Below are 144,179 nucleotides of genomic sequence, written 5' to 3'. Positions count from 1 at the left end.
TCTCAAACCCTTAGATTGTGTTAAGCCTGGATATTGATGAAGGATCCACATAATAAATCCACTAAATCACTTAATCACTCCCCTTTCTTAACTCAGTTGTGAATGACCCTGGGTATCAGCAGAGGCAGATGAATTTTTGTTCTCTTATTGCCATGCAATGGTCTCCAGTGCCCAAAGCCTATCTGTCATCCTCTTTATTCCCACGACATCCTAGGCAGCTAAAAGTAAAAGTGGTCAAAGATCATGCACATATTTAAGAGAGTAAAATGACTACTTCAAATAATAGTTGTGGAACTGTACGTCTTTGGAGTATGAATTTCTCTCCGTGAGTCATGAAACAGGTAACTACCCATATGATGGGTAAACTTCATACATTCTGGAATGCTTTGTTCAACTGAATTTATAAGAATAATTTTCCTCTTCAGGTATGTTAGCTAAAGTTTTAAGTTTTACACTATTTAAAAAATAGTCTGTCATTTTACTCTTGGTAGGGTCAAGGCACTCCCCTAAGAGTCCAGGCTGAGAGAGCATCTCTCTTTGTGCTATAGGCACATGAAGACAGATTGGATTTGGCAATAGGGTGGGAGGGAGGGTGGAAGGGGTGTGCGGGAGGAGGGGAGGGAGAGGGAACTGGGATTGACATGTAAAACAAGCTATTTAAAATTAAAATAAAAAAAATCTCAAACAAAAAAAATAGTCTGTGATTTTTAAACTGAAACTAAACATTATTATTGGAGAGTTCACCATGAGTTTCTCCACAAACAGCTGCCAATCATGCAATGATTTACTTCTCCAAATCTACAGGTAAAAGAAACAAAAGAATGCAAATATGTGGGGGACACCAATAAGTTTCTTAATCATTTCCAGTCCCCTCCACAGCTGGATTTCTACCTCAGCACCCAGTGACATGGCAAGTCTCCCTCCATTAAGCATCCCAAACCAAAAATAAACTAATTATGTCACAGCTATCCAATGCAGTCTGAGGAATCTTGTATCCTTATTTCAGTAATACATCTATGCATAAATATTTAAAGAATAAAGATTATTTTGGGGCTCACTGGCTCAGTAAAACTCAACAACTTTAAGAATAATATTTACAGAAAAATGAAAGTAATACTTTGGACCAATATTCAGAGAGGTGTCTCCTAGATAAGGCACTAGGATGGGAAATCTGCAGTTTCACCTCCACCATCCTGGAAAAAAAAAATGCAGAGCAGCCTGGTTGCCAGCTCTGCCAGTCTTGATCCTTGTCCAATCCCACTCTGGTAAGCTTTATTTCACACCCCATTTAGAGCATGCTTGGAGGAGCACCAAAGATTTGAGAGTAGGCTCAAGGCTTATCTCGACTCTCCAGACATCAGCAGCGTGAAACACCGACTTTTAGAAATAATGTTTCCTGCTCTTCCTGTTTCCGGTCAAGCTGAACACTCCACGGAGGTGGTTGTTCTGGTGGAATCGTTGGCATTTCCTACAGGAGGCACTGCCAGAGTCTGGGTACAAAGAGGGGCATGGAGATTGAAAATGAAAAGTCTCAAATGAGGACCACAACAAGCTCCCCACTCCCCAAACTACCAGGCTGCAGTTCTCAGTAACTGTGTGTGAGAGCCCAGCTTTCCCAGTGACCACACCAGAGTCCAGTCAATTGCTCGCAATTCACTGGGAACTTAATGTCAGCTTATGGAGGCATCTTCATATAGTCACAGTTAGTGATTTCTGGTTTTATTCATTTCATTGAGTCCTAAAAAATTCCTCACAACTAAAGGTTTTGATTACCATGAATAATCAGGATGGGTAAAATTTTATGAGAGAGTGCCAAATCCTAACCATTAGACCACCAGGGGAAAAAATTAAATATAATACATCTCTATACTGTTGTCAAACAGATAATACTGGAATAAAAAATAAAGAATGAAAATTTTTCTATGAAGGAAGAAGGTATGAAAGAGCTGCTCATAAACTGTGCTTAAGTAGTTTTAGACATTGGTAAAATAGGTGAGTGGGATGTGCAAGTTTTTATTAGCTGCTGGAAGGATTCTTTGTACACACACATGTATACATACTCTCACACATATACACATACACACTCACACACATCAGAATTTTTGTCTTTTCTGAGATTCCCCTTGCTGTTCCCCAGGGATGGTGAGACCTTCTGTGGGGGATCTTCAAAGTCTGTCACATCATTTGTGGTAGGGCCTAGGTCCTCCCCTGTGTGTCTAGAGTGAATCCCTCCATCAGGAATGTGCTCCTGAAGTCCATGCACTAGGGATAAACACTGGTTCCACTGCCGGAGGTCCCCTAGACTGCCCAGGCCTCCTACCTGACACCCACATTCAGGGAGCCTGGTTCTGTCCTATGCTGGTTTCCCAGCTGTCAGTCTTGGGTCCATGAGCTCCCCCTTGTTCAGATCATCTGTTTCTGTGGGTTTCCCCAGCCTGGTCTTGACCCCTTTGTTCATCACTCCTCCCTCTCTGCAACTGGATTCCAGGAATTCAGCTCAGTGTTAGGCTGTGGGTGTGTGTTTCTGCTTCCATCAGCTACTGGATGAAGGCTCTACCATGCCATATAAGGTCATCATCCATCTCATTATAGGGGAAGGGCATTTAAGATAGCCTCTCCACTATTGCTTAGATTTTCAGTTGGGGTCATCCTTGTAGATCTCTGGACATTTCCCTAGTGCCAGATTTCTCTTTAAACCTATTATGGCTCCCTATATTATGGTATCTCTTTTCTTGTTTTCCTTTATTCTTCCCCTGAATCAATCTTCCTGCTCCCTCATGTCCTTTTTTGCAAGAAGGAAGAACAATATGAGCAATGATTTATAGTCTTTAGAGCACATTAAGTGTATAACATATGAACTAAAGTTTTCTTTGAATACTTAGTCTTTTCTCACAAAGTTTTTGTTTTTTCATCCATTTATTTTGTATGTATGTATCTCTGCATGTGGGCATGTGAATGCCACAGTGTACATGTGGAGGTAGAAAACATCTTACTGGAATTGGTCCTCTCCTGGGGATCACACTGGGCTTTTCCAACTTGTATCAAGTGTCTTTACTGAATGAGCAACTTCACCTACTCATTTTAAAGGTTTTCAATTTTATTTATAAAGCTTTGCTTTGCATATTTAAAGCTCAGAGTAGCCAGACTAGGAACTGAACTCTAACATGTGAGTTTCACATTTAGAAAAAGTCTATAGAGCCAACAGCTAGCTGAAAGTTACCCTTTCAAGAACAGCTGAACCAAGCATTATGTCAACAAGCAGGACACAATGTGCATTGGAAATGGTTCTTACACTCAGATTCATGTTGGGCCTCATGTACCTAGAGTTCATGTTAAAACCACTTTTGTTAAAACCATTTTTGAGGTGTTAAATTGGCAGTTGCTAGCAATATAAGATAACAAACTGATAAAGACAGAGCTTCATGCTAGGGGAGCACTCTACCACAAAGCCAACTCCCAGTGGAAACCTGGTGTCCATGATACAATCAAAGAATACAACTTATTTGCCTTTTCAAGTCATTTGAGTCAAAGAATTTGTTCATACATTCAAGTCTCCTTGGTCCTAACAGAGATATGACCAGTCTTACATTTTGGTAAACCGTGCTGTTATTGTTTTTATTTTATAGGAATCTATCCATAAAACAGTAAACAGGAGTTAATCCTGTATAGTCTTACTATTGTTATTCTGCCTGAGTTCGATAAACTTTAGTATGGAAGACAAACAAACAAACAAAAAATAAAGAGTCTAAGAGGCATGGATTTGTAATAATCCATGCTGTATAGGCCTCTCCTCTTCTTGGGGGGCAGCCACAGAGAAGGTATTTAGCTTCTGTCTGATCTTCATTTCCTGCTGTACCAGCACAGTGATGCTCATCTTCACAACTTCAGATGAAACCTTAGTCAGAAAAATCCACACACAAGCAGGCAAGGTTATGTAGAATCATATGTACTACTTAACATGTAGGCATGCTAAGGAGTCAGGGAATACTGTTTCAGATGGCCCCCTCCTCCTTTCTGTTGGAATATGAGTTAGAGTATCCCACTATGAGCATAGACCTCAGATGTGCCACTAAAGAGTTTTCCAGTTATTAGACACCAAGTAAAGTCACTGTGACTCATAACTGTAAGAAGAATGACTTTCTCACTTTCCACATTGCATCTCCCTTTTCTTAGTATGGTGGATCCTGGTGGAAGGAAAACAGGGGGAAATGTTTGATGTGTGATAATGACAAAACACACAGACAGGCAGACAGAAACACACACACACACACACACACACACACACATGTTTTGGGTACATTTTGGTTAAGGTGTCTTCTCCATGAAAATTGCTTTTCTAGACACTGGCATATAGTTTGGGTCAGGGTTTTTCTAGCTTGTGATGATGGAATTTGCATTCTCTCTTCCACTCCTGTTTATGCATCCTGGATCACCAAAGCATATGGGATGCCTTTGTTTCAGGGGCAAAAGAATCACATACACCATGACACAGAAAATAGGTGAATTTCACTTACAGTTTTAAAAACATTCTCATTATGACTTTTTATTTTAACATTTACCACCAATTACAGTGACATCTAGGAGAGTGCACAGGTTTGACTAGGTATGGAAGCATCTAAAGCATCTGTATAATAAGACTATGAACTTCCTCAGCAAAATGATATGGGCAACTTACTGAGGTGTAGGACTTTCCTACCATTGCATAACTGATAGATTCTTGGCTTGCCAAGAGGTGACGGGGGCTAGGAATGGGACATGCCATTATGAATCCCCAGTCATGTACAAAGCAGGGATCTAGCCAGATGAGTGTCCTCCTCCTCCTAAACACAGTCAAATGTTGTCTGACTCTGAGTTCACTATCCTGAATTAACCCGGAGGCCATGATTAGTTGTGTTCATGAAAACCAGTTAAGATTCTACTTGCTGGTTATAATGTTGTATCAGTTCTTGTTTTCTTTTTTAATTTAAATTAGAAACATGCATGCTTCAAATATCAATCCCAGCCTTCTCCCTCCCAGTCCCACACCCACCAACCACCCCCAGCCCAATCCTCACATCTTTCCCCAGGGAGGGTGAGGCCCTCCTTGGGGGAATCTCCAGAGTCTGTCATTTCATCCAGGGCAGGACCTAGGCCCTTTCCCATGTGACCAGGCTGAGAGAGCATCCCTCCCTATGAAATGGGCTCCTAAAGTTCTTTTGTATGCCATGGTGAACACTAATCTACTACCCAAGGCCCCAGAGATTTCTGAGGCCTCCTCACTGAGACTACATTCATGGAGTTTGGATCAGTCCCCTGTTGGCCTGTTAGCCATCAGTCTGGGGTTCAAGAGCTCCCCCTTGTCCAGTCAGCTGTCTTTGTGGGTTTCACCAGCAAGGTGTTAATCCCTCTGCTCATCACTCTTCCATCTCTGTCACTGGGTTCCTGAGGGTCAGTTCAGTGTTTAGCTGTGAGTATTTGTCTCTGCTTCCATTAGTCACTGAATGAAGGTTCTAGGATATCATATAAAGAAGTCATCAACCTTATCATTAGGTAGGGGCTATTAATGTAGTCTCTCTGCTATTACTTAGTTTTCCAGTAGGTGTTATCCTTGTAGATCTCTGGAAATCTTACTGGCATCCGCTCTCTCCTCAAAGCTATAATGACTCCAACTATTATGGTATCTTTCATCCTGGTCTCCTCTATTCTTAACCCGACTCAACCTTCCTGCTCCTCCATGTCTTCTTCTACCCTCCTTTTACTCCCCTCTCTTTTTCCTGGTTCCCTCTCCTCTCCCCCCATGTGTCTCAATTATTTTTGTGCTACCATGCACACCTAAAAATCCACAACCATCCCTTTTCTCGTATCTTAATTTTTGCCTTTGATTTGCAACTCAAGTCAAGCATACTTTAATGGCTCTTTTTCTTTTTCAATGACTGTTTTCTTATTCATCTTCTTTGCATACATATCTGTGTATCATATGTATGTCTGGTTCCGGAGGAAGCCAAAAGATGTCAGGTCCCTAGAAACTGGAGTCACTGAGGTTGTGAGCAGTCATGTTTCTCCCAATCATCTGTCACAGGTCTTCTGGGAGAGAAGTCAGTGCCCTTAATCTCTAAGCCACTTCTCCAGCCCTGGATGTAGTTTATTTATGTAATTATTTGTGTTTGGATGCCTGTGTATGCATGCTGCAGTGCACAAACAGCTGTCCGAAGGCAACTTGCAGTAACTAGTACTCACTTTTCTGTCCTGTAAGTTCTGGGGGTCAAAGTCAGATCATCAGTAGCTCTGAGCAATCAGTATTAGTCTTTGCTTTTCCTCAAAGGAAACTGAGGTCCAGCGAAATTAGATGCTTTGTTCAGGCTTCAAATTTACTTTTGTGGAGTAAAGACTTGTGTTACTTCCTCTAACTTTATATCATGGTAGAAGAAACCCAAAGGGCTATGCTGTTCTGCTTAAAAACAAACAAAAAGCCAAAAGACAAAGTAAACAAAAAACAGCAGTATAAACACTTTCCCTGTCTGTTCAGTTGAATGTTCCTGCACTTCCAAACACTGTTTTTTTTTTTTTTACAAGGCCTTGCTCTCCTTTTATATCCACACTTGTATAATTCCTTCCAAACAAGAGTGGAGGGAGAGGCAAGTGAAATTCACAAAGGCCCTGCCTTCTGGAACTTTATAAGTAGTAACAGAAGAATGAGAAATATGACAACAGCACTTACTCCCAGGTAAGTCATCAGTAAATGGACATAAGTGAAGACCACACCATGCCAAGCTCACCAGTAGAAGGTCCAATGGAGTAGCCTGTCTTCCTCCAAAATCCATTTACAAAGCTGTGTACTCCAATGGGGAGTGCACAATCTTCATTAGTATTTGGGCTATGGCATCCTCTCCAACCAATTCTGGAAGGACTCATCCAGTATCAATAGTTATCTTCGTTCAGAGTGAAGCAAATCTTTTCATCGATTCTCCGATAAATGAGTCATCTCTTTATTCAGAGTATTTGTCTAGCCCGATTTTATATCACCCTTAGCTGCCCCACCCATTGCACCCAGTGTGTGTGTGTGTGTGTGTGTGTGTGTGTGTGTGTGTGTGTGTGTGTGTGCCTGCATGTTGGGTGTGAAACTGAGCTTTGAGCATTACAGCCCATCTTGATGCATGTAGCTAGAAAAAGTCATTGGGACATCTATTTTCAAGTGACTGCCATTTTGTTACATTTCACAGTAGACTGAACTTAGGAGTAGAGGGGTTGTAAGAGTCTTTCCACATTCTCTCCACTAGCAGTGATGTCACACAATCACTGAAATCTAATGAGGAAGGCAGTATTGTTTTTGTAAAATTTTATCTTTTTTTTTCCTCAACGAGACCAGTCATCAGATTGTTGGTAATGTATACACACATGGTGCTTTTAACATTTTTAAATGGAAACTTTAAGTGTGGTTTCTGTCCTCTGAGAAGACTCATTTTCAGATATGCATTGTTTCTCAATGGTTTATCACTTAAAGAGGAAAGTATTCATAAAGGGAGTGTCCTCATCTAGTCTCCATGTCAAACTCCACTGAGGAAATCATCTCAGAATCTAGCCGGCATTCCTTTTGTTTTTTGGGCCTTTTTTTTTGGTAGATGTCATCCTGGCCATTGTAAATCATGCATGTGTACTATATAATTATATTGTCCATGGATTTATGCAACTCTATTGCATATTTCATTACTTTTTCTTGGTCTACTTATTAAAACTACATTTTACATGTCTAATAGTGCAATTCCAATTGTACCAAATATGAAACTCTGACATACAGACATAGGAAAATGATGCTTGAGCAATTTACCTGAAGGACAGGAGAATTACCTTTCTTTTGTAATGAGCTACGGAGGGTGGTTCAGGCTGCTTTTTCACATTCTGATTCCTCTATCCACCTTTCTTTCAAAATCTAAAGGCCCTGTCAGATGGCGGCAGAAACCTGCATCGTTCTTCCCACCATGCCCTTATCCAAAGGCAAGGTGGAGGTTAAAGAAGGGTGAGGGGGGCCCTGTTGGTTTAGGGAAAATTCTAACCCCTAGGGGATGCTGTTCAGAATCCAAACAGGGTTCAGAACATAAACATTCCATGTAATTTGTTGTTTCCATACATCATTTTCCTCATAAAAAAAAGAAGAGCTGAAAAAAAATTTAATGTGTGACTACAGTGACAGAGAGTGGGTGCCAACAGCTCTCTGGATGGCTTTTTATCTCATTCCCTTAGTGAAAACAGTTAACTAGGCACTGGTGAGAGATTCTGTAACTACGCAACACAAAGCTGGCGCCAGCGCCAAGTGTGGCTTGCCAGATGTGAGAATCCATCCTGAGCATGGCATCCGCAGCCCCACAGCTCGCCATAGCCATTAATCTGGAGACCTCTGGGAGTTCCGGGGAGCGCTGTAAAACCCGGCCCCTGCCAAGGCTGCATCAGATAAAGCCATCAATGCATTGTAAAAAAGACACAAAACCTATTTCATGGGCTGCACTGATCAAGCAATTACAATCATTGACTACATTAAGCAAAGAAACAGCGGGGTGCCCTATAAAATTGACTGCCAACTTGAATAATCAATAGACTCCATGTAGAGTAAATTAAATAACTGAAAAACTATTTGGAAACGCTGAAGTTAAAAAGCCAATCAGTAATCCCTCACCCATGGCAAAACAATCCTGCTTCCAAAAGATTCTTTGGTTGGCTTGAAATTTTTATCCCTGGGAAATCCTGGGACAGTGTGCTGGGGGAAGGGAACATGCTTTCACTTTCCTGTTTTCCTCTTTCTTTACTTCAGTGTCCTCTTCCTGTCACCTGTAACTGAGTACATCCCAAATCAGGAAGGTTTTGGCCAAAGGTTACTAGTCTAAATAGAAACATTAAGGTTTGGTAGAGTTCAAGGTTTAACCTGAGGCTTGTAATCACAAGACTTTATTTTCATGCACCAAAAGTAATTTAGGAGACAGGTGTTTTTAATTATTAATTTTTTCATAAGATAAGGCCATGCATGAAGAGAGGAGGCTATGTACAAGCTTTCTGGAGTCCATCACTGACTTACCTGGTCTCCATAAACTCCTCTAGAAGATTTTAGAAGATGAAAGAATCAAGATACAATTTTATGTTTCATTCTTCCAAGGATATTTTTCTTGGTTTTGCTCTGCTGGAAAGTAACAAAATATATTTGTAAAAATGAACATTAATTTACATTTCATGTTATTGGTGCCACGGAAAGTCTGCATTATTTTTCAGGGGATTGTTTATTCATTTATACACATACATATTTGTTTGCTTTGTTTCAGGCTACAGAAAAAACAATTTCACAGGCAGTTTATTTATTGTATTATTAGAAAATCCAGAAGGAAAACTGATGGAAATGTGAAAATGATTTTTCTTCACAAATAAATGCACATTTGTTATTATAAATGCACACACACACACACAGAGAAAGAGAGAGAGAGAGAGAGAGAGATTTCACAAATTTCCTTTGTGTTTAAAGTGTAACGGTAGCAATTTCAGGTCTCAGAAGTGAACTTATTAGGCAGTAATATATCTGGACATAAAATGTATACAATGGTGGGCATATTACCAGTATTTATGTGTGCTTACAATGATATTTTCCCACTAAGAGAGGCTTTTTAAAAAAAAAGAATTATATCAGAGACAATAGAATTTTCTTTGTCGTCAAGCCTGTTTCTGCAAACAATATATAATAGTAATAATACAAAGACACCCATGGCACTGATGAATACAGCATTAAGCAGGTATTATTGCTGTTGCCACTGAATATAAGATCACCCAGATATTATGATGATTTGCATATTAACAAAAATAATATTGAGGTTCTTTAATGTGGTATTTGAATTAACTCTTCATAGCATGCCAGTTCTCTGGAGCCAGACTAGAGGATAAATTGCAGGGTGAATATGGAACTAATTGTCACCAGCAGGGCTTCTGAATCTAGGTAACTAGAAAATATCTTAGTGGTATTACCTTCAACATGTTGATGTGTTTTATAGTACTGCCTACAGAGGAACACAATAAATTAGTTGTCAATAAACAGCTGGCCTTAACACTCTGCTTCCTTTTCTATTACATCTAATGGGGACAAAAACCTCTGGAATGGTGGCATTAATGAGCAAACTTTATTTTAAAAAACTGCACTGGAGAAGAGGAAATATGATGAACTAAAAATGATTATATGTCACAATAAAATTCTTCAACTTGTCTGCTGATGAGATGATAATGTTGCCTATAAAAGCAGAAAGAGCCGAGTGCTGCTGAGGTCCTGATACGATGTCTTATTGAAATCTATTGTATTTACTTCTTATTAAATTCTGAACTCAAATAGATCTTGATTGTCAAGAGCTTGGGTATTTAAAAGCTTTAAGATCATCAATTACATTACTCATAATTTCCACATCTGCCTCCCCACTGTAATTCAGAGAGAGAAAAAGACTCTTTTAACACAGTCTTCCTGAGACTTGATTACTGGGAGGCCCTGTTACAATGTGCACTTGAAATACTGTTACGATGTGAACTTTGCTGCAATTTTCCATTTTATGGAGCTACCCCTACAGGTAGATTTGAGTAATAATTGAAATAAAATGCTAAGAGTTCTGTCAAACCAAGAGGGAGAAATAGAGAGTCACCCTACACCTAGACCTCCGCTGGGCTACGAGGAAAATCTCCCTTTTAGAGATGCCCTGTTTACCTGCCTGTTAAGAGTAGCTTTATGTGAGATGATATGTGTTTTGACTTAAACAATATAATAATTAAAATGGCCATTGTGTAATTGAAGAGCAGTTTGGTTAGGTCTATGTTGGGATTAGGGACCAGGTGAATTCCCACTGTCAGGATATTGCCAGACAACCCATGTTCACGGCATCCTGGAGGAGGATACAACTTGGGGCTGGTTTCCAGTTCCCTGTAGGGCTTCAATGTTTGCACTGTTCAGGTGCTGAGAAAGAAACAACTTAAAATATACCTGGTTCCCTTCCACTGGAGCAGCTCTTAACATGATATTGTACACACATATGAATGTTTATGTATCTCACTGGGTCTCAGCAGAGCCAATGAACCGGGTGAGGGAGGACCCAGTGTTTAAGTAAATATGCCAGGGCCTGGGGAAACGCCTCAGTGTGCAAAATGTTTGCTGCAAATGCATGAGGACCAAGTTTAGAATTCCAGCATCATGCAGAAAAAGCCAGGTGCTTGGTAGTGTGCATCTATAAGCTCAGCAGTGAGGAGGAGAGACAGGGAACCCCTAGAGCTTGTTGGCCAACCAGCCCAGCTGAACCAGGGAGCCTCAGATTCAGCAAGAGACCTTTATTTGACAAATTATGGGGAGGATAACCGAGAAAGACATCCAACATTGAACTCTGGCTTCCACGGATACACACATGCGGGGGCAGGAGGGGACACATGCAGACACACATGCATCTCATCCCCCCTCTCTTTCTCTCTCTCTCTCTTTCTCTCTCTCTCTCCCTCTCCCTCTCTCTCTCTCTCTCTCTCTCTCTCTCTCACACACACACACGTGAAAGGAGTCAGAATCCCTGGTTCAATTAATGGTGAAGATTATTACATATTTCATACAGATGGCTTTCTTCATACTCAGGTGTTTTCTTTTATGTGCATACGCATGTGCACTTTGTTTTGCTTCTCACACACAGAGAAATATTAGATGTAAACAGTACACAGCAAATCTTGAGAAGAGGGGTAGGGGGAGAAGGCTGGATATATCTAGTGATGCTTCTCCCTGAGGACAAGAATTCCCTGCAATCCTTGTCAGCACGGCCCCTCCTGGGGGACAGCTTTTACTTTATACATTTTTTTTTTGTTTCAGTGAAGAATTGGTCCTAAGGCCACAACCCACCTCACCCCATGCTAACACACAGAAACATGTGTTTGTTCAATCTAAGAAGACAGAACCTTATTGTCCATCCTATCATGAAGAAGCAAGTGTAAGTTCTTCACTATAGAGTCTGGAGAATTATGTGGCTTGTTCACCAGAAAAGCTTGTACTCAGTATTTAATTTGTATCTTTTTTATTTTTATGAATGTCTGTTTTCCCATTCTGACTTGATATTGTAATTAATGTAATGACAGCAGCTTAATAAAATAGATCTCCATTGATTATGTAAACTAACTTTCAGATTTTTACCACATTTCATTTGGTACACCTTGTTTACATTATTGTACATCACATTTACTTTATTCTGGAATTCACTATTTATTGTACTGGTATTTGATGACCTTCATTTAAAAATCATTCATATGCTGGTCACTGAACCATTCTACATTTCCTGTGAACCGAATTGGTTCACAGAAAATATAGACAGATAAATTTTATTTAGGCTGAAATACTTTTTACAGAGAAAAATCTTAATTATGAGACAATGAAGTCACATTTAAGAGACCCTCCACACAAAAACACAACTTTCATCTTAAGGGAAATAAGAGGTAGTTTATTCTGAAGTCAAATATAAGTAATTTAACCTGGAAAATAGATTTAGAGTACTCCAACATGGAGATGGTTTCTCGAACTTTTATGCTGACAGAGCAAAAGATCTGGATCTGCACTAGTCTAATTATGCACAACCACACAATTTTATTTTTTAAACAAGTATAATAAGACAAAAGTCATCATATCAAAGTTGGACTAGATAAGTCAACAGAAAAGATCACCAAAAGAAGACACAAAAATCAGGATTCCCATGAAAATACTGAACAGAAGGCTATGGACATATGTAGAGGACCTGGTGCAGATCTGAGTAGGCTCTATGATTTCTGCTTCATCTCTGAGAGCTCATATTAGCTTTGCTCTGTTGTTATAGAGGACCTTGTTATTCTGGTGTCCTTTATCCTCCTGCCCCCTTCTCCCTCCTCTTATATGCAGCTAAGGGAAGAACTTTGACAGAGACATCAAGTCATTTAGAGCTGTATATTTCACGGTCACTGTTTAATGTCTGGTTATGAGTCTGTGTATTTGCTCCCATTTGCTGTAAGAAAACACCTTTCTGGTACTAGAATATTATTAGAAATCGTTTTATTGTTACTGTTTTTTTAAATCAATAATATTTGGTTTTCCCCTATGTACCAGGGCTGTCTGGTTTTTGGTTGTCAAAGCAGTGTCAGGTATGGGTTCCATCTTCTGGAGTAGATCTTAAGTCAAATCAGATATTGGGTGGTTACTCTCACAAGGTTTATGCCTCCATTGCACTAGCATATTTTGCAGGCAGGACAGGTTGTAGATCAAAGGTTTTGTGGTTGGGTTGGTGTACAAATTTCTCTTTTTGTATCCTGAAGAGTACTTTTTCATGTCATATAGACTGTAACCATAGGGAAGCAGGTACTCATACAGGCATTAACTTGACCTCTCCATATACAATAAGTTGTGAAGATGTTATCTTACGCAATAGGACCTTGCCATCATTTTATAGAGAACAATCCATTGTCTTGGCAACAGCCTAGGTTGTTTGGGGATTTCCATGAGAACCTCTTACCAACAAGTCAGTTGATTGAAAGCCTGTCCCAATGCTGAAGTTTCCTTTAGTGAAAAGAAATGGCCAGTTGGGGTTCCATCTCCCTTGCTATTGGGAGACTTCATTAGGATAGCCTTCATATATTATAGAAGCTTCCATTGAACTAGGTTTCCATACTGCCCCTCAAATGCCCTTCAGTTCTTGCTGTCTCCCTCATTCACTCCTTTAGTCCCGTATTTCTTCTCCCTTCCCACCTGACCCTCCCATTGTCATCCCCCACCCTGGTTCCAGTGTGCCATAAAATCTGTTCTATTTCCCCTTGCTAAGAAGATCCATGTGCCCACCACCACCACCAGTCCCTTCCTCTATGCCTACCCTCTGGGTCTATAGATTTATTTAATGGCTAATATGTAATATAAGTGAATGCATGCCATATTTATCTTTCTGTATATGGGTTACCTCACACTGGATGATTTGTTTTTCGAGTTCTGTCAATTTGCCTGAAATTTCATGATGTCACAGCCATTATGGAACAATTCATCAAAAAGATGAGAATTGGTCTGCCTCAAGATCTGACTACACCACTTTTGGGCATATACCACAGGGACACATGTTCAACTATGCTCGTTGATGCTTTATTTATAATGGCCAGATACTGGAAACAATCTAGATGCCCCTTAACAGAAGAATGGAGAAAGAGAATGTGGTACATTTACACAATAGATTATTGCCTGTATGTACTTTTTAAGCCAGAGGGTACTGAATTGGACTAAATATATTTGAAATTTTTTATTAAACATTTTTGTTGTTGTTGCCAAATAATAAAATGTTCTGTCATAGGTATACTGTGCTTACCCCTAATAAGTACAGTAATAGAAAATATTTGATGATACCTCACTTATAGGAACACAGTTTACAGGTTTTGTGACAGTATTTGCATATAAGAAATATTTGAAATGTATTTAGAATGGATCATGACTACAGTCAAAGTGCTTGCAATAGTTCCCCACAAAACACTTAGAATTGTATATCTGATACACAGTTGCTAAACTGCTCTGAATGTTTACAAACAAAAGGAAAATCTACCCTGCTAGGAACTGCCTTAGCAAAGGTTCTGCAGAAAGGGAATGGATGCTTGCCTAGAAGAACAGGCAGAACAAGTGCCTAGATGGTGATGACTCTGTCAAAGGGAACAAATGCATGTGAAGCTAAATTACAAGTCTCCTGTTTCATCCATTCAAACCTTCAGCTTCCAATGTTCGAATCTGCTAAGTCTAGTTTTTCATAAAACCAAGTCTACTAACTCATGTTTGCGAGTAAATGAACCTATAACTAAGAGGCATTTGTTTGTCTGTGACTTCTCTCTCTCTCTCTCTCTCTCTCTCTCTCTCTCTCTCTCTCTCTCTCTCTCTCTCTCTCTCTCTCTCCCTATGTGTGTGTGTTTGTATGTATGCAAATGCAAGTGTATATGTGTCTTTTCTCTTGTCCTTTGAAACAGAGTCTGACTCTGTTGACTGGATTATAGACCACGTATACTTCACCCTTCAAGTGCTGGGATTATAGGTGTGAGCCACCACTTCTGGCCTGTTCTGTCTCCTATTATTTCCCCCTCATCCCTGAAGGGTGTAGAAGGGAAGCTAGTATTCTTCTGTGAATTGAGCACAGTGTTTGCAGGATTTGTCTATTCTTAACAGAAACTAGGTGCACATGGGTGACATCAGGCAAGCATGTAGTAGAAAAGCATTTTAGTGCACACTGCACTCTGGCTCCAGGCCATGTATAGCTAAGCAGAAATGCCCACTAAACTTGTCAAAAGCAAGCTGCTGATGGGGTGTCGGGGATGTAGCTCAGTTGGTAGAGTCCTTACTCAGCATGGATCCCTAGGTTCAGTCCCCAGCATTGCTTAAGCCAGATGTAGTGGTGTGCACCTGTAAATCTAGCACTTAGACGGTGGTGACAAGAGGATCATCCTCAGCTGCATATGGAGTTAGAGACCAGTTAGGCTACACAAGACTCTGTCTCAAATAAACAGCAAGAAAAAGAAAGAAAAGAAGGAAGGAAGGAAAAAAGGAAGGAAGGAAGGAAGAAGTCAATGCTGGAGCTTCTGGGGGAAAAAGGCAGAGGCTGGTCCTAACCAGGGACTAGACCAGGTGCAAAGCTCATGTCCTGTTTTATTGTCAATGCCTTTTTCTTGATTTTCTATTCTGTTTGCCTCTTTCTTCATTATGGATGAAACTATAGTATGAGGCAATCAGCACAGGGTCTGGTTGATTGAATACCAATCAACTCTTTTGGCCTAAATAATTGTGGTTGATTCATGGAAGGAAGGAGAGAGAAACAGAATTGATAATAGCATCTAATTTTATTATTGGAAACATTCTCACACTGGCATGTGCCAGATCAGTTCTAGCTAAAGTGTCATGGTACATATTTAGCAAGCAGCATCAAGACTGCAAATTTCCATCAAGGACTGAGAACTTCAAAGGAAATCTAGTTGATTTGCCTCTTTATTAATTCCATGTGCTAACTTCCTTTCACCTGATAGACTGGCTCTTCTCTATATCAACCAGATAACACGTGTCCCTCTTGGGCCATGGATGACCAGTGTGAATTTTCTTTCCCATAACTTCTATTCAAGGATTGATAAGCATGAGAAAATCTGATCATCTATCTTCAAAAAATTGTTTTCTCAAGATTAAGACCAATTATTTCAGACTTTTTACTTGAACAGTAGATTTAACTTTCTTAAAAGCATGCCACACTTACTAATTATAGTAAATGATTCTAAACAGACACAGGGGTCATCTGGGTGCACATGGTCCCATGGCATGTAGGATCAAAACTGGTGTGCTTCACTGAAGTTATTACAGAAAGTAAGAAACTGGGTTTCCTGGGTTGAATTTTAAAAGTGAATATATGTTAATTGGTAGAAAAAACACAGACTTTGATGGACCTGGTCTGAAATGTGTCTGTCACTTACTAGTTATATTTCGAGGTTTTTGGAAACTGTTTCCTCTGGGTGAAATCGGGGTAATGCTCATTTTTTTCTGGGTTATTTTAAGAGTTGGAAATAGCTTGAATGATTTATCAATGCTAGAGCTTGGCTTGTTATAAAGCATCAATTGTAAGAGCTTCTGCTATTGCTCAAAGTGTAAAATAATTGGAGAAAATGTGAGTAAGGACACAAAAATAGGAAAAGCAATAGTGATATTGTCATGATGAACTCCTTCCACCAACCTCACTCCAAATGTGCCTGTACCACTAGTAACAGCTTAAGATGGCAATAAATCATTTCACAGAGATCACTCAATTGGACTCAGACACCATCAGTGGTTTCTACCTCACAAACCTGTTCTGCATTTAGCAGAAACAATGCAAGGCAGAAAGATCATAATTGACTTTTGATCCCCTGAGCACTGCCAGTTCTGTAAACACTGGAATTTTGCATCAGCCTAATGGCACTTGATGAAGTAATGCATTTGGTCAGGCTGTTTATTTTGTTGTTGTTGTTTATTTTCCTCTCATTTTCTCTTGGAGGAAATAAACTCTAAACAAACCAATTCAATCCAAGACATAAGAATACTTGTTTTTTATATAAAATGCAGCTGATGAATAATTGCATAGATATTCTGCCACAGAAAGTCTTCTAGCACCATCCATACTCTCATTAAGAAGAATAAATCAGCATGTCATAAGGCTGATGACAGGGGTTTCTACCTCTGTATACTTTTGTCTTCTCCATTCTGGATTCTTTGTTCATGGCGTGCAGAGTATAACATTGTTTTTGCTTTGCTAAGAGACAGTGTCAAATAAAATTAGTTCTTTCTACTCTATGCCACAATATGTATTCTAGCCTTTATTTAATATATTAACTATATTTTTACATACTTGTCTTTATACATCATAATAAAAGTCCTAATGCATTTTAGAACACTGAAGAATATTCACAGAAGATAAAAAAGCCTCAGTTCTAAGTGAAGTCTTAAAAATATAGGATATACAACCTTACTCAGATAAAAAACTTTACTTGAAGAAAATAGAAATTTATCATAGGGGTAAAGATGTGTGCTATACATGGGGTGGTTCACTTGGGATGACTCATTTCATTAACAGACATACCCATTTCCTGTTGTGTGTGTGAAACTTGGTGTGTGTCCCATGTATTGGGAACAAGATAAAAATAAATATGTTGCAAGGCACAGAAAAGAAAGGAATGGATAAACATCTTGTTTATAATGATAAAGACTTATAAGTTGTGCCCAGAGAACCATCGAGTAATCTAATCAAGAAGAAAGCTCTATATACTAGTAGTCAAAGGGATACTGGCCCCACATGAATTCATGAGCAGCTAGCACTGGAGACATTTGTGGTGGACCAAAAGAGGCCCCCAAAGCTCTGGTCTCCTGTAAATGTGTATGACAAGCAAATAAACCAATAGGAATAACAGAGCTGAACAGGAAAACAAAAATGTACCCAGCACATTTGTACTTCCACTACCTCAGGCAAAATCCAGCTAACAACACAATGATTATGTTTACCTCATGTTCTGGTGATATGGCCTTGACTCTCATCTTTTCCATTTGACGAACACTAGTCTCTGAATCTAAGTCAATTTTCCATATGGCTGGAACTTTGCATTCCTAGGACTTGATGCTGGGCTCTTGATTCTAAGCTAGGTTTCACTGCAACCCAAAATAGTTTGCAAAGCCAAGCTGGAAGCTTCAGGTTGTCCCGCACCTATAATTTTTCACTCCTGCAAGGGTCACTTTGAATATAAGACAGGATACTTTAGAGAACAATACCTCTAAATAGTACTTAGTTTAAAAAGTATTCAATGCCCACGAAACAATCAGACACTCTCTGTTTGACAGTGGTAACAGTAGGTTGACATTTTGAGCTAATCTTTTGCATGTGAGGGAAGTTACTTGAGAAAGTCACTGAGGCATTGATTGCAGTCTTAATAAACCTACTTTCGAATATTTTGATCTTTGTCTAATTACTAAATGCTCATGACCTAAAATTTAATTTCTCATCTGTGAAATGGTCATTATGGAACACAGAGGACCCAGTGCCATTTTATGTGGAAACTACTTGTGCCTGCTAGATGGAAATGTTAATTGATGAATGTCATCTCATTTGCACTGCCCTTTGTTTTATGAATTGCTTTGATCTTTTGTTTTATGAATTTGCTCAGTGATAATTATAAGTAAGTGCGAACAATAAACACAATATAAATATAGTTGTTAGGACTTTGGTTAGGTGTGATGGCATGAGTATATGCTATTACATTTGTATAGCATAGAATTATTATAATGACATTCAAAAAGTGTAGTCCAACAAAAACCAAGGGAATTCAAGAAGAGATAAATAGAAGACAGAGGATGACATACACAGGCGTAATAGGTAATAGATTGATGGTCTTAGGAGAGCACAGAAAGTTGAACACAAGAGCATCAGACAAAGATATCAGTGAGAAGCAAGTGCACTCAGAAAAGAGAATGCATGCAATAGAGGCTATGGTAGAGGCAGTGGCTTTAGAATGTGAAAGTAAGACATGGGACTGTAGGGAAGAATATCCTGATAGTGTACGGGAGAATCGGTTGCATCCTCAGACCTGAAAGTCCTCTCACCCATGCCACATCCCCAACAAGGGATGTTCTTCCCTCTTCCTGCTGAGAAACAGGCTCATTCCCAGGAGAAACTACACTATGAAGTCACCAGTCTCTGAAAGTCAGACACAAGAGAAAAAGAGTTGAAGTGTCAGGGTGATAAAAGAGGCAGTAAGAGAAAATAAACACCCAGCACGTGACTCCTAAACATGTCTATCCCACATTTTGCTTCGATCCTGGGCAGGTGAATTAGTTACTTTTCTTGTTGCTGTGACAAAATACTTGAGAAAAGGCAGGAGGAAATATTTATTTTGGCTCCTGACTTGAAGATACAGTCCATCATGACAGAGAAGGCAGGGCAGCAGGAGTGCACTGTCTGTAGTCAGAAGGCAGAAATAAACACAAGTGCTCATCCAGCTTTCCAGCTCTTTTCCCCATATTGTGCCATCTGGACACCTAGCTTACATTTAGTGGGTCTTCCTTCTTCAGTTATACATCTCTGGAAATCCTCTCACACAGACACTCCTACATAGTGATGAGTCTCCACCTGCAAATGACGATTAGCCATCATAGTCACCAAATTAAAGACAGAAGAAGAATTAAGAGAATCCATCTCTGAACTAATTGTTAGAGATAAAGAAATGAAGTTCTTATACATATGGCCAGAATCCCTGATGAAGTACTAAAGGCAGGTTTAAAGTTGTCCACAAGACCCAGATAAATGATTAACAGGTATTTTTTGGGAAGCACTTACACAATTATGGTAAGTAACCGCCGTGGTCTTCCTGTTCCTGAAGATACACTCTCTGCCCTTCCAGATTAAGGATTACAGCCCAAGAGAGTAAGCCAACTCCTCCTAGTCCTTATAAGGGGTCACGTCTGCACACCTGAAGACACGCCCCTAGGATGCAGCCACCACTGCAAGTCCACTGTTGAAACAATATGCCAAGACAAAGCACCCTGCAGTGAAGGCTACCAATTGTTGCTGCTCCCACACATGCCTTTCAACCAGTATTACTTAGTGTTATGAATAAGAAGATTACCAAAGATCATGGGGAAAGAATTGTTTGAGTAAACCGATACAGTGTGTGTGTGTGTGTGTGTGTGTGTGTGTGTGTGTGTGTATGTACAAGAAGCAAGAACATAAGAAAATTTGTTAAATACCTATATTTATAGCTTTAGATTATTTTTGCCTTAACATTCAAACATCACTTTTCCTAGTGCTTCAACCCTTTAACACATTTCTTCAAGTTGTGCTGATCCTAACCATTAACTTATTTTCATTGCTACTTCATAACAGTAATTTTGCTACTGTTATGAATTGTAATGTAAGCAATTTATAGGCAGATTATCTGATATTCAATCCCTGTGAAAGGGTTGTTTGACCCCAAAGGGTTCAAGACCTACAGGTTGAAAACTGCTGCTTTAGACTAAGCAACTAAGGAAATATTACCCTTAGGGCAGCAGAGTCAACAACACAAAATTACAAACAAGCCAGGGAACAAGAGAGTCAGACTAGGGGAAAAACAGAGACCAAGAATGAGCTTAGAGCTAAAATAAAATATTTAACAATGAATGAGGAAATCAACTAGAAAATAAAACCAAATTGACAAGAAAGTGGTAAATTGCTTAAAAAGACAGAAGACAAATGAGGGTATTATTAACCAATAATAAAAGAAAACTTTTTCCAGAATTGAAGGACATTAGATTTCAAGATGAAAGTCACCTATAGCACAACTAGTGCTTTGTATGAAAATGTGAATGTAAGTTACTATGGAGATAAATGTAAAAACAAAACAATTTACATTCAGAGAGCAGATGCTGGAAGACATCAGGTGTCACAATGAACCATATGAAATGCAATGATTTTCTAACCCTGAACAAAAATATATGTTAACCTGAAATTTTACTCAGCAAAACTATGGATCAGAGAGGACGTGTAGAATAGGTATATTTTTATAAAACCCAAATGCCCGAAAACTTAGTTCCTTCATACTCTTCCTCTGACAAGGAAGTATTAACTACATATGTGTAGATGTGGCAAAAATACCAAGAAGAATGACTTAGAAGGAGTGGGTTCAATCTGTGGTTGGTTGGTCTCCTGTGCTTGGGTCCCATGACATGACGGTGGTGTTTGGGCCCCGTATTGTGGCAATGATGTTTGCGGAAGAGTCAGGCCTGGTAGACAGAAAACAGGAAACAAAAAAGTGACTGAAAACCAGAACAAAGCATATCCTTCAAAGCCACACCCATTGTGACCTACTTCTAGCTAGGTCCCAACTCCCAAAGTTTCCAATACTTTTCAAAACAAAAAGCCACTAAGTGGGAATCAAGTATTTAACACATGCCCATAGAGCACACTTCATATTGAAAACCATAAAGGGGCATAGATAAGAGGGAGACATGCATTCCAGAATAATATGTGGTCAAGGAAACCCAGATTAGAGAAAACAAACTTGGGATGGCTATGAATGAAATATATAGGTGAATGAGGGCAGAGTATATGAGACTAGAGAAAGAGATGGAGAGTTCTATGAAGAATGCTTCCATTTAAAAATTATTCTGAAAGGACAGATGATGACAACTTTTGATCTGTAGAAAATGTAGGGACAAATCTTTGACAATAAAAGGCAAATAAAAATAATCCCTGCAAGTTCAGGAAAGCAAAGGTAGCCCGGGAATGGAAATAATCTACCACACTATGGTCTTCAGAGCAACTACATGGTTGTAGTTATTCTTTGTGATAGTTTCTATTAACTATCTACCTGACAGCACCAAGAACCATACATACAGGTGGAAAAGCTATCTGTATTAAATTACTTCAGATGAGAAGACCCACTTTACATGTGAGCTGTGATCCTGGCCTACATATACAGGAAAAAGAAAGCTGACTAGTGAAATCCATCTCTTAGCCCTCTGACGGTGGATGCAATGTGACCAGTAGCTCCATGTGCCTGCCACATGACTTCCCTGCTATGGCCCATGGCACCCTTGGAATGGGATCTGGAATCAACCCTGGCTTAAGTTGCTTTGGTCAGATAGTTTCATAAATGCAACAAGAAATGGAAGTAATATGTTGATATCTAACATTTCTATAAAAGTACTGCAATGGTAGTCCACATATATGGAAGAGGTACAAAAGATAAATGATTTTTTTCTACATATAAAGGGAGCATTTTGGGAAGAGAGCTAAATAATTATAGTTTGATGCACGTGAATACTTATGAATCTACATAATCTTTGTCATGTATGTGTGTATGTGTGCTTGTTGTGTATGCATTCATATACATGTATGTGTGGGTTCACGAAAAAGGCAGAGAACACTGTTGGATTTTCCCTCTAACACTCTCCACCTTATTTGTTTTTTTTTGTTTTGTTTTGTTTTTGTTTTTTTGAACAAGATTAGACTCACTGGCCAGTGAGCTCCCAAGAACCTCCTGTTTCTGCCTCATAGACCTAGGATTACAGGATGAAATGTCAAGTTTAGCTTTTTACATGGACATTTGAGATTAACTCTGGCTCTATACTTATGTGGCAAAGCCCTTATACACTTGGCAATCTTTGCAGTCTATATGTTATACAATCTTTAGAATAGGAAATATCAGGGTATCAGTAAATAGCAGAGTCAGACTATTAAATAAAGTGTATAAAAAACTGTATGGGCTGAAAATAACCTTCTGTAGGAGCTGAAGGATTGAAAGGTATGATACTTGGAACTCCACTGCTTTTTCTGTTATTTGAGTTGTTTGGAATATTTGTCCAATATCACATTTTCCCAACCCAATTCTTATCTAGGTCAGAGATTCTTGCTGTCAGCTTGGTCCTGTTTTGAATACAGACTTTGTCCCTCTAAACCTCTTTAGAGGTTGTGGGGGCCACTAGGCTTTTTATAAAACAGCATCCTTAATTTGCAATGATGAGAAATAAGACCTTCAGGGACACTGTCACTCACCAGGGTAGGAGAACTAGCCCTCTGTCATTAAGGTAACAATTCTGTAGCATACTGTGCTTATCCAGCATTTCTATATTAACTGACCTTAGAGATCTATTCAGATGTCCACATAGCGATCTATGTCTTGTCCTCGAGACTCCATCTTCTCTCCTTTCCTCCCCCATGTTTCTTCCCCTCACACAGTCACCTCCTACATTCCCCTCCATGGTTCATGTGAACCTGTCACCATCCATGTCCCTTTCTTGTCTTTCATTGCAAAATCAATCATATGAAATTTTAAAAACCACATTCACACAAATTTATGTTGGAAAACATATATTACAAAAATTAGAACAGTATGTATCTGTCATTTATATATCTTTTAATATAAATTAAAACACACTATGAAGAGGGTTTTTGTGGCTTTCAAGCTTTAATCACAGACTTATACTTTGTTTCAAATTCTTTTGTGTCTGAAAATGAGTCATGTACATTGTGTGCTTTGGAATCCACTTCCCATGACTGAATGTTCTCTAATGATAAAGGTGTTGAATATGATGTTGGGAAAAGGTGAGACATGATTTATTTTATAAAATAGTGGAAAGAAGATTAATTGCTCAATTAGTATAATATTAAACATAATTTGTGATCCATATACAGTACCATATTATTAAATTAAGTATTATTTAATATCCCAAAATACACCGCCATTGGTGTGTATATAGGTCAGGAAAGCTGGAGAAATCTGCTGTATAAAAATGAAAATATTCCTTACAGCATTTTCTAACAGGTGAGAATAACCTTGTGATGATATCCCAGCTGGGGATACTGAGGCAAAGCAGCTCAGAAAGTAGATGAAAAGACTCAGTATTCTAAACTCCCTGGGGAGTATAGGTGACAAGCCAAGACTAGCAGTTGTCATCCCCATCAGACCGACATGACTGTAGTAAACTCCTTGAGACTGTCCAGTGATGGGTGTCCACACGTCTGCTGACATCTGTATGTGACTGTCACCCTTATTAGCTTTCTCCATGGCCCCCAAATGAGGAAAGGGTTGAGACCTAACCCCTCTGAGTAGCCCACACAGGTTTCTAACTTTCTGTTCAGCCTAGGTTGCTGCAGAGGTCATAGTCCTTCTGCCTAAGGTTCCTGAAAGCTGGGATTGTAGGTGTGCACAGCCATGTCAGGCCTGTTACCTTTGACTGAAGATTCTCACTACATTCTTATCAGTAATAAATGAAGTACTTGAGGTGATTGATTCATTAGTTATCTTCATTTAATCATTTTGTTCTACATTGCACACATCATCAGTGCCTACAATTATAATGAGTAATTGATTGTTTTGAAAGATTTTATACATCGATTTTTTTAAAAAGCCATTGCATATTAACATCATCTGAGGCATGTGTTAAGCCATCCTATTGGATGGTTTTCACTTTCCTTTGGTCAGATTCTGATTTAATTGTTTTGGCAGGGGTACTGTCAGAGGACCCCAGTGGTCCCAATCTGCAGCTGATCTGAGGACCATTCATGGGATGCTGATGACTTACAGGACCTAATAGGGGTTTCTTCCTTATCTTCATTTCCAAACCTGTATTTCCAAATGCTATTTAAGAGGTGACATGTGGAAATGATTAAAAGTGTTGGTTTTACACTGTAACTACCTCTTTGCTTCAGAACTACTAGGGTTCAACCCAGAAGTGCGTGCATACAGGGCAAACACTGCCACTGGAACCATGGGAGCCTTGCTTTGCCTTTGGTAACTGTGCACTTGCACAAATTTAAGCCCTTGTTTTCTTTTCGGTAAAATGGGGTTAACAATAGCTAATTCCAGTATGGGCTGATAAAATAATACTGTGAGGCATTTGATGCAGGGAGAAAATGCTTTAAACAAGGAATTCATGATTGTCATTTATGGAAAGCTTTTGGATTCTTTAATTTAGCATGTTGAGAAGTACTTTGAAAAGTGTCTTCATTATAACATTATTGTCAACAATAAAACCTGAGAAACACCAAGCACTCAACAATGGGGAGTTGGTCAAGTGAAATGGGATGTTCCCATGTGTTAACACATTACATTAAGAGGCCATTAAAAATAGTGATGTAGTAAAATGTCTAGTTTCTATGCAAATGCATGACATATTGTAAATGAAAAGCAATCTATGCTTCCATTTACATAAAATGAAAACAAGAAAATAAACAAAACTCTCTCTCTATGAAGGTGCTTATAGCCACAACACATAACTGTATTGATGATAGTAGTTAGTAGGCAGGGTCTAGCAGAGACTTTTGCATACCATTTTTTTAAATTAAGCACTTGCTACATATTTGGAAAAATATAATATTAAATTTGTGCTATAGTTATAGTCTCTTTAAAACTAGTTTTTGGCAGATCGCCTGGGAACTGCACAGAGCTCCCAATCCCGGCGGGAGCATCAGGTAAACAGGCCAGCTTCCCGGCCTGTGTTCCAGAGCCTGCAGATCGCCTGGGAACTGCACAGAGCTCCCAATCCCGGCGGGAGCATCAGGTAAACAGGCCAGCTTCCCGGCCTGTGTTCCAGACCCTGCAGATCGCCTGGGAACTGCACAGAGCTCCCAATCCCGGCGGGAGCAAAGCACCCCAGACTCCAGATCTTCTCTCCCACCAACGATTCCAGGAAAGGAGAGGAGGCTGGGAGTACAGGGAAGTAGCTGTCCCTCTGGCATCATCAGGTAAACAGGCCAGCTTCCCGGCCTGAGTTCCAGAGCCTGCAGATCGCCTGGGAACTGCACAGAGCTCCCAATCCCGGCGGGAGCATCAGGTAAACAGGCCAGCTTCCCGGCCTGTGTTCCAGAGCCTGCAGATCGCCTGGGAACTGCACAGAGCTCCCAATCCCGGCGGGAGCAAAGCACCCCAGACTCCAGATCTTCTCTCCCACCAACGATTCCAGGAAAGGAGAGGAGGCTGGGAGTACAGGGAAGTAGCTGTCCCTCTGGCATCATCAGGTAAACAGGCCAGCTTCCTGGCCTGAGTTCCAGAGCCTGCAGATCGCCTGGGAACTGCACAGAGCTCCCAATCCCGGCGGGAGCATCAGGTAAACAGGCCAGCTTCCCGGCCTGTGTTCCAGAGCCTGCAGATCGCCTGGGAACTGCACAGAGCTCCCAATCCCGGCGGGAGCATCAGGTAAACAGGCCAGCTTCCCGGCCTGTGTTCCAGAGCCTGCAGATCGCCTGGGAACTGCACAGAGCTCCCAATCCCGGTGGGAGCATCAGGTAAACAGGCCAGCTTCCCGGCCTGTGTTCCAGACCCTGCAGATCGCCTGGGAACTGCACAGAGCTCCCAATCCCGGCGGGAGCAAAGCACCCCAGACTCCAGATCTTCTCTCCCACCAACGATTCCAGGAAAGGAGAGGAGGCTGGGAGTACAGGGAAGTAGCTGTCCCTCTGGCATCATCAGGTAAACAGGCCAGCTTCCCGGCCTGAGTTCCAGAGCCTGCAGATCGCCTGGGAACTGCACAGAGCTCCCAATCCCGGCGGGAGCATCAGGTAAACAGGCCAGCTTCCCGGCCTGTGTTCCAGAGCCTGCAGATCACCTGGGAACTGCACAGAGCTCCCAATCCCGGCGGGAGCATCAGGTAAACAGGCCAGCTTCCCGGCCTGTGTTCCAGAGCCTGCAGATCGCCTGGGAACTGCACAGAGCTCCCAATCCCGGCGGGAGCATCAGGTAAACAGGCCAGCTTCCTGGCCTGTGTTCCAGACCCTGCAGATCGCCTGGGAACTGCACAGAGCTCCCAATACCGGCGGGAGCAAAGCACCCCAGACTCCAGATCTTCTCTCCCACCAACGATTCCAGGAAAGGAGAGGAGGCTGGGAGTACAGGGAAGTAGCTGTCCCTCTGGCATCATCAGGTAAACAGGCCAGCTTCCCAGCCTGAGTTCCAGAGCCTGCAGATCGCCTGGGAACTGCACAGAGCTCCCACCCCGGCGGGAGCCAAGCACCCCAGACTCCAGATCTTCTCTCCCACCAAAGAGACCAGGAAACTACAGGAACCAGGGAGACCAGGGGAGTAGCTGTTCCGGATCAGGTACAACAGGACCCAGCATAGGGTCCAGGGGACCAGGTAGGAGGCTAAGCGCCCCAGATTCCTGTTCTTCTTCTCTACCCACGGACCAGCATTTGGACAAGGCATAGAAGAACCACCAGATTACTGGACTTACTAGCACCCACCAAAGGGAACTCTGGTCCCCAGACCAGGAAGGGGCTCTTTCTGCACCCACTAAAAGAAGAGATGGGAAAGAGACAATACAAAAACACAGTCAGCAACAGAAAAACAAATATGACACCGCCAGATTCTAGAGACTCCACACCAGCAAGACCCCAATATTCAAACGCGAAGGAAGCAGAAGAGAACGATCTTAAAAGCACTTTCATGAAAATGATAGAGGCCCTAAAAGAGGATATTGGAAAATCCCTCAAAGAAATGGAAGAAAAAACAAACCAAAAAATGCAAGAAATGGAAGAAAAAACAAACCAAAAAATGCAAGAATTGGAAGAAAAAACAAACCAAAAACGGCACGAAATGGAAGAAGAAATGAAGCAAAAAATGCAAGAAATGGAAGAAAAAGCAAAGCAAAAAATGCAAGAATTAGAAGAAGAAACATACCAAATAAGGCAGGAAATGGAAGAAGCAACAAAGCAAAAAATGCAAGAAATGGTAGAAAAAACAAAGCAAAAAATGAAAAAAATGGAGGAAGAAACAAACCAAAAAAGGCAGGAAAGGGAAGAAGAAACAAAGCACAAAATCCAAGAAATGGAACAAAAAGCAAACCAAAAAATGCAAGAAATGGAAGAAAGAACAAACCAAAAAATTCATAAAAGGCAACAAACGGACGAACAGATAAACAGAAAATTGCAAGAAGCAATGCAAATGCTGCAAGGGTTGAAAACTGAAATAGAGACACTAAAAAAAACACAATCTGAAGAAAGGCAGAAAATAGAAAAGCTGGACAAACAGTCAGGCACTACCAATACAAGCATTACCAACAGAATAGAAGAGATGGAAGAGAGAATCTCAAGTGTTGAAGATACATTAGGAGAAATGGATTTATCAACCAAAGAAAACCTTAAATCCAACAAATCCTTAACACAAAACATCCAGGAATTATGGGACACCATGAAAAGACCAAACCTAAGAATAATAGGTATAGAAGAAGGAGAAGAAATCCACCTCAAAGGGGCAGAAGGCATATTCAACAAAATCATAGAAGAAAACTTTCCCAACCTTAAGAAAGACATGCCAATGAAGGTACAAGAAGCCTACAGAACACCAAATAGAGTGGACCACAAAAAAAATCCCCTCGCCACATAATAATCAAGACCCCAAACATACAGAATAAAGAAAGAATATTAAGAGCAGCTAAGGAAAAAGGTCAAGTAACATATAAAGGCAGACCTATCAGAATTACACCTGATTTCTCCATGGAAACTCTGAAAGCCAGAAGGTCCTGGATAGATATTCTACCTACACTAAGAGACCATGGATGCCAGCCCAGACTACTATACCCGGCAAAGCTCTCAATCACTATAGACGGAGAAAACAAGATATTCCATGACAAAACTAGATTCAACCAATATGTGTCCACTAACCCAGCCCTACAGAAAATTTTGGAAGGAAAACTCCAACCCAAGGAAGCTAACTACAACCAGAAAAACATAAGCATTAGAGAATCCCTCTCTACCAACAGCCAAAAGAACAAAGGGGCGAAATTCCACCCATAATTCCACCAACAACAACCATCGCAAATCGAAGAAGGATGAGCAATCAATGGTCATTAATATCCCTCAATATTAATGGCCTTAACTCACCCATAAAAAGACACAGACTAGCAGAATGGATTCGAAGACAGAACCCTTCCTTCTGCTGCATACAAGAAACACACCTCACCCTCAAAGACAGACATTACTTGAGAGTTAAAGGTTGGGAAAAAATTTTTCAATCAAATGGACCCAAGAAACAAGCAGGGGTAGCAATCCTAATATCTAACAAACTAGACTTTAAAATAAAATCAATCAAAAGAGATGAAGGAGGTCATTACATACTCATCACAGGTGAAACCCACCAAGAGGAAGTGTCTATCCTGAACATCTATGCCCCCAATACAAAGGCATCCACATTCGTTAAAGAAACATTATTAGAACTTAAATCTCATCTAAAGCCCCACACAGTTATAGTGGGAGATTTCAACACACCACTCTCACCACTAGACAAGAATACCAGACAGGAACTCAACAAAGAAGCAAAGGGTCTAATAGAAGTAATGACCCAACTGGGATTAACAGATATCTATAGAACATTTCATCCACATAAAAAAGAATATACCTTCTTCTCACCACCACATGGAACCTTCTCAAAAATCGACCACATACTTGGCAACATATCAAACCTCAGCAGCTACAAAAAAATTGGAATAACTCCATGCATCTTATCAGACCACCATGCCTTAAAATTAGAATTCAACAACAACACAAAGTGCAGAAAACCTACAAACTCATGGAAATTGAATAATGCTCAACTGCACCATCCCTGGGTCAAAGAGGAAATAAAAAAAGAAATTAAAGACTTCCTCGAACTCAATGAGAATGAAGACACAACATACCCAAACCTATGGGACACTTTGAAAGCAGTGCTACGGGGAAGTTCATAGCACTAAGTGCTCACATGAAGAAACAGGAAAACAGTTATACCAGAGAATTAACATCACAGCTAAAAGCTCTAGAACACAAAGAAGCAAACTCCCCCAGGAGGAGTAGACGCCAAGAAATAATCAAATTGAGGGCTGAAATCAACAAAGTAGAAACCAGGAAAACAATACAAAGAATCAATGCAACGAAGAGTTGGTTCTTTGAGAAAATCAACAAGATAGACAAACCTTTGTCCAAACTTACCAAACAGCAGAGAGTGAACACGCAAATTAACAAAATCAGAAATGAAAAGGGGGACATAACAACAGACTCTGAGGAAATCCAGAGAATCATTAGGTCATACTTTGAAAACCTGTACTCCACAAAATTCGAAAATTTAAAGGAAATGGATGACTTCCTGGACAGCTATCATTTGCCAAAACTAAATCAAGAACAGATAAGCAATTTAAATAGACCTATAACCCCTATGGAAATAGAAGCTGTCATCAAAAGTCTCCCAACCAAAAAAAGTCCAGGTCCAGATGGCCTCAGTGCAGAATTCTACCACAAATTCAAAGAACAGCTTATACCAATTCTTCTCAAAGTGTTCCACACAATAGAAGCAGAAGGGTCTTTGCCAAACTCTTTCTATGAGGCTTCAATAACCTTGATCCCCAAGCCACACAAAGATACAACCAAGAAAGAGAACTTCAGACCAATATCCCTCATGAACATTGATGCAAAAATACTCAATAAAATACTGGCAAATCGGATCCAAGAACACATCAAAACAATCATTCACCACGATCAAGTAGGTTTCATCCCAGGGATGCAGGGATGGTTCAACATACGAAAATCCATCAACGTAATCCACCATATAAACAAGCTGAAAAACAAAAATCACATGATCATCTCACTAGATGCTGAAAAAGCCTTTGACAAAATCCAACATCCCTTCATGATAAAGGTCTTGGAGAGATCTGGGATAACAGGGACATACTTAAACATAATAAAAGCCATATACAGTAAACCAACAGCCAACATCAAACTAAATGGACAGAAACTCAACGCAATTCCTCTAAAATCAGGAACAAAACAAGGCTGTCCACTCTCTCCATACCTTTTCAACATGGTACTTGAAGTTCTAGCTATAGCCATACGACAACAAAGGGGGATCAAGGGGATACAAATTGGGAAGGAAGAAGTCAAACTTTCACTGTTTGCAGACGATATGATAGTTTATATCAGTGACCCAAAGAACTCTACCAGGGAACTCTTACAGCTGATTAACACCTTCAGCAAAGTGGCAGGTTACAAGATCAACTCAAGAAAGTCAGTAGCCCTACTATATACAGATGATAAAAGGGCTGAAAGAGAAATCAGAGAAACATCACCCTTTACAATTGCCACAAACAACATAAAATACCTTGGGGTAACGCTAACCAAACAAGTGAAAGACCTGTATCGTAAGAACTTTGAATCTTTAAAGAAAGAAATTAAAGAAGCCCTCAGAAAATGGAAAGATCTCCCATGCTCATGGATAGGTAGGATCAATGTAGTAAAAATGGCAATCCTGCCAAAAGCAATCTACAGATTCAATGCTATCCCCATTAAAATCCCAGCACAGTTCTTCACAGACCTTGAAAGAACAATAATCAATTTTGTATGGAAAAACAAAAGACCCAGGATAGCCAAAACAACCCTGTTCAACAAGGCAACGTCCGGAGGCATCAATATCCCTGACCTCAAGCTCTATTATAGAGCTATAGTCCTGAAAACAGCTTGGTATTGGCACAAAAATAGACAGGCAGACCAATGGAATCGAATTGAAAATCCGGGTATTAACCCACACACGTACGAACATCTGATCTTCGACAAAGAAGCTAAAAATATACAATGGAATAAAGAAAGCATCTTCAACAAATGGTGCTGGCATAATTGGAGACTGGCATGTAGAAAAATGCGGATTGATCCATGTTTATCGCCATGCACAAAACTTAAGTCCAAATGGATCAAAGACCTCAACATAAATCCAGCCACACTGAACCTCTTAGAAGAGAAAGTGGGTGGTACCCTTGAAAGAATTGGTACAGGAGACAGCTTCCTGAACATAACACCAGTAGCACAGACAGTGAGCTCAACAATTAATAAATGGGACCTACTGAAACTGAGAAGCTTCTGTAAGGCAAAGGACACAGTCAGCAAGACAAAAAGGCAGCCCACAGAATGGGAAAAAATATTCACTAATCCCACATCTGACAGAGGGTTGATCTCCAAAATTTACAAAGAACTCAAGAAGCAAGTCTCCAAAACAGCAAAGGACCCAATTAAGAAGTGGGCTGCAGAACTAAATAGAGAGTTTTCAATAGAGGAGTCTAAAATGGCTGAGAGGCACTTGAGAAAGTGCTCAACATCCTTAGCCATCCGGGAAATGCAAATCAAAGCAACTCTGAGATACCATCTCACTCCTGTCAGAATGGCTAAAATCAAAAACACCAATGACAATTTATGCTGGAGAGGATGTGGTGAAAGGGGGACACTCCTCCATTGCTGGTGGGAGTGCCAACTGGTTCAGCCACTTTGGAAAGCAGTATGGAGATTCCTCAGAAAAATGGGAATAAACCTACCACAAGACCCAGCAACTGCACTCTTAGGCATATATCCAAAAGATGCCCATTCATATAACAAAGATGTCTGTTCCACTATGTTCATAGCAGCTTTATTTGTAATAGCCAGAACTTGGAAGCAACCTAGATGTCCCTCACCCGAAGAATGGATAGAGAAAATGTGGTACATCTACACAATGGAGTACTATTCAGCAGAAAAAAATAATGGAATCATGAGATTCGCAGGCAAATGGATGACACTAGAAGAAACCATCCTGAGTGAGGTAACCCAGTCACAAAAAGAGAAACATGGCATGTACTCTCTCATATATGGATTTTAGACATAGATCTGGGGAGTGCCAGCCTACAATCCTATTGCCAGAGAGTCTGGGAAACAGAAACTTCATTTACTGGCTGGTTAAGTACTGAGCTGAACTCAAGAAAGCCAGTATCAGAGAGGGAGGACTGATGATCAAAGGGATTAAGACTGGGCTGGTTGAACCCCCAGAAACAGCTGACCAGACAAAGGTTAACTCTTGAATCCCAGGCATCAGCCTGGGAATCCAGCATGGGACTGATCAAGACCCCCTGAATCTGGGTGTCAGTGAGGAGGCCTAGGTAATCTATTGAGCCTTGGACAGCAGATCAGTACCCATCCCAAGTATACACACGGTCTCTGGACTCCCATAGAACAATGTGAGGTGCACTCTCACCCTGAACTCTTGGGGAAGGGTCTAGGCCCTGCCCTATATGAAATGACAGACTATGGACACCCCCATGGAGGGCCTCACCCTCCCTGGGGGAATGAGGGGATAACGGGGGGGGATGGTGGGAGGGCACGGGAGGAGGGGAGGGAAAGGGAGAGGGACCTCGTACTGACTTGTGAAGCAACCTTGTTTCTTATCTAAATTTAAAATGGAAAATAAAAAAATATTAATAAAAAAAAAAAAAAAAAAAACTAGTTTTTATTCTTCATTGTTGATGTTAAGTAGTTTGGATACCATCACTAAATTAGAAGTCATGAAGCTCAGTTGACTACCCCAAAGCTGTATCTCATCTTGTTTGTCATAGGCTATGACTCTATTTGTTCTGTCCATCTGAAGTCTCTTTCTCTCTCCTTCTCCCTCTTCCTTCCCTCCCCCCTCTCTCGGCCTTTTTGGTGTTTCCTCCCATCACTGTCTTACTGCTTTCATCCCCTGTTCTCTGATGAGCTAATAACTTCTCAAAGCATCTTGCTGTAGTCGGTTTTCTCTCACTCTTCTACCCTGCCACACCAATGTCCTTAACAGTCAAGTCTGAACATATGTTCCTTTGTTAGAACCACTCACTGGATTCCCATTGCTCACCAAATAAGGTAAACACAGCTTAGCATGGTTATTCAACTTTTCACTAGTGAGTGCAATTTTAACTTTACACACTGAACTTCACCAATCTGTGTTTTTCTCCATTTATTTTAAATTATAAAATCTTTGAGTCCTTGGCATGAAGCCTTATACAACCCTTTGATGATGCACAGAATACGATTTATTCTGTTTTGTGATGTGGCAGAGGTCCGGACCCTTCTCCAGTAAGATAAGATCACATGGAAATACTTAGATGAATAGAAATGGGTTAATAATTAAGACAGAGCTAGCCAATAACAAGCCAACAGCTTCATATTCTTTTTGTTTTGTTTTTTAAGAGTTTTTCCCATTCTTGCCCCCATCCCATAGAATGTAGAGACTGCTCCATAGAAAGTGTGAGGCCTTCTATGGGGGATCATCAGTCTGTTACATCATTTGGGGCAGGGCCGAGGCCCTCCCCTGTGTGTCTAGGATAAGAGGATATACTTCTATGGGGAATTGGCTCCCAATGTCCATTCATACACTATTTATAAATGCTGTTCCATTACCAAGGACCCCATAGACTGCCCAGACCTCCTAACTGACACCCACACGCAGGGGGCCTGGTTTGGTCCTATGCTGGTTTCCAAGCTCTCAGTCTGGGGTTCAGGTCAGCTGTTTCTGTGGGTTTCCCCAGCATGGTCTTGACCCCTTTGCTCATCACTCCTCCCTCTCTACAACTGGATTCCAGGAATTCTGCTCAGTACTTAGCTGTGTGTCTCTGCTTCATAAATAATACAGCATATGTGTGTTTATTTGGAGCTGAAGGGGCTGCAGGACCAGCCTGGACAAAGAATCTTTTGTTACAATAAGGAAAGAAGAGTTAAGGCAAAATAAGTATAGCTGGGGTCAGCCAGTGCAGTCGCAGCTCAGAGAAGGGTAAGCCTTGATGTGTATGGAATTCATGAGATAGGCCAGGAGTTGTGAACCATGAAAAGACTAAGAACTTTGTCTTGTGAGAAATCAAATGTTATTTCAGGGACCTTTAGAGAAGTGAGGTGCTTTATTGATTTCGTTTGTGTGAGTGCCTTGATCTGATAGTACTTGCATGTCCTTGTAGATACACATGTATGAGGGTATGTGTGCACATGTGTCTGGAGGCCAAAATGCAGTCTGAGTTATCATTTCCCAGGAATCGTTCACTTTGGTATTTAAGACAGGGTCTCAATGAACTGGAATTTGTCAACTAAGTCTAAAGCCTGCCTGTCTCCTCCTCTTAAAATGCTGGGATTACAAGTGTGTGACATAATGTCAGTTTTGTTTCTGTTTTGCTTTGTTGTGCACATAGATTCTGGGGATAGAATAAGGCCTTTGTGTTTGAACAGCTTTCTCTCTCTCTCATTTTACTATGTGCTATTTTTAATTTGAAACTATTATTGCAGTTCTTTTGAAAAGAAAAGTATGTATTTAAATAATGAATTTTAATGAAAAACTCATTGATTGAAGGCTAAGTCCCTTACTGATAGAACTGTAAGCACGTACCAGAACCTCCAGGAGGTGAAGCTTACCGGAAAGGAAGTTATCATTTGGTACTTCCTCCTAAAAAGGATATTGAAACTCTGTGACCTCTTTCCCACTCTCACTGCTACCTGGTGACCACGTAGATAACAGGCTTCTTTAAGTACACACCCCCTGCTAAGACACTCTGCTCATTACAGAACAAAGAGCCAACTTACCATGAAGTAAGACCTCTGACCCCGAGAGCCCAAGTAAATCTTTCTTTCTTGAAGTTGATTTTTGAAAATATTGAATCACGGATATAGAAAGCTGAAGAATATGAAAGATTGGAATGACCCTGTACAAAGGAGACTAAATACCTTCCATAGTTCCAGGGGACAGGATGACATCTTATGATAGAGAAAGGTGCTGCGGAGCAAATTACACCAATTGGAAGCATTTTCCTCTGTAGGAACTCTCCTTACAAGGAAAAAGTGTTCTAAGTTGTAACATTACCTTCAGGAAGAAGGAGTTGGGGCGATCATGAAACTCAGGAAGTAAACAATTCACTAGTCTCAAGAAGTTTGTGAAACTGACAAGATACAGAAGGCTCCTCCCCAATGTTCTGAAAGCTTAACAATTGCTGAGGAAAATGGAGGAGGCCAAGATTCCCATAGGAAACTCTACCAATGGTGGAACTCTCTGGAAGAGATTCTTGGACCTGATGAAATGCCTAGGGTTGGAGGAGGAATCTGAGCTCTATAAGAATTGGAATTATAATACTTGAGGGGCCGAGAGAAAATAGTGGTGGACTGCTTCATTTTATCCATTCTGTGGCTCCAGCTGTCAGCAAAGCTGCAGCTGGGAACAAGAAGACAAAACCCCTGGCGAGGAAAGAAACTGACATGAAAAGTCCAAAACAAGATAGGGTGCAAGAAACAGGCTGGGGCTTACAATGATGGTGGTAGGTCACAATCACCTACCAGTATCTGTTTAAACCAGATGTGACAGCAGCTGGACAGATCCTGGCTGAAACCGTAGAAGTAGCTCTGGGTGTGAAGGTGATCAGACTTTGCAGCGATGTATGTGATTGAGCTCAAACTATCTTGTGGCTAACTGTGTGATAGCTTAGTCCTGGTGTTCCTGCCACCGCTGAAGCAAAGAATAGTATTGCTGATCAGATTGGGGCCGCTTCCGGCAGACTCAGCTTCTCCTCCTTCCAGGTTCGATAGCTCGTTCTTGATTGATCCTTTGTTATACCTCATTTGCTTGTGCACACATTTCCATTCCCTCAATGAGAGCCCACCTGGCTCTAAGCAGCAGCGTGCATGGCTCTGAACAGGTGTATTCGTTTGCTAGGACTAACTTGTAGGAGGCTCCTGCCTCAGGCGTACTCTCTCAGGCCCCTATAGCATCACCTCTAAAACTTGATCTGCAGCAGCAGATGGTGGGGATGGAGTTCTCTCATTCCTGCCTCAGATTCTCATAGCTAGGCTTTTGTTGCAAATGGGGACTTGCTTTTGCTGCTGTTTCTGACTCCACGACTCGCCACGTCAGACATCTGCGGCTTCAGATTTGAGACCTGTCACTGCAGACTTTGAGACACCCATTATCTCCAGGAGATTTAACTCTTCTAGGTGCTCTGGACTGGCATCCCACTGCTGTCAAGAACTCAAAACTTGGGGCTGGAGAGATCACTTAGTGGTTAAAGAGCACTGGCTGCTTCTCTACAGGACCTATATTCAGTTCTCAATACTGCATTTGCAGCTCACAGCCATCCATAACTCCAGTTCTGGGAATTGGATGACTTCTTCTGGCCAATGTGGGTATCAGGCATGTGCATGGTGTGGAGACACAAATGCAGGCAGAACACAGCATATGCTCAAAATAATGAAATATTTTACAAAAGAGTTCAATTCACGATTAATTTGAGCTGTCACTCCTAAATAGTGGCCTATTTATGCCATTTGAGGTCATCAATCCTGAACTAGTCTACCTGACCTGTCTCCCTGTGTTATTCCTGGAGAGATAAAAAACAAGAATCCAGATTGAGATAGGAAATGGAGAGCTGACTGCCTAAGCCAACTGCTTCACCTGTGAGCCCTGCAGAAGCTCCAAGTTTACGACTTCTTTGTGCTGTCACCTTTGTTGGGATGGGCTTTACTTTGAGTATTTCCTACTCCTGTAATCAACTCCTTAACCGTACTCCCTAAGTAACTATAATAAATCCATTTCTTCACCTAGATGCCCCACAACTGAAGAGTGGATAGAGAAAATGTGGTACATTTACATAATGGAGTATTACTCAGCAGAAAAACAAAGGAATCTTGAAAATTGCAGGCAAATGGAAGGCACTAGAGGAAACCATCCTGAGTGAGGTAACCCAGACACAAAAAGACAAACATGGTATGTACTCACTCATATATGGATTTTAGACATGAGTCAGGGGAGTGTCAGCCTACAATCCCAGTTCCAACGATTCTGGGAAACAGGGTAATTCCCAAGAGAGATGCATGATACCCCAGAGAAGTGGAATGAGGCAAGATCTCTTGAGCTGACTGGGAACACAAGGGGAGGGGCGAGGGATCCAGGAAAAAGAGAGGGATAAGAGGACATAAGAAGAAGGTACGTGGGGTTGGGGGAGGGCACGGGAGGAGGGGAGGGAAACGGAGAGAGACCTGGAACTGACTTGTGAAGCAACCTTGTTTCTAATTTAAATTTAAATTTAAAAATAAATAATAAAAAAGAAAAAATAATAGTAATAGAGGAATGAGCAGAGACACAGCTCAAAGGCACAAAATTATAGTAGAATGAATTATTAAGCTAAGGAAAGAGATGCCTATCAAAGTATGCAAAGCACACAGAACACCAAATAGGCTGACCGAAAAGAAAATCCCCTTGGCACATGATCATAAAAGAACTAAATGAACAGGACAGAAAAAAAAGAAGGTACGGGGGAGCAGGAAGGTTGAGTCGAGGTAAGAATAGAGGAGAGCAGGGTGAGAGATTGAGTCATTATAGTTTTGAGGAGAGAGCTGACACTAGTGAGATCTCCAGAGATCTACAAGGATAACACCAACTGGCAAACTAAGCAATAGTGGAGAGACTACAGTTGTTTGTATTTTAAGATGATATTATACATGTGTAAGACTTCAAATCTCTCCTCTTAAATATACAGTTATTTTATCTTCCAACAGGAAGTAAGCCACTATGTATATTGCTAGAAGAACTGATTTATAAAACAGAAGAGCTAATTTCATCCCTTTAAGACCCTGAATTTTTGTGTCTTCCAAGTACTTCTCCCTTTTCAGTAAATTCTTCAGCCAGTGGTTCCATGAAAGCAAGGGGCCTGAACTTATCTAAGAGGAGGTTTGCGCATCACTATAAAGCAAACATACTCCTGCACCCTCAGAATTATTACCAGCTAGGTTCTTTGAGCCACCAGTCACAACAAAACCAAAGAGGGAGAGAATTTACTTCAGGACCTCAATCTGTAGGAAAACCCTCCAGACGTAGAGTTCACGGGTCTGGATTTCCTTCTAATCCTTCTGACTGTTTTATAGACCATAGAGTTAGCATTCAGCTGTAGCCTGTTTTATTTTCTCCATCTTAATTCCCATGATACAATTTATTAAGGAAGATGTCAAGTATCTGCCTGTCTCCTACAAGGAATTCGGGACTATTCCAGAAATAACCATATGTGCAGAAAGATTCAAACAAAGCTAATTTCTTCCTATCTGGAATAATCATGCTAGTCATTAGCAATCATAATTTTACTTTTGGTTACTCAGCCTGTAAAAGCTCAGTATCAGATGAGGTTTGTGAGATAGACAACAGGAAAGCAAACTTATTTTAGAAGAGTCTGAAGACACATACTTTCCCAATGAGGAATGATGTCGAGATACCACGAAGTTCTTATGAGTTCTTAGTAGGGCCGCTTGTGACCTGATGTAATGTGAAGTCAACCTTCAAAAGTCACTGTGGTCTTATTTTACTTGTCCTGAAGGGGAGTCATTAGCCTGAGCTCACAGTATTGGAATTTAGTTTTAAGGCTAGGGCAAAGTTTCCCTGCCATAATTGCTTCCATCTGCTACAGTAACACATGTGTTCCTGCAATAAAAATTTCTAAAACTCTCCAAACTCCACATGCCCCTTTTAGACTGGGCTCTTGCTATGCTGATGTTTCACCTGCGTTCCGTCTGGTGGGAATCTGTCTTGCAGCTGGCTGCTGCTTTGTGGGCGGGAGTGGATGGAGGGGGTGGTATTTGTTCTAAGACTCCAGTGGCAAATTGAATGCAGACATTTGCCTCTGGCACTAAAAACTGTAGTCATATGTTACATCATACAAGCTTCTCAGGTCTCAGCACATTCCAGTGTCTTTTCCTTTAACCCATTTTATTTATTTTTTTTTAGCTTCAACAAGTAATATACAAGTATAACTGTACTGTGAAAAAGGTTATATTGGAGTAGGAAAAAATTGAGTCTGTTTTCCTTCCCCTATCTCCTGTATTAAATGAGACATTTTCTAGGGAGTTGGAATTCACTTTTAAAACAAGCTTATTTCATATTCTGTACATGAAGAGACTTCAAAGACCTCAAAACTTCTAAAAATGACACAGAGAGGGAGGAAAAACAATGTCATGAAATCACCCTTAGTAAAAAAATAAAATAAAAATGAACAAAAAAAAATACATTTGTTGGAGTCGGGGTATTGAACTGATGGATTCAATATATACCTGAACCTCAAATTGTTTGAAGTGTAAGAGGATTCTCAAATGTGTCACTGCAGAGACTATTATTATACTTGTGGATCAAAACAACAAACAAACAAACAAAAAATCCCAACCAACCACACCAAACAAACAACAAAAATGAAACTTGCCTGGTCCTTAGCTTTGGAGAAAACCCTCCCTCTGAGACAGATCTGAGAACATTTTTGAATCTGTGCAGGATGAATGCTTGTGCCCAGGATTAAGATGGTGCTGAGAATGCCATTGAAGGCTCAAGAATGTTGATTTTATCGCTCCATTTAGTGTCTAAAGTTTTATTTAGGATGACCTTTAGCACAATCTTTAAAAATTGATTTTTCAAGTTTGTCATCATGTGTGTATGCATATAAATATGGCATATACAAATATGTGTTTCCTTAATTTTCAGTTAGTGAATGCATTACACATAATTCTCATGTAAAACATGTTGTGAATATACGTGAGTTTACCCTGTGTGATCCACCATGTGCATCTTTTAAGGAAGTGAAAAGTTCAAAGTTCAGAGTTAATCACTTATTTGCCATTTCTGGATGCCTTTTCCAAGATGTACCACTCACTGAAAACACACAACAATCCCTGGAAAACGGCTTCAAGTAGTCAGCAAACACTCAAAGAGAGACAAAGTAAGGTCATACAGTTGTCAATGCTCAAAAGAGAATAATACAGTCAAAAGATCCAGAACCACATGCTGAAGAGGACCAAAGAGGTCATCCAATCCATCTCTTGGACATTAATCCCTGCTGTAGATGGAGAGACTTTAAATCATAGAAGATATACGACTGCCAGGCCCTCAATAAGTGTTGCAGGACATACATTCTCTGTCTGAAATTTGTTGGATCCCAGTAGGTCTGCTAGAAAGTCCTTTCTGTCATTCCCCGCCCCAAACAGGAACTACTTATTTCATGGCAATTCAGAATGTATGATCACATCTCCTCAATAGCATCTCAGGTTTCAAACCTTTAATGATTTAAAGGTTCTTTTTCAGTACTTTGTAAATTTCATTATGTAATATTTTATGTATGTATATAACTTATTTGAATGAGAAAAATAAAGTAATTAAAAGGCAATCAAATGAATAGACATACAGTCACAATCTGATTTATAAATTGTTGCTGTTGCAGCCACCAATATGACTGTTTTCTGAATCTCTTGCTTGACCTCCATTACACCCTATTTTGAATTTTTATTTAATGTTCTTTAATTTTTTCCTTTACAATTTAGAAAGCTCCTTCAGTGGATTGCCCTTATACAATTTATACTATTAATTAATTATTTCTATTTTTAAAACTAAGATTATATTTCTAATGTTCAATGATATTTTAATAGTCACAAGTTTACATCATCCCATACCATTCCTTTATCTGAATATGTGGTTTACTTATCTGTTTTAATTTGAGGGACATTTAAGTTTTATAGTATTTTTTAAATGATCTTATAATTCACATCATTATGGAAAGCTGTGAATTATAGGTTTCGTCATAGCAAAAATTTTCAAGCTGTAAAATAAAAGTCATTATTATTGTTATAAAATGAGTAGAATGTGTCTTCCACAAAAATTGCTTAATGAAATAATTTGTAAGGGTATCTTTCACATATTCCATTTAATATGTGTATATAATCAGTGTACTATATAGCAAAGATGAAGATGATACAAATTACTTGCCAAATGTTTGTGCCAATTTCACATTGCCTTCCTCTCTTCCATATTATCATTAATGCAGTAAAGAGGGAAATATCCACAAGTCTTTTAATATTTAGGACTCATTTTTGATGGAAGTGAGACAACGTCTATTGCTTAGCTTACATCAGATACCTCTAAAGTTGCAGTTCACATGCTAATTTACTATAGACCCATCCCGTGGTAGTTTGTAAAAGAATGTTCCCCCATAGACTCATATATTTGAATGCTTAGTTTTCAGACAGTGGCACTATTGAGGTGGATTAGAACAACTAGGAGAGGAGACCTTGTTGGAGTAGGTGTGATTTTATTGGATAAAGTTTGTTCATCCTACATATAATACTATTGTTAGTGAATTCTATACATAGTTTTGTTTTTTGTTTTGGCTTTTTCATGTGTTGGCAATCATATCTGTGACAATACTGTTGATTCCTTTTTGTTTTCATATGTCTTAAACTCTTTTGTGTTTTTTTTACTTAATTTATTTTTCTATTTATTATCATGTGGGGGTAGGCACATATATAGAAGTCAAGGAATTTTGTGGAGTTGTCGTTGATATAAGGTCATCAGGCTTGTCTGGGAAGTGCTTTACTATTGAGTAATCTGGCCAAGGCTTCTCTTCGCTTCTGAACTGTGTAGCACCTTGGGTTAGCATTTTTGTTTTGGTGGGGAGAAGGAGGAATATTGTAACAAATTCCAACAAATTTGTTTATTTGAACACTAGACATTTACACTTACATGCTTTTAAGTCAGAAGTCTAAAACCAAGTTGTTGCTAAGGTTAGTTTCTTCTCCAGGCTTCCAAGATGTGTTCTATAATGCTTAGATTAAAAAAAATGTTTGTTTGGTAAGATTGCCATTTTTACTATGTTGATCCTACCTATCGAAGAGCATGGGAGCTCTTTCCATTTACTGGCGTCTTCTTTAATTTCTTTCATTAAAGATTCAAAGTTCTTGTTATGCAGATCTTTCACCTGTTTGGTTAGAGTTACCCCAAGATATTTTATGGTGTTTGTGGCTATTGTAAAGGGTGATGTTTCTCTGATTTCTTTCTCATCCCCTTTATTGTCTATATATAGGAGGGCTACTGATTTTTTGAGTTACTTTTATATCCTGCCACTTTGCTGAAGGTGTTTACCAGCTATAGAAGTTCCCTGGTAGAGTTCTTTGGGTTGCTTATGTAGACTATCATATCATCTGCAAATAGTGAAAGTTTGACTTCTTTCTTTCCAGTTTATATCTCCTTGATGTTCTTTTGTTGGTTTTTAAAAATGTTTGTTTTATTTTACGTTTATGAATGTTTCTGTGTACCACAGGCCTGCCTGATGCTCACAGAGACTAGAAGAGGGCACTGAATCCCATGGAACTTTATTGCAGATATTTGCAAGCAGCAAGCAACATGTATGGTGGGAATAGAGCCCGTTTCCACTAGAGTAGCCTCTCTTCAATCTCTCCTCTTACCGTTTTAAAAATAAAGGTTATCGCCCATATTCAAGTTATACAATATGATATATATATATACATATATATAGTAAAATATAGTAAAATGCTTACTATACAGGTATAAATTAGAAATCCACACACTTTTTAAATGGCAACATTGTTTAAATCTACTCATTTAGTGCAACTTTCACATATTGTACATTGTTATCAATAATCCTTAAAGATTTGTCATTTAGAGAGCTCACTCTCACTATTTCTCATCCACATGGTATTGACAGTACTAGCAAAAGTAATCAGACATGAAATAAAGATACCTGGTTCTTCCAGCAGCATCAGGTAAACAGGCCGGCTTCCCGGCCTGTGCCCCAGTGCCTGCAGATCGCCTGGGACCTGCACAGAGCTCCCAATCCCGGCGGGAGCCAAGCACCCCAGACTCCGGATCTTTGCTCACACCAACGAGACCAGGAAAGGAGAGGAGGCTGGGAGTCCAGGGAAGCGGTGGTTCTTCCAGTAGCATCAGGTAAACAGGCCGGCTTCCCGGCCTGTGCTCCAGTGCCTGCAGATCGCCTGGGACCTGCACAGAGCTCCCAATCCCGGCAGGAGCCAAGCACCCAGACCCCAGGTCTTCTCTCCCACCAATGAGACCAGGAAACCAGAGGACCCAGGGAGACCAGGGGAGTAGCTGTTCTGGATCAAGTACAACAGGACCCAGCATAGGGTCCAGGGGACCAGGTAAGAGGATAAGCGCCCCAGATTCCTGTTCTTCTCCACCCACGGGACCAGCATTCAGACAAGGAATAGAAGAATCACTAGATTATTGGACTTGTTAGCACCCACCAAAAGGGAACTCTGGTACCCAAACCAGTAAGGGGCTCTTTCTGCACCCACTAGAAGAACAGATGGGAAAGAGACAATACAAAAACACAGTCAGCAACAGAAAAACAAATATGACACCGCCAGATTCTAGAGACTCCACACCAGCAAGACCCCAACATTCCAATGCGGACGAAGCAGAAGAGAACGACCTTAAAAGCACTTTCATGAAAATGATAGAGGCCCTAAAAGAGGATATTGGAAAATCCCTCAAAGAAATGGAAGAAAAAACAAACCAAAAAAATGCAAGAAATGGAAGAAAAAACAAACCAAAAAATGCAAGAATTGGAAGAAAAAACAAACCAAAAAAGGCAGGAAATGGAAGAAGAAATGAAGCAAAAAATGCAAGAAATGGAAGAAAAAACAAAGCAAAAAATGCAAGAATTGGAAGAAGAATCATACCAAAAAAGGCAGGAAATGGAAGAAGAAACAAAGCAAAAAATGCAAGAAATGGTAGAAAAAACAAAGCAAAAAATGAAAAAAATGGAAGAAGAAACAAACCAAAAAAGGCAGGAAATGGAAGAAGAAACAAAGCACAAAATGCGAGAAATGGAACAAAAAACAAACCAAAAAATGCAAGAAATGGAAGAAAGAACAAACCAAAAAATTCATAAAAGGCAACAAACGGACGAACAGATAAACAGAAAATTGCAAGAAGCAATGCAAACACTGCAAGGGTTGAAAACTGAAACAGAGTCATTAAAAAAAACCCAATCTGAAGAAAGGCAGAAAATAGAAAAGCTGGACAAACAGACAGGCACTACCAATACAAGCATTACCAACAGAATAGAAGAGATGGAAGAGAGAATCTCAAGTATTGAAGATACGCTAGGAGAAATGGATTTATCAACCAAAGAAAACCTTAAATCCAACAAATCCTTAACACAAAACATCCAGGAAATATGGGACACCATGAAAAGACCAAACCTAAGAATAATAGGTATAGAAGAAGGAGAAGAAATCCAGCTCAAAGGGGCAGAAGGCATATTCAACAAAATCATAGAAGAAAACTTTCCCAACCTTAAGAAAGACATGCCAATGAAGGTACAAGAAGCCTACAGAACACCAAATAGAGTGGACCACAAAAAAATTCCCTCGCCACATAATAATCAAGACCCCAAACATACAGAATAAAGAAAGAATATTAAGAGCAGCTAAGGAAAAAGGTCAAGTAACATATAAAGGCAGACCTATCAGAATTACACCTGATTTCTCCATGGAAACGCTGAAAGCCAGAAGGTCCTGGATAGATATTCTACCTACACTAAGAGACCACGGATGCCAGCCCAGACTACTGTACCCGGCAAAGCTCTCAATCACTATAGACGGAGAAAACAAGATATTCCATGACAAAACTAGATTCAAGCAATATGTGTCCACTAACCCAGCCCTACAGAAAATTTTGGAAGGAAAACTCCAACCCAAGGAAGCTAACTACAACCAGAAAAACATAAGCATTAGAGAATCTCTCTCTACCAACAGCCAAAAGAACAAAGGGGTGAAATTCCACACATAATTCCACCAACAACAACCATCGCAAATCGAAGAAGGATGAGCAATCATTGGTCATTAATATCCCTCAATATTAATGGCCTTAACTCACCCATAAAAAGACACAGACTAGCAGATTGGATTCGAAGACAGAACCCTTCCTTCTGCTGCATACAGGAAACACACCTTACCCTTAAAGACAGACATTACCTGAGAATTAAAGGTTGGGAAAAAATTTTTCAATCGAATGGACCCAAGAAACAAGCCGGGGTAGCAATCCTAATATCTAACAAACTAGACTTTAAAATAAAATCAATCAAAAGAGATGAAGGAGGTCATTACATACTCATCACAGGTGAAACCCACCAAGAGGAAGTGTCTATTCTGAACATCTATGCCCCAAATACAAAGGCTTCCACATTCGTTAAAGAAACATTATTAGAACTTAAATCTCATCTAAAGCCCCACACAGTTATAGTGGGAGATTTCAACACACCACTCTCACCACTAGACAGGAATACCAAACAGAAACTCAACAAAGAAGCAAAAGGGCTAATAGAAGTAATGACCCAACTGGGATTAACAGATATCTATAGAACATTTCATCCACATAAAAAAGAATATACCTTCTTCTCACCACCACATGGAACCTTCTCAAAAATCGACCACATACTTGGCAACATATCAAACCTCAGCAGCTACAAAAAAATTGAAATAACTCCATGCATCTTATCAGACCACCATGCTTTAAAATTAGAATTCAACAACAACACAAATTGCAGAAAACCTACAAACTCATGGAAATTGAATAATGCTCAACTGCACCATCCCTGGGTCAAAGAGGAAATAAAAAAAGAAATTAAAGACTTCCTCGAATTCAATGAGAATGAAGACACAACATACCCAAAACCTATGGGATACTTTGAAAGCAGTGCTACGGGGGAAATTCATAGCGCTAAATGCTCACATGAAGAAACAGGAGAACAGTTATACCAGAGAATTAACATCACAGCTGAAAGCTCTAGAACACAAAGAAGCACACTCCCCCAGGAGGAGTAGACGCCAGGAAATAATCAAATTGAGGGCTGAAATTAATAAAGTAGAAACCAGGAAAACAATACAAAGAATCAACGCAACGAAGAGTTGGTTCTTTGAGAAAATCAACAAGATAGACAAACCTTTGTCCAAACTTACCAAACAGCAGAGAGTGAACACGCAAATTAACAAAATCAGAAATGAAAAGGGGGACATAACAACAGACTCTGAGGAAATCCAGAGAATCATTAGGTCATACTTTGAAAACCTGTACTCCACAAAATTCGAAAATTTAAAGGAAATGGATGACTTCCTGGACAGCTATCAATTGCCAAAACTAAATCAAGAACAGATAAGCAATTTAAATAGACCTATAACCCCTATGGAAATAGAAGCTGTCATCAAAAGTCTCCCAACCAAAAAAAGCCCAGGTCCAGATGGCGTCAGTGCAGAATTCTACCAGAAATTCAAAGAACAGCTTATACCAATTCTTCTCAAAGTGTTCCACACAATAGAAGCAGAAGGGTCTTTGCCAAACTCTTTCTATGAGGCTTCAATAACCTTGATCCCCAAGCCACACAAAGATACAACTAAGAAAGAGAACTTCAGACCAATATCCCTCATGAACATTGATGCAAAAATACTCAATAAAATACTGGCAAATCGGATCCAAGAACACATCAAAACAATCATTCACCACAATCAAGTAGGTTTCATCCCAGGAATGCAGGTTCAACATACGAAAATCCATCAACGTAATCCACCATATAAACAAGCTGAAAAACAAAAATCACATGATCATTTCACTAGATGCTGAAAAAGCCTTTGACAAAATCCAACACCCCTTCATGATAAAGGTCTTGGAGAGATCTGGGGTAACAGGGACATACTTAAACATAATAAAAGCTATATACAGTAAACCAACAGCCAACATCAAACTAAATGGACAGAAACTCAACACAATTCCTCTAAAATCAGAAACAAAACAAGGCTGTCCACTCTCTCCATACCTTTTCAACATGGTACTTGAAGTTCTAGCTATTGCCATACGACAACAAAGGGGGATCAAGGGGATACAAATTGGGAAGCAAGAGGTCAAACTTTCACTGTTTGCAGACGATATGATAGTTTACATCAATGACCCAAAGAACTCTACCAGGGAACTCTTACAGCTGATTAACACCTTCAGCAAAGTGGCAGGCTACAAGATCAACTCAAGAAAATCAGTAACCCTACTATATACAGATGATAAAAGGGCTGAAAGAGAAATCAGAGAAACATCGCCCTTTACAATTGCCACAAACAACATAAAATACCTTGGGGTAACGCTAACCAAACAAGTAAAATACCTGTATCGTAAGAACTTTGAATCTTTAAAGAAAGAAATTAAAGAAGCCCTCAGAAAATGGAAAGATCTCCCATGCTCTTGGATAGGTAGGATCAATGTAGTAAAAATGGCAATCCTGCCAAAAGCAATCTACAGATTCAATGCAATCCCCATTAAAATCCCAGCACAGTTCTTCACAGACCTTGAAAGAACAATAATCAATTTTATATGGAAAAACAAAAGACCCAGGATAGCCAAAACAACCCTGTTCAACAAGGCAACGTCCGGAGGCATCACCATCCCTGACCTCAAGCTCTATTATAGAGCTATAGTCCTGAAAACAGCTTGGTATTAGCACAAAAATAGACAGGTAGACCAATGGAATCGAATTGAAAACCCGGGTATTAACCCACACAGTACGAACATCTGATCTTTGACAAAGAAGCTAAAAATATACAATGGAATAAAGAAAGCATCTTCAACAAATGGTGCTGGCATAATTGGAGACTGGCATGTAGAAGAATGCAGATCGATCCATGTCTATCACCATGCACAAAACTTAAGTCCAAATGGATCAAAGACCTCAACATAAATCCAGCCACACTGAACCTCTTAGAAGAGAAAGTGGGTGGTACCCTTGAACGAATTGGTACAGGAGACAGCTTCCTGAACATAACACCAGTAGCACAGGCAGTAAGATCAACAATCAATAAATGGGACCTACTGAAACTGAGAAGCTTCTGTAAGGCAAAGGACACAGTCAGCAAGACAAAAAGGCAGCCCACAGAATGGGAAAAATATTCACTAATCCCACATCTGACAGAGGGTTGATCTCTAAAATTTACAAAGAACTCAAGAAGCAAGTCTCCAAAACACCAAAGGACCCTATTAAAAAGTGGGCTGCAGAACTAAATAGAGAGTTTTCAATAGAGGAGTCTAAAATGGCTGAGAGGCACTTGAGAAAGTGCTCAACATCCTTAGCCATCCGGGAAATGCAAATCAAAACAACTCTCAGATACCATCTCACCCCTGTCAGAATGGCTAAAATCAAAAACACCAATGACAATTTATGCTGGAGAGGATGTGGTGAAAGGGGGACACTCCTCCATTGCTAGTGGGAGTGCCAACTGGTCCAGCCACTTTGGAAATCAGTGTGGAGATTCCTCAGAAAAATGGGAATAAACCTACCACAAGACCCAGCAACTCCACTCTTAGGCATATATCCAAAAGATGCCCATTCATACAACAAAGATGTCTGTTCCACTATGTTCATAGCAGCTTTATTTGTAATTGCCAGAACGTGGAAGCAACCTAGATGTCCCTCACCTGAAGAGTGGATAGAGAAAATGTGGTACATCTACACAATGGAGTACTATTCAGCAGAAAAAAATAATGGAATCATGAGATTCGCAGGCAAATGGATGACACTAGAAGAAACCATCCTGAGTGAGGTAACCCAGTTACAAAAAGAGAAACATGGCATGTACTCTCTCATATATGGATTTTAGACATAGATCTGGGGAGTGCCAGCCTACAATCCTATGGCCAGAGAGTCTGGGAAACAGAAACTTTATTTAGTGGCTGATCGAAGAAGAAGCACACTCCCTTGGTTAAGTACTGAGCTGAACTCAAGAAAGCCAGTAACAGAGAGGGAGGACTGATGATCAAAGGGATTAAGACTGGGCTGGTCTAACCCCCAGAAACAGCTGACCAGACAAAGGTTAACTCTTGAATCCCAGGCATTAGCCTGGGAAGGCAGCATGGGACTGATCAAGACCCCCTGAATCTGGGTGTCAGTGAGGAGGCCTAGGTAATCTATTGAGCCTTGGGCAGCATATCAGCACCCATCCCAAGTATACACACGGACTTTGGACTCCCATCCAACAATGTGAGGTGCACTCTCACCCTGAACTCTTGGGAAAGGGTCTAGGCCCTGCCCTATATGAAATGACACACTATGGACACCCCCATGGAGGGCCTCACCCTCCCTGGAGAAATGAGGGGATAACGGGGGGAGGGCACGGGAGGAAGGGAGGGAATGGGAGAGGGACCTGGAACTGACTTGTGAAGCAACCTTGATTCTTATCTAAATCTAAACTGGAAAATAAAATTAAAAAAAAAAGAAATAAAGATACCTAACTGAAAAGGAAAATGTAAAATGACCTCTCTCTGTAGGTAACCTTAGGATCATATTGTAACTCCTTCATAAATTATGTTCAAAAACCCTTTGTACTAATTAGTCATTGTACTAATTCTAGGACATAAAAATGAAAGTATGGATGCCAACATTTATTTGAGATTGACAACTAACATTTTATTGCATTAAAATGCCCAGACAAAAGCAACAAAAAAGAAAAGGGATACTTCGTTCACAGTTACAGGCTATAACCCCTCATTGCGGTGAGTCAGGGAGACAGTAGCTTGAGGAAGAGACAACTGGCTACATATACCCATAGTTAGAAAGCATAGGTGCATGCTTATGTTTAGCCTGTTTATCCCACTCCTAAATAGTTCAGGATATCTATCCTGTTTAGGGAATGTTGTCACTTGCAGTAGACAGATCTTGTCAGCTCAATTAAGTGAGAATATTCCCTCAGCCACACACATAAGCCAACCTGATTTAGAGAAACTCTTTCTCAGACTGTTTTAAGGTGGTTCTAGATTGTATAAATTTAGCATTTAAAACTAATCAATATACTAACAGAAAAATCAACTAAGCATCGCTATCTAAAATTATATACCATATTTAGGAATGTCTCACCAGTAAGATAAAACAATATATATATATATACATATATTTTTTTTTTACTTTTCTGTTGCTGTGACAAAATACCATGACCAAAATCAATTTAGGGAAGAAAAGGTTTAAAGTATGGTTCCAGAGACCAGCAGCCCATAATGTCAGGGAAGAGAAGGAATGGCATGGCAGCCAGAACAGTAAGCTGGCTGATTACATTTTATCTGAACAATTGAAGCTAAAAGACTAAATGGGAACTATGGAGAAGCTATGAACTGCCAAGGCCTACACCCAGCAAGGTAGTTCTTGTAAAGGATCCAGAACCTCACCAAACACTGCCATCAACTGGGAAAAAAATGTTCCAAGCTATTAGCCTATTGGGGACATTTACTCTTCATGCCATCATAATACCTATTGTAAAAAAAAATAATACTTCATTAAAATTGAAAATGATTCATAATTACAAAGACATCCCATGATCACCATATGAAAGAACCTTTATTAAAATGTTTATTCTACTGAAAACAACTCACATGCTTAACAAAGTCTCTATGAAAGTTTAATGCCATTCTTCTTAGAAAAAGAAAAAATTCTGAAATATTTATGAGTGCTCCTTTTAATCATGTTTGCTGATCATTCCGGTCTCTGTTTCTGCCCCTATATGGCCATTACTCCTGTGTTCATATCTCTGATCTCTTGCTCTCTTCTAAGACTATTCCTCAGTTCTTACATTTGGGATTCAGCTTTTATCTGAGGGATTCTCCTATTTTGGATCTCATATTAACTTGATTATAACTGAAAGGATCACTTGACACATGGTCTCATTTGTAGGCCTTGTCTTTTACCAGGACTTAATCCAGCCTACACAGATTTCTAGGGAAATACTGTGTAGAAAACAGCTAATGTGCTCAAGTGCTTCAGTTATTAATCGTAATGCTACATGTATTGTTTATTTTTGCTTTTTTGGAATAATCTTGTGCAATCAGCCTGACCTCAAACTCCCAATGTAGACAACCTGGAACTTCTGATACTCGTTTCTACCTCCAAAGTCCTGGAATTATTGTTATGCACCACTGTGGTTATTTGAATCAGATTATCCCCAAAATCTTGAGTATTTGGATTCTTGGTCCCCATTGGTGGTGTTCGTTGAGTTTAGGAGGTGTGGCCTTCCTGGAGGAAGTGTGTTAGTAGGAGCAGACTTTGGGTGCCTGAAGATTTACATCATTCCCAGTTTGCCCTACTTTTTCTTTGTAGTTTGAGATGTGAGCTCTCTCAGTTGACATCTATAGTCACCATGCCATACTTGCCTGCCATCTTGTTGATGGACTTTTATTCTTTGGAAACCACAATCCCTTACTTCAATAAATTGCCTTAATTATGGTGTTTTATCACAGCAATAGAAAGGTAACTAATAGAACCACTGTGGCAAGTTCATGAAGGGCTGGGGATTAAACACTGGGTTTCTGGCATACTAAGCAGATACTCTGCCAAGTGAAATAGATCCCCATCCCAAGGGGATAGATTTTGATTGATTATTTTGATAGACTGTTGTGTGTGTGTGTGTGGGTGTGGGTGTGGGTGTGCATGTGCACACGCTTGCACAAGCATGAGGTATTTTCTAATTCATTTGATTATATGCTTTCCTTAATTTTTACTTGTGAAATATTTATTTTACAATTTTCTTTAGTAAACTATGTGGACAAACTTTTGCAACTTTTCTTTTGCATTAAAATATCTTACTTAAACAAACTATTTAGCTTGGAAAAGTAACTGTTGTAGATTTCTACACTGATAATCCTTTTCCTTTCATAGTAATTCTGGCTTCTTTTGTCTTTTGTCACTTGTTACTTTAAAAATTGCTTATTAAACTTACAATGTTGCCTTTGTCTGAAATCTCATAGGATGGTCTTAAAAGGCATTCTTTTGTGTTCAGTGTTCTGAAGAAATTTTGCTACAAGTTGAGTCAATTTTACTTTATTTATTCTGATAGTTATATATTTTGATTTACCTAAACACATATTTCTTAATATTCTAGAAAATTATTACCTTCATTACATTGAATTTTGCTTCTTTAATTACTTTTTATTTTGACACATTATTTGTAATCTTTTTTTCTCTATACTTTATACTCCTTAAGTTTTCATTTTCTGTGTCCCGTGTCTCTGTGAAACATTGATATCTTTCTCAACTCTATTTGTTTTTTTGCATAGTTTCATTTTAATTTCTAAAATAATATAATATGGCTCTTTTCAACCTATTCTGGTATATTTGATAATGAACCTTTATTTTTCCATTGTATTTTTGCTGTTATCATACTTTATACATAGCTGTATTCAAATTTTCAAAATGTGAGACGGTTGGGAATCTAGTCTGCTATTTGTTCTTTCTGTTGACTTTTGTCCTGCTCCCCTGTGACACTACTCATTTTTTTTTAGGTTTGAAGGCATATTTCATATAACCTTGCTTTTTGTACTATCTTCTAGGTAATTGAATCTTGAAGCCAATAACTTGTCCTGTAAAAATACTAAGAGCTTTTGGTAAATTTAAGGATGCTTGTGGGTAGAGGTAATTTGTGTTTTATTTATGTGCAAGGTAAGACTGCTTCCATCTTATGGTCATTGGACTCTTTTTTTCTCCGGTTAGGTTAAAGTTCCATTTCTTGCATGGTCTGGGTTTGATTTATAATTCCAGTTGACATCTGAATTTTCCTGTAAGAACATGTAGCTCTTACACTATTTTACATTGCTTTCTCTAGCCCCTATTTTCAGTTCAGTATTATTTTAAGAATGTGTTTGGAATACATTTTTGTGAGAGGGCTTAGAGGTCTAGTTCTCCATATGGAAGAAACATACATTTGAATTGTCTTTTGTCATTTCATGTTGCTGTTTTTCTTCTTGCTACACTTAATATAAGTGGAAATATTGGTCTTGTTTCTTGTTACCTTTCATTTTACACAGTATGACAATAATTTAGAGTTGAATCTTTTTATTTATTCCACTGTCAGTAGAGTTGTTACAAGTCATTTAAAATATGGATCTCAGATTTAGGTTTGTGCTCTGAATTTATGGTTCCTTCTGTCTATTCAGCATAAACTTTACATTCTTCTTTAAAAGTAACACTATTGTCTCTTGGGATGACTCTAAGTTTTTCTTGTAAATCATATTATTCTTAAAAAAGATTTTGTCACGTTAAACTTAAGTGAATAAGAACATACAGGTTACACACTCATTAAAACACACCTATAGGATGAGAAATGACTGAAAAATGTGATTGGCCAAATCTATTTGGCAGTTTCCCAAAGCCAAATCATTTTTTAAAAGAAAGAGTATTTAATATTATCTAACCCTAAAGCATAACCACATTTTACAGTAGCTAGGAATTATATTCTCTGATGTAATTCTTTTGAAGTAGTCATTGCAAATGCTCGCTTTATGGACAGTGCTAATAAAATTATATATGCCAGTTCTGTTTACATTAGCTCTTCCAACATTCAAGAACTCAAAAGCACCAGATTAGGAGCAGCCACAAGATTCCATATGATCCTTAATTTTGTACATTGAATGCCAGTCTATAAAGGCAAGCTACAGCATCTGTAAGCAACTCATAAATGATCAGGTTCCAAATTTAATTGGTATTTTTAATCTGAAATTAATTGACCAAAAAAACCTAGAGAGCATTTTGGAGAAGACCTTTGATTATCATTTTTGTCTTTAGTGAAGTAATCATTGTCTTCTTGGTTCTTGGAATCAAGCCATTATTTTCACATTCAATTCCTGGGAATCAACCTTACCGATTGCAAATGGGGCTATTAGACCATGTGAGATTAGTCTGATTGAGGAAATTAGGTCTACTTACTGAGTGCTTAATGTGCCTTGCTGCAACTTGTTCAGAATCCCCAGGGGATTCACTTTACTTTGATGCTAGCCTTGTGATCAAGATTGTTCACATCTAGCATATTGATGAAGAATTGCTAGTTCCCTTGAAGGAAAGAAGTTGGAAATTGTACAAATATCAGATGCTTTGCAGTAGTCACACAATTTTCTACAAATTATCAATCCCTTCCAAAATCCGATGGTCCAACTTTTGATTTTGTTTCTCAAGGGGGCATACGTAATATCTCTCTATTCTAGAAAATGGAGCAGATAGATATAACCACTTACTAAACTGCTCAGTGGTGTCTGCCTACATTCTTCTTTAACACTAAATGCAATTTTTGATTAAACATTTACTCTGAGGAGGCAATGACACTGTGTACACTGGCTATCTTCGTAACAATCCATAAACAATATCCCAAGACAAGTAAAATAAAAATAACTGTTATATGTTGGTTAGAGATAATGTGATGTCCAGTTAATACCAGGACCTTGAGTTGGAGACCATCTTTTGGGCATTCTCTCTTTCTACCTGTTTCCCTGTCCCCAGAATTCCAGAACCAAGATAACATAGTGGAACTATCTTTTGTGCAATAAGACAATAAGTTTCCAGGGATATATTCTTTGTTCTAGTTTATAATGAAATAATTTTCATGGACCACAATTCATTTTATTTTGTCCTGCCCCCTAACTGTCCTATCCCACTGTCTGAGAACTGTGGTGATATGTTACTTTGGGGTCACACCTGATCAGTATTTCTAACACTGCTCTAAGTTATTGGTGCATACTCTGACACAAATCAAGGATATGATGCCCCTCCTAGATAAGGTCGGAAATGCAGTAAACAGCTCTCAAATACTTTTTTAAAGATTTCAATTTAATAACCCGGTGCTATTCCTAACATAGTATTTAAACATGAAAGTATTCTTTCCAATTAGTGGGTATTAATTTCCAATTACATTTCTGCTATTAGTGTCCAACAGTAAAGATTCATCTATTTTAATTAACACTCCCAAACTCATTTGTAAAGTGGGTTTAGTTGGAGGTACTGTAACTGTCCATGGTGCTTAAAACCCCAGCCAAGGAAAAACTCCACTAGTCTCACAGAGCATGGCAGAAAGTAGCCACCACCTAGAAAGCAGGACTTTCATACAGCACTGAATTTAGGATTTTACAGAGGCTAACATTAAAAAAGAGGTAAGCTGAGTTGGAAAACTGTCCTTTATTTTATTTCAGTTTAAGTGTGCAACTGGATAAATATGAAGCCATTAGATTTAGAAACTTGACCAAATGTGTTGCTGATTTTAGCCACAAAGCAGGATGACAAAAATTCATTTAGAATATTTTAAGTGTTTTTATATTCATAGATAGTATCACAAAATATTACACAGAAAGGCTAATCTTTAAGTTACTACACTTGTGTTGTAGGTGAGACCTGCTGCAGGAAATAAAAAGTAGAAAAGCCTCCTTTGTAATTTAAAAAAAAATCTTACTAAAATATTTTAAAAATTGCAATTCACAGAAATATAAAAGAGGAGCAAGATAGTATAAAGCTTCTATAGCCATGGAAGTCAAAGACAAAGGAAGAACACTTTTCAGAAGCTGTAGTAGCAGAACATCATACCATTCATGTTTCCAGCGCGTCTTATTCTATTTGCTCATCTTCAAAACAAAAGGAATTTGTGTTGAAAATTTTTATGACATATTATGAACAATTAGATTTCTCACAGTATAAAAATGAATGGGGCAAATAGGTAGGATCTTTAACTTTTACTTTTCAAATATAATATGTTTTCTATAAGTGCAAAATTATTTAAGTGGAATTAGTTTGACTCTCACTAATGCTATCATTTCACAAACCCACATAATATATTTCAAGGCAAAGACAAAAGTGATTACTCACTGGGCTCAGAGATTGCTGTTGTGCCCTAGTGATGCCCCTGTCTCTTCAGTTCTAAGGTTACAGGCCTACACTACCATACATGTCATTTTACCTGGGTGATATAACTCCAAACTTGGGTTTTTCTTAGGCATCTATCTCATTGGACCAACTTTGTCTTTTCACTTATGCTTTTTAATACAAGCCATGGAAGTCTTATTACTTCCTCAATCAAAATTATTCCCAACTTTTTTTCTGGATGGTATGGCAACATACGCATTTGTCCTTTGCTCCTTGGGTGTGTTTGACCATATAAAAGAGAGATCTTTGTTTTTAGCCCATGTTTCTTCTTTTGCCATATGTAGATTGATTTAAACTTTAAAATACAAAGGGACTCACTGGTTCGTATAGACAAGAACATCTCCTTGCTCCAGGAGTGTGAAGTAACATGGTGATCTAATAGTTTCTCTTTGCAGTCTTAAGAGAGCAGTTTTATTTCCCTCCACTCTGCTTCCCCCCTAGCTCCCTCAGTTTTGAACCCAGAGCTAGTAAAAACATGACTTGCATTAAAATGTTTAATATCACTTTCAAACAGTTCTTTTGTAAAGTTATTTCTCTCTTAAAGGAGTCATTCAGCTTTTCCAGAGGACATAGAGATAGACTTCAAGCCAAAAATACTCAGTGCTTTAACCGAAATGACAAGCTTTTCTTCATAAGCCAATCAGGAAACAAATCCTGTCTTGATTATAGTTTCCATACTTATGTTTGAAGGTAAGACATCCTTCACTTAGAGCTGTACTCACGAGATGTTTTCAAAGTCATTGTCACTTGACCTCTGATCAAACAGAAGAGGGAGCTCTGTTTACTTACCAGGATATCATGAGATATTATTCTTACACAACTTCCTAAACAGATGTTCAAACCAAGACACAGCTTAATGGAGAATGCACTCCAAGATACCAGTCCTAGTGCCAATCCTCTTCTCAGGGGGAGTGTCCTGCTTTAGTAGGGAATGAAAATGGTAGGGAACCCTTGTTTGCTGTTTTGTATCTCATCCAGTCATGCTTTCTCTAATTTGTCCATGTTGCTATTATCCTCAGTCTCTTAGACCACCTTGCCTCCATTAAGCTCAATCTTGGTGTACCAAGGAATAGCTGATCCTCATCAACTTCACTTACCTCTCGGCAGCAGTCTATGTGGATGACTGCTATTCTGCTTTGCAGATACTCTCTTTGCTTGGGTTCCACTGATGCATGCTCTCCTGACACATTTTCACGGACTCCCAACACCCCAATTATTTTATAAGTGAAAAATTTCTTTCAAACAGGCCTCCTCTACCTGCTGATGTTTGTGGCAGTACATTCTAATATGACTTCACTTCCTTCTCCATATGTTCTCTCTTGGAGATCTTATCTGGTTCTATATCCTTAACAAATATCTATAAGGTACATATTCATAAATTTGATTTTCAAACTTACAGCATTCCTCAAGTATTTGACTCCTTCATCAGTATGTCTGTGGATATGAGCCACAGACATTAGAAGCTGACCTCCTTCTAGTGGAAACCTTACTTTTTCCAACAGGACCACCTTTGCCCAACTTTCCTTATCTTATTAAATGGCACAGCCATATATTCACTTTTTATATCTAGCAACCTACAGTCTATTCTACATTAATTCATTTCCCTCAATAAACCCTCCACTCTTCCCCACAGTACACCCTACTCTTCACACAGCATAGCCACTGCTCTGAGCAAGAACTTGGTCCTTGACTGTTGCAGTTATCACTCAGAGAATCTTTTTGCTGCTGATGCTGACCATTTACACCTTCCATAATTAATCACTTCTTTGTATTAGTTACTTTTCTTCTGGGTGATAAAACAGCATAACCAAGGAAACTTATGGAAGGAACAGTTTAATTGGGCTTACAGTTACAGATAGTTAGAGTCCATCGTAGCAGACGGCAAAGTCATGATGGCAAGAACAGCTGAATTCTCTCATCCAGAAATGCAAGCAGCATAGAGAGATAACTAAATATGTCACAAGTCCTTGGAAACTTCAGTGGTTGCACCCAATGACCCACCTCTTCCAGTAGTTCCACTAACTAGGAACCAAGTATTCAGGAACATGAGCACACTTCCAGAACTTCCTAATAGTTACATCACACTCTGTTTTCCTGCTCTGAGATAGGGCTCCTAGGTGTTCTTTGGATACCTGGGACATACTGATATGGGAATCCCAGTGTAGAGGACACTGCCTCTAAAGATACTTTCCAATGGGGCATCTTTTGCCCAGCCAACTGTTTATGTCATTCCTCTCATTGCTCACAATTTCTAAGGGCTACTTAAATTTACTTTTAGCAATTTGCCTGACTCTTTGCCACTGTAAAGCACCTGTAACCATGTCATATTGAGGTCCTTCTCACTCAGTACCTGGTATGAGTAAATGTCTAGTAAATAATCACTAAATAAACAAATAGAACACAGTGTGCTCAGGATAACAGGATTTTTCACACGCGGCACATGTGATATTGGGCTGCTAATTGGGATTCTAAAAATAGAGCAAATAAACTGCATAAAATAGGCCACGTGAGAAAATAAATAATTCTTGGAGAATGTGAACTTTTCATCATTAACCCTAGGTCCTAATTTAAGATCCAAGGGTTGCATTAATGTAGGTTTCTCTGTGATTAATTATTTACAGGACACTGAAATGATCTGTGCCAAAAAGCAGATCCAGCTTTAAATAGCTTCATCTATCTGAAGGCACTAGGAGACACAATTCTCAAAATCTATACACAGATCATTACAGGTTTACAGAAATTATATTAATTATACTTGCTATCAGACAACATGGGGAAAGGAAATATGGTTTAAAAGAATTTGTAAATGATTAAAGGGGCAGCTGTTTCAAGACCCAGGTGCCAAAGTCAAAACAGAAATCTACATTTAAGCCTTTTATATGAAGATTCTCTTTGCAGGATTTGATAGGCTTGGTTTCCTACTGGTAGTGTGATGTTGATTTCATTTATCTCAAGGATTGTTAACTTCCCTAACTTCTACATAATTTCCTAAGACAATCTAATATTGGGACTTTTTAAACATTTTTTTTATTTAAGTTAGAGAAGCTTGTTTCATATGTCAATCCCAGCTCTCTCTCCTTCCCCTCCTCCCCTGCCCTCCCCACCAAGTACCCCAGGCCCCCACCCAATCTCCCCTCCAATCCCCAGGGAGGGTGAGGTCGTCCGTGGTGGATCTCCAGTGACTGTCATTTCATCCAGGCCAGGGCCTAAGCCCTCCCCCAAGAGTCCCGGATGAGAGAGCCTCCCATATTGTGGTATGGGCACTCAGAGTCTATTTGTATGCTGGGGATAAATACTACCCAAGGCCCAATAGATTACCTAGGCCTTCTTACTGGCACCCACATTCAGGGGGTCTGGGTCAGTCCCATGCTTTTCACACAGCCATCAATCTGGAGTCCAAGAGCTCCCCCTTGTTCGGGTCAACTGTTTCTGTGGGTTAAACCAGCCCAGTCTTAACTCCTTTGCCCATCAGTTCTCTCTTTCTAACACTGGATTCCAGGAGTTCAGTTCAGTGTTTGTCTGTGGATATTTGCCTCTGCTTTCATCAGTCGCTGGATTAAGGTTTCCCAGAATCTCTGGCAGTGGGACTGTATGCTGGCACTCCCCCTGATTCATGTCTAAAATCCATATATGAGTGAGTACATACAATGTTTGTCTTTTTGTGACTGGGTTACCTCACTCAGGATGGTTTCTTCTACTGCCATCCATTTGTCTGCAAATTTCAAGATTCCATTGTTTCCACTGAATAGTACTCCATTGTGTAAATGTACCACATTTTCTCTATCCACTCTTCAGTTGAGGGGCATCTAGGTTGCTTCCAGGTTCTGGCTATTACAAATACTGCTGCTATGAACATAGTGGAACAAAATCCTTGTTGTATGAATGGGCATCTTTTGCGTATATGCCTAAGAGTGGAATCACTTGTGGTACAGTGATTCCCATTTTCCTGAGGAATCTCCATACTAATTTCCAAAGTGGCTGAACAAGTCGGCACTCCCACCAGCAGTGGATGAGTGTTCCCCTTTCTCCACATCCTCTCCAGCATAAACTGTTGTTGAAGTTTTTTATTTTAACCATTCTGACTTTATCCTGCATTTGCGAGGCAGAGGCAGATGAATCTCTGTGAGTGCAAGGTCAGCCTTGTCTACAAAGCTAGTTTCAGGACAGCCAGGGCAATTACACGGAGAAACCGTGTCTTGAAAACACAAAAACAAAAACAAAAAAAAAAAAAGAAAGAAAGAAAGAAAAGAGTTGAAAGTCAGAAGAAATGTATTGGATGCACAAGGCAATTTATATCATCATGAGTGAAATTGTGTGTTGTGCAGTATGTACATTACATCCTATATTCAATGTTTAGGTTATCTGAGATATTATTACCCTGAATTTCTTCAAGATGATCATATAACTTGGCAGGGCATAAAGGAAAAGCAAAAGAAAAAATATTTGTAATTTCACCTATAAGGGGAACAATCTTAGTGAGCAGAAAATGAGAAATTAGCATTCTTTTTTATTATTTTAAATTTAAATAGCTTGTTTTACATGTCAATCCCAGTTCCCTCTCCCTCCCCTCCTCCTGCATCCCCCACCATCACCCCCCAGCCTCCCACACTATTGCCAATTTCTTCCACATAGGGGATATCTAGAGTCTGTCATTTCACTCAGGGTAGGGTCCAGGCACTCCCCTAAGAGTCCAGGCTGAGAGAATATCCCTCTTTGTGTTATGGACACATGATATCTGTTTGTATTCTAGGGATCATATGAAGTAATGGTAACTCATGAGAAAGAGAGATCACACTTTTATACACTGTTATCTAATTAGACTTTGTGTTTATAGACAGAAGGAGAACCATGCTCTCCTAAGCATACTTAGAAACAGTTTCAAAAAGAGTCTATGAGGAGAAAGAATGGCATTGTTCTCTGCCATGGAAACCATTTTCATTTGCAGATGGAGCATTTCTTTAGGTCCTCTGGTAGGTGTGCTCCTGTATAGCTTTTGGGGCAACATAGGTTTCATTTCAATAACCAGTGGCTTCTTTATAGTATAAGAAACCATCAAAAGAATAAACAAAGCCTGCAGTAAATGAGAAAAACTTTATCAATTTTGTCTCAGATAGGGAACTAGTTTCTAGAATATGTAAAGAAATATTATATATGAAAGAAATACCTACAAACTGGGACTTCACAGAGGTCAGTGACTGGACTCCTAGCTATACAGCACAGTCTCTAGACCCTAAACCCTGGAACAAAACCCCAGGTCCCTCCCCCACCCATCTCAGCCACACTAGCTGATCAGCAGGAAAGGCTCCTGCAGGCAGGCTGCTCCACCATCCCCCAATGGATCAGGTAATCTACAAATACCACTCTCCCCCAAACTCCCCATCCCTCACAACCTCAACAACTTCCTGACACACAGACAGGGACTACACAGATCAGTCCAAGATAGGATCCCTGAGACAGAGACACTGATTACAATGATTGAACAAAGAGGCAAAGACACTGCCTGCACCAATTGGAGGAAGAATATATTCAATAACCTTAAGAGCACCATGAGAACCTAATGGTTCTACAAAAGGAAAACCTTAACATCCCAATGCAGAAGAAAATAATCTTAAAATAATTTTATGAAGATGATAGAGACCTTAAAGAGGAAATTCAAAATTCTCTTAAAGAAATTAAGGTAAAGACAAAAAATGGAAGAAATCAATAAATATTTTAAAGAAAGCAAAGAAAAATAATCAAACAGGTGAAGGAAAGAAGTTCAAGACTTGAAAATTGAAATAGAGGCAATAAAGAAAATACAAACCAAGGGAATTCTGGAAATGGAAAACCTGGGTAAATGAACAGGAACTGCAGATGCAAGCATAACCAACAGAATGCAAGAGATGGAAGAGAGAATCTCAGGTGTTGAAGATATGATAGAGGAAATAGATTCTTCTGTCAAAGAAAATGTTAAATCCAACAAAGTCAAAACACAAAACATCCAGGAAATCTGGGATACCATGAAAAGCCCAAACCTAAGAATAATTCATATAGAAGAAGGAGGAGAATACCAGCTCAAAGGGACAGAAAATATATTCAACAAAATCATAAAAGGAAACTGTCCCAATCTAAAGAAGGACATGCCTTTGAAGACACAAGAAGCTTACAGAATATTGAAGAGAATGGGCCAAAAAAAGTTTCTTCATCACACAATAAACAAACCACAAAATATGCAAAATAAAGTAAGAGCTGCAAAGGAAAAAGGCCAAGTAACATATAAAGGCAGAACCATCAGAATAACACTCACTTCTCAGTTGAGACTGTGAAAACCAGAAAGTCCTTGACAGACATTTTACAGACATTAAGGGACCATTAATGTCTACCCAGATTATTACACCCAACAAAATTCTCAATTAAAATATATAGAGAAAACAAGATATTCCACAACAAAAGCAGATTTAAACAATACTTATTCACAAACCCAGACCTACAGACATTGCTAGAAGAAAAACTCCAACCTAAGGAAGTTAGCTGTACCCATAAAAGCACAGGCAATAGATCCCACAACAGCAAACCCTAAAAAAGAGAAACACACATACACACTTCCACTAAAAAGTAACAGGAATCAGTGATGATTAATATCCCTTAATACCAATGGACCCATCTGGCTTATAAAAACACACAAACTAAGAGAATGGATATGAAAATAGGAATCATCATCTGCTGCATAGAAGAAATACACTTCAATTTCAAAGATTGACATTATCTCAGAATAAAGAGGTGGGAAAAGACTTTCCAATCAAATGGACCCAAGAAGCAAGCTGATGTAGATATCCTAGTATCTAATAAAATAGACTTCAAACTAAGGATAATCAAAAGAGATGAAGATGAATACTTCATATTCATCACAGGAAAAATCCATCAAGATGGAGTATCAATCCTTAATATTTATGCCCCAAATAAAATGGTACTCACACTTCTAAAAGATACATTACTAAAGCTTAAATAACACAGCAAACCCCACACACTAATAGTGGGATATGTCAACACCACACTCTCACCAATGGATAGAAGTTCTAGACAGAGAACAGAGAAATAAGGAATTTAACAGTTATTGAGACACAAATTAGCTTAACAAAATCTATAGAGCATTCTATCCAAGCATAAAAGAACATACCTTATTCTCAGCACCTCAGGGAACCTTCTCTAAAATTGATGACACACTGGGTCACAAAGCAGATCTCAACAGATACAAAAAAATTGGAATAATTTCCTGTATCTTATCACATCACCATGACATAAAGTTAGAATTCAAGAACAAAACAAAATCCAAAAGGCCTACAAACTCATTGAAACCAAATAATTTCCACATGAGTCACCTCTGTGTCAAGGAAGAAATAAAGAAAGAAATTAAAACTTCCAAGAATTCATTGAAAATGAATATGTAACATACCAAAGTTCATGAGGCACTATCAAAACAGTATGGAACTAAATAGCTACATTAAGAAGTTGAAGAAATCCACACTAGTGAATTAACAGAGCACCAGAAATCTCTAGAGCAAAAGGAATCAAAATCAATCAGGAGGATTGAGGGTCAAAATCAATAAAGTAGAAATAAAGAGAACAATATAAAGAACCAATGATAAAAAGAGTTGGTTCTTCCAGAAAATCAACAAGATAGACATGGTAGGATGAGAGGGAGAGGGAAAGGGGGATTTGCTATGCAAAATAAGATTGTTTCTAAATAAAAATAAAGAGTTGGTGTTTTAATTAAACCGAACTGAGAATAATGTGAATGAATAAATAAATAAATAAAAATAAAATGCCTAAATCTCTCTAAATGATCTAACTTTTAATCAGTAAATTGGTCAATACATTGAATATATAGTTCTCAAAATAAAAATATAAAAATCAAATACATATTTGAAAAATGTTTAATATTATTATCCATTGAGAAAATAGAAATTAAATCTGTGTTGATAGTCCATCTTACCCTAGCAAGGATGGGTATTGTCAAGAAAACAAATAACAAGGAATGTTGATGAAGATGTGGGAAAAGATGAACTATTTACTGCTAATGAGGACCATTGAAGGTACTATAAAAATCAATATCAAGACTTTGCAAAAATATAAAAATAGAACTATCATATGATCTAATTAAATCACTCATGAGTATATACCAAACAGATTCTATGTTAATATATTGCAGACATATATACATATCCATGTTGACTGTTATACTGTCCTCAATAGCCAAGTCATAAAGGACAATAAAATTTGAACCCTGCAGGAAAATGGCTAGAACTGGTAATCATTAATTTAAGTGAAATATTCTAGATTCAGAAAGACAGATGCTGTATTTTATTTTATGTATGTAATCATTTTTTAAACAAAATACAGTACCCTCATATTTTCTTTTATGTGTGGAAGACACCGTATTTTCTCTTGGGTGTGCAATCTAGATGTAAATGTATGTGTATGTCATGAATAGAGATCATGATGGGAAGGAGGAAAGTGTAAGGATGGGGAGAGACAGGAAATAATAAGGTAATGCCATATGAGATTTCAAGAGAGTCTATTAAAGGCAAAGATGGGAAGCAGCACACGGTGACAGGGAGGATGAGGTAGCAACAGATTGGGCAGACAAGAACAAAGTACATCGACACATATGTATGAAAGGCCATAGAAATACAACAATTTACTTGTGAACTTATAAATAAACTTTAAAATTTTGTGGATATCATGTAAATGTCACTGGAAATCCATTATTCTGCAGAATTTACACACTAGTTAAATATGTATGAAAAACTAAAGGTGGTGGTAACATAAAAAAGAAAATTTAAGAGTGATAGAAATTAGGATTCCTAAGAACTTTAGTCAAGCAGTATGACATACACATAGCTTTCCCAAGCATAATTTCTTCTCTTTGTTATTACCTAGGAGCATGTGGAGCAATAGGATAGACTTTCTGCCTATAATAATCACTTGCTGTTAATTACAAAAGGAACAGAAATGCTGGTAATATTTGAGACCTGTGCTCTGCATAAAACTGGAAATTACTGCTATTACTCTTGTTTGCTGGAGAATATTGGGTCATAGATGCTAATTAGCAGTTCATAGCCCTCCTACAGAGGGAAATCTCATTACTGTGTGAAACTGTCTTAGTAGTCAAACCCAACATTCAGGGCAGTCTGACCACTTTTGTTTGAGCAATTATAAGGTGTAATAAAACAAAAGAGTTACAGAGAGGGAGAGGAGAGGAGAGAGAGAGAGAGAGAGAGAGAGAGAGAGAGAGAGAGAGAGAGAGAGAGAGAGAGAGAGAACAATGGCTAACCCCCATGCTCTCCTATTTGCTCACTAGTTCAAGAAAACAAGCTTGTCATGCTTTAAGACTCATAGTTAATATCCAGGGCCTGATTAAAAACAATAACAACCCAAGTTCTCACCAATGCAGAGCAGAAATGAAGGTCTCTAACTAAAAACCTACTCCTTAAATAAAAAATTAAGGCAAACAAATATATGTAGTGTAATAATGGTTCTAGGATACAGGTGTGTGTGTGTGTGTGTGTGTACATTCAAGCTCACAGCTGTACCTAAATGTATCTATGCCTCTGTAGATAGATGATACAGATTAGTAGGAAGATAGAAACATCGCATTTAATATAGTCAGATAATTTTCTAAAAAGATATATCTTGGGTTTATTTTGGTATATTTTAAAATTGTAATATGTATATTATTTGTAGATAGTCTAAGTTAAATTATTTCTACTAAGCAAAAGACATTAGATCTGTATAAGTTTCAGCTACTTCCACAAACTGGTTTTGAATTGAAGGTTCTAGCAAAGCTAAAGGTAATGTAATCTTTTTCATTTATACTCTGGGGTTCACATGACCACATACATACATACATACATACATACATACATACATACATACATACTGGTGAGCAAAGACAGACCTCAGCAAATGAGGTCAGAGGCCAAGAGATGCCTCAGAGCCAGGAGTATATGCATACTTTAAAGAAGACGTTCACATTTCTTCTCAGTGCAATACTGGGTTCCTACTTTAATTGAACTCTTTACTTTTTGTCAGAAGGAGGACATCCATTTTTACCTGTGGAAGAAAATTAATTAAACGAGTAATAACTTCTAAAAATTAGAAGTATAAATCTCTCTTCTCTGTATAGCGCCCAACATTTCATGTAGCTCAAAATGCCTTTGATTTCCTCCTGAGTAATTGTCCAGCATTAAATACAGTTCAGACTCAAATATGAATGAACTATGATTGCATTTATTGAAGGAAAGAAAGAATTGGAAATTGAGGAAGACAGAGCGAGGGAGACAAGCTAAGTCACTTTGGATCAATAGTAGGTGGATAGAAGTTCTGAGGTCGGGAAAGTTCACACTCTCCATGCTTCAGTATAAAAAAAGCTTTCGTTGCTTTCTAGAGTGAAACTAAATCTCTATTATGAGAAAGCTCATAATATACTTTGATTGGCTGTTGTATCATGCATCACAATCTTTTTTAAAAATTAGCTACTGGTACCATGATATATCTGTACCAGCAATGGGCACCTGTCAAGGGAATAATCAAATGCCAGTGTTTTATTTTATTTCAATACAGTGCATGCTAGTTGAAAGCTCATCAGAAACTTCTATGTGAAAGTAAACATGCAAACATTACTACAAGAGACAACTATACAATATTCAGTTAACATCTAGGTGTCTTTCTCTGCTCTCTACACACACACATCTAGAAATCACTATTAAAGCAGCTCAAGTTTTGTCAAGTTTGCACATATTTTCAAGCATTAATTTTCACAGAAATTTAGAAAGGTGTACATGGTAAGATTGTGCACTTGCATACATGTATATCATTTCACTCCACTAATGATCCCAACCTTTTCATCAACAGCAAAAGTTACTCATCTTTCTGTGGAGCTGTCCAGTAGAAGGCTACTTTTCTCCCTCTCAATTACAAGAGGAAATTAAAGGTTTTCAGAACTTTTGAGTTTTTGATTGATGGATTCATTAATTCACCTTTTCAAAATGAAGACTCGTGTTTTAAATATTTTATGTACAATTTGCATGCTGGAATTTTAAGGACTTAAAAAAAAGAGTGCTTAAGCAAAAGGTCAGACTGATCACTTTGGAGGCTGGAAGACTCAGAATGCACAGAACGTGAGGAAGGTGAAGAGTTTCCGGTCTAGCTATCCCACAGGGAGCAGTTTGTCTCCCCAAGCTTCCTCTGTTGCTCAGTTCAAGTGTGTTTGGTGAGCGTTTAGGTTTCAGTCCCCCAAGTGAGCTTCTTTTTGACTTCTTGGGAGAATTCAGGAAGAAAAAAATAATTACAAAAGATGCAGTCAGTTGCTTTGGTCAGCTTTGAAATAAAAAAAAGGGAAATGGAACATTATGCAAAATAATCATTTAGCCTTCCCTCTAAGTTCATGTGGAATACACAGAAGTGAGTAGGCAGATCCATATCACAGCACACATTTCATAAACTAGGCTTTCTTTAAAAATATCTTCACAATAACAAAGGGGTCTTATTTTAATGCCCAATCATTAAATGCAACCATGAACCAAACTGGCTCAAGCACTCTGAAGCAGACATCTAGGGTAGTGACCTAGGGATTTCAAGACATCGGAGGAAGAATGTTACTAGTATACAGTTTCATCCTTATTAAAATCCAAGGCAATATTTATGCATCTCCGTGTTGGGGAGACCATCCTCCTGCTTCACACAACAGTGGATTTCTGGCCTTGTTCTCAGTTCTTAATTTGTACTTGGAAATTCATACATGTCTAGCCAGATGCTTCCAGTGCCTAAACTAACTATGATAAATCAGGCACTTGAACAGCAGGATGAACTCTTTCATGCAGAGCTTAGCACAGAGGCCCACTCCACATAAACACAGTGGTAGAGAACCAAAGTTTACCAAAAAGTGAGTTTTTGTTTTTTTTCCATCCCATAGCCTCTTTTGAATGTTCATAAATGTACATTTAACTACAAAATTCTCACCTTGCCCCATCAGATACCTTTTGAGAAATTCCCTTTCTGGATAGAGTTATAAATTTCTTTTAAAAAATCTTTGTGTCCTGAAGTGGTGAGGTCAGCTCTGTTTACCAAGTGTGCCATAATTGTTGCTAATCCATACATAATGAAGAAAATATGGGGGGCACTAAAGTTTGGTAAAGTGACTACAGTAGCCTTCTCTGTCTTATAGGAGGATCTAGTCATTGTAAATTTGAAAAGCAACTTACTGGGCAGCTGAAAATATGAAAATGTCCTGTTCTATATCTCTCAAAGTTTAGAAATCCATAAAACTTAAAATAGAAGATCCAGCAAGGCAAGCCCTAGATATACACTCAAGGTGTCTGCAGGGACCCTACGAGGCCACATGGGCTTGACCTGACTGCAGGTGATGAAGAAAAGATAAGCACACATGGACATTTGGACACTTAGAGAGGTGGGATGGGACTGCGTGGACTGAGCTCTATGATGGAGAAGCTGAAGCACCCGAGAAGCACAGCGTGTTTATTTATATGACTGTCAAACAGAGAGGCAGGGATGCTGCATACAGCTGAACATGGAGGCTGGTTGTTATGTACTGACATAAAAGGATGCAAGCCTTATTATGGTATACAGCTGAGGCAAGGAGACAGGTTTAGCTAATCTCAAGAGGAGCAGGCTTCCCGCAGTAAGTGTCAGTGGGGCACGCTACTGAGGACATAGTCTATACACGGCAGCAGCTGAGCATGTGGCAGAGGAAGGCTTTGCCATCTTTCCATGGTTCTCAGGCTAGGGTCTTTCACATGGTCACGCTCATGTCAACAGCACACACTCACTCAGTGCTTCCTCAATTCCCCACGGTAGTCTAAATCAGCATGCTACAGAAAGACCTGCTCACCCATGTCCATGGAGGCAGTATTATCAGTGGTTGAGTTAGAGAATCAAACTGGGTATCTGTTAACAGATGACTAAATAATAAGATGATGCACACACATATACACACACAATATAAATTTAATATAGACCCTACATTGAAATATATACTCATGCTTAAGTACCCATGGCATGAAATCAAGAAAAGACAAGAGGGGCTAGTGCAGTAACTATGTATAAAGTACATGATAAACACATATGAAAATCTTATAGTAAAACCAACCATTTTGTACATAAATATATACAACAATTAGAGACAGTCCTTCTCCTCTGTCATCCTTTCTCTAGTAGAGATGACTGAATTCTCATTGACAATATTGGCTTCCAGTAGAACTAACTTGTCACTGGAAAGGTGTTTGCATTACACTTCCTCCATTCACAATTTGAAAGGGTATTTGAAAGGATAAGAGGACACAGAACAGAGAACTATCAGCACTAATTACAATATAATAATTGTTAATGCACTGTGGTGTCCAGATGATGTGAAGCCCCTAGTGACACTGGGTGCTTGGTTGTCCATTGGGCCATGCTGGCAATTCTTAGAGCAGAGAATTATCTACCACTGACCTATGTGGCTTAAAGCTACCATCTGTGGTGTCCCAGTAAACTTGCAGTGAGCCACATCTTTTTCACATTTTCAATTGTTGTACCAAGGCATCTACAAAAGGTATGGCAACCTAAGTACAAAAGCTAGCCCTGCACTTTGAGTTAGCATTACGTCTCCCAGGAAACTGAAACACTATCTCAGTTCTCCAACTGATCCTCTGATCCTGTCACTATGAGGAGAACATTGGAAGTTCCTGGGGTTGGAAGGAAGCTGGAGTTTCACCTTTTAGCACAGCAAGCTCCCTCATCTTTCAGACTGACTGAGGATGGAATCCTGCAATGCATTTTATAAGATGTCAAAGTTGTGTCAAAAATGTTTTTTTTACTTGACACAGTTCTGCCACTTGGTCTCCCTTCTGCCACTTGGTCTCGTGTCTTGTTTTTTCTGATCTAGGCCATCATTCTGTCTCCTCACTCATGGCAGGGTTTTGTTTCTTATGGCAGTTCTGTAGGCTAAATGAGCTGCATTTATTTCCGTATGTTCCCTTTTGTAAGAGAGTCTAATTTGTCCTCCTTTTGTTGTCATGAACATCTGCCCCCTCACAGACTGTTGAATCTATTTAAAATAAGATAATCTGCCAGGTGCAAGTAAAAATGTGCCACCAGTATTGGTGACTCCTGCATAAGCCTAGCTTTCCTCTCAGAATTTTCAGCTTTATGACGGCCAAGCCAACAACAGCTATCCATTTTTAATAAATAGTGATATGATAGAAAGATTTTACAAAATATTTTTCTGTATTTGTGTGTGTGTGTGTGTGTGTGTGTGTGTGTGTGTGTGTGTGTGCCATATGTATACTGAAGCCTATAAATGCCAGAAGAAGGCATGGGACTCCCATGAACTGGAGTTGCAGGTGTTTGCAATGCATATGATAGAGGTTCAGGGAGGAGAACTCACTCTTAGACACTGCCACAAGATTTTTAATAGACCATTTCTTGTGGTACCCATTTCTTATCTTTTTTTTTCTTTTTATTTTTTTATTTTACAGTTTAAATTTAGATAAGAAACGAGGTTGCTTCACAAGTCAGTTCCAGGTCCCTCTCCCATTCCCTCCCCTCCTCCCGTGCCCTCCCCCCAACCCCCCCCCGTTATCCCCTCATTCCCCTAGGGAGGGTGAGGCCCTCCATGGGGGTGTCCATAGTCTGTCATTTCATATAGGGCAGGGCCTAGACCCTTCCCCAAGAGTTCAGGGTGAGAGTGCACCTCACATTGTTCTATGGGAGTCCAAAGTCCGTGTGTATACTTGGGATGGGTACTGATCTGCTGCCCAAGGCTCAATAGATTCCCTAGGCCTCCTCACTGACACCCAAATTCAGGGAGTATTGATCAGTCCCATGCTGGATTCCCAGGCTGATGCCTGGGTTTCAAGAGTTAACCTTTGTCTAGTCAGCTGTTTCTGTGGGTTAAACCAGCCCAGTCTTAATCACTTTGATCACCAGTCCTCCCTCTCTGTTACTGGCTTTCTTGAGTTCAGCTCAGTACTTAACCAAGGGAGTCTGCCTCTTCTTCGATCAGCCACTAAATGAAGTTTCTGTTTCCCAGACTCTCTGGCCATAGGATTGTAGGCTGGCACTCCCCAGATCTATGTCTAAAATCCATATATGAGAGAGTACATGCCATGTTTCTCTTTTTGTGACTGGGTTACCTCACTCAGGATGGTTTCTTCTAGTGTCATCCATTTGCCTGCGAATCTCATGATTCCATTATTTTTTTCTGCTGAATAGTACTCCATTGTGTAGATGTACCACATTTTCTCTATCCACTCTTCGGGTGAGGGACATCTAGGTTGCTTCCAAGTTCTGGCTATTACAAATAAAGCTGCTATGAACATAGTGGAACAGACATCTTTGTTGTATGAATGGGCATCTTTTGGATATATGCCTAAGAGTGGAGTTGCTGGGTCTTGTGGTAGGTTTATTCCCATTTTTCTGAGGAATTTCCATACTGATTTCCAAAGTGGCTGAACCAGTTGGCACTCCCACCAGCAATGGAGGAGTGTTCCCCTTTCACCACATCCTCTCCAGCATAAATTGTCATTGGTGTTTTTGATTTTAGCCATTCTGACAGGGGTGAGATGGTATCTCAGAGTTGTTTTGATTTGCATTTCCCGGATGGCTAAGGATGTTGAGCACTTTCTCAAGTGCCTCTCAGCCATTTTAGACTCCTCTATTGAAAACTCTCTATTTAGTTCTGCAGCCCACTTTTTAATTGGGTCCTTTGCTGTTTTGGAGACTTGCTTCTTGAGTTCTTTGTAAATTTTGGAGATCAACCCTCTGTCAGATCCATTTCTTATCTTGAAGACACTTTTCTGTTAGCCTAAAACTGCTTATTCTTTGGGATGAGATGTCAGCCAGACTTCATGCATTTCTTAAACTTCACAGTTCTCGATTTACCATGTTAAGTAAAGAATGGAATCTTGGCAAGAAGTCACATAGCACAGATTGCAAATTCAACCTGTATCTCAGTACACAGTTCTCACACCCTAGACTTGGCATGCTGTATTTCTAAGTCAGAAGTAACTATAATGTATATACAAGCAGTATTTTCAATGGAGATAGGTAGAATTTAAGATGGAAACAACCATCTACTTAGTGTATACCTTAATTTTATCTATTTATTTATACTTATATATAGTGTATGCCATATATGTGTAGGTGCATATACTTGCTTATGCTTCTACCTTGTATGGAAACTGAGGGTCCAATATTTGGGTGTTTTCCTCTACCATTCTACAAACTTCATTTTTTGAGACAGGACCTGGATTCTGCTGAACTAGTGGACTGGCAGGGCCCCAGAGTTTCCATTTCTGCATTCACCCTGCAATGGAGTTACAGACACATGTCTTCACATCTGAGTTTTACATTGTGCAGGATGTATGGGGGTTTCAGCTTTCACTGAACTATCTCTAAGCTTCAGTTTTCAAAATTGCTTTATGTGGCATATAGGGCAGCATGCTTCATTGTGACACATATATCAGTTCATGTCATTCACCACTTATAGTACTTTTAAATGGTCATTGGAAGGAAAGATGACGTTTGATAAAAATTTCTAAAAGACTAAAACCAGGCTTGATACAGAAACACAGAAAAATTTGTAGGATACTTTCCAAATTTTTCTGACTTTTAATCCCAACAACAACATGAAGGAGACTTTTCCCCATAAGCTTATCATTTACCTATCAAATATCTCTGTCCTGATCTGCCTTGTCGCAGAGACACATGAATGTCTATCCATCTTGCAAAGTATCCATGATCTAATGTCCATAAACAAGTTCTAAAACCACAAGAAGCTATACAACCATAAAATCCTATTATTATCCAGCAGTAAAAATTAATGTGCTTCAAAAATGCTCATTTTCATTCTGTATGTAAATAGTACCAGCTATTATAATACACATCCCTCTTAAAGCCAAAGCTCAGATATGCTTATGGAACATTTTTTATTCAAAGCTCTTATTGTTTCACAGTACTGTATAATAATTTAGTGAAATAATTACTTACCTGTTGTGTTTATTATGAAAGGAAGAAAGGTTGCCTAAAATCACTAGACAGTGCTTGATCCAAAACCTTCTATGTTATCCAAAATTGAGGGTTTGTTACTTCAACTTCCAAGGTGCTAAGCTTTTGATTATCATGCATTTTATTTCATTGATAATTCTGGATATTGGAGACCAAAAAGTATAGCTGAATGTTGTTAATTACTATGGTTACAGGTTCTTAAGAGTCCCAGGGTACATTGGCTAGCAAGTTCTAGAGCATTTTACCTAGAAAGATACAGGGTCAGGGTTATAGGCCCATTAACTCATTGCCTTGCTTTATGTTAAAGTCACACATTATATATCTGTTGCTGATTCATTAACTCACACCTGTAAGAACTTTGTATAGCATTATTTTCCTCCATAGGCATTGCACATTCTTACGTTTAAGGGAAAAGACAAAAGGAAGAGCACCAAACCAGGACACAAAAATATGAAAAACATGGACTAGTGGCACATGTACCTGTAAAAGTGGCATAGATGACAGACGACCTCCTGCTTCACCCCAGCTGAGAGCATAGATAAGGCTAGATCACAGTGCTTCACCACTGGGCAAACCTGTGGAGAACTGCACAGGAATCATTGGCTTGGGCTTCCAACAACATTTTTCAGGTATGCACACAAAGTTGACCAATATGGATTCTGAAGGGTGAAGATGCTTTGCACCTTCTAAAAGACTCAGCCTCTGAGGTGTGGAGTAATTCATTAGTGGATGGTTGGATTATTCTTTCATGAAGCTTGTCTTTGGGATGGGAAACCTGTTAGGCAAAACTGTTAAGAGACCTTACAATTGAATGCCTGTGTTTCCCCTGATTAACTCCTATTTAAAGTGCTATATTGCAATGCATTTGTATACAGATTCTTTGTGCAGCACATATTATTATTTTTGAAGTATAATTTAGGACACATGAGAGTTAGTTCATGTAAACAAATTCTTTTTTTGCCTTTTCCCCATTCCCTGTTCTCCATAACCACGGCATTTATAGTTCAAAAGGGTGGAGTATGAATCTAGTCCCATTCTAATGACTTTCATCCTATTGCCATTAGGATTGAAACACCTTCATTTCCTAGTTATATTTGCTTTAATTTTCTACAGCCTTTACTGAAGACAATTCTGTGTTTAATACTTAAAGCTAGCCAAGTCTCCTTCATCTGTGCAGTGCCCTGGACACTTCACTCACTTTACTTCCACCATGGTATCAGGGGAGGAAGAAGCATATGGAAAGTCAGAAGTGGAACTGATTGTAGATTCTGTGACAGGATCTACTTATTAGAAGGCCTTCCTGAGTCTTGCTCCATACACCTGTATCTCATGCTGCTGCTATAGTGTCATGTGAGTTGCCTTCTGATTTTCCATAAATACCCTATGGCATGAGTATTCACTAGATTCCAGTAGATACTCTAATGTTATTACACACACACACACACACACACACACACACACACACACACACACTTGCAGGAGGAGTGAGAAAACTAAGCTTTAGTCCCTGCTGCCTGCTGTATGAGGTTACACAGGTCACTGCATGGTATCCTGGACTTCTCTTCAGCAGTTGAATACAGACTGTGATGGCTACCTCAAAGAGTAAATAGGCAAGTTTAACGAGATAATTAACGCAAAAGAGTTTGGTAAACAGTCAAGAGATTTAGAAACAGGATCTTGTGTACAATGTTCGCCAATGAAAATGCACTAAGCAGCCACATCATTAGTTCCAAGGCCGTCTTTAAAAATACAGTAGAAGCAGACACTTTTTCTGAGCTCATTCTTCATTGTGTCATCACTGCTCATTAAGGGGAGAGAATGAGTATGAGTCTGAGGAAATTCATATATTGGCAAATGCCAAGAAAATAGGAATGAAACCCTTGAAATCAAGATTTGGTGCCATGTCTAACGTATGGGGAGAAGACATCACCCTGCTGTTTCCTAGACAACCAACCGGGGTAAATCAGTTTCCACATCTTTCAGAAAGTAGGTGGGCCTCCCATCGTTTGTATGAAATTGGGATTATAACTGAGTTAAACTCTCAGCCAAGCCCCTCAGAGCGTGTGTAAATCTGTCCCAGATTCACTCACACAATATGGATATTGAGGGTGAGGAAAACTTGTGTTTTCTTAGTGCCTATTTGGCACATATAATGAATACTGATGAAAGTGACCGCATAATTGCCATTCTTACTGATGTATAACTTGACCTTTCACTCTTTAACTGAAAGGCCTGATTCACATATATATTTGAGGGCATTTGTTTCAGCTTTTCTTTTTTCTCAGCTGGACTCCTTTACCTTCTGGCTTTGCAGATCACTGCACTCCACATCTTAACACTTATCAGGTAGCCACACCTTAAATGTAAAACCTCAGAGCAGTAGAGTCTTCCCAGACACCGTTTTTTCAAGCTGCATCATCCATGGTGCTCATGTCTTATCCACCCACAAAATAACATGAGGGCCAATATTTTCATTGTGTGTGTGTGTGTGTGTGTGTGTGTAACACACATCCATGAGCACACTTGTATGGGTACGTGAGCACACATGTGTATGTACACACATATTCATGCATGTACACACATGTACATCTGCCAAACGCAGGTGCATGTGTTCACAAGCTCACATGCAGAGACTTGCCAAGGATCTTGAGTCTTGACTCTCCACCTCATTTTTCTTTAACTAAACTTGTTCTTTCACATTTTCATACATACATAACATATATTATAGCCACTTTTACTTATAAGCCCTATCATGCCCTCACCTACCTATTTCTGACAATCATGTCTTATGTTTGTTTGTTTAATCCACTGTGTTCACCAGCCTGTGTACCCATTAGGTTGGAATTATCCATGGGTATTGGCAGGCTCTGCAGTGTACATGACTGAAGATAATAGCTCTCCCACTCCTGGAATCTTGCAGTGACTAATAGTTTGGAAGGAACAGGTAGAAGTCTGCAAGCTTCCCTTATATCCATAGCAGATTGTTGACAAAGCTATTCTTCAGCAGGTCTAGTGCAGATAACTGCATAGCTGTGAGTTCAAGGTTGCAATAGCTGTCCCGTGACCAGAATATGCCCCCTTTGAAGCCATATTCCCTATCTTCCAGATCTCAGATTCTTTATTCCCTTTAGTAAGCTTAGAGGGTCTACCTTGTTTCTTGAGACTGGCTCTGGCACCAAAACTGAAACTCACTGTTTTTGACTTGAATGGCTCAGCAAGAAAGTACCTAGGATCTACCCATCTCTGCTCACAGTGTTGGGGTTATGGCCCAGCTATGGCCATGACTGACTTTTACATGGGTGGTAGGAACCAAACTCAGGTCTTCTTCTTTCTTGAACAAATAGTTTTATGAATTAAGACATATCCCTAATTCATGAAATTTCATAATTTCATGAAAAATGTTTATGCCAATTCAGTTTGTAAGTTCAGTGTGTATTTTATCTCAATTGCATTTGAATCATTGAGGTATATATTTAATAAATAGTTCAATGAAACCAAAGTTGGACCAGCCAATTGACACATCAGCTTTATGACTTTTTAAAATGTAGAATAAATAAAATGTGAAATGTTTTAATTAACACTTTCCAAATATCCTAGGACTTTTAATCTTAGTATAATCAATAATCAGTGAAGGAATGAAGCCTGTGGTCTACATATAGACAGAAAAACTTCTGAAGGCTGGTGATTTCCACCCATACTTCAATTACTGCTGATGGTTGTCTCACAGTCAGATATAGATCTGTTTTACTCTTCAATTGGACTGAAATTGGTGTTGCTATTTCCATAAATGTATCCTTATGGCACCTATGGGCACCATGCTGGTTTGGTGAGTACCACTCATGACCTATTAATTATCTACAAGGAGATTAATGACTTTGAGTCTAAAAATCAGGTCTCAAAGGTGACCTTTCATGGTCACAAGAGATTCAGTTCATTCACAAGTGTCCTCAATATTCAGAAGAGGGATTTAGTTGATTGTAAACTTCACTTTTGCCTCTCCATGTTTGGTGGCACATATAACATATGAAATAGAAGACACCGTGGAATACACCATGAAACAGGCCTTGTCCTAGGGCATATCAGCTTGAAGGCCATTGAAGAGACATGTGTGTTTCCAATTCATTGCACAGGTCCTATGCCTGTATGGTTCTGCTTCAGGCCTTGCTGAATATGACAAGTAGCTGGCTAAGAGCATACAAGAGAGGTGTGCTTTATGGTTTTTATTTTTTTTTACTCCAGAATATCATGAAGTTGAAGAGCAGTCGGTTATGAAACCCAATAAAAGTGTCACCTTGAGTATAAAAACATAACTTATTCCCCTCTCCCTTCTCAGGAGTCTAACTTACTTGTCTTTACTAAACCTTAGAATGCATTAACCAGCAATTAAGAGAGATGATTTTGTGGAGTATGTCAAATAGTTTCTAATACGTTAGCATCATTTTAGTACATCCAAAGCTTATAGTGTAAATTAACCATTTTAGCTGTTAATTCATTAGTTGACAGGTGGCTTTATGTTATTGCTTTAGATAACATTCAGTGACCTGAGTATGTCCTCAGTGCTGTGCTGAGTGTCTTAGAAAGACCCAGACACATCAGAGACCCTATAAGTGAGACAAGTGTGGAACCAACAAAGTCTTGTGTGCCTGGGAGGAAGAGTTATGAGGCTTCTGAAAGAGAGATAGTGGCAGCCTGGTTTTTAACTAGTAGCTGTTGTGAGGGGGAAGGAAGCTCAACAGAGTCATGTGTTTTCAACAATTTCATTTCTTCAAAATTTCTAGATACAGGCTTCATTTTATCCATAGGCAGCAAATGAAATATTTCTGGAAAACTTTTTTGGTAAGAGACAAATTTAGATCTATGTAGAGACACAAAAATTTCACCTGAGTATAGGAAGAACAGTTGACATTACCTGATCCACATGAAAAGTATCAATGGCAACCTTTTCAAAAGGGGATCAGAATTGATCCACTCTCTAAAGGATTTGTCAGGCATTTGTTAGAAAAGTGAAATCACTTTTATCACTTAGGTTACAATTTTGAAGACACTGCCACTCATCAGATGGGAGGTGTCTTAGCTTCTTTTGTATTGCTCATAAGACACCATGACCAAAGCAACTTAGAAAGAATACTAGGTTGTTATAATTTTAGAGCATGGGGCCATGACTATGGTGGCATGGAGCATGGCAGCAGACAGGCAAGCATGGCACTGGAACAGTAAATGCAATCTTAGCATGTTTATCAGGGAGGAAGAGGAAGAGAGAGAGAAACTGGTATGGCATGAACTTTTGAAACCCCAAAGCCTGCCCCTAGTGACACACCTTCTCCAACAAGGTCACAGCTCCTAAAATCTTTCCCAACCAGTTCCATCAACTGGGGACCAAGTATTCAAATATAAGAGCCTATTGGAACCATTCTCATTGAAATCACCCACAGGTTGTGTATTTTTTTCAGGCTTTGTAGGCAGTTTCCATCCTTGATCTCAAAGACACCCTTTGCCAAGGGCATTTAGAAGTTAACAAAGGGACTTTCCCATTTCAGACGTGATAGCTGTGAGGAGCCCACTGAAACTCCAGTTCTCACCACAACAGCAAACATGGCTTCAGCTCTGAGTCAGGAATGTCTTTTATGTGCTGCTACCTGCTCTTGACCTTGTGAAAGCCCTCTGCTTTGGACAGCACCCTTCAAGCTGCCAGGAGCAGAGTAGTTCCAAACTTCTAATGCAAGAGTATGAGTGCTCTAAGGGATCTACTTAGATGTATGTAATAGCTGTGCCTGCTAAACAGATGAAATTTAATATAGGAGACTCAGCAGTAGAGGAAAATTTGCTGCCTGTTCCCTTCTTTGTTCAGAATTTTCTTTCATCTGTGTTAGACAGGCTTTTGTTACTGTAAGAAATACTTGAGAAAAGCAATTTAAAGGGGGAGATATATGCTTAGGTTTATGATTTCAGAGGTTTCATTGGTAATTGATTGGCTTGGTTTTTTGGGGCCCAAGGTAAGACAAAATAGACAAGTGCTGGAGTGAAACTATTCACCGCATGACAGCAGGAAACACTGGCACAAATGGACTGAGGACAAAATGCATCCTTCAAAGGTGGATTTCCAGTGACCCACTTCTTTCTACTGGGCCCCACCTCCTAATGCTTATCACCCCAAACAATGCCGACACATTATCAGTTTTCAGTGGATTAAACAATGGTGAGGTTGGAGCCTTAGGATTCAATCTGTACCAGAAAATCCCATCAGCTGACAGCAAAACCTTGAACCCATGAGCCTCTAGAAAGAATTTCATATTCAAACAAAAATACTGTTCACCTGTGCCCTAGTCTTACTAGAAACCGAGTTCCCCAATTCTGCTTTGCACATGGAGGTCCCTTGTCTTATCCTTCAGAATGCAACGTAGCTGTCACTTCCTTGTCACTACAGCTGAAACCTAGAGCAGGCACACTGCCTCATCCTCTGCCCTTTATCGTAAAACATAGCCATATTATTGGAAGTCATCATGTGCTCTCTGCTGTATACTCTTCAAGAGGAGAGGCCATTGAGGCCATTCATCCTTGACTATCCATCATCTCGAAGTGCTCAATAAATTTCAAATCACTGACTAAATAAATATCTAGCTATTTTTCCTAAATTGAATGTGAATTGCTCAGCCATGGGTCATATCTTATTTATCTTTATGTTCGAGGCAAGGCATCCAGGCGATTCAACATGAAATGTTTGTAGGATGAGCAAATTAAAATTCATCTGACTTCCTGAAGTCCATTCAGTGGCCATCCAGGAACTACCTGGATATAATGCTGCCCTTAAATCATTGAGGTTTTACATTATTCTCTAGTGTAAATTAATTGTAAAACTTGTTAAGATTATTGTTTTAATATTATTTAAAATTGTAAAAATTCTGTGCTTACTGCCTAAAACATCCAGAATTTTACTCAGAAACTAATAGCAATTTGGGTCACAGAATGAATAGTTAACTACTGATGTATTCTTAGTATGACTGCATTTAATATATAAATATAACATCAATTGGAATAAGAGGAAGTATATAGCTTTGCGCAATGCAATGAGAAGATGATTTATCATCTAGCAATGTCCTCTAACAGTATTTCACCTATTTAAATGCTGGTTCTTTCTTTGCATTTGGAATCTCCCAACACCTTTTTTAATTCTGTATAACATGCATAAAAATTATAAACTGTTGTCGCCTTGCTGAACTGTAGTACAACACAGTTTATTCCTGTTTAACCTTGGTACCCATTGTCCAACATCCCTCTACCTTTCCTCCTTGTTATTCTTCTAACCTCTAGAGACTCTGCTTTACTCATTAAAAAATAACCTAAAGATTCATTAAAGTTTTATAATCAAAATATGTATTAGGCATTAAAGTACGAATATAAAAATGTGCACACATTTATAAAGGTTGTGAAGTTGTATGCAATTGATCTTCATGGGATGTTACTGAATCAAATCAATTCCTGAAACAGAATTTTCTGAAGTATTTATTGAGAAGATGTCCAATCAAAGAGAAACAGGAAAAGTAGCCTCAGGGGTAGGTATGAGACAAAGATGTAGGGTTGCCTGAGGTGTTCAGAGAGGTGATTGAAGTCTGGGAAAAAGGAAGTAATCCATTGCCATGACTCTTCAGAGTATGCATGTTCAGAAAATGGTCTTCAGGTTAGACTTATGATCATGTTTCTAAAAATTAACCTAGGCAATTCTTATCAATGTGTGATAAGTGTTACCCTTCCTATTTTTGCTTAGCCACGTAACCTTGAAAAAGTAGTAATAAAAGCAAGTAACAAAGGCAAATGAAACCAGGGTGTTGGCCAAATATTTTACCTCTTTGATTCCAAGGTAATAATTAAGTTCTAAAAACCAAATCAAGGACTAGAAAATGCCTGTATCCCAGAATCTCTTTTGTTCATTTCCCAGAGACCCTACTGTGTTCTCCTCTCTAAAGAATCCCTTCTTTAGTGTTAATTCCATTCTTAGATTTTCTGTTTGCAGAACTGATACAGCTAGACTTTTCAGATCACTATGAAACTTACTTTTTGCATTAGTGTGCTTGTAACATTAATTCGTTTTATTACCATAGTATACAGTTCCTTTCCTTCATATATAATTTTGTTGTGATTTAATATACATACACATACATATTATATCCTTTCATCATCAAGTGTGAATGTCAAATACACTCTTCATGGATGTTTGTATTAGTTTCAGTTATTAATGATTTTATAACAAATGAGAATTACTTATTGTTTATTTCAAAGTAGCTGGAAGATAGAACTTTCAGTGATATTTTAAATGATGAATATAGCATCACCTTGATTTGATCACTGTACATTATACATTACTAGTGATCATATTATACTCCACTAATATGTGTTAATTAAAATAAAATACTAGTAACTTTGATTTGTGCGAGGTTAATGGAGAACCTCCCCAACTGTCAACTACACAAAGAATGCTAAGTGTTTTTCTTTAAAAAAAAAAACAGTATTAGTGTTCTCTATTTTTCTGAATTTCAAACCCTTCATCCATGATAAAATAGTATGACTACACTACCCTCAAACATATGCAACATACCATCCATAGAGTATTTATTTGCCACACTTCTGCTGCTGACACTGATTATCTTTGAAACACAGAGGATGCTTTTCACCCTCTTGGCACTAGCCCTGCTCCTTTTGCTCCATGCTCAACATGGTGCCTTGGGATTGAGCAAGTTCTCCATTCATAAATCCTCAGATTGCAACAGACATATGGCCTAGCACAAGTAAGCATCTCTCGAATTGGAGGAAGAAGCTTCATGCCTATTACCAGCAAGGCCCTTGGTGCCCCCAAGGCATTAGCATCCAGCCCAGTCTGGATCTCCTTTCTGATCTGCCTCAGATTGGTTGATTAACTTTGATTAAAGCTGGGTCTGCTTGTCTTCTAAGTAACACGGAAAACACTCTTAGGCCTCTGTAGTTTCTTAATCCCCTTTTTACAACTTCCCAGAATGGAGTCCACTTTGCTTCTGGATAACCAACAACTGGACTTGGAATGAGCCATGGTTATGGGAGAGATGCAGACAGGATAATCCCACATCACAGTGTGCATTACTGAGCCAACAGCCTGTGCACTGGGTGTGTGGTGAGGCCCTGGGCAGATGTTCCTGGGAGGAAGTATAAGGAACAGGGCAGCTGTGCACACAGACAGCAGTGGAAATTATTCTCCCATCAACAGACCCCTTTAGATTCTCTTCTCTGATTTTTTTTCTATCCTGTAACTCTGATATTGTTAAGAGTTGATTGTTTAGGGGAAAGAGAGTTGTAGTTTTTCTTGTGAGTGCAATAATTCATATGTGTGCAGCAGGTGTACGTGTGTGTGCAAATGAAGGTGGGTGCCAATGGTCTCAGACTTGTCCCCTTCGGTTTTGAGACAGGGTCTCTAGCTTGCATGTGTGGCTCATCAATGGGTCTAGGCTGGTTGGCCAGGGATCTGACAGTCCAGGCCTCTTCAGTGCCAGGATTTCAAGTATGCACCCTCATGCTTATCTTGTCACCCTGAAGCTGAGGGCTGAATTCAGATCTCTGTGTTTGCATGGCAAGCACTTTTCCCTGGAGCTATCTCCACAATCCAAGAGCCGAGTTTTAAAAGTTGAATTCAGAAGCTTGTCCAATGCAGGTGCTAAAGGACAGCGCTTTCCTCTGCAGCTGAGGCACTTTAGTGAAAGTCATATGGGTGGTAAGACAAATAAAATTTTTCCCCTGGATAAGAGTACTCTCAACTGAAATACAACGAAGCTGTCTTTTTAAAGGGGAAATGCCTGCTTCCATCCTGGGACCTAACTCAGCCCAAAGCTCTCTGGGGAAAGCAAAGGTTGTTTCCAACATACACAGATGAGGACAAATGCATCTGCTAAGTTTGCATGTTCCAGGAAAATAAAACACTTCTTCAAAAACCGACAGCCTACAAGCAGGCAGCTTCTCCTGTGTGGTCTTAACTGAGAAGGACTGATCTGAGTGGACATCTTTTTGCAGCTTGAATTGCCCATCTTCCTGGCTATGATGCATGGATTCCTGAATCCTTGATAAATCTTGACTTGGTATTATTTTTTGTTTTCCTTAACAAGTATTTTGAACTAAGCAAAAAGTTATAAATTCTTCCAGTGGTGACGCTATTTTTACCTGTGATGAACCTGAGGACCCATGAGATGGACATGCTCTCAGAATATATAGACATACACACATATATTCCTGTAGGAAGGAAGGAAGGAAGGAAGGAAGGAAGGAAGGAAGGAAGGAAGGAAGGAAGGAAAAGGCTATGAAAGAAAACAGCTCTTCAGAACATGACGCCCAGGCAGCATTTGGGAAGTAGAGCAGGAAGTAGACCTCTGCCACCACCATTTCCAAAGACAAGGTCAGGCTGTTGCTGGCAGCCTCCCTGCTTTGAGCCACCCTCCCCATCAGGCTGCCTATCAGCATCCTTGTTGACAGCTGCTCTGTTTTCTCCCTGGAGATTTTGTCAGTAGGCCAGTGTGGCAGGGTTAGAAAACACACAGTAGTCAGGTCAGTTTCCCGGCTCCCACTCACCACCCTGACCTCCACAGCAGCTGTATGCGACCCTGTTTGTTCTTCTCATCAGAATCCCACGGCGGGCCACGGGAATATTCACTTGGGCCCCTCTCATTTAGAGACAGGGGTCACAACTGCCACTGTCTACTGTCAGAGGCCAGATGGGGATCATGGGGCAGGATTTACTGCCCAGGCTTGAGAATGGAGCTTGAGTCTTCCCCCCACATGGTATTGACCTGAATCTACTCTCAGAGCTATTCCTGGACACAAGGGACTGAGTGAAATTGCCCTCAGGAGGCAAAAAAGCTTGCTAGACTCTGCTGTCAGGGGAAAAATCTAACAAAACAGACAAAACAAAACAAAAAAAAAGCCTGTTCTTCACCATAAAAATCTATTTACTCATAAGAATTTCCACATAGAGACACAGACCTTTCATTTCTCAGAAACAGTTTATTTTTTCCATTTTAAACTGCACAGGACCAATACCCCCCCCCCACGAACACGCATGCCAAAAAAATCCCTTCAACCTCAGTTAATTGGTTACCACAGGCCGGGAGAGGGGGATGTAAGAAGAAATTTGTCTGTCCAGAGCTACAAAATTCTACCTAAGAAAGAATAAATTCAAGTGGTTTGTGCTAGAGGCGAGAAAAACAGATTTTGACACAAAGTAAAGCATGCTCTGTTTGCTGGGTCCTATGAGGAGAAACCTCCGTTTAGTTTTTGGCACACAAATATCTCCAGGTGGTTTTGTGGCCATAAAAATAAAGCTGTACTTTTCTGCAACGGGGAAGCGTCATTATGTTCCAGGTGAGTCAGGAAGGACGGAAAGGGAAAGGGTCTATTTTGGGGCTGTGCACGCAGCTGACAAGCCGAGCTGCCTGCCAGAGCGACGCAGCTGCATCCTTGAACGGCTGTCTGTCCACCTGTGCGCCCAGCCGGTGCCCCGCTGATTGCCTCGCTGTGTTGCTGTTCTGCTTTTTCTGGAAGTTAGAAGAAGCAGAACCAAATGTGACAGCATTTCCTGCAGTGTTCTGTAGCTCTGATATGTGGCCAATAAATAAAAATATTCCAGGCAAGAAAGACACTCATCTACATAAAAGGAGCTTCATCCAGTTTTCCAAGTTGACCCTCAGTCTTTTAAATCCATGTCAGGAGAAGTGAAATAGCTCTGACTTGCCTCTAATCCTATTTACCCAGCGGTGGTGGTCCTTTGGTCATTAGTAACCACATTCTATCTAAATACTTTGAAGTGTACACCAAGGCAGGTTTTCAGGTACAGTAAACACCAGATTAAAGTGATATTACCAAGCAGTATTTTATGAGTGTATTTTAAATGGTAACTGGGCAACCGGCTTGATGTTGTCCAAATGGATCCCACAGTCATAATTTGTGCATAGAATTAATTTCTAAAAAATTTTCTTGACAAGAAATGGCAGTTCTCAGTAAATATTTAAATGGTATGGACTTGGAAAACTCTCAAAGTCCATTTGCCACCCATCTTCAAACCACTTGTTCTCAACAAGTAGAAGGAATCCCACTAGACTTTCTTCAGTTAAGTAATCTAAAATGAATCAAGAATTATGATCATTCAACTTTAATATCTTGGGAGGTTCTTCAACTTGAAGAAGTAAACACACATAAACTGAAGAACACAGACAAGCTAGAGAATTGTAAGGGAAACTTCTTTGGGTCATTTAGGAGAAGTGGCTTTTCATGACTCCCAGCAAATCCCATACAGTAATCCACCAGCTCACCCACAGTTAATAACATATCTTGGGTGTAGTGGCTATGGGGATATAAGAGTTGAACCCAACAGACACAGGACAAGACTCCACTGGGTCCAGACACTTACAAAAATGCTACCTTATGACTGAAGAAGTTTAGCCTTTCCCTGAAAGGGAAGTTCCAGGGGTTGTAACATCAGGGGATGCTTTTGAGAAACACTGACCTTGAAGCTGAATTCTCAAAGTCAGAACTAGGAAGTTAGATGTGAGGAAGGGCTGGCCTTAGGAGCTATTTCTTATGGATTCTGAAGCTTATGCAACAGAGCTTGAAAAGCAGAGGTGTGTGCGAAAGCTTGCAACAAGCTAGAGAAATGTGAAGAAATGATGATGTAGGAAAGAATGGTCCAGTGGCAGAAGGGTTAGAAAAGCAGATTGCTAGTTCATCGGGGGAGGAGGCTAAACACTTGTAAGAGCACACAATGTGTGATGGAATCTAAACATAAACAGACATACAATTTATATACACACTGTATATATATATATATGAATGCATATTTTTAACTATATAAGTAAATATATACATATATTTCACACATATACATACAGACATAGTACTCTAGAATATTGTACTGTCTTTGAAGAAGAAATACTCAGGAAAAATTTTGTAAAGAGCCATAAAGAAAATAAAATTGGAATTTCTTTTTATTTATTGCCCAAGAAAACTTTTATTAGAGATTAGACCCATTAATGAAATTGTAGTTTGTCTGCATAGTCTGGTGTGTTTCTATCCTATACTGGATAAACAACAGATTATAACAAAAAGGTTCCTGAATGAATCAATGAAGGTACAAACTGTTTTTCTTAAGGAATATTGCAGCCAAGAACAACTGAATACTGGGATGAGGAAGCATGGTGGGCAAACAGGGAGAGGAGGAGTAGAGAAGACAGAAGATCAAGCCAAAAGTAATAAAGATATTGTTATTAGTGTTGAGCCTTCAGTAGGAGTACATGATAGAAATGGAAAAGAAAGGAGAGAAGATATGGAGTGTCTATAAGCAGAGGTGGTAATCAGAATAGGGAAAGATGGACAGAAAGGAAGGCTGTAGGCAATCCAGCACTTTCAGAGTTCTTAATCACCCAGTGTGCCTTTACTGAGCCAAGAGATAAGGAGGTGATCAAACCATGAATTATTAAGTTCCCAACTTCAAGGAGAAAAACGTCTTCCTTAAGTATATAAATTCACCAAAACAAGCATGGAATCTATATATTTATGTGTGTGCATTCATGTGTCCATAAGTGCATGCTTGTGTGCTTGCAGGGCTTAGCTAATTCCCTCAGATGCTCTGCTCTTATCATTCTCTGCCTTATTCTCTTGAGACTGAATCTTTCACTGCTCATGGAGCTAAGGTCAAAGCTAGCACACCTAAGCAATCCTCCTGTCTCCACTCTACATTGCTGGTATTACAGGTGCTTGTATAGCCACACCCAGTTTTTTATGTTGGTGTTGGGCATCAGCAAGCACCCATTGAACCAGGTCTCTAGTCCCAACATGTGCACAAAGGACTTTTTAACACTGCAGATACTTGGAAACAGAAGATTAACACTGGGGGCAATTTTTTAAAACTGTACACTGTGCGATGGAAATGATTCATTGTAGCTGCCTGGGCCAGAGAGAAAGTAAAGGGAATTCATAATAATTGGCAGTATTTGTGCATGTGAATGCTGACTTATGCATGCCTGATAGAACACATGTCTTACACACTTGAGTAGCCAAATGGCTATCTTGTTTTTAGCTGGTTTCTATTGCTTGTTTGCCTTTTATAGTACTCAGTGAATAATTTTGGATCCTTCCTCTTCTAAGACAGGACTTTCTGTTCCAGAAGGAGGGTATCTGTTCTTTGCAACACATGGACTACATCCTCCATTTCATGGGGTCAGTGTACATGAGAGTTTTGTTCTTTAGTCCTAGGGTGCTGGTAGAGGACAGACTCACAGACGTTCCAGGTTGTGAAGACAGTCAGCTACCCAGGTGTATACAGCTCCTAAGAGCATGGCACTCTGGTCAACTCTGTATCACAGGGTGCTGTGTTAACAGGCATTTATTAAGTAATTTAAAGACACACTCACACATACACCCACACACAGAGGAAGAAAGAGAGACAGACAGACAGACAGACAGATGGAGAGAGAAAGGCAGACAATACAAAGTAGTAGCAGAGTGGAGATACAGCAGATCTTGTTTGTTTGTTGGGCTATGTCTGGAATTCTTTAGATTCTTTGATCCCTTTTTGTCTGTTTCCAGATTTGAGTCCAGCAAAAGTATAATTGGGTAATTTTCTCAATAGATAGTACATACCAAAGTTAAATCAAAATCAGACAACTTAAATAGACCTATAACCCCCTAGTGAAGTAGAAACAGTTATTGAAAGTCTCGCAGCCAAAATAAAAAAAACAAAGAGCCCAGAGCCAGACAGTTTTAGCACAGGACTCTACCATGGTGTCAAAGAAGAGCTAGCACCAATACTCCTCAAATTATCCCACAAAATAGAACCAGATGGAACATTGCCAAGTTCATTTTATGAGGTCACCATTACCCTGATACCCAAACAACACAAAGACTCAACAAAGAAAATTACAGATAAGTTTCCCTTGTGAACATAGATGCAAAAGTACTAAAAATAAACCCAAAAAAACAAAACCTTGCAAACTGAATCCAATAACATACAAAAAAGATCATCCACCTTGACCAAGTAGTCTTCATCCCTGAAATGTAGGGGTGGTTCTACATATCAACATCAGTTAATGTAATCCATCATATGAATTAACTGAAAGAAAAAATAAAAACAAATGATCATCTCATTAGGTGCTGAAAAAGCCCTTGAGAAAACCCAACAGTCCTTCAAGATGAAAGTGCTGGAGAGATTAGGGATCTAAGGGACATACCTAAACATAATAAAGGCAATGTACAGAAAACCTATAGACAACATCAAATTAAAAGGAGAGAAACTCAAAGCAATTCCACTAGTTATTGTTGAGAGCACAACTTTGTCCTGTCAAGTACTGAAATGGGTGTATCCACAGGCTTTATCTCAGGTGAGTAAAAGCCACTCTTATCAAATGGTTAGGGTGTAAATAACTTGTCTAAGGTTGTACATCACAGCAAGAAAAGTGACACCACAGAGTTACATTTAATTCTGTTCCATTTGAACGTCCATGACATTATCTTTCTAGTCACTTGACTAATGGTAAGAAACTTGGTATCACTGGGATGCTTTTCGAATGTGTCAAGATAGGTGGTAATAACCAACAGTGGAGAAATGCCCCTGAGAATACCATTAACCCAAGTTGGCAGCATGAGGTGTAGTTGAATGAAGGTAGTTTATTGAGGAACTTTGACAGGCTTTAAATTTTCAGTCACTCTGTTTATGGTCAGGATGCTGAGTAGGAGTCACAGAAACCAGAGACATGAAAGCCTTTAGAAGGGCCCTCTCTAACAGCCTCCTTCCACCAGCCGTACGCCACCTCTTCAAGGCTCCACACCATGCAAAGGACAGCAGACAATTTCTAATAATTTGGTATGTAAGCAGGCAGAAAGACACTGTCTCAGTGACCTTCTTTAAACCCGCATTTTCCTTTTACACACTGGAAATTTCCCCAGGGCAGTTAATCCCAAACTCCTCACCTCATTTATTTTCTCGCCTCTACTTTGCTTCTGTCCCGGAACAATTATAGTACTCAAAAATGAAATATGAAATGGAAATGCTTCAAATATGGATTTGTAGTTTAAAGTCACTGAGACAGAAATACAAAAACCAATAATATTTAAGCCACTGATATATTTAATTTTTTGCTACTCATAGTTGAAATTAATTTAATTGATTTACTATACACAAAAAATGCTTGAAGTAAAACATCTACCACAAAAAGGTGATGTTTGGTGAAAGTTGGGATGTAATTATATCAATATACCAAGATAAATGATAAATGGGTGTTTATTGGGGAACAATTACACAGAAAAATGCAAAGAACTACCAGAGCTTTTCCCTGCTCTTCCTACCAGATCTGACCCAACAGAAAGTAAAGTCAACCTCAAGCTCTTCCCTTTCCATCTGCCTGAAGCCACACCCAAAGAGTGTGGTCACCATTGCAGATCCACAGATCAACTGTCTACAGGTTGCGGGATTACGTTTTTATTTGACATGCTATGTCGTGTGAATGTAATTGGCAACAGAGAATAAATATTAATCTCTATGTATCTTATGCATTTGTTACCTGACAGCATCACTATTTTATTTGTGATACTCTTTATAATTTTCCTCTGAAATATGTGTATTGAAGTACTGAAGGATAAACAAAGTTTTGTAGGCTTTGGTGATGGAAGAAAATAAACTGGTCCATCCAGTGACCAATATACTGCTCAAAACCTAATGAACTCACCAGATTCCCTTCTCTCTCATTCTCTCCCTCTGCCTCTGCCTGTCCCTCCCTCCCTCCCTCTCTTCTTCCCTCCTCCCCTCCTTCCCTCTCTCTCTCTCTCTCTCTCTCTCTCTCTCTTTCTCTCTCTCATTGAACTCGATAGTATCATTAGTCTTTGTAGTAAGAAGTCTGCCAAAATTCTCTCTCCTCATTCTCCAATCACATTCATTTAATGAACCTCATAAAAGCTAATATCCCAATTTAGCAATTCCCTCCCTTGTGCTCCACTAAGAAAATAGATCTTGCAATAAAACAAATATGCAGAAGGACTGAGGGCAAAGGTATATTATGTATATCATTTTAATACAAACATGTTTTACTTTGCGAAGGGGAAAAGCACCTAGTGATAGCCTAAAATATAACACAGGAAAAAATGTGCAGCTCATATGACTGCCATGTTCAAAACAGGCTATATCAAATCACCACCATTTCCTTCCATCAACTCCAATCAAGACAAGGTTTATGACTGAAGCAAAACCAGAGCACATACCACAGGATGATGGAGAGATGCTCCAAGGCTATTTAGGACATCAAGGGAGCAAAGTTTAGATCCAAAACAGCATGGTAAGGTCCGTGCAAGCTCAGTTATGACTGCTTCCTAGCCCATGGCAGTCACTGTATCAGTGAATAGAAAGGCGTTGGGAAGATGACAGTACACTCCAGCCTTGTTTGTAGTTCTGATTTTGTCTGGAACTACTAAGGAATAAAACAGAAAAGCTTCTGCTGATAATGCTTCAACTGAGCTGATTGCTTAAGGCTTATTTTGAGGGAACTCAGCAAAATGGGACACATTATCAAGCATCATTGTCACCTTTCATGGCAGGATAGAGCTGGTTATGGAGTCAGAGGAAGAAGAATGGTTCTCTGTTTCTGTGAAAACACAGACATTGTCCTATTCTACTGGTTTTGAATGGCACTTTGTTTATGTACATATGTGTGTGTGTGTGTGTGTGTGTGCCAAAACACATGACACATACAAAACTCCTTGACAGTAAAATCTATATTTTGTTTGAAAGCAATTAATGAAAAGCAAACCAAGTGACTCCATTTCATCAATAATTCTGTTTCAATGCACATAACTATTTGCGTGTTCATATTATAGATTCAGTAACAATATTGATTTCATTTCTTCATTATCAATTTATGCAGTATGGTTTAAGAATGGCTTCTATGTTTATCCAGCCCCTTTCTCTGGCTATTGTGCTATGACAGTCACCACATCTGCTCATTGACAAGAACATATTGTACCCAGCACCTTCTTGGCACCTATATCAATTGACTTTGTACTTGTATAGTAGGTAAATACCTGTCCCTTCTACCCAGTAATAAATGGGCAGGAACTGCATTCCTCTCACTTGTTGTAATGATTGTAATATGACTAACATAATTCTGGTAAACAGGAGATGAGTAGTAGATATTTATTGAGTAAAGGGACAAATTTATTGAGATACAAGTGAAGCTTTTTGTTTTCATTAACCACTGTGGGAAGTTCATAAATAAATTAGACTGAGATTAACAAGGGAGAAAAGACATGGATTAAAAAGTGCGGTATTGCAGAGCAGAGTGTCATCAATATTAGGGGAAGTGATACAAGTCCTGAGAAAGCTCTGCTTATGGAGAGGCAGATTAATTCTGCCTACTAATGAAGATAGAATGATTCCATTACATAAACACCCATTAGCCAGAGAAGATGTCTGAAGACAGAGTGTACACTGTGTAACCCACCAACTTATTAAGGTCTGATGTAGGATCTCAGTTTCCTAACATTTGGTTCATAGGTCAGAGAATGGAATGCTACATTGAACTTTTACTTTATATTCTAGAAAAAGGAATATAAACAGCCACATCTAACAGCATAGGGATACCAACTGCAAAAGCATGACTTCTACATTACTGTGATTTTGTTCTCTTGTTCCCATTCAACTGGGAGCACTAATTAATGAAGGGTATTAAGATCTATGTTGAATGTTTTTAGTCACATCTTGACATTTGAAATAAGTAGGACATTCTTAGTTAACTAAAAGGCATATAGAACAGAATCCTTATGGAAGATAGTATTGTAGTATGCACAGATTCTTAAATACCACACACAGGGGAGGAGACTGAAATTTCACGTTGAAGATATTAACTTTAATGTGTTTATATTCTTTGCCCAATAAAGTCCATCTTGATAGACTTATGATCCTAAATATTTGTGGTTGAGATGTTTGTTGAAGTTGAATTAAAATAGTACAATATTAAAACAAGTACAAGTAAAATGCAAAGTTGATTGAATTATAGAAATTACAAATCTATAAAATCCGTGGTTGTAGGAAGTAACTTTTTGTACCTTTTAAGACATGCAATCTTATGTAAGTTTAACATACAGAAATAATGCAGCAGTGAGAGTGTTCGATTAAAACAGCCTAGATACCTATGTCTTCTTACATTCATAGGATAGAATAATTTATAGTTTACCTTAAAATATAAAACATTGCATTTTATAGATGGAAGGTAGAGAGAACATGCAAAGTGGAGGTTAGAGAACAATGTGCATGAGTCTGTCCTTTCCATCCACCGTGTGGACCACAAAGGCCAAAATCAGGCCATCTGGTTTGGTGACAGCCATTTTTACTTGCTGAGCAATTTCACTAGCCCCACTAAATGTTTCTAAATAAGAATATTAGTTTCTGTGTGGTTTTATTTCAAAGACAGAAATTCTATAGGAAGAGGAGACAACCACATCTTTAAATGTAAAGAACATCACTGATGACTATATTAGTTTAATTACATTATATCTGTATCAATTTTGTAATTATAGAAAAAGTTATTTTAGGTGTTAAATGTAACCTGATGTTTGTTTTTATTTTTTTTCAAATCTCTGCACTACTCAAAATTTTATGTACTTTGTCCTTGCATAGCTGCATTGATTGACCTACCGGGTGATGAGGGAATGAAGAAGTGACAGGCTCATGGAAACATGGAGACAGAAAAGCTGAGATAAGGTAGTCTGGGCTCTTGGATGTAGAAGACCACAACACCCTGTAAAACTCAGCCTCTTTATTATATACAGTGAACAGGGAGGTGGGATCATTGCACACAGATAAGCAGGGAAGTAGGATTATTACTATTACACACAGATAAACAAAGAGTCGTGGCTATTATTTTACACAGCTGGACAAGGCAGGGTTAGCTAATTGAAGTAGGAACAGTTTCTGTAAGGGAGCAGTCTTCAGGCTATAAACATCTGGATGTGTTGTGAGTGGGGAACTTTGGTGGACATTTCTTGCATACACTATCAGCATTCACATTCAGGCCAGAGGAAGGCTTTGTCACCCTCTAAGCCTTACCCAGGGAAGTCTTTGCTATTCCATGGGGTCACTGACATTTCTGTGTCCATATCAAACAATATATTTTCACTTAGGGCTTCTCTCACTTCCTGCAGTAACACTCTTATCTTTTGCCTGATGGCCATCCCTGCTAAGTCCTCATTCAGTAGAAGAAAGGATAATAGCTGCAATATGCCCTTGAGCCTGATTATGGGCCTTCTACTTTCTAGCCGAACAATGTATTCTAGAAAGTGTGTGCTAACATTACATTGTAATAGGCATAGTAATGACTGAACTGAATTTTACTTCTGAAAAATTTAAAGAGTACATCATGAAAGAACATCATTGTGAGTCCTGTCCAAAAGAATTAGCTCATACAAATATTCAGTTATGCAGATGCTGTCCAAGTTTGCAAATATCAAGCAGGAAATTCTCTTTCCCAGTGTCCACTGTGGCACTTGCATACATTTTCTCATAGAATAATTAAGGTTTGTTCAATGGGATCTATAGTAGGCAAGCAGCATCTACACTTTTGGCTTATGTGAAAGGGGTTACTTAAAGGGGACTATGCAATGTTACCCATTGTATCCACTGCATATTCTTTTTTTTTTTTTTTTTTGGTTTTGCAAGACAGGGTTTCTCTGTGGCTTTGGAGGCTGTCCTGGAACTAGCTCTTGTAGACCAGGCTGCCCTCGAACTCACAGAGATCCACCTGCCTCTGCCTCCTGAGTGCTGGGATTAAAGGCGTGCGCCACCAACGCCCGGCTTCTACTGCATATTCTTATTACACTGTAATAAGACATTAATTCACACTCTCCTTCAAATTTTCTCTTTTGTAGAATGAGCTAGTGCAGACAGCTAATGGGGATTAGACTCCCAAGTATTATTATAATTGCTCCTCATCACATCCACCTTAGGGGCTGTTGCTGTGATCCCCTCTTATTTATATAGTAATTGTCATTGGACATGTTCTTGCCAAAATGTATTTAAGAAGAATTTTGATGTCATTGTACATGGAAACTGAACATTTGCAACAAGCAGACAAAATTTTAATAGAAAAAGAGTGTTATCAAATATTGTTTAATGATTTTTCCAATAAACACACTGGTGCTCAGAAATGCTCAGAACTTTAGGCTTCATGTCTGCCAAAGAAAAGAAGATTTAGTCTTATAAGGGTAACAGGACAGAGTAACTCTCACCCAAGGTCGAGACTTTCTCCTAGGTGAACTCTTTAGTTGAGTAGAGGTTAAAGTGAGTCATATCCTGATGGGTCATTGCAACTTATACCTTATCTGTGGACAGACTAACAGTATCCTCCATAGGAGCTGAGGGTCTAGAATAATGGTAGGACCATGTGAACTTGCAAGTATATTCTTGACCATGGTTCTCCCTTTCTATTGGAGCTTCTGGCATCTCTTCGAGTCTTAGCTCATTAACTCCATTTGTCAGCTTATTTCTCAGGCTCAGGGAAAGAACGGGGTCCAGTATCTCTATGGCTTTCTCCTACACTTTCTACTGTCCTTCTCAGCCATTTAATTTTCACTTTTCCTTGATCGAACACTCAATTCAAATTCAGTCAGGTGCTTCACTTGCCACTAAGTGTGGAATATTTTGAGGCACTAAATAAATAATAAGTAATGCCAAGTCTTACTTTTCTGCATTTATGTGCTGGTAATTTAGTATCTGCATGGGTACCAGATGATGTCATTGATGCAAGCTTTAAGACTTTCTTTATTACAGCCATGCTAGCATTATTTTTAGCACAGCAGGTGTCAAAAAGGTTTATTTTGAAAGAAAGAAAACATAAAAATGAATTATTTATGTGAGTTAAATCAAAATGTACTTGATATAAATGTTTAATCAGTTTTCACCAACTTCTTTCCATATGCTCTGCCCTGCTTGATGGTGCAGTTCTAATGGAATTACTAAATATATCTTAATACCTCAGCACAGCATTATGCAATAGTACTTTCACAAGAAGGATCTTTCAACTTACATTAAACAGGTCAAATGATGAAAAATCTGTATAATGTTCACTGTTTTACAGAAAATTATTATTCAATTGGCATAGTAAAATTGAGTAAGTTTGACTCTTAAAATGTGCTATGTTGACCATATTTCAAGTTTCTCATTCCTTAAAAAAGATGAGAAGATTAGAAAATAACTTTAATTTTGACTGTAATTGCAATTTTTCCCCTGCTTTCATAAGTAATCAGCAGATTTGCTCTTACTCCTGGAATGTAAATGTTACAAAATTAAAATAAAGATTCCAAGAAAGACTACACCATGACGAAAGGACAATTTTTATATCACAGAAGAAACTGAAAACCAAAGGCAAGACCAGCATTTGAATTCCACACCAGTTTCTTCGCTGACCTTTAGGGAGGTGTATCCCTGTCTCTATTCTTTTGTTTCATACTCATTAGAGAGAAGCGAGGTAGACTCTTTATACATGCCACCTCTGTAGCCATATCAACCTCTGAAAACCTCTCTTTCTCAAGTTTATATGCATCATCAACCAAAACCATCCAGTTTGGAAAGATGTAAGGGTGAGTCATTCAAGCACAGGGAGAAGCATTAATTTCAAGAGAGGTTTCCTGAACCTCATCTAATCACCAGAATTATGACATCAATAAATATACATGTGCAGAACTTTCTATGGACCAGGGAATAAAACTCTGTAGGCTGCACACAAATTGTCGCTGTTTAACCCTGAGAAACAGGAGCCAGCTATTTTCACAAGAAATAATGGAAACACCACGGAAGGGATTAATTGGTCCAGGTACATTTAGGATATGAGATTATTTAGTTAGAGAGAGTCAACTTTTAAATCTATGGCATATCTTTACTAGATAACAGCACCTCTAACAACATTAATCAGTAAGAAGGGCATACAACATACACATACTCACATGCACACTCATACACACATACACACGTGTGTGCACTCACACACATATATATGTTCTCTCTCTCTCTCTCTCTCTCTCTCTCTCTCTCTCTCTCTCTCTCTCTCTCTCTCTCTCTCTCTCTCTCTAGGAGAATTCAAACATGAACCAAGCTTTTTGACTTGTGCAATGCAGCAACCACCTATTTTACATAGCTGTATTACTGTGTGACTTCTGCTTACCTCATCTTGACATAAGTAGAACAGTAGTGGGGACAATTCAGGGAAAAAAACAACTAAATTGATCAAAGAGACTACAACTTTCTTAAAAATAGACAAAAATGATTATAGTCTTTCAATGTAGAAAATTGATACTCTTCATGCAGAAGCAGCAATATTTAAGGTATTAGAAAGAGACATACAAATTTTAACAGACTAAGAATTCTCAACCTGGTCTATGAACCATAGAAGAACCTCTTTGAAGTTTGAAAAAAATATTTAGAATAAAATGGACACCCAATTTAGAATCTCTCTCCAGATAATGTTTGACTGTTGATCTCTGCATCTGCTTCCCTAGTCGCCAGGGGAAGCCTCTCTGATCCACAGGGGAAGGCTCTGATATGATTTATTTTTCACTTTTGGGTTTTTCTTCTTGCTGCTTTTTGTTTGTTTGCTTGTTTGGTTGGTTGGTTGTTTTGTTTTGAGGCTATTAGTTTTTAGTCCTACCCTAGGTCTGGGCTATCCAGTCTCTGGCTCCTGGCCAGCAAAGGCAATGAGATCCCCATCCGTTTCCTCCTCTTGAAGCTCAGGAAGCATCATGGAAGATGGAGAGTAAACACTGTGAATGTCAGAGAGGTCAAGAACAGACAGAGAACACAGCCCACCAGGGCTTACATGGCCTCACAGAGACTGAAGTCACAAGCACAGGGCCTGCATGGTTCTGCCCCACGTCCTCTGCATATTTTATAACTGCTTGCTTGAGGTTCTTGTGAGACTCCTAACAGTGGGAGCAGGTGTATCTTTGACTCTTTTGCTTGCTCTGGAGATGCCTTTCTTCCGGTTGGGTTGCCTTATCCGGCCTTCATATGAGGGCCTTGTTTTATTGTGTCTTGTTTTGTACTGCTGGACTATCATTCCTTGTAGGTCTGATCTTTTCTGAAGGGAAACAGGGGGAAGTGGATCGGGGGAGAGGGAGTTGGGGAGGAGTAGTGGGAGGGAGAACTGTATCAAGATGTATTGTATAAGAAAGAAATACATTTGTAATTTAAAAAAGGAAAAAAGGATACTGTGATAATTTTTTAATAAATAAATTTAAGGTGGGTGTTACTAGAAGGCAGTGGTGAAAAATAACCACTCAACTTTGGAAGGATGAAGTCAAGTGATCTGAATTGTGAATGAAACACATTTGATGACAATATAACATTTTCCACAGTTGATGACAAAACCATCAAAAATTCCTGCTGCCTATCAGTGGCAGTGGCACCAAACCCAAGCAATCCTGATTCTGATTCCTTGCAGGGTGGGAGAGATGAGTAGATGCCAGGCAGAAACAGTTACCCAGCACAGTTTCTGCTATGGTATGCACTGGTCATCTTCAACTCCAAATGACAGTTCTGCTTGACTTTTGACACTGCATGCATAGGGTATGACCCCTCTGTATTTATGTGGAAGGGGTTGTGGGTACACAGACATTGTAGGTGTTGTTACTAGAATCAAAGGGATTGATTTGAACTTTCTTGATAGAGTTTTGAAGAGCAATGCCTGTTCTATCCTCTGGTTCCCTAACTAAATCCCTTTCCTCTCCCTTTTCAACATTAGAAAAGCAACAATAGTAAATTGTGGCTAAAGATGGAAAAAACTAGGGACTTGTTAAGTAAGTGATAAACACTGACCCATTTGTATTGTTCCGTTTTATCCATTGAGCATGTTTGGCTTCTACCTGTTCAGCCTCCATCCTCATCTATGATGCTGACAGCATTCAGGCTGGGCTGATAAATATCTACTTTTTGTTAACATGGTCCTCGATCCTTTCAAACTCCGCCTAGACTTTAGGAATGAGGCCAGCCTTAGCTACATGATGCATTCTGTTCTTCTGGATGTGGTGGCTCATCCTGGGGACAATATGTCACAGCAGCTTGTTAAAGTGACCTGAATCATCTCTCTTTTCCTGGGGTCACTATGTACAGGAGTCAGATGAGGCTGGTATGGAAATGAGATCCACAAGTCTCCTAGAAAAGAAGTCAGTGCCAAGAAAGTAGAGGCAAGGTAGGAGGGAACGATTCTTACCTGTATACTTCTATTATTATTTTAATAATGTGAAGAGGAATGCATTACCACCATTTCACAAGTTATTTCTTTTTCTTTTTCTTTTTTTTTTTTTGGTTTTTATGAGACAGGCTTTCTCTGTGGCTTTGGAGGCTGTCGGTCCAGCCTGGCCTCGAACTCACAGAGATCTGCCTGCCTCTGCCTCCCAAGTGCTGGGATTAAAGGCGTGCGCCACCACCACCTGGTCACAAGTTATTTCTTAAACAGGAGTTTCAGAAAAAATATTGAATCATCATCCTACTGGACATTGATTTTCTTTGCAATTTTATTTCAACTTTTCTTAGATTTGACTTTTTGTCTGTTACTATGTTTATTCATTCCCAATTGTAGCTCTAACATTTTCTCAACATTTTTCTTACCATTGTTATTTGATACAGGATTTCCTCCGTGTAACGCTGGCTGTCCTGAAACTCTTTTTGTAGATCAGGCTGGCCTCAAACTCATAAAGGTCCACATGCCTCTGCCTCCTGAGTGCTGGGATTATAAGTGTGTGCTGTCACTCATCAGCCATTTTTTTCAAGACATATTTTCAGATTATATAATCAATATCCTTAACTTTGGTCTTAAAATTATCACTAGCAGGTTTTTGTTCATTGTCCTGAGTCAGGTTTTCCACCTGAAAAAACTGGTTCACATTAAGTTTCTTCCTCTGATGGCTTGTGGAACATTTGGAAATCAGATGTGAATATTTATAGACATTTGTGACATTACTTCTGCATTTAGAAGCTTTTATACCAAATTATAGATTCATGTAAAGGTTATAAATTAGAAGCTTTACAGAAAAATGTCTAAATATTTATGAATTTAACTACATTTAGGAATAAATTTGCAAATTTTACATTTGCTATTTTTTTCACATTTATGAGCAAATATGAGTTTTCTAATAATCTATCAAAATGAGTCGACACTCTGAAAAGCACAAACCCCAGATGGAAATGTTGTCTTCATTTGCTCAGAGCATTTCCCTCCCCCTCTGCCTGCCCCCTCCCTCCCACTCTCACTCCCCCTTTCTCCCTCTTCTCTCTTCTCCATCCACTTCTTCATCAGAAATGAAATATGCAAAAATCACTACAGAGATTTTAGTGCTTGCAACAATCCCTGGTATTTATGAGTTGTCAATCACATTATCTCTTTATTTTTAACTCTCTAATCAGTCATCTGTCAACTCTCAGCATTGAGGAAACATGAAATTACACTCTGAATCTCTTAAATGACTCAACTATACCAGTGATGCTACACTTCAGGCAAGTATGTCTGGCATAAAATTCAAGGAAATTCACTTATTTCACACAGCTACAGTCCTGGGTAAGTGGACATAAACAGGAATTTTAAGATTGTGAGCACTTTACTCTCCTGAGTAGAGGGTTAGGAGGACTTCTGCACTTGCTTTATGCTAGTTTTTCCCTTATTTGCTAACCACCTCACCACACTGCAACACATAGAGCCTCAATGGAGAGGCCAGCTAGGAGCCAAGTCATGCTAGAGACGTGACTCAGTCATGAGCAGGGTCTTTTTAAGCACCTATAGAAAACCTCCTGACTTAATTATCATAATACCCTGAACATTACTGAACTCTTCACAGACAATCATTTTTCTCTTCATCATCTACCCCCAATTCCACTCAAACACTCTCTGGCATCAGATACTTTCAGTTAATAGAGCTACCTTTTAATCACTGTTCTTAGTCCATCATAACATCATTTTCCTTCTTATGTAGCTAAGGGTCCATGATATGATTTTGTAATCATCTCTGTAAAAAACACCAGTAATTCCCTTGGCTCTTTCTGCCATTTGATCAGACCTAATCCCAGCCTTTGTTAAATCCCATTATCATTTCTGAATATCACTGGAGACTAAGATATCTTAGAGTGACTGTAAGTTCAGATGCAAAAACATCCAACTGGAGCTCAGTAGTACTGTCTCACACCATCAGCTACAAGGGTTCCATCCTTCCTTTAGAAGTACTGCCTCACAACATCAGTATACAGGTACCATCCAATCATCATGCTGAACCAGTGCATACAGCTCAGTATACAGGTACTGTCCAATCATCGCACTGGACCAGTACACACAGCTCAAGCAAATTTACACTCTATGTGGAAATTGCCCAACAAAACTAACTCCGAGGTAAGCATGAAATTTACTAATCAGGAGTGAGATGTAAGCAAAGATCTCATGTGTCTTCCTAATCATTTTAGACAATATTTAGAATTCCCAGTCATCACTGACTCTTCCTTTTGACAAATTGAGTGCAGGTAGAAAATTGAAGTTTGTTAGTCAAGAGAAAGTGAAATTTATACTCCAGATAACACTTTGCCTACATTATTATTTACAATATTTGTGCAGTATTCATAAATAAATAGAAATAAACAAGCACATGATGTATTCATTGTCTTTTCAAAGAACATAGTCACCTATCTTTTTTTTGGAAATTGACTCTACAACGTTTAGTGAGTCCTATGGTAGCAGCCTCATCCATGTTATCTTAATGTTTTTAAACAGCAAACACTTGGCCTCTACCTGAAACTTAGAGGTCTGTGTAGGGTCAGCCATAGCCTCTGTGTACCTTTGTACAAACCACAGATGCATGGACTGAAAGATCTGGGTAGAGTCACCCAGGAGTTCTGTGCACCTTTACACAAATCATAGATACATGGATCCAGGAAAGATGTCTAGCATGAGAAGCCAGGAGTCTGTTTCAGCTCTACTTGGTCCCTTGGCTGTTCCCATAGGCTACTATGCAGACAGGGAAGGAAACAGCTGCCCAAGGTGGTCCCAGACCTGGGAATGGTGCTTAGATCCAAACCTCAGTAAACGTGCAGTTTATAGTGGGAACCCTGACTCTGAATTCCATTTTTCCACAATTGCACACTGGCATCTTAAACAGCTTCAGGCTTTGCTATCAATAAGTGTTTCAGCTGATAATTGGAGGTGACAGGTATGATTGATATAATTCAGCAGGCTAAATAGGTTACTTCAGAAATGGCATATTAGACAGGCTCACTATTCTAGGCAGAAAAAACTGGCTATGTGAGTCCCAAGGACCTTTGCAGAATGAAAATATAAGAGCTTTGTAATTACCACTAAGAATCTTTCTTTTCTTTTTTTCTCTTTTTTAATTAAAGATTTTTGTACAATGTATTTTTAAATCAAATTTCAATATGACAATAGCAGAATATTAGAGCAAGTTCAGAGTTATTCCAGGTGTGGACCCAGAACTGCTAAAGTGAGACACGAGGGAAACTACACCAGGTTGAGAATCTGAATTGCAGAGTTGGCAGTCCAGCTGTCATCTGTGGCTTCTCGTGCTCACGGAGGTTCCCCTAGAGGCCAGAAGATGGGTCCGTCATATCTCCCGAGCAGCAAGAGCATTTAACAAGGAGGCTACTTCTTTTTGTTCCATGCTAAGGTTAAAAACCAGAAATTTAATTGCTCTCTCTGTCTCTGTCTCTCTGTGTATATATATATATACATATATATATATACAGAGACATATCATATATGTGTGTATAGCATTGCACTGTTCTCTTTGAAAAATGGGTAAGATAAGAAGAAATCCTACACATTTATGTCAATATTTCATTCACATTTATATCGACTTAAACGATGGCTCTTATCAAAAGAAATGGGTGCGGGTACTCAATTCCACTATTTCAGGGGTGGCCACAACTTTTTTTTTAAATTTTATTTTCCAGTTTAAATTTAGATAAGAAACAAGGTTACTTCACAAGTCAGTTCCAGGTCCCTCTCCCATTCCCTCCCTTCCTCCCGTGCCCTTCCCCCAACCCCCCCCCCCCCCGTTATCCCCTCATTTCTCCAGGGAGGGTGAGGCCCTCCATGGGGGTGTCCATAGTCTGTCATTTCATATAGGGCAGGGCCTAGACCCTTCCCCAAGAGTTCAGGGTGAGAGTGCACCTCACATTGTTCTATGGGAGTCCAAAGTCCGTGTGTATACTTGGGATGGGTACTGATCTGCTGCCCAAGGCTCAGTAGATTCCCTAGGCCTCTTCACTGACACCCAGATTCAGGGGTCTTGATCAGTCCCATGCTGGCTTCCCAGGCTAATGCCTGGGATTCAAGAGTTAACCTTTGTCTGGTCAGCTGTTTCTGGGGGTTAAACCAGCCCAGTCTTAATCCCTTTGATCATCAGTCCTCCCTCTCTGTTACTGGCTTTCTTGAGTTCAGCTCAGTACTTAACCAAGGGAGTCTGCCTCTTCTTCGATCAGCCACTAAATAAAGTTTCTGTTTCCCAGACTCTCTGGCCATAGGATTGTAGGCTGGCACTCCCCAGATCTATGTCTAAAATCCATATATGAGAGAGTACATGCCATGTTTCTCTTTTTGTGACTGGGTTACCTCACTCAGGATGGTTTCTTCTAGTGTCATCCATTTGCCTGCGAATCTCATGATTCCATTATTTTTTTCTGCTGAATAGTACTCCATTGTGTAGATGTACCACGTTTTCTCTATCCACTCTTCAGGTGAGGGACATCTAGGTTGCTTCCACGTTCTGGCAATTACAAATAAAGCTGCTATGAACATAGTGGAACAGACATCTTTGTTGTATGAATGGGCATCTTTTGGATATATGCCTAAGAGTGGAGTTGCTGGGTCTTGTGGTAGGTTTATTCTCATTTTTCTGAGGAATCTCCACACTGATTTCCAAAGTGGCTGAACCAGTTGGCACTCCCACCAGCAATGGAGGAGTGTCCCCCTTTCACCACATCCTCTCCAGCATAAATTGTCATTGGTGTTTTTGATTTTAGCCATTCTGACAGGGGTGAGATGGTGTCTGAGAGTTGTTTTGATTTGCATTTCCCGGATGGCTAAGGATGTTGAGCACTTTCTCAAGTGCCTCTCAGCCATTTTAGACTCCTCTATTGAAAACTCTCTATTTAGTTCTGCAGCCCACTTTTTAATAGGGTCCTTTGGTGTTTTGGAGACTTGCTTCGTGAGTTCTTTGTAAATTTTGGAGATCAACCCTCTGTCAGATGTGGGATTAGTGAATATTTTTTCCCATTCTGTGGGCTGCCTTTTTGTCTTGCTGACTGTGTCCTTTGCCTTACAGAAGCTTCTCAGTTTCAGTAGGTCCCATTTATTAATTGTTGATCTTACTGCCTGTGCTACTGGTGTTATGTTCAGGAAGCTGTCTCCTGTACCAATTCGTTCAAGGGTATCACCCACTTTCTCTTCTAAGAGGTTCAGTGTGGCTGGATTTATGTTGAGGTCTTTGATCCATTTGGACTTAAGTTTTGTGCATGGCGATAGACATGGATCGATCTGCATTCTTCTACATGCCAGTCTCCAATTATGCCAGCACCATTTGTTGAAGATGCTTTCTTTATTCCATTGTATATTTTTAGCTTCTTTGTCAAAGATCAGATGTTCATACGTGTGTGGGTTAATACCCGGATTTTCAATTCGATTCCATTGGTCTACCTGTCTATTTTTGTGCCAATACCAAGCTGTTTTCAGGACTATAGCTCTATAATAGAGCTTGAGGTCAGGGATGGTGATGCCTCCGGACGTTGCCTTGTTGAACAGGGTTGTTTTGGCTATCCTGGGTCTTTTGTTTTTCCATACAAAATTGATTATTGTTCTTTCAAGGTCTGTGAAGAACTGTGCTGGGATTTTAATGGGGATTGCATTGAATCTGTAGATTGCTTTTGGCAGGATTGCCATTTTTACTACATTGATCCTACCTATCCAAGAGTATGGGAGATCTTTCCATTTTCTGAGGGCTTCTTTAATTTCTTTCTTTAAAGATCCCGAAGACTTACAGGCACTGCATTTGGGAGGTTGGGAGATGCCAGATGAATCTGAAATGTTGCCTAGATGGTGCTTCCAAATGTGTATGTGAAAAGTATCCTGAAAGATGATAAAAGGTAATTGCCTGAAAACAGTTCTATGGTTGAACAGAGAAGGTCAGTACTAAACCGTGTGTTTTTACCACAGGGTGCTCTTGAAGTGCGATGCAGCATAGCGTTTCGCATGGCGGATCTTGGGGATGGACCGTGTTCCGTTCCATGCAATACACCTTATGCTCCTTCATGTGAAATTGCATGGTAGGCAGCATGCCGCAGAAGGCATTTTCAGTCTTTTTAGTTCAAGTACACATGTTTAAAAGCTTGGAAACCCAGGAACTTGTGATTTGCTTATTCTTTGCTTGTAACCTCCCTTCCTCAAGTCCCAGGCACAGATTGGTATACCTGTTTTTTAGGTTTCCTGGCATTTGGCACTCAGTGTTCACCAGAGGAGCAGATTATTGCTGTGAGGATCAAAAACATTTTCTGTTAATCTTAGCTGTGGGGTTAATGCTATTGTGGGGAATCTTTCTGTCCTGTATGGCAACATGCACTGTTCAAACATCCATCTCAACTCGAAATGAAACTTCCTGAGTCTACGCATTGGAACTGTCAACACCATAGGAGCTGGCAATGTGCCTGGTTGCTCCTGTGTGGCCCAAGGCAAACCACTGCATTCACTAAAACAAGCCGCTGCTGTGCTCGTTCCAAATTTAAATGATGCCCACGGAGCCGTGAGGGGTTCACTGTTTGACAGATAACTGTTTAGTTAGGGTCAAAAGTAACTGGGTTTTTACTCCACTACCCTCGAAAGACCCACCAGGCTATCTGAGCCGTAGTCAACAAGCAGCTACCAAAACATCCATATAAGCGAGGCTCTGAGACTTGGCAGGTCTGTGGGAAGGCCGTGTGGCAGTCTTAGCTAAGTTCCAGGAGACCAGAAAAGGTAAATAAATACCATGATCATCTGTGAATTAAAAAAATAGATATTGACACTATGTGAGATTCGCACAAAAGAACACTGAAATAAAAGATGTGTTAAAACATGGATGATGATAAATGAATATCAAATTCAAGCCCAAATTCACTTTGCCTTGCTGATCTAACTCCTAAATCAATCACTTGTTAAATTACATAAATGAATCTCTATAATGCCTTAGTACTTTCAAAGGTAAAATAGAGGGAAAAATCAATTAGGTTAACTTAGGTAATATTTTCTTATTGAATGAATCTATTATTTTTAATTGCATCAGTTACTTGAATAACATTAGCCACACTTTGGGCAGTTCCCAAGGAAGACAAGACTACTACAAACTTTCATCAAGTGCTACTATTGAAACTCCTGAGGCAATTAAGTGCCTGCTGTTGGATGCTCTACACTTTTGCTAAGAAGAGGCATCTTCCTGTCACTTCTTTAACACACTTCTACCTGCTACCCAGAATTGCAGGAAAATGGAAAGTGCTCCAAACTATTGTTGCTGATGAGGGTGTCCAAAGTACTATGCTGTGGCTTTGAGACTGTCAGCCACAGTGATCCCCCATTCTGTTTCCCTGAATCCTCACATCATCGGTGCATCTTGGGTTATATCCCCCAATGCCTAAGCATATTGTGATTCAGGAAAATAGCAATTTAAGTGAAAGGAACCCATGCCTTCCTCATCCTGTCTAATTTGTTGTTATCAGTTAGTCCTATAATATACATTTTCCCCTCTAGTAGCCCCTGAGTTCCAGGCCCAATCTTCCCAAGTCCCTCTCTTTCTTTTCTGTATCAATCCATCCTGATGTATCTTTTTTATTTTTTAATTTAAATATATTTTTGCATGAGCACTGTATTTACATAATTTGCCGCCTCCCGCTCCCTCTCCAACTCCATTCATGTGCCTGATTCCTTCTCAAATTACTGATCTATTCTTTATTTACTTATTATGGGTATCAAGGTCTTGTCCCTCAAGAAGACTTATTAAACCTCTAGGGGTGGGATTTTGAGGTTTCCTCTATCCTCATTGTTATGCCAGCTGGTGTCCTCATTGTTCCTGTCTTGTTTGGGCAGTCATGTTGTTGGGACTTTATAGATGTCATATTTAAAAGACTCTCTCTCACTATAGACATTCCTGCTTCCCTGGTTCTTACAGTTTTTCTGCCCTCTCTTCTGGGATGTTCTCTGAGAAATTGGTGTTGTGTACTCCATGTTTTTATCTATATGTTGACCAATTGTGCAACTTTTTAATGGTCTGTCTGTTGCAAAAAGAAGTATCATTGATGAGGGGCGATCACTAGAGTCATCTGTGAGTATAAGGGTTAAGTATTTAGAATACTGTTAGAAATTATCATGGGCTAGGAAATTCACAGTAGTAGAATCTCCTCTAGGATTCATGATGTCACTATTAGTGGGTACTTGACTATGCTTGGTACCACATATTAATTCAATCCTATGTGTGAGGCTTAAGTCTAAATAGACAGTTCTTGGGTACCCACAAGATAGAAGCACTATGTTTGCACATTGGCTATATGTGGCCATGCTAACCATTATTGCCATTTGTAGACTATACGATTGGATATAACTATTGATTGCTGTTCTTTTTGGGCAACCAGCATAGTACTTTCTGATACTATGAGAGCTAGCTCTTAAACATAAGGACTGCAGGTCAGTTCTAGCTCAATTCCTCTAAGTCAAGTACCTGAAGTATGTGGTGTTTTAAATGGTAGGATTTTTAACATCAAGTTCTGGAAATAGTCCAAAGGCAATGACAATAGTCTTTTGATTTGGAGGTCCAAAGACTCCCTTGACCAACAGCTCAGACACTCTCGGAATTTTGTTAGATTGTCTGTGGTTATTTTGATCATCCTTAGTTCAAATCTTTTACCCAGGTCAGTAGCCCTATCCCCAAGTGAGTAAATATAGTCCTACTAAGTTTGTTTCTTGATCAGCTAGCTAGAAGGCCTGCCTTCATAGCTGAGCCAGGCAGCCTGCTACAACATTCTCTAAAATCGTTTAGAGAGGTAAGCATAAAAGACATGGAAATGGAAATGAAACAATCCAATATGGTAACATAGATTTGAATTAAAGGCATCTAATAAGGAAAATAGGGTTCCAGGTCATGTTTGATACTATGGAGCTATAGAATGCCAGGTTAGTGAGTAATTTTCCTCATTGGTGAAAACAAGGGTATAGGGGAGGGGATTCTTAAGTTGGGCAATCCAAGACTTTAAATGAAGCTAATGATAAAGATTGATGAAACTGCATGGGTACTTGGCTTTTATGTGATATAAACAACTAGATCAGTGGTTCTTAACCTGCTACAACACTTTCCAAAGAACATTTTATTTCTTTTTTTTTAGAAGAGCTCTTATTTACATATCCATGCCCTCATTCCCTCACCCTCCAGTCTGCCCATGCTTCCTACCAACTCCCAACCCACCCCACCACCCACTCCCCAGGAATAGTGAGACCTCCCATGGGGGACCATCAAAGTCCATCACATCATTTGGGGGAGGGCCCAGGCCCTCCTTTCCTTATCTGGGCTGCAATAGTCTCCCTTCATAGGGGATAGACTCCCAAAGTCCATTTGTGATCTAGGGATAAACACTGGCTCCACTGTTAGAGGTCCCATAGACTGCCTTGTCCTCCTAGCTGGTACCCACAGAGGGCTTGGTTTGGTCCAGTGTTGGTTCCCCCTGCTTTACAACTAGGGTCTCTGCTCTCATTAGGTCAGATCAACTGTTTCTGCAGATTTCTCCAGCACTGTCTTGGCTCCTTTGCTCATCCCTCCTCCCTCTCTGCCACTGGACTGGATTCCAGGGGTGTAGCTCAGTGTTTAGCTGTGGGTGCCTATTTCTGCTTCCATCACCTACTGGGTGAAGGCTCTAGGAATGGTAGTCATCAATCTCATTATAAAAGATGGGCATCAAAAGCAGCCTCTCCACCACTGCATAGATTCTTAGTTGGGGTCATCTCTGTGGATTCCCCTGTGTCAGACCTCTCTCCAAACCTGTACTGGCTCCCTCTATCAAGGCATCTCTTTTCTTGCCCTCCTGTATTACTCCCCTGTCTCAGTCCTCCTGTTCGCCTCGCCCCTCCCCCTTCCTACTCTTTCCCCTTTCCACTTCCCCCCTCCCAATTTGTTCAGGGTTCTTCTCCCTCTCCCCTTCTTCAGGGGACCATGCATTCTCCTTCTGGGGTCCTCCTTGTTTCCTAACTCTTCTGGCACTGTGAATTGTAGGCTGGTAATCTTTGTTCTATGTCTGAAATCCATATATGAATGAGTACATACCATGTTTGTCTTTTTGTGAGTGGGTTACCTCACTCAGGATGATTTCTTCTACTGCCACCCATTTGCCTGAGAATTTCAAGACTCCATTGCTTTTTTCTGCTGAGTAGTGCTCTGTTGTGTAAATGTACCACATTTCCTTCATCCATTCTTTGGTTGAGGGGCATCTAAGTTGTTTCCAGGTTCTGGTTACTGAAAATAATGCTGCTATTAACATAGTTGAACATATGTCCTTTTTATGAATGTGCATTCTTTGGGTATATGCCCAGGAGAGGGATTGCTGTATCTTGAGGTAGACTCATTCCTATTTTCCTGAGAAATCACCATACTAATTTCCAAAGTGTTTTGCAAGTTTGAACTCCCAGCAGCAATGGAGTGTTCCTCTTTCTCCACATCCTCTCTAGCATAGACTGTCATTGGTGTTTTTGAATTTAGCCATTCTGGCCAGTGTAAGATAGTATTTCAGAGTTGTTCTGAGTTGCATTTCCCTGATGGCTAAGGATGTTGAATACTTTCTTAAGTGTCTTTCAGGCATTTTATATTCCTCTATTGAGAATTCTCTATTTAGTTCTGCACCCTACTTTTACATTGTATTATTTTGTGTTTTGGTGCCTAGCTTCTTGAGTTCACTGTATATTTTGGAAATCAGCCCTCTGTCAGATGTGGGGTTGGTAGTGCTACAGCCCTTTAATTCAGGGCCTTGTCTTGTGGTGACCCTTAACCATAAAAGTATTTTTGTTGCTACTTCATAACCGTAATTTTGCTACTGTTATGAACCATAATATAAATAGTTTTGGAGATAGAGGTTTTCCAAAGGGACTGTGACCCACAGATTGAGAACCTCTGAACTAGATAATCATGGCAGAAAGCAAACATAACCAACAGTAGAATGTTTTCAAAACAGACTTAACAATAGAGCTTTGACCTGTAGTGACCTTAAGTACCTTTTTTTCTTCCTGTTCTGTCAAGAAGATAGAGGTTGACCACTCTGCATAACTGATGAATTATGGAGGCTATGGAGCTGGGCCAATACAGCTTGAACAACTTGTTCAGACGCCTGAGGCTGGCACACAGTAGCCTTGCAGAAAACACGTGTTACTGTAACATTAACTCTTTAGTACTGACTATGCTTTTTTTTTTTTTTTTTGCAATTGTAAATTCCAGCATCTTTGTGCTTTTTTTTTTTGTTCACACACTGTAAACTAATAATAATAGAACAGTTCACCCTATGGACTTGCATTAGAAATATGGTGTAATAATTCAAGGAGCCCCTGTCAATGAAAAAAAAAAACACAGAAAATGTTGGTTACTGCAAGGAGAATTGTCGTAACTATTCTCTGGGCTATTTCCCTTCAACACTTTTAGTCTATCCAGCAACAGTTTTGCAGCAGGCAATGAATTTAGTCCAATGACTTCGCTGAAAGTGGAAATGCCTGGCCCTGCTGAAGGAAGCTGTCAGATCCTGAAAAGCCTATTGTGCTAGCAAAACTGCCCACCATTTCCTCACTTCACCTTGGAGTCCGCACCCTTTGTTTCTCCCTCCACTGTGCAATACTCAGATCAAAGCGTTCTTGCCCTGCTTCCCCTCTGAAGCACATCATGTCTATGGGTTAACAGTTGAAGGTCCCAGCCTCCCTCTTTCCGCACCCTGTCTTCATCATGCTCTGTAGCAGCCAAGGCCCCAGCTGGAGTGGGGGAAGCTGCAGCCAGCATTCTGTCTGTGCTCCCAGCAGATGTAAAAAGCTTGGTGCAGTGATCTGGGTGCACCTGTTGGTTTGCCACCATCTGTTACTGAAAATGTTAAAGAGCCACACCCTCAGATGGCCAGCTGAGGAGAACTTAATCTCTCCTACCCAGGCCTCCCCATACAGGCTGCTGATCACGTTTTACAAAAGAAGAGAACCAAGCACAAAAGAGAGTGACTGAACCTCCCCCAGGGAGAAAGCTAATCTGCTGTGGTGACTGCATTTTCTATGCTAACACGAAGGGGCTTTAAAAGTAAACCTAGATAGTTATCACCTGATAAGAGACCCTGAGGCAAACTGCCATTTCCTTAAAGGAAGATATTAGTTTCACATGGATACTGGTATTAAAGGAAATGAAGCGGTGACGGTATTTGGAGATATGACAGGGAACCCAATATCTGTTTCCTCTGAAGGATACATAACTAGAATATGAGGGACAGTTTTATAACTTCCAATGAACTCTCAAGTGCATGCTTCTTATTCTACACTTTCAAGTAGATGGAGGATGAATAGGACAAACAATTATAACCGAGTTTAGCCATCGGAGTCTCAAGGATTAGACAAGCACTCCTCTAAGGAAACAAAAATCCACTTGACCTTTATCAGATCTCAAGTCAGGCTTCACAGGGTGGTTATTCCATCCTTGCTGTCAACATCATTGCAGCACAAAACAGTTTTACACTCCAAAGGATCAAGGAACACATGCTAGTCTGCTAGTGGGTATCATTTCAGAGCTAGCTACTATCCTGTTAATACAGACACTGAATACTTATTTATAAAGGGAATTCTAGAGGTGGGAACCTTGTAGTAGTGACCAGTTCAAATCTTATCAAGCTAAAGGATACATCTAGGAACCTTACTGAACATCTATAATGAGGACTGATGATATAGCTCAGCTGGTACAAGTTGTGTGCCTGTGTGACATGCAGGAAACCATGGGTTTGATCCATAGCATCCCATGTATAGGATGTGGACACTTATTTCTCTAACCCCAGGACTTGGATCTACAGGCAGGAGGATTAGGGATGCAAACCATACTAACTAGTGAATTAAAGGCCAGCTTGAGATGCATGAGACCCTGTCATTACTTACATATTAATATAAGTGAGCAAATGTTAGCAGACATTCTGGTCTTTTTAAAGACTAAACAGAGAGTAAGAAACAGGCTTCTTTCCAAAGTTGTAAAATAAGGACAATTAATTTTATAATTTGGCATTTTAAAAATAACCGTTAATTTAGAAATGACTGTATCTAGCTAATAATTGGCTTTTTAAATATAAAAACACATGGCCCTAGACTTTTCACAATGATTCTTTTCACCATTTTCTTTCTTATCTAACCACCATTCAACTAATCCTTTAGGAATAGTGAATAGAATTAACACCTCTCTGGCAATCCCATTAGTGTGCTGTTAAATTAATGGGTTCATTTCTACCCTCAAGCAAGAGGTGGATTATAATCTTGAGACGAGCTACCTTTAGGCAGTAGGCAATCACTTTAAAAACCTGCAAGCAAGCAACATATGGCATAGTACACAATATGAAAGCGTTTGAGAGGTACAAGTTTCCACCCTGGATGATACATGCCCAGTTTTAAATAAAACATAGTGTCATCTGGCTCATGCTTAAACACTGAAATTGAAATGATTGGCCATGCTGCCATTTTCAAAACAATAGCTAACGGTTTGCACATGTGCTGTTTACAAATCCACAGCCTGTAAACACAGCCACCAACCACAACTTTGCAAAGGTAAATGACAGCTTGTAAAATCTCAAGTCGCCAGAACTCCTGGGATTTCCTCATGCCCCCCCCCATTCATTCTTTCTTCTCACTCCCTCTAGAGTTCCCACCCCCAACCTAATTATAGACACAACAGAGTCTCCTCTGCCGGAGCATGTGTAACCAAGTCACCCCCCCCCCAACACCAGGACACATTTTCCTGCTGTTGAGACCAGCTGGGATGTATTAGTCATGCTGAAGCACGTCATGTAACACCGCAAAATATCAGGCAGCCCAGTGTCATGGGAAAAGAGAGTCTACTTCATTATCTACCCACGGAAAAGAAACAGAGCTGACATGTAAATGGGCCTGGTCTTCCCTTCTGTACTATTAATATTCTATTGATATCAATATTATATTGATATTATCAATACTATTCCAAGGAAAATGATGTATGTGCAAGCATCGTTGATGACATTGACACACACACACTTGTGTTCCTTGGTCCTTAGCCTCTCTTGCTCATCACATACAGTTACTATAAATATCAAAGATCTTCATTTTCATAAGCAGGGGGAAAGACTATCACCAAAGTAGGAAGAGGCATGTCCCCTATTCTGTGTTTCAAATTGTCATGGTACCATAAGACACTGCTTTTGAAATTCAAGAGAAAACAAAAGAGTGGCACATGCCACTGTTTCTTACAGTGCTTTAACACACAGCAAATTGTATGCACACTCTATGTGTGCTTTTTTTCTGATTCAGTGGCCTGAAACTGGATTTTTGTTTTGTTTTGTTATGATTTTGAGACTGGGCTTTACCACATAGCCCAGGCTAGACTTGAAACCACAACCTTCCTGCTTTGCCTCTTAAGTGCTGGAATTAAGGCATGTAGCAACACACATGCCTCTGAAAACAAAACAAGACAAAACAAAAAAAGCCAGGTGGTGGTGGTGCACACCTTTAATCTTAGCACTTGGGAGGCAGAGGCAAGTGGATCTCTGTGAGTTCAAGGTAAGCCTGGTCTATAGAGCTAGTTCAAGGACATCTAGGGCTGTTACACAGAAAAACCATGTCTTGAAAAAAGAAAAACAAAAACCAAACAAACAAACAAACAAAAAGTCTCAAAGTGATATCCACACTGTTAGTTCCCAAGCTATGCTTTGACTAGCAAAATTGAGTAAAAGGCCGGCAATCAAGATTGCTTAACGGATACTTGCCTAGAGCTCCTAAATGAGCATCAGCATCAATTCAAAGCTACAGTGTGTCAGAAAATGCGATGGTTTGTGTATGGACTGCCTCCATCTAAACTTGTTGAGGTTGTACCTTCACTGTGATGTTGAGAAGTGGCTAGGCCTTTAAAAGATTTGGTGGCTCACTCCCAAGAAGAGATGGAAGAGTATCTACCCAAGAAAAGGGTGCTATAAAGATATCTGGCTTCCTTACTGTTTCTCTGGCTTCTTCTCTGACACAAGCACTCTATCCACACATATCTTCTTTGTGCATTTTCATCATGAAAGGATGCACCAGGAAGCACACCTAAGGATTCTTTACCTCAGGCATCAAAAACTGTGACATAACAAACCTCATTATTCTACCAAGTACCCAGCATCAGATATGTCAGCAGACATACCAACACAAAGCAGACTCTAGCAACAAATAATCAGGACCAAGGTGATGGAAAGGGAGGCACCTTTCAGAATTTGGACAGGGGCATAAAGAGGAGTACCCCCAGAGCAGAGTAAGAGACAAGGAGCATGCTTATGTTGTGTTTTAATTTTTTTAATTCTTCTACTCTGGACAAACCTGAAATTCTGGGAATTATAGCATTCTCTGGAGGAGGCCTGATCTTGGCATCACAGATATTTTAAGAAGAGAAGCAGATGTATAAATGAGATCTTTCTAAACAAGAGAATGGTATCAAAGGAACAGGCGATGGAACTGAAACCTGATTCTGGCCTGGGAACTGAATCCCCAGTGGTAGAGCCTTGGGAACATAATAGGAGTCTGCTCTTCTGAGCAGAAGACAGCTGAGGAAGCAAGGCTCTCATCACTCTTTGAGTACCTGATGTCTACTAGACCAGCTGCCAATTCTCTCACATCACTGATGATGAAAGTCAGAAAATATTTTGTTGTCATACAGGTGTTTTGCATTTAGGATGACAGTTTTAAAGAGAGAATGCATTTTCTGAAACTTAGAAATGACAGTAGGTACTCTCTGCCATGGAGCTAAGAAACACAAAGATTTGTGACTTCCTGTGCTGAAACTAAACATAATCTTTGAGAGTTGAAAATTTGCAATGATCCTACTTTTTGTTATTTCTGAAATCATATTCTGGAGCTATATTCCAGTGGTTACAAGGGCAAGTCATCCCAAACTTGGTGGAAAGGGCTTATGAGTAGTCCTTGGTGTCTTTGACTTGTAGCTGTATCACTTAGTCTCCAATTCTTTTGTCCCACCCGTTGGGTGTCTCTTCTTAAAACACAACAGTGACATAGACTTGGGGACCACCCTGTTCCTGCAGGGTCCCATCTTACCTCACTGCTTCTGAAAAGCCCGATTTTCAAACTTATTTCCATTTACAGGTACCAGGCTTTAGGACTCAAAACATTATTCCCCCTTGAATATTTTATGAATTAATTTTTTCTTTGCCTATAACATAAATGTAAGTATTTCAATACATTTCCTTTCCCAACCTCCCTTATATCCCACCTCCATCATGCCCAACTCTTTCCTACAAATCATTGCTCCACATTCTTGCCTATTTATTTGGTTTGTCTATTTGTAAACTACTGCCTTTAACTGGAGCCATCTGTGTGACCAAGGGCTTGGAACTATCTTCTGGAGCCTGATGTACTCACTAGTGGGTATCAAAGAGAAGAAAATGACTCCCTACTTAGAATCTTTCAGTAGCCAACAGTGCATCAGGGAGGCCTAAGGCTGCCATGTCCTTCCCATATCCATGACTGAGTTCAAAACAACTTTTTTAAAGATGTTGACCAACCCACCACACGTCACAGCATAGATGTCTTTGTACTTTGTTGTAAATCACCATTCAAAAATACAATTTCAAACATTTTCCTTGCTAATGAAAGCAAGGGTGACTGTCCTTTAAGGGAGAAGTATATGATTGTAGTGGGAGAACAAAACTTGGCTGAACTTTACTTTTTAAAATTGACAAGTAAAATTGTACATATTTATAATATATTATATATCATTATGTACTACATGCCATAAATATGTATATGTGATAAACGCTTAAAATCTATTACCCTGGCAATTTCTGTATAGGCAATTCAGTAGTTATAGCTGCCATGAAGTTACCCCTGCCAGAGAAAAATTATTTTCTGAAGGACTCCACTTCCTCCTTCTTTGCCCCTAAGCAATAGCACTGAGATCTCTATTTATAAATTGAGCTAGAAAATTTTTACTAAAAAAAATTAAACATCTTGTGCATAATGGATATTCTAATTTTTTGCTTTACTTTAGACTTAATCTAATTCAAAATGTTTATTGTTAGAGGACTCGGTGTTTATTACTTGTGGTTAATAACTATTACAGGAAGTCTCAGAAGCTATGACCTCATACAGTTATCATATTGAAAGGCATCTGAGCAAAGACACTGCCCCACTATTTTGATTGTCCATTTGTTGTTAAAATGCACTCCCTGAATATGGGTTGAATGTTTTCTCCTATCAATTTAAACTGAGTCATTCTGAAGGCAAAATAAAATGGGTCTGCTCGTGATTACTACCCAGGTGAGTGATTGCCTATTGACTCCATGACAAGGGCTTCTCAGAAAGGGGGGCTGACATCATATAAGATGCCATTAGCATAAAACATTCAGCAAACAATTGCAAACAGCATCCAGAGAATTAACACCCTAGATACTTCTTCCAATCTGTAAAATCTGAGTGTTTAGGACAGGATGGAATTTGTAGTAGTCCATAAATATGAGAGGCCCGGACTCTAACCCCAGATCCAAAGAGAAGACTAAGGATCATGTGTTATGCCAGACCAGTCTAGGGCACTTCGGAAGTCCTGATGCTAGCTAACTGCATATGTTCAGCTGTGAGGTGTTAAGTTGCCGTCACCTGCACACTGACCCTATGAGATGCAGAAGAGGTAAGAAAATCTGATGTGAAATTGCTTCGAATTAATGTCTCCCCAGAATCCTTTTTCTAACCCATCTTCCCCAACATAACCACATTCATGCAAAAGTAATCAAGAAAGAATCCTGGTGGTTAAGATTCAGAAACTCTTCTTGAACTCAAAGCTAGCAAGTGTCAGCAGTTTCACGTTAGTTTGTCCTAATGTTCTCAGAAATCTAAACTATGGTGTGTTGCCACATTTAAAATTCTTCTTTGCTCGCTGCAGTCCCTAATAATATCCTGGCCATGTACCTTCATCTATATTCATGAGGGTACAGATGCAGCCAAATTAGAGGCAGCAAATACAATCTGGCTTCCTTTAAACATTTTTTGACAAAAAAAAGTTTTATTAAAAAAAAACAGAAAGAAAGAAAGAAAGAAAAGCAGACAGATTTAGATTCAGCACCACCCGTCGGAGGAGTCTGCTACAAATGCACAGCTGGCTTGATGATGACTGACAAATCAAAAGTCAGGGAGAAACTTCCTGATCATCTGAGCCCTTGCCACCCGATTAGCAGAAGAAAACCAGGGCAGATGGAGGGAGACGCAGCAGTTCGGAGGGAACAGATGGCCACTGCGAACTTGATATATGAAATTAATAACACTTTCTCAAATACAATTAGTAACAGGAATACATTACCTGAATTTTCATAACTGTGAGCAAGCTGACATTAAATGAGGTTTTTCAGATTAACAGTTGATGTGGCATTGATATTTGGAGGGAAATAAAAATATATAGCAATCTGAGAAACCTCTTGCTTTTTGGTGCCATTGATCAGGGTGTTACAACATGAAAGGAGAATCGCCATTCAAATAAATTCTATATTTAAATTTTGTTAATTGGGATTTTTTTTCTAATGTAGCCATTTGGGCCACAAATTCATGAGATCCTTGAGAACCTCATAGATGTAGGCAGCATCTACTGCCCTACATGAACTGTTCTTTAGAAGAAAATTCAGAACCATCCATGTCCTTACAGAAGAACTGGGGGAGAGGCAAACAGAAGCAGGTGCAGGACAGCAGCATGTGACAGAGGCAAGGAAACTAGAAGCCAGCACCCAGGTTTCTTTTGTGTTACGTTTTCTTTAAAATGCAAGTAATTCTTAGGGAAAATCTTTCAGTTTTTTCTATTTTGATACCCAGTCTTTAGAATGGGAAGAAAAAAAACTTAAGCACTATGTTTTGTTCAAAGTGTTGTCAGCCCCAAATAGTTTTCATTCGCAATCCATTAGGAAAACTCTTTGAATTGTGCTAACTGGTCCTCTGGGAAGCCAGACCCTTCATGAGCTCCGGAGGTCAGCCCCAAGTGCAGGAGCGTCTGAGATTCCTGACGACACATGACAATGACAAAACCTCCTTGAATGAAGTTCAACTCTGGCCCCTGTGGGAGGTGGGGGCAACCTAGTATCCTACAAGATGAGGCTGTGTGTGCATGTTCAATCTTGTTGCAGGTAGGACACATGAGTGTATGGGTAAGCTTTACCATGGGTCAAGGCCTGTGACTAGGAAGGCAGAGGCACACACACCAGGCACAATTCAGGGACAGATCAGCAATATTCATCCACGCTAGCCATATGTACTTCTCCAGGGTGGCAAGAGGAGGCTCTCCTGAGTCTCAGGAGGCAAATCATTAGGTCTGTTACAACACAGGGAGGGCTATGACAGCTGGTAGCTGCAGTAATAGCCAGATTAAAAAAGTCAGGACATTTCTTGTCTCCTGAGAAATAATAACCCTGGTTAATCAGATAAAAGAAATCACAAGAAAGAGGTTTTCTCTACAGGAAAGCTAGCACCCATTTGTCTGTATTTTCAGAGAGAGGTAGGGTTCCTTTTCCTAACCCATCCAGAAATATACAGAAAAGGAAATGGGCAAAACAAGTAAAGCCAGAGAGGCATAGATGGTTAGGCTTCAAATAATAATTGTAAGAAATATCTGAATTGGTTTTGTGGCTCAATTGAAAAGACAATTATCAGAGATATTTAAAGTAAGTTACTTCATTAACATTCTAATACCTTGAAGTTGTCACTGGAGAGATGAAAACTTGGGTTTTATATACTAGCAGATGTCTAGATGTTTTGTTATATTGAAAACGTGAAAGTTATACCTACATATGTTTTGTGAATTATTTCAGATTGCAGTGACATGTTCATTATTAATCAAGAAAAGGAGAATGAAAATGCTATAAGGCTTAATATTAGATGTTCCCAAAGATTTCAGTCTACTCTTAAACAAAGGAGTATTGCTTTTCATAGTGAACATATTTTGCATGATTTCTGAAACAAAATTAAGACTGTCACACAAGCAAGCTTCCTAGTTTAAATCCCCCAGAAGCTCACTTGACATCATAATTTGAGTGCATTTTGTTTATTTAGAAGCTGAAAGAAAGTTGGGTGTGATGACACACTCATATGCCAGCACTTGAGAGGCTGAGGCAGGAAGGCCACAACAAGTTGTAGGCTATCCTGGGCCATATAGCAAGACACTGTCTCAAAGCAAAACAACAACAACCAATAAATAAATAAATAAGAAGCCAATCACAATAAAATGGTATCCAATAAATGTCACCTTCTCAAATCGGTTTCCACCAATGATGACTATTGCCTGATCTCACTGAGAAAGCTGGGGTGGACCACTTATTGCAGAATTAGCACACTGAACACAGGAGTGTGCTGGGTCTGTTTGTCACAGCTTCAGCCAGTCATTGGTTAAGTGGTTCTTTTGGGGATTATCAACTCCACTGTACTTCTGGTCTGTGTAGGTGGAGAAACAGGCACCAGAAGCAAGAGAAATCCCTCAGGCAAAGTGGAGCAGGTTCTGGAATTTGAGGCTCTTCTTTAAGTGCTAAGGGGAGACCCACTAATAGTATTTCCTGTGGCTTACAACAATAAGACCCTTTTCATTAATTCCTTGCCCAATAGCTGTGGTTTCTTGGATTGTGTGATATTCACCTTTATATATCATCCTTCTCTCACCTTGGGGAACAGATAGAATAAACAGGGCATTCAGATGTCAATCAGCTGCTCCTTCCCTAGAGTGGAAATGCCCTACTGTTGTCTCTACAAAGAACTATAGTTCCATCCCAACTCATCTGAATTCACCATGGCATTTTCTGTACTGCTCCCAGTGTTCTAGAAGAAATAATTTCCTTCCTCCAAATAGTCTTCTCTCCATAGCTGGCTTTGCTCAGTCTGGAAATTAGGTGTGAAGCAACAGGGGGAGACAGAAAGATACTTTTAGGGTCCATCCAAAATGGAGTGAGAGGCAGCAATCATTGTAACTGTCCCCACTTCTTGTTATTACTCCCCTGAGGCTGAAAAATCATAGTTCAGGATGAAATACAATTGAACTTTGCTTTTTTAATTCTTAGAATACAAAGGGAAGCTGCCACTTCTTTGTAGAAATTTGTAAATTCAAGAGTGCTAGTAAGCAGTTCATCTAAGTGGAGGTTCTTTAAGAAAGACATTTGATGATGTGGTCTGCTTGCCCTTGATGCTGGCAGCCAGCAGGCCTTTCCAAAAAGGCCTTGGCAAGCATGGCATGCCTGACCTGTGTGCTGTAAGCCTCATCTGGTGTATAACCTCATTATCTGAGAGTGCTACAGGGCTCAGGTGTCACTTACAAATTTTCTCAAGGACCTCCTAAATGTGACTATTCGGGTAGCCATGTCACCTTTTAGCATTTACTTTATTCTGCAGCTTTTATCCCTGAGAAGTGGCCATTATTTTCCTATTCAAAAATGTTTCTGGAGCCTATCTCCTGTGGTAGGGGCTGGACTAGGTCAACATTTCAGATGAAGGTTTCTACTTCTGTAGAATTTACAGTTGTAAAGTGAGGCAGAAAAAGGAGCAATGCAACTTTTAAGAAAGCTAGGTAGATTCTCTCTGCCTGTTCTTGGACAATATTCCCTAAGCCTTCAGTGTCAGGGTTGCATTTAAATGTACCAGTTGGGATGGACACCCCACAGTCACTTATTCTCTGCATTTTGACCATTGTGGATATCTGTAATAGTCTTCATATGGCATAAGGAGTTTTTCTGGTGAAGTTATAAAGACAAGCATTAATAATACAGTTGGAAATATTACAGCCCTTTAGGAAATTGGCAGTACTAGCTTCTCTGCTAGGGTCAGGAGGAGTTGGCTAGATGTGAACAATCAGGCATGAATTCTCTCTTATTGAGTGAATTTTACATTCAATTAGACAGCTGCTGGTTAAACCTAAGATAAATGTCACTACTGCATCAAAGGATATATGTTACTAGGCTAGTCACTGTTATGGTTCATAGACATTACAGCTGGGTAGGACCACTGACTTGTTTCCTCTGTTTGCAGCTCCCATAATATCTTCTGATAGTTTGAGAGCTAATCCTCAGTGAGAAGTCTTGCAAGACAGTTCTAGCTCACTTCCTCTAAGTCCTGTCCCTGAAGTGTGTGGTTCCTTCTTTCTTTCAAAGGCAAGCAAAGTTAATGGCAATAGCCTATGTTATTTTATGCATGTATTAGATTCCCTTGACTTACAACTTGCAGGAAAACTTTGTGGGCACCAGGGTTTTTGGTTTGTTTTGTTTTTTGTTTTTTGGGTTTTTTTTTTGATAGTATGTAGCCTTGTTTGAGGAGGTATTATCATCCTTTGCGACATATTATATTTTACATAGTTTCAACCAATAAATTTCCTTTTGTAACAGATAGACTCTACTGTTAACATCCACCATTAGTCACATTGTAGAAAATAAGTGTCCATGGGTTGGCCACTTCCAATTGATATATATTCCTACACTTAAGAGCCAAGGAAAATCATGTAATAAGGAAAAGAAAGACTGGAAGTGCTAGAAGACCATGGCACCTGATGACAGTATCTTCTAAATAAGACAGAGAAGCTGTACTTATGAAATTACAAAATGTGGTTGCTGGAAAAGGCCTGCATAATGACAACATGAGTTGACATGGCAACTGGACAGGGGAAATGTCACAAGATAAGGAGCTACAGGAAGTCAATGACAGTTGATCAAGAATCAGTTTTCTACAGGGGTGAACTCCTTAGTAGGTTATCCAATATCAAGTGATCATCCCTAAACACTTGTATATACAAACCATCCAAAATGGAGTCAGTGGTTTGTGTAGGGGTGAGTGTGTCTATGTAACAATAATTACTAAGAGGACGGTGGGATAAATTTGAGGAAGAGTAGGCATGGGATGAATTGAATGTGGAAGAAAGAGGGGTAGAAATGTAAATGCAGTGTTCAGGTGTGAATTCTACAAACAAAGTAAGGAGTTATAAAAGAGAAAAATTGGTAGAAAATAGAAGAAAGCCATGAGCTCCATAATTATCATGGGAAGGAGTTCTAGGGCAATACCAGGGTTTTCAGAGACAGCATCACCACAAAAGTAGCATTTGCTCAAGAACATAAAGGATATGCATTCAGTTATGAGCTTCTGGAACATTTCTAGGACTAGGAAATCTGTGCTCTGTATAATCAGAACTATCCCCGGAGAGACTCATGTACACTGATGGTGTGCAGTCCTTAAAATGAATAAATAAACACAATGATGGGATAGAGAGGGGCTCTGAAAACATTGGTTTTCTGTAAAGGACCAGATAGTAAATATTTTAAGAATTTTGAGTTTCTCTCCATTCCCCCATTGGCTTAAATTTTTCATACAATATATTTTGATAGTATTCTTTTGCCTTGCCCAACGCCTTCCAAAATTTCTTCCCTATGCACCCAACTTCATGTTCTTCCTCTTTCAAGCCCACCCAAATCAAAACAAAGGGAAAAAGCAAACTAAAAAACTCCAAATATTAAAAATACCTGATGTTTTGTTGGTGTGTGTGTGTGTGTGTGTGTGTGTGTGTGTTATCCAGCTTCTTCTGAGTATGGGTTTGGTCTGAGGTGTGGTTGATAAACCCAGTATCACTCCATTGGATAAAATGGATTTTACTTCTCAGAACAGGTATCAGTTGCAAACTTCTTGGTTAGGTTGGGGCTTTATGACTACTTTTCCTTCTCTGTGCTGGCACATTGTGTTACTCAAATGTGTGCATGTCTTGTTTGTGCTGTCATGATCTTTTAAAGTTGGTTACTTTGTGCTTAAGCATCATTGTGTCTGGAAAACTCTATTTTTTGGAGTCATCTATCATCTCTGGATCTCAGAACCTTTCCTCCGTCTCTTCAGCAAACATTCGTAAGTTTTGAGGAGGAGGAGTCTGATAGAGACATCCCACAAAGGAGTAAGTACTCCCAAGGCTTTTGCTTTCTGCATTTTGTCCAGTTTCAGGTTTCTGTGTTAATTTCCATATGCTACCAGAACCTTCTCTGATGGGGATTAAGAGGTGCTTTTGATCTTTGGTATATCAGTAAGTCATCAGAAGTCATTTTATTGCTATGTTAATTTGGCATACTAATAGTAATGGGTTTTCCCACAGGGCTCATGATCTATCTAGTCTCAAGTCCTTGGCTACTTTAGCAATGTCCGTATAGGTTCTGTCTTATGCAGTGAGTACTAAATTCAATAAAAAAGAGGTTGAAACCTCTCATAACATTTATATTAGTGCATCTTTCAGGGAGTTTTTATTATAGGCCACCCAGTTTGTAGTTGAGGTGGAGGATAACAAGTAGCATTGGCAGTAGCTTGTTGTATTTGGGAATGGGAACTAAGGGACAGCTTTGGTTACTTAATCTAGAAGATATAACCCAATCCAGTAGGGGGTTTATTTAGTAGTATAAGGTCTAGTTGAGGTATTCTGTACCCCATTGGAAGGCAATTCCAGCTAAATGCCTTTAACATATGTAAATATTTGAACTTTTTAAAATTTAACTTAGAAACAAGCTTGCTTCATATATGAATCCCAGCTCGCTCTCCCTCCCCTCCTTCCCTGCCCCCCACTAACACCTGCATCCCCTACCCAAACTCCACTCCAATCTCCAAGGAGTGTGAGGTCCTTAATGGGGGATCTCCAAAGTCTGTCATATGATCTTGGGTGGGGCCTAAGCCCTCCCCCATGTGTCCAGACTGAGAGAGCATCCCTCCATATGGAATAGGCTCCCGAAGTCCATTCGTATGCCAGGGATAAATACTGATCTAGTACCCGAGGCCCAAAGATTGCCAAGGCTTCCTCACTGGCACCTCAGGGGGTCTGGATCAGTCCCATGCTGGCCTCTCAGTCATCAGTCTGGAGTCCATGAGCTCCCACTTGTTCAGGTCAGCTGTCTGTGGGTTTCACCCCCCTGGTCTTGACCCCTTTGCTCATCACTCCTCCCTCTCTGTCACTGGGTTCCAGGAGTTCAGTTCAGTGTTTAGCTGTGGGTGTCTGCATCTGCTTCTATCAACCACTGGATGAAGGCTCTAAGATGGTATACAAGGTAGTCGTCAATCTCATTATCAGGGAAGTGCATTTAAGGTAGCCTCTCCACCATTGCTTAGATTACCAGTTGGTGACATCCTTGTAGATCTCTAGAAATCTCACTAGTGCCAGTTCTCTCCTCAAACCTATAATAACTCCCTCTATTATTATATCTCTCATACTGCTCTCCTCTATTCTTCCTCCAACTTAGCTGAAGAGTGGATAGAGAAAATGTGGTTCATTTACACAATGCAGTACTACTCAGTGGGAAAAAAACAATGGAGTCTTGAAATTTTCAGGCAAATGGATGGCACTAGAAGAAACCATCCTGAGTGAGGTAATGAGGTCACAAAAAGACAAACATGGTATTTACTCACTCATATATGGATTTTAGGCCTGAAACAGGGGAGTGCCATCTTACAATCCCACTACCAGTGAGTCTGGGCAACAGGGAAGACCCTAAGAGAGATATGCATGGTACCTCAGAGAACCCGAATGGGACAGGATCTCCTGAGTGAGTAGTAGCATGTGGGGAGAGGAGAGGGAGCTGGGGAAAGTGAGGGGGAGAAGACAAGGGGAGAGGAGAACATGAGGAACCAGGAAGATTTTTTATAGTAGAAGGTTTCCACATGGCTTATCCAAATATCTTTTGTGTTAGGTGTCCCTCCTCATATTTCCGTCTTTACATGCTCTCTCATTCCCCTCTCCATTTAATTCTCCTATTCTAATCTATCCTTTATCCCTTTCCAACACTGCACTGTATTTCTGCTTCCTTGGAAGGTACTTTTCTGGTTAGCCCAGGAGAGGACTTTCTGAAGAGGATTATAAAAGCACTGACATTAGGACCAACGACGAATACGTGAGGCTTCATGAAGTTAAAAGGCTTATGTATAACAAAGGACTGGATCATCTTAGCAAAACAGTGGTTCACGGAATGGGGAAAAACTGTGTACCAGTCATACCTCTCAGAGACAACTAGTGTCTAGAATACACAAATAACTAAAAAGCCTAAACATGGAGAAAACAAGCAACCTAATTTGAAATGGGGCATAAAACTAAATGAAGATTTCTTATAAGATGACGTACAAATGACTGAGAAAATTTGAAAATATTTAGCCATTGGGGAAATTCAAATTAAAACTTCTTTGAGGTTAAATCTTACCTTCAAACTAAGTTCCTTTAAAAAAAACCTATTTGCAAATATAATCATGTTGGAGACTAAGAATTCAACATTTGAATTCGGTTTGAGAACATAGTTCAGTCAATCACAATTTGTTTTATTATAAAAAGGGCTACCATAGTTTTATACTGATCTAAATTATTTGAAGTTCAATTCCAGCTATCTTCTAATTCCATTTCTCCTTATATAAGTTACTTACAGAAATGACAGTTCTGGACACCCCTATGGAGGGCCTCACCCTCCCTGGGGAAGGAGGAGTTATAGGGGTGGGTTGGGGGGGAGGACATGAGGGGAGGGGAGGGAAAGGTAGAGGGACCTGGGATTGACATGTGAAACAACCTTGTTTCTAATTTAAATTTAAATTAAAAAAAGAAAGAAATGACAGTTCCTCAATCGCAACCTTTCCAGTTAAATTTCCTTTAGAACACCTCACCAACATTTCCATCTGTGGTTAGCACTGGTTGTACTAAACTCATCTTTTGTTCTATATCTATCTGTCTGTCTCTCTGTCTGTCTATCTATCTATTTTCTCTTTTCTTCTATCTGCTTCTGCAATCGTTTTTATGAATTAACTTTAGATCAGATCCACTTTGAGTAGCCTCTTACGTTGGGCAAGGTGAGGCTAAACTTCCTCTTTACCTCCTTCTGCTCTGAAAAGATTTGAAGTCAACTTTTCTACTTTTCCTACACATACTTAAAGGCCTAATCTTAGGGAGCCATACCCACTAATCCCTTCTAACACTATGAGGCTCCAGGTGACATCATTAATTCCCATCCCTTTACATAAAACCTATGGGCAATAAACTTCCATATTTATGTATTCAACAGTGACATTTCTACTTTGAACCATATTTTTGAGACCAATGGCACCCTTTATTTTTCCACATAGGTATTTGAAAAGATCTCAAGCTCAATCTGTCTTGCACTGGAACTTTGACATACTTTACCTACACTCTAAATCATTTCCTCTACCTGTTTTATCCCCATGAGTAAACCACCTCATCAACATGGCTGCTCATGTCTAACCCCTGTAAGTCTTCCTTATGCCCATTTTCTTTCTTCCTCCTGTCAGGTCTACACCTTCCATGTTCCAGTTACCACTTACTGATTGTTAAAAATAGAACGTGTAGTTTAATAGAATGGCTGAAGTCCTTTCGGTTAAGTGTGAATTATCTAACAGCCTTTCTTTGAAGCTTGTGGATAAGAAAGTGAAAAAAAAAAGAAGAAAATGTATACATTTTAATAACTAAAACTTCCTGGATTTTATTTAGAATGTAAGAAAGAAGTTGAAGGAAATTTATGCTATTTTTTTGACTTGTGGAAATTCAGTTTCAAGTACAAAATATAACTGGGCCACGGAGTCCTCTGGGGGAACAATTCAGACTAGTATGAGCTGAATCTGAACTTATGACTTAAACATCCCCACAGATGGACAACGTGGGTTACATTTTGCCCTTTCAAAGTCACAGGATGAGACTAGTTAAGCTAACCACGGACACACAATACCAAGACCCCAGTGCTTGATAGAGGGATGCCTGAGGAGATTGGGGCAGATACTGGATTACTTCCTGGAGTTTCTCAACACTGTTGCCACAAAGATGGATAAGACCCTTTAAAAAGCCGAATGGTAGGGGCAGACAAAAGTCAGCAGTAATCCTAAAACTTCACAAAATCACTTTTTAGTTTTAACCAATTATACCTCTGCTTTCAGTTTAAAACAATTGGCAAAAGTCAATCACAGAAATTATTTGGAAACTAAGGGCCACTGGCCAACTGGAGACTTAAGACAGCTGGCTGGGCTCAGTATTGAAACCTTTTGATTTGTTTTGAGATTCTCTCATCTTCAGATTACTAAAATTCCATCCTTGTGGAATACTGTAAAACTCTAGTCCTAGTTTTTAATCACTCCTACTACTGCTTAGAGTAGGAAGAAATTAAGAAAGTCCAACAGTTTCATCAAAAGAAGGGCTAACTGCAGTTTGCAGATCTCAGTGCAACATGAAAACCTATTAAAAACTCAGCAATGGGGTGTCCACCAGAGTATTACAATGTCAATATTTTCTCCTTCTTTCTTCTAAGGTCCCTCTGTTGACCTTGCATGGCATTTGATATCATTATAATGTCACATGCCCTCATGCACATGAATATACACAGGTGAGTGCAGATGCTTCGAGGTATTGGAGCTTCCAGGTCAACATGTCAACTTCCTTTCACACATTCCACCCAAGCTCTGATGGGTGGGCAGCTCTGAATGATTGAAGCCTCTGTTGGGGAAGAATATATTAGATACTTTGTTCAGGAGTAAAAAAGTACTTTCTCTGTTACATCCAACCACTGCTCTATGGTAACGCCAAGACCACCATAAAATCTCTGTGCTTCTGCAGTGTGCAGGCTTATTCTCTCCTTGGCCACTGAGGAAAGGAGGGCAGTTATAAAAGGTGGGGCTCTTCTGTTGACCTGATCCTGACTGCATTGAAGGTGTTAGGCTATGGGTAATGAGGATGAGTGTGGGGTAATCAAGGCATCTACCAAAAGAAACGGGATTGCAACAGGTGATGACATTCATGGTAGCTGAGCCCCCAATTCAGTCTTCAAATTCTGGTTTCACATTAGACTATATTTGCATCATGCAAATTGAAGGCTAAATCATTGATGCCTTTGCAACAGTAACTACAGGGCATGAAGCCTGGCACTCCAGCACCTTTCAGGTCAGGACGCTAGCCTCTAGGCTTGTTATGCTGGAGAAGCTGGTATGTTGACCACACATGGCTTTGCTGCTATATCCCAGCATTTGAATCCTGGCTTTGGAAACACAGTGGGTCTACCTAATTGACTTGTATGCAGCTTACACAGCTGTGTTTCTGAAAAGGAACTTTCTACCTAGTAAAATAAGGAAGTTATAAAACAATACAACCCTATTTCCTAAATTTATACGAATTATACATAACAATACTAGAAGACTTTGTGAAAGAAAAAAAAAGTGGTTTACTTTAGAGAGTGTTTCTCAGCAGTACCCTTATATTTAGGATATGATTAAGGTATTGTGCCCCAGCAGTCTCACCTGGGTTCAGTGAGCTTAGATGATATGACTGACTTCCTGTGTCCTTTATAATTTGGGCTGGAATAGTAATGTTAATGTCTCTTGGTAACTATTTTCCCTCATTTCTTTGTCAGTATTGTCCATCCCATACTCCCTGTGGCATCTCTCTATGGTAAATCAGCCCACACAAACATACTTCTATAACATCCATGATGCTGTAGCGATAAACGGTACACTTACTGAAAGTAAAACTAAGTGTTTATTGTAGAAATTACTCACAAGATACCAAACAAGTAACCCAGATGAGCCCAGTAGTTTTCCGCCGCCGAACTGGAAGCCGAAAGCCGGAAAAGGAGACCAAGACTTCCCTTGTTCAGTCTTTTATGCCTTCCCCCGTAATGCTCCCTAGCCATGCCCAAAAGTGGGCCTGGCTAGTGACTTAGTTCACTGCCTACGTATGTATACGTCTTTACGTCCGTCCATATACGTCTTTAGTCATGCCTAAAGTGGGTGTGGTTAGCGGTGTGGTAAACTGCTCTTTTACTCATCTGTATGTACCTCTAATAAGTCACATGGTTAATGGCGGCATTGTTTTCCTCCTACAATTCCCCTTTTAGTCTAAAAAGGATATTTAAACTTAAAACAACTAACTTGTGTCAATGAACAAAATGTATCAAACATCTATCCCATCTAAACCTAAACTTATCGGAAAGAAACAACCAAATCTGAACACCTCCTTCCAATCCCAACTCTAAAATAATTGAAAACTAACACTAACAGGTATAAACTATCCTATAATATCAATAGTAGGGAGAGGGGGCGTGGAATTCTCAAAACTCATCCACAATACAGTTTTGTTAATAATTTTCATTGTGGTACAATGGCAAAATCTAATTAAAAGCAAAAAGCAAATTTAACACCATTTTCATAGATTTGAACAAATGACCTCAGTTTTAATTCATTTTTATGGCATTATATTGCTTTCCACAGGTGATGGTTAGGAATAATCCATTACATTTAAGTATTGTAATTATATGTGTAGATATATGCAATTATGGTTATATGTATAATTGTCAGATGCTTACCATTTGTCAACTATACTTAAACTTAATCTTCAGAACACTCATCACTGTTTTAATATAAAAATTGAGTCTGAGAGTGACTGAGTGTTTTGCTTGAATTTATATATCTGGTAGGTAGCAACATTTATGGAGTTCTTAGCATGAACCAAGCACCACTGTAACTAGTCTTTGTATGTTTTCATGTGTGTGTATGTATGCACATGTATGTTTTCATGCAAGTGTGTGTGTGGGCATGTGTATTCTCCTGCAAGTGTGTGTGTGTGTGTGTGTGTGTGTGTGTGTGTGTGTGTGTGTGTATGTGTAGGCCAGAAGTCAATATTGGCTTATCTTATCAAACTGTTCTCGACTTTATATTTTAAGATAAGTATCTCTCTGGACGCAGGGTTCACTGGTTTTGTTGGTTGACTCTTGGCCTTCATGGACATCCCAGCCCTAGAACTGCAGATTTGTGTTCCTGCATCTGAGTATTCACCTGGATGGCAGTACCTGAACTAGGTTTTTCTGCTGGCAGATTGTGACGATATATTATTTATGATTTGTTGAAGCTTGTCTGTGGATTCAGAAAGCAAAGTCAGCCTCAAGCTATAGAAATCAGGCAGTGGTGGTATACACCTTTAATTCCAGGGCTCAAGGTTAAAAGGTAGACATATTTCTGTTAGTTCAGTGCCACTAAGAGTGAAGAGTAAAAGAGTTCATACCTTTGGTCCCATCACCTGGGATCACACGCCTTTAATCCCAGCATTAGGGAGGTATATAAGACAGAAACAGGGTATCAGAGCTGTCAGTCATTCTCCAGCCACATTGAGAATAGGAACACGTTGAAGTCTCAAGATTCTCCAGCCACGATGAGGAGAGGCAGTAGTCTGAGGTATGGTGGAGCCAGGATCGCCTTTCAGGGTGAGGTAGAGGTAAGAGCTAGTGACAAGCTGCTTGCTTTTCTGATCTTCAGCTTGATGTTTTAATAAATCATAAATATTGCCACGACAGATTTATCACTTTATCAGCTGAAGCATATCTCTAGCCCCCATGCTAGATATTATTTATCAGCTATCTCTCTAAATGTCTATAATTGTTCTTCACCATGGCAGTATTATAATCATTATTTATACATAAAATGTCTCCAAATTGGGAAAGTTGATTTTCTCAAGGGCACACTGCCACACTAGCAAGCAGCAGAGGCAGACTTTTACCATAGGCTTTTGGACACCAGAGCTGTTGCTTGAATTCAGAAATTGCACTTTACAAATGGGCTAGAATAGCAGTCTTGTTCATATATATTTGTTAAGACTGTATGCTTCCATTTTGTAGTGCAGCCGAGTCCTCGTAGATGCCTTGGGGGCATTGTCACCACCATGACAAACCACAGCATGATAGAGTCTTTGAAGGATGTACTATAAGAAACAATATAGATCTACCTGCCTTTCTGCCTCAGGAAGCCCATCCATGTGTTTGTCACTGTAGAAGGTAGAGCAATGTGCTCCTCGGAGATACTGGTGACCTCACTCAGGAACCTGAGAATGATGATATTACCTTACATTAAATCAGTCACTTGGCAAGCAATATTATAATTCTGGAGATGGTGACATTAGTATAGACTATCTGGTTTGCCCAATACATTCACAAAAGTCTTTGATATTGGAAGAGAGATGGATAAAAACAGATGAAGACCTTGGAGTGCAAGAAAAGCCAGAAAGGCAACTGGAGACAAAAGAAGTGGGCCATGAGCCAACAAATGTGAGCAGCCCCTGGAAATTAGCAAAAGGACATGGACTATCCCTTGAGCCTTCATTCCAGAAGGGAAGCAGCCTGGCAGTAGCTTGGGATTTGGCCTAGTCAGACCCATGTAGGACTTCTGGCCTACAGAAGTCTAAGAAAATTAATTTGAATAGTCTTCAGCCTCTCCACTTTGGTACTTTTTGAACCAGTGATAGAAAACTAATATAGTCATTATACTATCAGGCCACTTAAAGACAACCTCAGTCAAGAGCCAACACTGTTTTCTACAGAGTGTGTGAGGACCCCCAATGCTGAGACCTATGGAATGGCTGCCTGAATATATACACAAACAGACACATGAGGGTGTTTCTAACTATATTTCACATGCTGATGAAATCAGAAAAAATTCACCTGTAATGTTTGGTTTTGCTGTATCTTCTGGTCATAACTTTTCCTTCTACTACGTGGGTCTTAGGGATTGAACTCAAGTCAACAGGCTTGGTGGCAAGTAACTTTTCCAAGTGGGAAGCCTCACCAGTACCTAAGAAAGTTTTATCTTGTTAAAATGTCAGTCTATTTTTAAGAACAGAACACCAGAACATGAGGATACTTAATGAAGCATACCAACTGACATACAAAAGCTGTCATGCTAAAACAATGATCAGGAAAAAACAAACAATCAAACAACAATGACAACAAAAATGGGTGTGGGGTACACACTGCTGAAGACATTCTTTACCAAGTAAGAGTACATATTGCACACATTACTCTTGAAGAGGTTAAAGTTCAGTTTCTAGTACCCATATTAGGTAGTTTACAACCTGTAATTCTAGCTCCAGGTAATTCCACACCCTCTTAGGACATCTGCAGGCACATGCACTCATGTTCATACAGCCATACAGACCCAGACACACATGCACATACATACACACACACACACACACACACACACACACACACACACACACACACCTACCTTATGGCTAGAGATGTAGGCCAGTGGATGAATGTTTACCTGCACATTTCAGGCCTAATGTAAGATCCCAAACAGAGAAAGATGAGAGAAAATAAAACACAAACAAACAAACAGAAATCATCCATCCCTAAGACCAGTTTAATCCTTTTATTTTTGTTTTTGGAAAAAAATATTTTCTTTGAATGGTTCTTGTGGTTCATAGAATTAATGGAAAACATCCATTCTCTATTATGAGCAGATGGAACACACAGGAAATTAGGGAACATTAACAAACATAAACACATACCAGGATCATGAATTTGGTATTAAAAGTTGCAGATGAGCATAATTTTATACTTTTTATTTTATATTACATATATCATCTTGCAACCTTTCAGACTTTATGTATGCTGTCAACCAGAAACTTAGTCTTTGGTTACTGTTACATTTTTAAGATTTTTTTTGTGTTGGTAGGCTCTGGTCTTGTTATTTCTCACGGGTAATCTTTACTCTTCATAATGAAGATTTATGTTTTCTTGAGGTAGTGGTGATTTGCTTGAGTTTTCACTTTCCCACACAGAAAAATGCAGTTCCACATTTATTAGAGTTCACTACTTTATATACTTAGTTCAACTTTGTAAGATTAAACAAACAGGTAATTATAAATCTTTTAGATACTGTTAATTGTTCTCCAAACAATTTCATATCCCACTATTGTGTGTATAACACTGATCACTATTCTATCATGCTTCATCTAATTTTCAGCCTCATAAATCTGAAAGTGTGTCTAATTTTGGTTTTCTCAGATTATGAAGGCAGTAAGCAACATTTCATCTATTATAGAATAATATTTGTTTTAAAATTCTGGTGTATTTTCATTGTACAGTATGAGGGGTTTATAATGACAACTTCTTTCAAAGATGTAATTTACTTTGACAGTACTCCCCTCCCTATGTTCTCCACTTCATCCTGCTTTTCTCATCTTCCTTCATATTAATCCCCTTCCTTCCTTTATGGTGTGTATGTTGTGGCTGTTTGTGTGGGAGCATGTGCATGTGTGTGTACATGTGTGTAGGTGTTTGTGTGTGTATATATGTGTGTGAATGGTGTAAGTGTGTTGCATGGTATGTTTGTGTGCATGTATGTGTGCCTGTTGCATGTGTGTGTGTGTATTTGTGTGTATGTGTATGCATGAAATGTGTGTTTAGGAGAGTGTGTGTGTACCTGTGTGCTCATGTGTATGTTTGCATGGTGTGTCTGTGCCTGCAACATACATGTCTGTGTATGTGTTTATTTGTTTGTGTATATGTGGTTTGATACATCTATATACAACCTAGAACCCGTAAATAAGAGAAAAAATGGAATACGGGTTTACACAAATCTTGTTCATTTAACTCACTATAATGATCTCCAGTTGCATCAATTTTCAATAACACAACATATTTTCATTTTTTATCATTGAAAAACTCCATTTTCTTTATCTATTCATCTGTTGACAGACACCTAGGATTGTAACAGCCAAATTAAGGGAAATCTTTTTATTTCTTTGTGAACTTTTGAGTTTAAAATCTTCATATTTTTCTATTGAGTTTGTGAATATATCCTTATAAGCACACAGATATTTCTTAACAATTCTGGATAATAATTTGTTTTGTTGTATTCTTTACAAAAAACTTTCCTAGATGTTGAAGTATCTCTTTGTGGCACATTACTGCATAATACTGGTTAATGTTTGAATATAGTCTGAAAAATATTTTCTTTAATGAGATATGCATTTGTTAATTATTTAAATTATCTCAAGATTATAAGCAGAATCCTTTTTTCTCTATGGTTTATATCTGTTTTATCAATCTGAAGCTCACCTCACAGTGGGTAGTGTGAAGTAAAGGATTCCATGCGACTTTGCTTTTATATAAGCATAAATAATTTCTCAGCTGTGTTAGTAACAGTTATCCAATCTCCTTCACTTTAATGGCTTATTTTTCATATTACCTCCTTATGTATTGAGTTGGAAACGCATTATAACTTTTCTGCAACTTAATGCAGGTTATTGTCTCTGTCCATAATATCCTCTTTTCTGCTCTGTTGACTGACAACCTTTCTGTTTTTCGCTAGGTCCTATTTAGATGTCACCCCTTAATGAGGTGGTTCTTACATCTCTTCTTGCTTCCTCACATCCATCGCAGTGTTAGCTGTAACATGGATTACAGCAGAGAGATTTATGTAGAGAGATATTTTTCCCAGTTCTAAACTCTTTAGCCTCTATGGGACTAACCATATCATCTTACTATTTTGTACTATCAAGTGCCTTATAGTTATTTCATTAGATTATCTACAGGAATAAATTAATGAGTGAATCTTCAACATAGAACAGCTTGAGTGACACTTGGTAGATCTGCATAATTCATCTTTCTAACTCTTGTTTATTTTTTTATCCCTTGTTTTGCTGACTTTATATAAGAATGGTACCATAGTTACTGTGGATAACATTTTTTTAAGTTGTTATTTATGTCTGTAGTTTGGATGATACTATTTTATTTGTTAAAATCCTTTCATTTCTCCTTTTTTTCAGAAGTAAATTTGCAGCATCACTAGCCAGTCACCCAAAATCTCCTAACACTGTGAAGTTGAGACAAAGGCAAATTCTACACTCTAAATAACTGTTAGAAATCTATAAATCAAACCAGAGGCTACAAACTCAACTGATTTTACGTATGTATTTTTGTGTACTTTATGACCTTCTGGTACAAGTGAGGGTTCCATAAATAGTTATTGGATATTTTCATGATAATAAACATGTTTCATAGCTTGCCTCACTCTTGAGAGGATTTTATAATCATGCAACAATGAAAAGCATAACTGATTTCTGAACATCATTTTCATCATGCCCATACAATATGGGAAGCAGCGTGGGGATTGACACTACTGCTGTGGTCTTGAAATTGTCATAGTCAGTAGTTAGTGATATTATCAGAAGTAGATTTGAACCACTCATCCTTAGTGTTGCTTTCACTCAGTGACCCTTCAGATAATGAGTGATAATCACCTATGATTAATGGCAAATTTTTCATCAAAACTTTCAATTCCAAATAGCTAAAAATAATGGAAACAAAACAAACAAATCAACACCCCCCAAGCAGTCCAAATGACAAGCTTGATCTTTGGACTATCATGCCCAGCCAATTATTTAGGATATGCACATTCTTTACCCTATAGTGTACAGACGTGTCTATCACATGGCTCATAGGACCCAGGACTCTAAGTCATCCATAGTAAACTCATTCCGTTTAGAGGAGTCTGATTATGGCCAATTCTAAACCATTTCTGCAGGAAATAAAGTTCTGCATTGAATTGTTCTAATTGGCTCAAGAAAATAACAAACATTTCCCAGAGTTTGCCCAACATTCCATCCCATGTAAGCTATCTTTAGAACTGTGACTTATCTTGTGCTTTCTTTCACTTATTCCTAGAAACACCCTTTTATTCTTGGCTTTCTGAGGGTCTCTCTACATAATTTTCCTTCTGGAACTGATGTTTGCAGCTTAGTATTCTTTTCTAATTAATTTATCCTCTCTGAATTCACCTTGCTCTAGTTTCCTAGGCTTCTTCCAATCACAGCACAACATATTTCGAATTTCTTCTTGATCTCTGCCTTAGGGTTCTGAATTTTCTCACTTTCTTCTTGTTCCCTTCCTTGTGAAAAGTCTGTTTTATCTCAAATTGGTATTTTAAGTCCCAAATTTACATTTAAAAAGCATAAATAACTCTTATCTATAGCCCCTGTCAGCCTCTTCCTCTCCTTAGAGTTCAGTTTCTTTGTTTGCCAAGTGAGGTGGATGGGGCTGGGGTGGGGGTGGGGTGGGGGTGGGGTGGGGTGCTGCTCTGTAAAATCTCTTTCAGCATAAACATCAGAGCTCTGCAGAGAATAGAGACTGTCCTGTTTGGTATGTGTGGGTTCATTGGGGTTACTTAGCACATAACAGGTTTTCTGTGTTACATAGTTTGTCTTGAGCACTTTGACCCTCAACACATTAAATGATCAACTGGGTCATAAAAGGAAGAAGCAGCAAGCCTGGATGCCACAGGTACCTGTGTCTGGGCACATAGCCAGGCCTGCTTGGGAAGACAGGAGGCCCCAAGAGCTCTGGGAACTTTTCAGGGTGAACTGACAACAGGGACAGACAAGGTCTTTGTGAATCTCCAAATAATGACCAAAAGGAACTGCCCCAATATTCAGGACTTCCCAGGGAAAGTAGAAGAAAGAAGAAGAAGAAGAAGAAGAAGAAGAAGAAGAAGAAGAAGAAGAAGAAGAAGAAGAAGAAGAAGAAGAAGAAGAAGAAGAAGAAGAAGAAGAAGAAGAAGAAGAAGAAGAAGAAACCCAAACAAAAAAACTTTAAAGTTCAGAATTAAAACAAAACCATAACAAAAGAGCATGAAATAGAGAGGTGGATTTTTTTTCCTCAGATTTGAGCTGGAGGTCAACTAAGCAGGGAGACAGACACATACCAGATCTTCCAGCCATGTGTGGAGTGTGGAAGAAGGACGGAGTGCAAAACTGTCAGTCTTTTTAACATGGAAATTTCCCAAACCATAATTCCTGAATGGCACACGCAGAGATAATTAAATGCCTCTTTTGTTACACATTTGTTTACCACCTCTCACTACATTACTAGTTCACTGATGAATCTATACTATCAACAAGGTACAAGGAATAAAATTATACTCCCTCTGGTTTGTTATAGACAGCTCACCAACCACAATGTGTCAACTTCCAAAGACAGCTCTTTCTACCTAAGCAGAATCCTTGCAAAGGACTTCCTAGCTCCTGAACAGAAAACTTGCAAACAGTATACACTATGGAAGTTCAGTTTAATTTAGTTGAATCATCTTTGTTTTTCAAATAAATGAACAAATCCTTTGTGTGCATGAGGATGTGTGTCATTTTTGAGACAATGTTGACCTTTGCTTTGTAGCAAATGTCTTGCCTCAGCCGCCAAGTGCTGGAATTACAGCCTCATTCTGCAGCTTTCTTTTTTAAAAATATTTTTACTCATTTGTTTATTCTTTATGTCAGGCATATATGGGTTGCAAAGTTTTCTGGAAAATGAGTGACAAATGCTGTTTAAAGATGAATCCACAATGAAAATTTTTGTTGGCACAAGTAACTACCTCTTGCTGCTGTACCCATTTTTTCCAGATGTGCACACAGAGGTTCTAAGTAATGGAACAAGTCGATACTGGTCACACAAAGCAAGAGACAAGGCCAGAGTTTAAACTCAGGTTCACTGACTTATAATGCACTGCTAACTTTCCTCCCAGCATTTTCTCCAGATGCTGAAAAGAATGTATTCCTTGCACATTTGTAAGTACTTAGTATATTTAGGGATGGGAAAGTAACAAGATGAGTCTCTTGTCAGTTGCCAACTCCATCCTCATCCCCAGAAACTAGATCATCATCTTTCTTTCTTCAACAGTTTGCTCTTACTGATCATTGTGAAAAGTGGCTGCCAGAGATTCTGTCAGGAGGAGCTTTCTTTGACTCCTTGCCTACATCAGTTATTATGTATTAAGTGAGTCCTCATCCCATGCAGAAGACACTGTGAGGGACAGGGGGAGATAAAAGTTACTTAGGCATCAAGGAGCACTTACACTGAAGGAAATAACTCCTCCATATTATTTTGGGTGGCTCTCCTTTGTTTCAAATCATTAGGGGAAAAAAGGGGGGGTTAGATGGTTGAGAATCAAGGAACTTAGGGAAATGAGTCAAATGATCCCCATTTGACTAAATTAAAATACAGTTGAACTCTTCAGCATGGCTTTGAAAAGAGTGTGAAATTGATGCAAAGGGGAAGGGCAGAGCTACCTGGCACTGGGTGTCTCTCCCTGTCAGAGGAAAAGAAGGTCATAGTGCTTCCATTAGCCTCTCAGCCCCCCCTACTCATGGCCCTTCCTGGTGCAACATGCTGTTATGGCATTTTCAGTCTGCTTTGACTTTTGGTGCCCCTTTAACTTGGTGACCACCAGTGTTGGCCAGGAATGGGGGGAGGGGCTGCATTAACCAGGTCCAGCCAGACCAACAAAATTCCTTTCATTCATCAACAGATAAGGAGTTTTGGCAAGCCTCTCTGAGGAATGAAAAGGAGAACACACACACACACACACACACACACACACACACACACACACACACACACACAATTTCCCTCTAATAGAGAAAAGCCGACAGGGCAGGAGCTCCAGGAAGATTGAAGGGAGCTTTAAGGCACCCAGGGCAGACAGGGAGTCAACTATCAGAATGAAACAGGATAAAGTCCAGAGCCCCTTGCTCAGCCTCTACCTGCTTCTTCTCAATGTCACCATGGGCCGAGCACTTGATACAAAACAGATCTCCAGAAGTATTCCAGTAACTCTGCAGGACCACCAGGGCAAAAACAAAAACATTCAGGGATTGACACTTACCAGGGCAGCTTGCCAAGCTTATCACATGCAAAAAGATCTGCTCAGAGTGAACCATCTAGTTCAGAGGCTGGGTGCTAATTCTCTGAGAACCAAAGGGCCTTTTCCTTTCTGAGTAGCGCATTAGAAGGGTGAGAGGAGCGTTTCTCTATGAACTGCCAGGAAAGGCAATTACTGACTTTATTAAAGACTGGGGGAGAGCTTGAGTGGTCTTTAGTGGTGGCAGGAGAACTGGAAAGAACCTACCTGGGTACACTGGATGGCCCCACTTCGAGGATATCTCACACACTGCTCCTGAAAACCCGGTCTTGAGGAAATTCTGACACCATCCTAAAGCTTGTCTTGACACTTCTTTTGTTTTCCTCTGCCCGCAAGCTCCACTGGAGCAGCATATGTGGCACAGTCCTCCAACACTTTCTATGTACAGACATGACTCCAAGCCCTTAGAAGACTCTTTTCCATGTGATCTCTGTCAATGCCCTCTGACCTCCATGTGGTTACCGTTACTACACTCACTTTCTAGGTGAGAAGACCAAGGCCGAAAGAGCTTGTCTGCAATGCACAGCCATTGCTCCACAGAGTGGGAAGCTAAATTTGCATCTTAGGGCATCTTCAGACTTTTACCCAAGGCTTCCCAGAGCCTCTCCTCACAGATCAGTCTCCCATTTTTGCCTCCAAGTTCATCTGTTGCCATGATGCCAATCTTATATGCCTTTAGGTTTCCTACTTCCCATTTCCCAAATAAGGCTTCTCTCAATAGTGTATGTCTTATTTCTGGATGAAATCCCAAAGCCAACAGCAACTTGTGTGAGAAAAGGGTTCATTTCACTTACATCCTAATTACAGTTAATCAGTGAAGGCGGTTGGGTTAGGTTGCTAGGGGAAGGATACTAGAGGTAGGAGCTCTGCAGAAGCCATGGGGAAGTGCTGCTTACTGGTTAAGAAAATGTCCCAGTGGCTGGGCTACAGCTAGATCTTATGGAGGCATTTTCTCAATTCAGGTCCTTTCTTCCTCTCAGATGATGTTAGCTTTTGTCAAGTTGAGATAAAACTTACCAGCACAATCTATGACACTGGCAATATATGTGGTTTTAAGGTTAAAATGTTATCTTATATGCATTATGTGTTCTTTTATGCCTTGCATCATGCTGTTACATTGTTGTTGTTTTTTTCCAACCAAACCATCACTTATCTAAACTGTGTTCCATAGACTTTCTTGTAATTGTTGAAAGTATCTAGGTTTGTTGGTCTATTACATATGTTTGGCAAAGCCTGGAGTCATTTTATATTTACCTACAATTTACATACACACACATGTGTGTGTGCGTGTGCATGTGCATGCGTGTGTGTGTGTGTGTGTGTGTGTGTGTGTGTGTGTGTGTGTGTGTGTATACCATTGGGACTGATAGTGCTCCCCAAACAGCTATGGACTATCTAACAAAGCCTAGTATCTGGCATGAGACACTCCCATTCAAGTTGTTAATTCATCTCTGGAATGAAAGGATGACAAACAGGAGCAGCTCACACTGAACAAAATAATAAACAACTTTCCCTAATCAGCACTTTCTAAGTTAAAGCATAGAGTATGTGAATTAAGATACACCTGACTGGGAATGAAGCTCTAAGGTGCAAGAACATGTTTTCTAGGAAGCAGACTTGTAAGAAAGAGGTGGCATAGTTTGTCTACCCATTCTGAGATCATGTAGGTGAGGGACAGGATTTTCTTCTTATTTTGTTATTTGTTGGTATGTTTGGCTTTAAGAATTGAGGAATGCTTATCCACATCCATGTAGCATTCTTTACAGTTTCCTTGATAAATCATGGAAATTGGTATTTACTTTGAAAGTAATGTTCTCTTTCCTTATGTTTGTCTTTTCTGGTTCATTGGTAGCATGAACAGAAGATCATGTCATTCCTCCTTGATATCAAGCCTCTGACTTTTTGTTGTGGACACCTCTCCTTAAAACTGACGATCTTATAGGCCCAGAATAGAACAAATCTCACAAAGCTGCTTAGAATACTTTGTGGCAAAATGGGAACCACGGTTTCCATATTAATAACTGCCATATTACTTTTGTGTATTTATGCATCTGTAATGAGATTCTTTGAATTTTTGCCATACCATCACAACAATTGAAACATTACAAAGTTTGAGGTCAAATGATTGGCCCCAAATGAATATCAGCAATAAAACTAAAGGTATGAGTTTTTGTTGTATTGTATTGCTCTTTTTCAGGAATTTGTGTTGACCCCTTTCTTCATATATGCCTGTCATTTGAAAAGAATCATAGTCTTCTGTAGGATTCTAGCTTGAATAATAACTACTTTTCTCCACAGCATTAACAGGAAAGTGAATAGTTGAAAAAAAGGTTGTAATTCTCATAAACAAACAACCTATATACTTTGAAGATGTTGAACTCTATTATATATACTATATATGAAAGGTTTAGAATTCCTTAAGATTTAATGTCATTTTTCATGGTTTTCTTCTTTTTTCTTTCTTTTGAAAATACTTGATTTCAGTAATTCTGAAATCACTTCTCTATATATTGTTCTTTCTCAGAGTAAAGTGTTGTATGAGTATTTATTTATTTGGTCTCCAAAAATGGCATGAAGGTCCTTCTTTCTTACAAGAACAATAGTGCATGCTAGTGAGAACTGATTTTAGAAATGCCACATGTGTTTTTCGGAAATTGAGAACATTTGAATTGGAGTTTTACTGAGTTCTTAGATTGCTTTGTATTTCTACCTACATGGTGGAAAATGAGTCTAAGTTATAACAAGAGAACATTGAGTTAGCAGTAAAGGAGAACTTTGGATGGCAGGCTGATTAAACACTGGTGTAAATTAGCAGGCAAGCTTATGGAAGTGCCATCTGTGGAGATACTTCAAAAATAGAATTGACAATTTTCTTCTTTGGATGATTTAGGAAATGCCCCCTCTGGCAAAGAGATAGACCAAATGGGCTCTCGCAAACATTGTGGGTTCTCTGCTCCCAAGAGTCTTCCTCTTAAAGAACTCATTTCCTAAGTTGAATGTAGACCAAAATGGCTTTAGCAGTGTTGGTGGTGTGCACATCTCTTTCCATCCATAGTGTGAGGTAGAAGGGTGCTAAGGAAGCATTTTAAATACTACCATTTCCTGATAAGTTATGTTTGCCTACGTCAAATAAATAGACTTTATGAGAATCTGCCAGTTCTGTTTCTCCTCACTTTCTACTTTCTCTGTCAAACTTCAAACACAGACTGGAAGCCTCTCTCCTTCTCTTCTCTTTTTCTCTCCTCTTGTCTTTTCCTCCTCCATATTCTCCCCCACCCCTCTCTTCTCTCCATCCCTCCTTCTTTCCCTTACTCCTAGGTCTATTCCTCTTGTTTCTTTCAAGCCAACCCTGCACTGTCCTGATGTGTGTTTTTGGACTCAAAAATCTGTTTCAACAGCCATGACTAATTCTCTGCTTATAGAACTGAATTCCACCCACCTGTCAGATGCATTCACCTGAGAATATTAAACATTTGGAAAGCTGCTAAAAAGTATTTTTAAAACTTTGTCTTACCCCTCCCCTCTATGGCTCCTGTTATAGCTCTTTCAGTTCCACCCAGCATGTTTCCCAGGTCCCCTCTGGGCCTTATTATCTTTCATAGCAAGTTCTTCTTGTGACAAGACTGCCTCTTGGCAGAGAGATCAAGGTCAGGGCCTCTTAACTGGGACCTTTCTTCTTGTAACTTGGGGCTCTGCCTGAACCTAGCTGTATTTCTTACTCTATAGGACTTTGGATAATGTTCACATTTGATTACAAAATTGTGCCACTATACTGTTCTACCACCCTCTAGTCTTAGTTCCTCTTAGGAACTCATGTACTCACATTTGCTTCAACCAATGGTGCTTTTAGTAGTCTTCAATGACTATAGACTAGTATGTAGGGTAAAGTGTTGATTACTGATTATCTGGCATTTTATTGTATATATATATAAATCCCATGTTTGTGACTTTGATGACTGACCTAATGTTTCAATGACTCAGTCTCCTGAGATATCAAAATGGAGTTATGAGGAATACTATCAAGCAGTGTTGAGGATGAATACACTCAACTTAATACTATGTAAAAATGGAACAGTAATTGGGTTGAACTCAAGGAGCTTATCGTCAAATGATGAATAGTATATGTTAAATATCCTACAGTAATCTTTCAACATCATCATCACAACCAGCTTTCCTTGAGCATTTTCCCTGCTTCCTAGCACTGCATGTGAATCACTGAACAGAAGGTATACTGTGAAAACTTTCAAAGTAATTATGCAGAACAAGGTCATTTAGATTCATTGACCTTTCTCCAGGCAAGACATTTCCCTCTAGTATTTCCTTGAATATTTCATTAGTTTACTTTTAAATGACTGTAGTTACTTAGCTCCTACCACACCCTATGGAATATGGTCTTACAATGTACTAGAAATACATTTCAGGGAATTTATTTGTTTGAGATTTCCTTTTCCTTCAATTACTTCCACAAACCTCATATCCTATCATTTCATTATATAGAAATACTACCACTGTGCAGCTCTTGTACTTAGTATTTATAGCCGGTTATCTCATTGCTTTTAACTTTTTCCTTCTAAGATGTCATAACACAAGCAATTACTCAGTAACCAAATCTTAGTTATCTCTGAATCTATTTGTGTCTTCAAATTGACTCCCATTTATTTGAAGTTCTGTGGCATAGTCTCAAATATTTAAATATCACCTTATCTAGTGTCATGATGGAGACAATAAAGGCAATAAAACCAACAGGAATTAAGAGAAGGGGAATATGAGAATAATGATGCCTTACACAAGTCTGGTACGATGCAGCATTGGAAACACTGTGTACCTCAATTAGAGTGAGATTAACATCTTACATGGAGATCAGACTCTCGAATCAATATGTAAAATGAAGATTGCCTACAGTTAAAATTACTCCTAAAATATCTTAGGAAGCGCCACATGCAATACCAACATACCATTTCTCAATAAGTCCAAAGATTTCTTTTTTGTTCTGTGATTGGAACAGAGTCTCTGTTTCTTTGGTTACGCTCCAGATGAAGCAGTTGGCTTGCATTGAGGGACCATGTTGCATGAAAAATAAGTATCTTTAAACACTAGAATCACACTCCTGCACCATCAGGTGCCCACATTATGAAAAGCATTCACAGGGAGACAGAAGCCCAAGTAAAAACAGCCTCTCCCATTGCTTTCACCCTGGAACATGTGCTCAGACATGGGAGGGCTGTGTGGAATGGGCTATGCTATTTTACATCTCTGTTTCATGTCTCTTATCCTCTCTGTTTTCCCCTCACTCTCTATCCCAGACTGTCTTTCTTTTTGTGAACAATGGGGATAGGAATTGAGCAGAATATGTTTAAGTCAAGAAACGCCTGTTCTCCTCTGAGCTTCTCTATAGTATGAGGCAAGAGACAGGGATTTCTATCTAATTTTCTTAAGTGAGTATTCTATATATGTCTGACAATCCTCACTCAGAAGCAAAATTGGACCTTGAGTCTTCTAGTTTCCACACTCCTTACATTATTAGTTCATGGTGCTGCACATATTTTAAAGTTTTATTTCTCCTATGTTCTTTGTTTACACTTGAAAAACTCACTTATCTGCATTACATTTATGATTCAAACAATTTTTGTCATTTCCTTAAAATACTTAATTTAAAAACAAGTACCATATAAAAATACCTTAGCATAAAGTAGCTTGTAAGTTAAAATATTGTTCTTGACAAGGAATTGAATATCTTATGCCTTTGTAGATAAAATAGCCAATGAAATTTATTTTTAACAATGTTGTGAAACCCAAAGGAAAGTGGTAAATATAGAAAAAAAACCTTTTGTACAGAGAAAGGATGGAAATATTAAAGCCAAAATGAAGAAGAAGAAGAAGAAGAAGAAGAAGAAGAAGAAGAAGAAGAAGAAGAAGAAGAAGAAGAAAAGCCACATTCACACATTCACACATTCACACATCTAATATGAGGGACTTGTGCTTGTTATAACATCATTTATAGTCATTTAGGAAGTTCTCTTGGTTTTCAGCTTTCTGACTCCATCTCACAATAATTGGTATTGACAGTATTTTACTGT

This window comes from Mesocricetus auratus, unplaced genomic scaffold (genome assembly GCF_017639785.1).
Source record: "Mesocricetus auratus isolate SY011 unplaced genomic scaffold, BCM_Maur_2.0 Super-Scaffold_6730, whole genome shotgun sequence".
NCBI classification, from domain to species: domain Eukaryota; kingdom Metazoa; phylum Chordata; class Mammalia; order Rodentia; family Cricetidae; genus Mesocricetus; species Mesocricetus auratus.
The sequence above is the reverse complement of the archived record's forward strand: the minus strand, read 5'-3'. Positions refer to the sequence as shown.